The 144,179-nt window shown below is 40.5% G+C and overlaps 1 protein-coding gene across 8 annotated transcripts; it reads left to right on the plus strand.

The window, feature by feature from the left end:
• Positions 1–2,118: 2,118 nt before the first annotated feature.
• spop (speckle type BTB/POZ protein) lies at positions 2,119–117,479 on the plus strand. Of its 8 annotated transcripts, XM_073071709.1 has the most exons (13): positions 2,191–2,222; positions 3,049–3,167; positions 3,450–3,545; positions 5,376–5,425; positions 48,880–49,029; positions 56,615–56,736; positions 73,010–73,161; positions 80,104–80,231; positions 93,309–93,486; positions 95,449–95,504; positions 97,048–97,170; positions 109,664–109,806; positions 115,173–117,479. In XM_073071709.1, exons 5-13 carry the CDS (start codon positions 48,952–48,954, stop codon positions 115,315–115,317), a joined length of 1,125 nt encoding a protein of 374 aa, XP_072927810.1. In that variant the 5' UTR covers positions 2,191–2,222; positions 3,049–3,167; positions 3,450–3,545; positions 5,376–5,425; positions 48,880–48,951; the 3' UTR covers positions 115,318–117,479. The 8 variants fall into 8 exon arrangements, with proteins under 8 accessions (XP_072927809.1, XP_072927813.1, XP_072927811.1 ...); XM_073071708.1 differs by lacking the exon at positions 3,049–3,167 and having other exon boundaries at positions 2,119–2,222; XM_073071712.1 differs by lacking the exon at positions 3,049–3,167 and having other exon boundaries at positions 2,119–2,222; positions 48,936–49,029.
• The last annotated feature ends 26,700 nt before the right edge of the window (positions 117,480–144,179 follow it).

Genomic DNA, 144,179 nt, shown 5'->3' on the forward strand with positions numbered 1-144,179 from the left:
GACCTCAGTCAGTCCGGATCAGGAGCAGCATCTCCAACACCATTACACTGAGCGTGGGGGCTCCCCAGGGCGGTGTGCTCAGTCCACTGCTGTTCACTCTGCTGACCCATGACCGTGCTGCAACACACAGCTCGAACCACATCATCAAGTTCGCCAATGATACGACCGTGGTGGGTCTCATCAGCAAGAACGACGAGTCAGCTGACAGAGAGGAGGTGCAGCAGCTAACGGACTGGTGCAGAGCCAACAACCTGTCTCTGAATGTGAACAAAACAAAAAAGATGGTTGTTGACTTCAGGAGGTGTGGTGAACTACATATACCTGTCTGGACATGCCCCCCTGCTGACTGCTCCTGTGGCTCCTCCCACAGACCCCGGTATAAAGGCGATTGGAGACACAGACCCTCTCAGTCTCCAGGATGTTGTGTGATGGTCACTTGCTGCTTGTGCTTTCTTCCAGCCAATAAAAGCCTACCTTAACCCACGTCTCAGAGTTATTGATGGTGCATCAGGAGGGCACGGAGCGACCACTCCCCACTGAACATCAACGGCTCCTCGGTAGAGATTGTTAAGAGCACCATATTTCTTGGTGTTCACCTGGCGGAGAATTTCACCTTTTCCCTCAACACCAGCTCCGTAGCAAAAAAAGCCCAGCAGCATCTCTACTTTCTGCGAAGGCTGAGGAAAGTCCATCTCCCACCCCCCCATCCTCATCACATTCTAAAGGGGTTGTATTGAGAGCATCCTGAGCAGCTGCATCACTGCCTGGTTCGGAAATTGCACCATCTCGGATCGCAAGACCCTGCAGCAGATAGTGAGGTCAGCTGAGAAGATCATCAGGGTCTCTCTTCCCGCCAGCACGGACATTTACACTACACGCTGCATCCACAAAGCAAACAGCATTATGAAGGACCCCACGCACCCCACATACAAACTCTTCTCCCTCCTGCCGTCTGGGAAAAGGCACCGAAGCATTTGGGCTCTCACGACCAGACTATGTAACAGTTTCTTCCCCCAAGCTATCAGACTCCTCAATACCCAGAGCCTGGACTGACACCTTACTGCCCTATTGTCCTGTTTATTATTTGTTTTGTGCACTTTATGCAGTCCTGGGTAGGTCTGTAGTCTCGTGTAGTTGTTTTCTTTCTTTGTGTTGTTTTTTACGTAGTTCAGTCTAGTTTTTGTACTGTGTCATGTAACACCATGGTCCTGAAAAACATTGTCTCATTTTTACTATGTACTGTACCAGCAGTTATGGTTAAAATGACAATAAAGGTGACTTGACTTGACTATATACTTTTTGAGTACTACAATGCAGTTAGATCTACATTAAGCCCCAAAATACCAAATGGAAGTACCAAGACAGGTTTCAACAATCAAAATGATCCAAGGACATTTACCAATGCAACATCAGGAAGAGTAAAGTGCAAAAAGTGATGGAAGTAATGAGTAGATCGAACTGCAACATTTTTGGTTGATGATGTTTTAGGCCACTGAAATATTATCTTCCTTCCCCGTCAACGTTACTGTCTGACCTGCATTTTTAGAAATTTCTGTTGTAGTCTCGGGTTTAGAAGATCTGTGATATTTTATCTTTCCAATAATTAAAATGCTTTATCACAAACAGAAGAGATTCTACAGACAGTGGAAATCTGGAACAACACATAAAAAAATGCCAGAGGAAATTAGCAAGTCAGGTAGCATATGCGAAGGGAAATAAACCAACAATATGGAGGGTGAAATCCTGAGAAAGGGTCTTGGCCTGAAACATCAACTGTTTATTTCGCTGCATAAAACTGCCTGACTTGCTTAGTACCTCCAGGATTTTGTGTGCTAATTAAATATTTTTATTTGTTCTTATGTCTGTTCTAGTTCACTTGTGTTGCTAACCATGCTTTTATTTAAATCTGTCTATAATCTACAATTTGTGAGATTTATCACATTTATCTCCATGTTATTACAGGTTGCCACGTTACCATTATCAATGATGGCAACCCCCCTTTCAAAACAACACAATGAAGGTATTACGCAGACGTGATGCAATAACGCTCACGCTCTCTTGCCGCGTCTAACTGCCGCCTGAGTTTGCGCAGTCGCGAGGGATGTCATTTCCATCCGGGATAGGACCCTAGGTTGTTAACCCGTGAAGTACCAGGTTTGAAGTGGCGGCCGTTAGCACGGAAAGAGTGGTAGCTACAGACCGCAGCAAACACACATGAATCTGTGAGTATGTCGGTGGGGCAGGGTGGACTTGTTGGGGCTGGGGGGAGGGAAGAAGGTGGTGTTAGACAGTGGATGGAGCCAAGCCGTGTCTTTTCCCCATCTCTTCTTCTTTCCAGGCTCCTGCAGTTCCGCAGGCCGCACGGTTAGGCTTCATTACCAATAAAACTTTCTGCCAGCCGTTGTACCCTCCCAAAGTTCCTTCCCCCCACTCCCTCATGCAACTCCTCTGGTCTTGGGCCGATCGGAGGTGCGGTTGGGTCTGGAGCTGTTCTGCTCTGACTGGACCTGCCTGGGGCAGTGTACGGGTGCTCCTTAACATGTTGGAACCACCTCCAACAACCTTTCAAAGGTGACTTATCTGTTTGTTTGCCTACTCAAATGGAAGTCGGCTTTTCAGTCTTTGGGACGGCACTATTTGTTGTATATTAGCAGAAACTTGGGCTTTCTGTGCTTCCACAGTTTTGTGTGAAAAATTAAAAGTTACTTTATTTTTCTGTCATGAATTTCAACGTTTCCCCAACGACTATTAGAATTGTGGGACGATGTATGAATTTTTCCTCGCGCCTCTGAGGTCACAAACTCCTGTGACGTCACAACAGAAAACGGTTGTATATCAGTTTAACTCAACCGATCAACTAAACTGCTGCTCTGTTTACTTCAGCGATTAGATTGCAGTGAATCTTTAGTTTTCAATAGAAAGTCTGGGTGAGTGACAAAAAAAAAGACACTTTTTAGTCCTTCCGTTAACGGATAATCTTGAGTGTAATGTTGTTTTCTAGATGGCCAATTACCTCACGCTCATTGTTATTCTCTTATTGGTCAGCAGTTAGCGCACAACTGTGTTTTGTTGAACCAGTGGCAATGAATTAGGTGAGGATTTTGATGGATTGTATTTGTGGTACAAAAATGCAGGTCGTTTGCCCCTTTCAGTTTACAGTGCCATGGGTGAGTACGTCTTTGACTCTAGTTTTGCCTTCTTTGTTTTAAACTATCCAAACATCTATTGATGTACCTTGAACATCAAATTCCTATATTGATGTGATATACAGGAAGATGTAAGCAGCAGGAGTAGGCCAAATGGTCTCTTGAGCCTGTTCTGTCATTCTAGTGTTGGTCTCAATGCCACTTTCCCACATTCCTTATTTTCCTTGCCCCTGCACAGTAAATGTAGCAGCACTATGTGTCATTAATAGTGGTCAATTACTTTTAAAAACATTTTTTTCAAAGGAGGAAATGTAGAATAAAGAATTGAAGCATCAACAGTGAAAAGAAGTTTGAAAATTACAATAGGCTTTGAGCAGATGGAACAAGCTTCAGGATAAGGTAAAAGTTCAACCCGGCTTCAAGCCAGCAATATTGAAGTAAATAGAGCAGCTGTTTATTTATATATATATAAATATATATGTATATAAATATAAATAAATATATATAAATATAAATATATATATATATACATATATATATTTTGTTTTATAAGTTTTATTGTAGACAACAAATAATGTTTTTAGGTCAGGATTGATTTTGTAACTTCAACAATTGATTTATGGAAATTCGGTGTCCTTTAATGTTTAGTTTCCAGGGCTTTGCAACAGGAATTCAAACCAAATTTTCCCACTTCTGTAGCTATAAATATAACAGTTCTTGGATTTAGTATCTATAGAATTAATTTTATTTTTACAATCTACATATAAATTTATTTTCTGCACTCCATCAGTACTGCTGTTATCTTGCTCCTTATGTATAAAACTGCGCAATTAAACCAGGTCAGCTTAATTTTAAAATTCAATTTGTAAAAAGAACTGCACATCTTGTAGAAGTACTTTGTGTTCTCTTTACTTAGAACCCTAATGTATATCATGGAAGATAGTGTGTTTGTCCTTGATACTTTGAAATTGTGATCTGAGTGTTGTCATGATTGGTGTATCTTCTCAAAACTGAATGTTGTATTTGTTTTTGTGAAATTTATCATTCATGAAGTTTGAACTTTTCTGGTTTAAAAAGTGAACCAGATAAGTATACCTATATTTTCCGTATTGATTATTTTCTGCATTGATTATTACAAAATATTTTGAAAATATTCCTGTAAGGAATATGCCAGCAATTGAGTACTGAAGCCTCAAATGGTGTTTGAACAAGTTACTTTGTTGTGAACAGGGAGTACAATATATTTGCGAAGTGTCCTCAATCTTTAGAATAATGAGGAAACAAGACCATGTAAATAGTTTACCTCTTTCAAAACATACATTGTCAGCACCTTTTATCCATTTTCCACTCAAAATGGGTTTTAATACGTTAATTTCTCAGTCAATTAATTATTCATTCCATTGATCCTCATTTTCCAAATTCATTGTTACTTAGTAGGACATAGAACATGACATCTACAACACATTGCAGGCCCTTCGGTCCACAATGTTGTGCTGACCAATATCTAGCTGCCTTTTGAATATTTTGAACATAAATCTATGACATTCCACTCATTTAAATAAATCTTGGGCACATTTTGAGCATTCCTTAGTGTTATGATTGTTAATCGCATTTACAAGAAATAATATGAAGGCAAACTACTTTCCACTTCTGAGAACCATGATTTAATCACTTCTGTTTACTAAGTACCAGACAATATCTGTGGAACGTGAAACAGAGCAAATGTTTTCGGTCAAAGACCTTTCAGCTGAATTAAGATTTTCTTCCACTTTTTGTTACAAAATGAGCTTTGATGTTGTATAAACCGTTATTTTTTTGGGGGGGGGGCACTTATTGTTATCTTGTGATAAATTTAAGCTAAATCAGTCTAAAAGTGTAGGTGTCTTAATGAGTTGTGTGGAAGGAATTGGATTCTGCTTTTGTGTGTGTGTGGGGGGTGGGGTTGAAGTTAATATTAGAAACTTATAAACTAAAACCCTATTCATCCTAAGTTTAACTCTTAAATGCTTATGATCATAACCTGAATATGTTTTGTTTAGATAATTTTGGGAAAAGTCTGTTTTACTGTGAATGTGGGTATCATCTATCAAAAACTGGTCATTTTTCAATTTAAAAAATTTTAGTAACTGTGCTCAGTATTTGCTCCAAGATGGTTCATATGTGCATAATATCAATGATCATTGTTTCTTAAGAGGAGCTTAAACTAACATGTACAACTTTTATCAACAGTTAGTATCAACAGTTTGAGACATTGATAGAAGATTTTAAATATTTAAGTGGTAAGTACAAGAATAATGTGGCTAATTAATCTGCATCTTGTCCTCTACAAAGTGATTGTTAGGAATGATTTGGGGTTTTTGATTGGCCATTGATTCTTCTACTGTTTGTGGAAGATGGTGGCATTCCTAAATTCCAATTCTCTATTGTCAAAAACCAATCTTGGCCATTTTTTACCTTCCAAAAATACTCTCTGTATCATTCAGGTGTATGTTGTGACTGACTAAAACTGCGTCATACAGAAGCTGTAATTTATTAGTATTCTAGCAGTTCCATGCTAGGTGCTCCGGTTGCTGGCACACAAAGCAAGAACTCTGTGTCTTTGCAGCAGCTACATCCACTACAATCACTTTACAACTTTTCTCCCCCCTCCTCTGATCTATCTCCCTAGCCCAGCATACTATTTCAGAGTAGGTTGACCTCACACTTCTCCCCAAATCTAAAACTTCCTATTCGGCTGAGCTTAGCCCTTCAACATTTTCCGGAGGGATGGAACATCCCTCCCAGGATTGTTCAGCCCCAAGTACTGTCCATGTGCTCAATATTTACACTCTGCATAATTTATTGCATGCCCATCAGCTCTGAACCACTGACATTATCATTCCCCATTATTCTCACTTCCCCCTTAAAGCAGTGATATCTTTCCTCATTAATAGCATTCCCATGTACGATTTCACATTCCCCAGGCCATACATATTCCACGGGCACATAGCTTTATGTTCTTTGGGTGCATTTTGTGGATTTCAGCAATTTCAGAATCAGGTTTAATATCACCAGCGTATGTTGTGAAATTTGATAACTTAGTGGCAGCAGTACAATGCAATACATGATAAATATAGAAAAATATAAATTGCACTAAGTGTGTGTATGTATATTAAATAATTAAATTAAAAATAGTGCAAAACAAATTAATTAAAAAAAAAGTGATAGCTTCAATGTCAAATTAGATTTTGGATGGCAGAGGGGTTCTTCATGCTTGCATCAGAATTCCACATTCCCACAAGCAATTAGGGGCAGCTCAGACAAAATGCTCTGCTTGTCCCTGAAGGACAAGGGTATGTGAATGGTAGTAGTCAGAGTTGAGGGCTGGCTGGAGTTGTCAGGATACCAGAAAGATACACCCTCAATAATTTTGAGTACTGTTGGGGAGGGGGCGGGTGTGACCTACCTGGGGGAAGCAACGCCAGCTGTGCCTCTGACACTGAATCTGGCCTTGTGGCTCAATGGGAACCGAAGAGGATGGCAGCAGTAATAGGGGACTCTATGACTCTATAGTTAGGGGGACAGACAGGCGATTCTGTGAATGCAAAAAAGAAACATGGATGGTCGTTTGCCTCCCAGGTGCCAGGGTCTGTAATGTTTCTGAACACGTCCACAATATCCTGAAAATGGAGGGTGAGCAGCCAGAAGTTGTGGTATATACTGGCACCAACAGCATAGGTAGAAAAATGGAGAATGTCCTGAAAAATAGAATATGGGGAGTTAGGAAGGAAGCTGAGATGCAGGACCTCAAGGATAGTAATCTCAGGATTACTGCCTGTGCCACGCAACAGTGAGGATAGGAATAGAATGAGGTGGCTGATAAATGTGTGGCTGAAGAATTGGAGCGGGGGCAGGGATTCAGACTTCTAAAACATTGGGATATCTTCTGGGGCAGGTGCGACCTGTACAAAAGGGATGGGTTACACTTAAGTCTGAAGGGGGCTAAAATCCTTGCAGACAGATTTACTGGAGCTGTGGGAGTGGTTTAAACTAATATGGCAAGGGAATGGGAAACAGGATGATAAGAGCTGAGGATGAGCCAGCAGGTTTACAAGTAGATGATAGATGTAATATGAATGTAAGAAAGGACAAGCCAGTCATTGGGTACAAATGCAGACAGAGCAAAGAGTTAAATTGTACCACAGACACAAAATTCAAAAGGGCAAGAATGCAGGACTGAAGGTGTTGTATTTAAATGTGGATAGCATTCGGAATAAGGTGGATGAACTTGTGGCGCAATTAGAGATTGGTTGGTATGACATCACTGAGTCATGGCTGAAAGAAGGTCATAGTTGGGAGCTTAATATCAAAGGATATACTTTGTATTGAAAGGATAGGCAGGAAGGCATAGGTGGTGGTGTGGTTCTGTTGGTTAGAGATGAAATTGCATCTTTGGAAAGAGGTGACATGGGGTGAATGTTGAATTTTTGTAGGTGGAGTTAAGAAACTACAAGGGGAAAAACATGGGAATCGTATATACCCTCCAAATAGTAGCCAAGATGTGGTGTTGAGACTGCAAAGGGAGCTGGAAAAGGCATATTATAATTGTAATGGGGGACTTTAATATGCAAGGGGATTGGGAAAATGAGGTTGGTGTTGGATTGCAAGAGAGGGAATTTGTTGAATGCCTATGACATGGTGTTTTAGAGCAGTTGAGCCTTCTCAGAGCAAGGCCATCTTAGATCCAGATCTTCTTAGGGTGCTTAACGTCAAGAAACCCTTAGGAGGCAGTGATCATAATGTAGGGTTCTCAGTAATAAAATTGCTTCTCTAAAGTGTTAAAATGAAATGGCTTCTCTGTGATTTTAACTATGAGGTAATGCTCTCTGTAGCAGAAATGTTTGGGTTATAACTACTCATAAAGGGGGGACTAACCAATGGGAATCTTGTATGTGTGGGAACTGGGGTTGGTGCACGGGAAGTTCGGTGAGGAGAAGCGAAGAGGGAGGGCATGTGGGAAGCGCTCTGTTAGACCACCGTAGGTTGATCCCAGTCCGAGGGTCATGGAGTTTGGAGGAAATTGAATGGTGGACCAAGGATATCGCATGAGCTCCAACATGTGCACGAACTGTATAATCTCTATTCTTGGCGCCTTTTCATTTTATATTTTTGTTTCTCTACTAACTCCATAGTTACAGTAAAACTTACAAAGTGTAATCGTTTAATCATACATTGTGTACTGACTGATATTTTACGTTGTGGGTTTGTGCCGGGGTGCATACACAAAATCTACACAAACATGAGACACAGTTTGGCGGGCAGACGGTGGTTTCCCCTAGACGAACGTGGGTTGATAGAGCTGAGTGTTACAATAATATGGTTGAATTCATACTGCAATTTGAGAGGGAGAAGCATAAATCACATGTATCAGTATCAAAATGGAATAAAGGGAGCTTATCCAGGTGGATTGGATGAGGACACTGGTGGGGATAACAGCAGAGCAGAGATGGCTGAAGTTTCTGGGAATTGTTCACAAGGTGCAGGATAGATATGTCCCACAGAAGTAGTAGTTCTCAGATGGCAGGCGTAGGCAACTGTGGTTGACAAGGGAAGTTAAGGACTGCATAAAAGCCAAGGAAAGGGCATAAGAGGCAGCAAAAGTGAGTAGGAAGTTGGTTGGGAAGCTTTTAAAACCTAACAAAAGGCAACTAAAAAAGCTATAAGAAGGGAGAAGATGAAATGTGAGGGAAAACTAGCCAATAATGTAAAGTAGGATACTAAAAGTTTTTTCAGTTATATAAAGAGTGAAAGGAAGGTGAGAGTTGATATTGGACCACTGGAAAATGATGCTGGTGAGGTAGTAATGGGGGACAAAGAAATGGCAGATGAACTTAATGGGTAATTTGCATCAGTCTTCACTGTGGATGGCACTAGCAGTCTGACAGAGGTCCGTGAGCAGGAGTGCTAGGCAAACTCAAAGGTCTTAAGGTGGATAAGTCACCTGGACCAGATGGACTACATCCCAGAGTCCAGAGAGAGGTTGCTGAGGAGATAACGGATGCATTGGTCATAATCTTTTCAAGAATCACTTGATTCTGGCATGGTCCCAGAGGACTGGAAAATTGCAAATGTCACTCCACTTCTTGGAGAAGAGTCCTGCCGAAGGGCTTTGGCCTGAAACATCGACTGTACTCTTTTCTTAGATGTTGTCTGGCCTGCTGAGATCCTCCAGCATTTTGTGTGCGTTGCTCAGATTTCCAGCATCTACAGATTTTCTCTTGTTTGTGATTGGACTGCACTCTTTTAAGAAGGGAGGAAGGCAAAAGAAAGGAAATTATCGTCCAGTTTGCCTAACCTCAGTGGTTGGGAAAGTGTTGAAGTCTATTATTAACAATGAGGTTTTGGGGTACTTGGAGACTAATGATAAAATAAGTCAAAGTCAGCATGGTTTCTGTCATGGGAAATCTTGCCTGACAAATCTGTTGGGAGTTCTTTGAGGAAATAACAAGTAGGGTGGACTAAAGAGAGGCAGTGGATGTGATATACTTGGATTTTCAGAATGCATTTGATAAGGTGCCACACATGAGACTGATTAGCAAGATAAAATCCCATGGCATTACAGGAAACACACTGGCATGGATAGAGGAGTGGCTGACAGGCATGAGGTAGTGAGTAGGAATAAAAAGGGCCTTTTCTGGTTAGATGCCAGTCACTAGTGGTGTTCCTTAGGGGTCAGTATTGGGACCACTGCTTTTCACATTGTTTGTCAGTGGTTTGGATAATGGAATTGATGGCTTTGTGGCAAAGTTTGTGAATGATATGAAGATAAGTGGATGGGTAGGTAGTGCTGAGGAAACAATGCAATTGTAAAAGTATTTAGACAAATTGGAAGAATGGGCAAAAAAAGTGGCAGGTGGAACACAGTGTTAGGAAATGTATGATTATGCATTTTTGGTGAAAGGAACAATATTATCCCCTATTATCTAAGTGGGGAGAAAATTCAAACATCAGAGTTGTAGAGGGACTTAGGAGTCCTTGTGCAAGGCTAACAGAAGGTTAATTTATAGGTTAATTCTGTGATAAAGAATGCAAATGCAATGTGGGCATTTATTTCAAGGGGAATAGAATATAAGAGGAGATAATGAGACGCTTTATGAGATGCTAGTCAGGCAGCACTTGGAATATTGTCAACAGTTTTGGGCCCCGTATCTCAGAAAGGATGTGTTGTTATTGGAGAGAGTCCAGAGGTGGTTCACGAAGATTATTCCGGGAGTGAAGGGGTTAACATGAGGAGCTTTTTGGCAGCTTTGGGCCTGTACTCACTGGAATTTAGAAGAATGTGGGGTGATCTCATTGAACCCTACTGAATGTTGAAAGGACTAGATAAGGTGGATGTGGAGAGATGTTTCTTATGGTGGGGGGTATCCAGAACTAGAGGTCACAGCCTCAAAATTGACGGGTGATCTTTTAGAACAGATGTAAGGAGGAATATTTTTTTTAGCCAGAGAGTAGTGAATCTGTGGAATGCTCTGCCACAGACTCAGTGGAGGCCAAGTCTGTGGGAATATTTAAAGCAGAAGTTGATAGTTTCATGATCGACCAGGGCTTCAAAGGATATGGCGAGAAGCCAGGTTTGAGTGGAATCTGGGATCGGCCATGACAAAATGGTGGAGCAGAGTCGATGGGTTGAATGGCCTGCTCCTATGTCTTAAGGTCTTGTGTGTCTGGGTATAACCTCTCTTAAATATTTCCACACTAATTGGGTGTCACTGCAGTGTAGCAATTAGCGTAACACTTTACAGAGCAGGTGACCGGGTTCAATTCCCATTGCTATCTGTAAGGAGTTTGTATGTTCTCCCTATGACCGTGTGGGTTTCCCCTGGGTGTGCTGGTTTCCTCCCACATTCCATAGACATACGAGTTAGTAGGTTAATTGGTCACATGGGTGTAACTGGGTGGCATGGTCTCATTGGGCCGGAAAGGCCTGCTACTGTGCTGTATCTCTAAATAAATAAAAATAATTATCATATTAAGCAAAAGTCAAGGAAAGGATAACACTAAAACAGTACATAGTTAAAACCCAAGAGCATGGACTCTGCAATCTCCCACTTCTTTGCCACTGAACTTGTAATTGCTTTTGTATTCCTTTTCACATGGATTGCAGATTGGACTCTGCAATCTCCCACTTCTTATGACATGCCCACACCCCTTTACAGTCTCTTGACCGAGTGCTTGCACACCCTGGTGTTTTGAATGATCAGTAACTATCTTTCGGAACTGGTGCCCCTGTCTCATCAAACTACCCAATGCTGCCTGACAGCTGATCCCTTACACAGGGACACAGACAGACACACACACTCACTCTCTCTCAGACACTCACCACTTCTATATCTACCAGTTCAGCTCTCTGCTGTGTTTTTTGATAATGGTATTACACAATGAGAGATTATAAAACTTCATTCATCTTCTCTGTTATTCAGTTTCTGATTATGCAAGAATTTTTATCCATAGTGGATCTTAAAGTAACATCATCACTGACCTCATCCACTCTGGAGAACTCCCAACCACTGCTATCAAACTTAGTTCCCTTATATTGCACTGCTCACTTCCACTTCCTACCCCAGATCCACAAACTGGACTGTCCGGATATGCCTATTGTCTCTGACTGCTCCAGCCCTACTGAACTTGTGTCCTCATACCTTGAAACCATTCTCTTCCCCTTAGCCTGACTCCCTTCCCACCTACATCTATGACACTTCCCATGCCCTTGATCTCCTTGGAGACTTTCAATTTCCCTGCCCTGACTGCCTCTTTTTCACCATGGATGTCCAGTCCCTATACAATTCCATTCCTTTATCAAGAAGGCCTCCAAGCTCTCCACTTCTTTCGTAACAAAAGAACCAACCAGTCCCCCTCCTCTGGCAGAACTCATCCCCACCCTGAACTATTTTTCCTTCAGTTCCTCCTACTTTCTCCAAACTCGACGGGCAGCCATGGGCACAGACTATGCCTGCGTCTTTGTTGGCTATGTAGAACAGTACATGTTCGAAGCCTTTCCTGGTTATACTCCTCAACCCTTCCTCTGCTACATTGATGACTGCATTGCTGCTGCTTCAAGCACCCATGCTAAGCTCATCAATTTTATCAACTTTGTCTTGTTAGCTTCAACCCTGCCCTGTATTCACTTAGTCCATCTCTGATACACCATCCCTCTTCTTGACCTCTCTGTCTCTGTTTCTGGAGACAAAATGTCAATTGACATCTTTTATAAACCTGCCACGGTTATCCTGTCCAGTGGCACTGAGTCTGTCCATGTAACACAGAAGAGGGGGGGGCATTGGTAATAGGGGACTCTATAGTTAAGGGGACAGATAGGCGATTCTGTGGATGTGGGAAAAAAAAAACAAGGATGGTAGTTTGCCTCCCAGATGCCAGGGTTCATGATGTTTCTGAGCATGTCCACAACATTCTGAAGTGGGAGGGTGCACTGCCAGAGATTGTGGTATATATTGGAACCAGTAATATGGCTAGACAAAGAGTGGAGGTCCTGAAAGCAGAATACAGGGAGTTATGAAGGAAGCTGAGAAGGAGGAGCTCAAAGGTAGTAATCTTGGTTATTGCTGTCTTTGCCACGCGACCGTGAGTATAGGAATAGAAGGATTGGAACGGGGCAGGGATTCAGATTTTTGGATCATTGGGACCTCTTCTGGGGTGTGACCTGTACAAAAAGGACAGGTTGCACTTGAATCCAAGGGGGACCAATATTCTGGTAGGGAGGTTTGCTAATGCTATTGGGGAGGGTTTAAACTAGATTTGAAGGGGGATGGGAACCGAAGTGAAGAGGCAGAGGATGGGGAGGTTGGAGCACAAGTAGAGACAGCTTTTAGGGAGTTTGTGAGGAAGGATAGGCAGGTGTTAGACCAAAGATGCACTCAGCCTCATGGTTTGAGATGTGTCTATTTTAATGCAAGGAGTATTGTAAACCAGGCAGATGAACTTAGAGCATGGATCAATATGTGGAACTGTGACATTACAGAGACTCAGAAGCAGGAATGACGGCTGAGTGTGCCAGACTTTAGATGTTTCAAAAAGAACAGAGAGGGAGGCAAAAGAAGTGGGGACATGTCATTGCTAATTAGAGAGTGTCACGGCTGCAGAGAAGGAGGAAGTCATAGAGGGATTGTCTTCTGAGTCAGTGTGTGTGGAGGTCAGAAAAAGGAAAGGGGCAATAACTGTACTGGGTGTTTTTTTTAAATAGACCCCCCCCCCAGCAGCAGTAACAGACCATGAGGAGGAGATAGGGAGGCTGATTCTGGAACAGTGCAATAGTAACAGGGTTGTTGTTTGTGATGGGAGATGTTAACTTTCCTAATATTGATTGGCATCTCCTCAGCGCAAGGGGTTTAGATGGGATGGAGTTTGTTAGGTGTGTTCAGGAAGGTTTCTTGATGCATTATGTAGATGAATCAATGTGAGGAGAGGCTGTACTTGATCTGGTATTAGTAAGTGAACCTGGTCAGGTGTCAGATCTCTTGGTGGGAGAGCATTTTGGAGGTAGTGACTACAACTCCTTCACCATAGCGCTGGAGAAGGATGGGAGCAGACAATTTGGGAAAACATTTAATTGGGGTGGGGGAAATATGATGCTATTAGGCAGGAACTTGGGAGCAGAAATCAGTGTGATAATCAGTCTGATGGCCTGGTGGAAGAAGCTGTCCCAGAGCCTGAGGGTCCTGGCTTTTATGCTGCGGTACAGTTTTCCGGATGGTAGCAGCTGGAATAGATTGTGGTTGGGGTGACTCGGGTCCCCAATGATCCTACGGGCCATTTTTACACACTTGTCCTTGTAAATGTCCTGAATCATGGGAAGTTCACAACTACAGATGCACTGGGCTGTCTGCAACACTCTCTGCAGAATTTTGCAATTAAGAGAGGTACAATTCCCATACTAGGCAGTGATGCAGCCAGTCAGGATGCTCTCAATTGTGCCCCTGTAGAAAGTTCTTAGGATATGAGGGCCCATATCAAACTTCCTCAACCGTCTGAGGTGAAAGAGGCGCTGTCGTGCCTTTTTCACCACACAGCTCGTGTGTACAGACCATGTGAGGTCCTCGGTGATGTGGATGCCGAGCAACTTATAGCTGTTTGCCCTCTCAACCCCATATCTATTGATGTCAATAGGGGCCTGCCCATCTCCATTCCTCCTGTAATCCACATCCAGCTCCTTTGTTTTTGCTACATTGAGGGAGAGATTGTTTCTTGCTACCACTGTCAGAGAGATTACTTCTTCTCTGTAGGCCACCTCGTTATTGTTTGAGATAAGGCCAATCAATGTACTGTTATCTGCAAATTTAATTAGTGGATTAGAGCTGTGGATGGCGACACAGTCATGGGTATTCGGGGTGTAATGGAGGGGACTTAGTACACAGTCCTGAGGGGCTCCTGTGTTGAGAGTGGGGTGGAGCTGAGGGAGCCCACTCTTACCACCTGCTGGGGATCTGACAGGAAGTCCAGGTTCTAGCTGTACAAGGCAGGGTCTTGGATGGTAGAGTTAAAGAATCATGGTGTACAAAATATGTGGAAAATCAAGTTAAGAAGAAAAGAAAAGGTTATGAAAGGTTCAAGAAACTAGCTACTACCAGAGCTCTAGAAAATTACAAGGTTACCAGGAAGGAGCTTAATGGAATTAGGAGAGCCAGAAGGGGCCATGAGAAGGCCTTGGTGAACAGGATTAAGGAAAACCCCAAGGCATTCTACAAGTATGTGAAAAGCAAGAGGATAAGACATGAGAGAATAGGACTAATCAGGTGCGATAGTGGAAACGTGCATGGAGTCGGAGGAGGTAGCAGAGGTACTTAATGAGTACTTTGCTTCAGTATTCACCAGGGAAAAAGACCTTGGCAATTATGGGAATGACTTGCAGTGGATTGAAACACTTGAGCATATAGACATTAAGAAAGAGGATGTGCTGGACCTTTTGAAAAGCATTAAGTTAGATAAATCACTGCGACTGGATGAGATTTACCCCAGGCTACTGTGGAAGTAAGGGAAGAGATTGCCGAGCCTCTTGCGATGATCTTTGCATCATCAGTAAGGATGGGAAAAGTACTGGAGGATTGGAGGGTTGTTGTTCCTTTGTTCAAGAAAAGGAGTAGAGATAACCCAGGAAATTATAGACCAGTGAGTCTTACTTCAGTGGTGGACAAGTTGTTGGAGAAGATCCTGAGAGGCAGGATTTATGAGCACTTGGAAAGGCATAATCTGATTAGGGATAGTCAGCATGTCTTTGTGAAAGGCAGGTCATGCCTTGTGAGTCTGATTGAATTTTTTGAGGAAGTAACAAAACACATTGAATGTAGAGCAGTGGATGTAGTGTGTATGGATTTCAGTACTTGCCCACAGAAGGTAAAGGGTGGTTTTAGATGGTTCGTATTCTGCATCAAGGTCAGTGACCGGTGGTGTTCCGCAGGGATTTGTTCTGGAACCCCTCTTTGTGATTTTTATACATGACCTGGATGAAGAAGTAGAAGGGTGAGTTAGTAAGCTTGCTGATGACACAAATGTTGGGGGTGTTGTGGATAGTCTGGAGGGTTGTCGTAGATTACAGTGGGACATTGATAGGATGCAGAACTGGGCTGAGAAGTGGCAGATGGACTTCAACCCAGATAAGTGTGAAGTGGTTCATTTTGGTAGGTCCAATTTGAAGACAGAATATAATGTAAATGGCAAGACTCTTGGCAGCGTGGAGGATCTGAGAGATCTTGGGGTCTGTGTCAATAGGACACTCAAAGCTGCTGCACAGGTTGACAGTGTTGTTAAGGCGTATAGTGTGTTGGCCTTCATCAACTGTGGGATTGAGTTCAAGAGCTGTGAGATAATGTTACAGCTATATAAGAACTTGGTCAGACCCCACTTGGAGTACTGTGTTCAGTTCTGGTCACCTCACTACAGGAAGGATGTGGATACTAGAGAGAGTGCAGAGGAGATTTACAAGGATGTTGCCTGGATTGGAGGGTCTATCTTATGAGAATAGGTTGAGTGTACTTGGCTTTTTCTCCTTGCAGTGATGGAAGTTGAGAGGTGACCTGATAGAGGTGTATATGATGATGAAGGGCATTGATCGTGTGAATAATCAGAGGTTTATTCCCAGATCTGAAATGGCTAACATGAGGGGGCATAGTTTTAAGGCGCTTGGAAATAGGCACTGAGGGGATGTTTGGGGTAAGATTTTCACACAGAGAGTGGTGGGTGCGTGGAATGCACTGCCGGTGGTGATGGAAGCAGATACAATAGGGTATTTTAAGAGACTCTTTGTTAGGTACATGGAGCTTAGAAAAATAGAGGGCTATGCACTAGGGAAATTCTATGCAGTCTCTAGACTAGGTTACAAAGTCGGCACAACATTTTGGGCCAAAGGGCCTGTAATGTGCTGTAAATTTCTCTGTTCTATTTCTATACCTCTTCCCTCCCTATCACCTGTTTTTTAAAAAAAAATGTTATTCCCTTTTCTGAGTTTCTTTGTCTCAGCCGCATCTGTTCCCAGGACGTAGCTTTCCATTGCAGGACATCAGAGGTGTTCTACTCATTTAAAGAAAGGGGTTTCTTTTTCCCTTCCTCTACTATTGATGCTGCTCTCACCTGCATCTCCTCCATTTCTCGTACATCCGTGCTCACCCCATCTTCCTACTGCTTTAATAGTGATAGATTCCCTCTTGTCCTTACCTACCACGCCATCAGCTTCTGCATCCAACACGTTATCCTCTGCAACTTATGCCATCTAGGAATCTTATCACTAAACATATCTTTACCCCCCCCATCTTCCCCCCTTCCCCCCCAAACTTTCCACAGCGATTGCTCCCTCTGCAATTCCCTTGTCCATTTGTCCTTCTCTGTGAATCTCCCTCCAGGCACACATCCCTGCAAGCAGCCCACGTGATACAACTGCCCATACACCACCTCCTTCACCTCCATTCAGGGCCTCAAACAGTCATAAGAGAAGTACAGCATAGAAATAGGCCCTTTGGCTCATCTAGTACATGCTACAACCACGCTTACACCCATCAACCTGCACCAGAACCATAGCTCTCCATACCCCTACCATCCATGTACATATCTAAACTTCTCTTAAATGTTGAAATTGAGTTTGCATGCACCGCTTGTGCTGGCAGCTTATTCCACACATTCATGACCCTCTGAAGAACTTTTTTTAAACAGTGGAACAACTTTGGCTATCCACCAATCCTCAGATGCCTCTCCTGTCGCTAAGGATGATTTAAGTATCTCTGCTATTTAAGTATCACTTGAGGGAACACCTTGACAGGCCCTGGGGATTTATCCACCCTGATTTGCCTCAGGATAGCAAACACCTCCTCTGTAATCTGTACAGGGTCCGTGAAGTTGATGCTACTTTGTCTCACTTCTATAGACTCCGTGTCCATCTCCTGAGTAAATACAGATATAAAAAATTCAGTTGAGATCACCACCATCTGTTTTGTTTCCACACATAAATTGCCATTCTGGTTTTTCAGAGGACCAGTTTTATCCCTTGCAATCCTTGGGATTCTCCTTCACCTTGTCTGCTAGAGCAACTTCATAAATGCAAGTGTTCCCTTGCATTTCTTGTACTCCATAAGCACCTCATTTGTTTCTACCTGCCTATACCTACTATGCACTTACTTTTTCTCTTAACAAGGGCTCAATATCTCATGAAAACAATGGTTTCCTACACTTGTTATTTTTTCTGACAGGCACATATGGGCTTTGTACTCCCAAAATTTCACTTTTGAAGGCCTCCCACTGACCATGTACACCCTTGCCAGAAAACAGCCTTCCCTAATGCATGCTTACTGGATCATTTCTGATACCATAAATAATTGGCATTTCTCTAATTTAGAATATCATTCTGTGGACCAGACCTATTTTTTTTTTGCATATTTGCTTAAAAGCTAATGGCATTGTGGTCACTGGATGCAAAATGTTCCCCTACACAGACGTCTGTCACCTGCTCTGCCTCATTCCATAATAGCAGATCCAGTATTGCATGCTCTCTCTTTGAGACTTCTATGTACTGCTGATGAAGGAACCGTTGCTGAACACATTTGACAATCTCTATCCTATCTAGTCCTTGTACAGTATGAGGAAAGTTAAAATCACTGACTATAACAACCTTGTGTTTCTTGCAACAGTCTGCGATCTCATTACAAGTTTTTTCCTTTAAGTTTCCAGGACTGTTGGGTGGTCTGTAATATAGCCCCATTAATGTGGTCATACCTTTCTTATTTCTCAGTTCCACCTCAGTAGTTGAGTTCTCCAGACTGCCCTGACAGAGCACTGCCATGACACTTTCCTTGATTTATTCTGCCACTTCCTTTTAATCCCTCTCGCTCTTTCACACCTGAAACAGCAGAACCCCAGAATATTGAGCTGCCAGTCCTGCTCCTCCTGCAACACTAGTCTCATTAGTGTCTACAACATCATAATTCCATGTGTTGATCCATGCCCTGAGCTCATCTGCCTTTCCTATGATACTTCTTGCATTGAAATACACGCAGTTCAGGACTCTAGTTGCACCATGTGCAGAACCTTGTCACTCATCCAACATGGACCACAACCCCTGGCTGTTCACCCTCCCACTTGAGAATGCTGAGGACTCGATCTGAGATGTCCCAGACCCTGGCATCCGGGAGGCAATGTACCATTGGGGAATCTTGTTCTCACCCACAGAACCTCATGTCTGTTTCCCTAACTAATGAATCCCCTATCACCGCAGTGCACCTCTTCTCCACCCTCACCTTCTGAGTCACAGAGTCAGACTCAGTGCTAGAGGCCTGACCACTATGACTTTCCTCTGCTAGGTTGTACCTGCCACCCCTCTACCCCAAACAGTAACCAAAGTGACCTGTAACCTGTTGTCAAGGGGGATGCCACAGGGCTACTTTGCACTGGCTCCTTGTCCCAATCTGAGTGAAATTCCCTCTAAAGCTTTCTGATCTCCCGATTGGTCGCTGGTCAGAGCACCCAACAATCTGCTGCGAGTTGCTGCTTTATGTACTCTTGTCAGTGGACCTGAGTGAAATTCCCTCCTATCAAGCTTCTGATCTCCTGATTGGTCACTGGTCAGAGTTCCTTCCTGGTGAAGCAACACTTCACCTGAAAATTTGCTGGGGTTGGCTACTCTGTCTGCTGTTTCCTCCTCTACATTAGTGAGACCTGTCGTAAATTGAGGGACCGCTTTAATGAGCACCTTTGCACCATTCCCCACAAGCCGGGCTTCCTGGTGGCTAAACATTTTAATAATGATTCCCATTCTGATGTGTTGGTCCATGGCCTCCTTTTGTGCATGGACGATGAGGCCACCCTCACAGTGGAGGAGCAACACCTTGTATTCCGTCTGGGTACTCGCCAGCCTAATGTCAAAAATATTGCACCTTCTGATAAACAAAGCTCTTTTTCTCCCCCCTCTCCCCATTCCCCACTCTGACCTTTTACCTCTTCTCGCCTGTCTGTTATTTCCCTCGAGTCCCCTCCTTTTCCTTTCTCCTATAGTCTACTCTCCTGTCCTATCAGATTCTTTCATCTTCAGCTCTTGACCTTATCTACCCACCTGGTTTCATCTATCACCTTCCAGCTAGTTTCTTTCCCTTCTCCCCACTATTGTGGTATCTTCCATCTTCCTTCGCAGTTCTAAAGAAGGGCCTCGGCCCGCATTGTTCACTGTTTATTCTTTTCCATAGATGCTGCCTGCTCTGCTGAGTTCCAGCATTTTGTGTATTATTTTAGAATTGCAGCATCTGCAGACTTTCTCGTGTTTATGATTTGTTCATTCCTTGCTTGACTAAATGCCTCTTAAACATTGCTATTGTCTCTGCTTCCATCAGTTCTGGCTGTTTTCCAGGCACCTTCTATTCCTGCTTTTCATTATTTTGTATACTTCGATCAGGTTGGCCTCAGCTTCTAACACTCTATAGAGAAAACAAAGCAAGCTTGTTCAACGCTCTACTGAGTTAGCAGAGAGCTACTTCTTGGTGAACCTCTTCTGCAGCTTCTCCTTCCTGCATTGCAGTGTCCAACACTGCACACAATACGGCTAAACCAAGATTTTATATAGCTGCAACATGACTTCCTGTCTTTTATACTCAACACCTTGACTGGTGTTGGCGCGTGGCCAAGTGGTTAAGGCTTTGGGCTGGCGATCTGAGGGTCGTTAGTTCGAGCCTCAGCTGAGGCAGCATGTATGTCCTTGAGCAAGGCACTTAACCACACACTGCTCCTGCACGTTTATAGCCCAGTGGTGGCGGTTGGTGCAGCGTGGACAAGACAAGACAAGCGTGCTCTATACTTCTTTACCACCCTATCCACTTATGTTGCCACTTTTGGACCCCAAGATCCTTCATTGCTCTTAATGGTCCTGCCATTTATTGTATTCTTTCATGTTACATTTGATCTCCCAAAGTGCACTTGTCCAGGTAAAACGTCATGTGCCATTGTGCCCACGTTTTCAACTTGTCTCTATCCTACTGAATCCTTCAACAACTTCCTCACTATCCACCACTCCAATTTTATGTGTTCTTTGCAAACTTTTTCATCAGCCTGCCTACAGTTTTAGCCATAGAACTCCCAGTACTGATCCTTGTTAAACATTACTTAGACTTTGTCAGAATAACACCCCTTACCACCCCACCCCTACCACCAGTAGCCTCTGCAGCCAATATGGGAGAAGTTTTGTGGAGTCTATGGCTGTAGATCTGAAGTAGAAATAAATTCCATGTTATGTAAATCAAATAGGCCAGGGATCAGGTGTTACACTTATGTGCTATCTGAGCTTCTGGGCTCAGGTCCAGGTCTAACTCTATACCTGGCACTTAAAGCAGGTGTACTGTGCTGGAGAGTAGTAATATACAACCATTTCAGTTCCTACTCCCATTCTCGGTTTGACATGGTGGTCAAGCAACAGTAATGTATATGTGTTCATTCACCACCTCCCTCGCCTCCATTCAGGGCCCCAAACAGTCTTTAAAGGTGAGGCAACACTTTACCTGCGAATCTGTGGGTGTCATCTACTGTATCTAGTACTCCCGATACGATCTGCTGTACATTGGAGAGTCCCAACGTGGATTGGGGGACCGCTTTGTCAAGCACCACCGCTCCACCTGCAAAATGTGGAACTTCCTGGTGGCCAAAAATTTCAGATCTTAGCCCCATTTCCGTTTACCCACCTGGCTTCAGCAGTCACCTTCTAGCTTGTCTTCCTTCACCTGCCCCCATCACCTTACTCTGGCATCTTCACCCTTCCTTCCCTGTCCCAGTCTTGGCCTAAAACATCGACTATTTATTCCTTTCTGTAGATGCTAATTGACCTATTGACTTCCAGCATTTTGTGTATATTGCTCTGGATGTCCAGCATCTGCAGGATCTCTTCTGCTGATATGTAGCTTCATTAATGTCATTCAGGGCAGTAAATTTGCTTTCCTAATCAAGTCTGGTGTAAGTGTGACTTCAGTCTTGAAATATTCTTGTCTTAGTTCAATAGCAATTTGGGATGGATAATTAATGACATTTTCAGAGGTATCCTTTGAACAAATAAAAAGAAAACCGCCATAGAATAGTGCTGATTGTCATGGATTTCTTGCTGACACTAATTGCTATTTCAGAATGTTATTTCAAGGAGCTGCTTCTTCAGTGGGCCATAAGATTCTCTTGGTTATTTTCTCTGCCATGGCTCTCCAGTATTTTTCTCTTGATAGAGTTTATATAATATGGAGAACCGTGGGCAGGAAAAAGATGTCAAACCTCTTGACTTGGTTACATGAGGTATGTTTGTCTCAATAGAAAAAGGTGAATAAACTACTAGTATTGTTATTGTGTTTTTGTTTTGGAACAGACCAAATAAAACCTTTTTCTTCTGAGTAACCATTGTGATTTGGATTGTAAATTGAACTCTCTGTGCAAAAAAAAAAAATTATCAAGCTGAACTGTGTGGTCTGGCGCCTAGAGATGGATTCTCTCTCTCCTTCTGCCTGCTGGATTGCTTGATTTCCCTTGTGCAGAATTTTCAGACTTGTCTTCTGACACTGCGTGATGAAAAGGAACTCTTGGCGTTCTTCTTGATTATGAAAGTCTTGATTTGCCATTGCTACAAGCAATACTGTGGCTCAAAGCATTTATTTTCACTTGTGATTATCATTACTGTATTCTATGTATGTGCACATGGCTGGAGGGTTGCAGTAATGCTTTTGTCAGTGTAAGAAATGTCTTCATTATGTTAAGGTGTATTCTGGAGTTATGGTATATAGCAAATACTAATTTTTACATGCTAAAGATCAAAGGTAACAGGACAATTTTATAGTTGCAATGCATCTACAATGCTTCCTTTGAATTACATATCATTTTCAAACACCTGCATCTTCACACCCACACTTCAGACACCCAAAATGAATGTTAATTCTCACTGACTGGGCCACATAGATACCTGCATATGCATGAGTGGTTAAATGCAGTGTGTTTGTGATCAACCCCATAATGCAACTCCAGGAAGATCATTGTTCAGTGCTGCCTTTAAAATTCAACCTACAATCCATGCTTGCTATATACCATAACTCCAGATTACACCCTAACAGTTTAAAGGCCTGCAGTGCTCCTTTTGCAATGCTGTACTGAACCTTTGTGTCTCTGTCTCAAAAGCCAGCAAGTTGCATCTTTTAAATTTTGTTCTTAACCATTTTTGCCTCTGTGAAGTGTCACAAAGGATAGGTAGCAACATCTCTGACACAATTATCCTCAACACTGGTGCCCCAGAAGTCTGTGTCCTTAGCCTGCTACTCTAATCCCTATTCCTATGATTGCATGGTCAGATTCTGCTCTGTCTACAAGATTGCAGATGTACCACTTAATGACAAATAATGTTGAGTCGGCATAAAAGGAGGAGGTAGAGAACTTAGTGACCTGGTGTCATGACAACAACCTTTCCCTGAATGTTAGTAAAAGAAAAGAGCTGGTCATTGACTTTAGGAATGGAGTTGGTACATGTGCTCCTGTTTACATCAATGTGCTGAGGTCAAGAGGTTTAAAAGCTTCAAGCTCCTAGGAGTGAATATCAACAGTAGCCTGTCCTAGTTCAGTCATGTAGATGCCATGGCCATGAAAGCTTACCAGTGCCTCTACTTCCTCAGGAGGCTAAAGAAATTTGGCCTGTCCCCTTTGTCTCTAACCAATTTTTGTTGATGCACCATAGAAAGCATCCTATCTGGATGTATTATGGCTTGGTATGGCAACTGCTCTGCCCATAACTGCAGTAACCTGCAGAGAATTATAGACACAGCTCAGCATAGCATACATGGAAGCCAGCCTCCCATCTATGGACTTTACCTCTAGATGTTTTGGTAAAACAGCTAACATAAAAATTTTGGACATTTTCTTTCTCCTCCACCTCTTTCTATCTGTACTATCCTTTGCCCTTAATAGTCACATACTTACAGACGCTGATTGCAATGTTGCAACAGTAAACCTGACCACCTTCCTCAGGCACAGAGTCACCACCTTGCATACCCTCTTGAGTGAGCTGAGCATAGGTGGGCTTAATGCTCAAACCTGATTGGCTAGATCTGAATTGCCTATTCCTGAGAGGCTGGTTTGAATTGGCCTTGTTCTGATTGGTCCAAGTCCTCTTTAGGAATGTATGGACCCAGGCACTCTTCGAACCTCCATTTTCGTCCCCCACATACTCCATCTCTAGTGATTCCCTAATCTTTTGTCGACATTCCCTTCCTTACCAAGGTTGTTGACCTCATCAAATCTTGGTCTACATGAGCATGATGGGAGTAGTGTTCAGCAATCCCACTTCGTTCTGCTCTCAACTTTCTGAAAAAGTGTTCCTGCCAGAACCAAACACTATAAATAGCTATCTGGGGAGCACCCACTGGTAGTTGTAGTACAATGTTCTTTTAAAAATATTTCTTATCTGGTTGCAGCAGTGACTTTTAAACTTTCAAAATAACATGTGACTAGGGGAAAGATTAGCCCCAGTGGCTAGTGAATGAACAGATTGATTGATTAGCAGGGATGCAGAAAATAAAGTTATTTATTCATTGCTACTGACAAGGGGTTTGTAACAGTTCTGCAAATGACCAAAATAAACTGTGATCAGAGTGAAGTAGTTTAATCTGGTTTAATTTCTTCTACTTTGGACTAATGTTAAAAGGTCATTTTAGAAGAAAGTAGTTTCTTTGGTTTTTGTAATGTTAATCTATAAGACAGAAAAAATGTTCAAGTGATGGGGAAAAAAGTGAGTAAAAAGGACAGATATTTTCATCTGTCTGCTCCAATTTGGATGGAGCTCGTGGATGAAATCTACATTTCTGAAGTGGTTCAAATCCAAAAAAGAAATGGCAAGCAAGGTATTAGGAAGCTTTTGACTTTGGAGACTGGTGTCATGTAGGCCCTGGTGCCTACAAGATTTGGTCTGAATTTGTAATGCATATTTCCATTTAAATTTGATCCTGCAATGAAGTGTGACTTACTATGGATCTTTGTTAATTTTGCCTCATGTAATTTTTGGCAATTGAAATTCCTAAGTACATTAGTGTGGGATTGTTGGATAATTATTTTGAGGAGAAATCCTAGCCACACTGCCCCTCTCAAGGGTATTGCAGCTCATTGAGATGTAATGTATCTGTATTCACCATTCTTAAATTAGAATCATAAAGTATTGATAGGAATGGTAACCCAATGTTTACTATATGAAATCATCTTTTGAGTAAGTCAGTCTTCTGTTTGCAAAATGTACAGAAATTTGAAGCTAGAGTGAAATAACATAGCTCAAGAAAATGACCAAAATGTTGTTTAATTCGAGGCTATTAAAAGCATCTTGATACCACTGTGGTCAGCATGAGAGACAAAGATTCTTATTTGTTACATTCGATACTGCATAACTTTACTTCACTAAACTACTGAAGAGCTGCATGTTGTTTATTTCTGATGTTATGATTCAGCAGTGCAGCTAATGGTTGACTCTGCTTGGATAGGTATTTTGTTTATTCATATTCTAAGGTGTTTTGCTAAGATGCCACATAGGCATGTTATTGAAGACTTAAAGCCTGTAGGTTGATTTTTGAGGGTATTTTTATGTATTTTGTAAGGGCTATGTAGATCCTTAATTCCACCAAATATTTCTTTCTTTCATACTAAATATGTCATCTGTTCACAATGTGTTCTGATCCCATCTACTATATTTTAAACTGTATTAATTGTTATGAACCCCGTAACTGGGTCACTTACCAGCAAAGATAGAGAGGTCTGTTGAAGTCTGATGGTACTATTTTTAACAGTATTTATTAGTAAAAATACACAAAAATAATATCAATGCAAACATACAGATAATATACGTCGTCAATACTAAATCTAAAAGTGCGGGTATAATAATAATCAATAAGAAATAAGCTATCGTTGTCTAGGGGATAATGTATTGTCCGACGGAAATATAAAAGTCACTCAGTTCATGCAGGCTGCAGCCTTTTGGTTGGAGAGAGAGAGATTTTAGAAACTTGCCGGCTTTCCTTTATCCGATCTTGATCCGTATTCGTCCTTTAGCGAGGCCGTTCACTGGTGGCCTCTTCTTTTAGCTAAAGCCGTTCTTCTGTGGCGAGCCCACCAATTCCCAGGCAAGGGAAAAGGACGCACACGAGCCCCCCACCGGCTGTCGCTATTAAACGCTGTCGGGATTTCTAGCGTTTCTCCTGGTGCGTCTGAAGGGGTTGTTCCCCAGACCCTCTTTTATCCTTACTCACGGGGTCTCAGATGTCAATCAGGTTGGGATGATGCAATCCCTCAACCAGCCCACTCTGGTCATCCCCTGAGGGCTTCAATGAATAGTACAGTACTCAATACACAATTCCATCTCCAAGAGACAATGGCTGTTATCCGTGGCTTTGTCTTGCTGAGGCCAGGACACATTCCAAAACCTTGAGGATTCTCTCTCATTTCCTGGGTCCCAGCCCCGAATTAATAGCGATCTTGAGATTCTCAAGAAGGAGGGGGCGACTTTGTACCCTTCGGCCCCTCAGAGTTGTGGCACATTCATAACATAATGTTGACCGTTACCTGGCAACCTTTAATAGTTATTGTTTCTGCTACAATTTATTACAACAATTCTGTTCTGTGCTGGAACTGATTAGAGATTTGTATCATAATTGGGTATCATTGTATCATAATTTGTATCATAACCTGGCTCAAAATTATCATTAAACATGACAGTGAAGAGAATGGCTAACTGATCATCGAAAACTATAAATCAATAAAACTGTAGTTGGTGGACATCTGAAACAAAGAGTGCCTTTGCAAAGAGAAACTGAATTACCGTAGATGTCGGATTATAAGCCGCTACTTTTTTCCCACATTTTGAACAGCTTTGAACACTGCTGCCTTTACTACGGTGCGGCTAATGCATGATTTTTTTTCATGCCGCCAAAAACATTTTGCCTCGTAACAGTAGACCAATAAAATTGATGAGTAGTTCACAGAGGTCCAATGAAATTGTACGATAAATCAAGCGCACTTTCACAATTAAATTATTGTAAATCAGTCATTTGTACTCACCCTCATCAACATGGAAAACACTCGAAGAAAAGCATTGTGCTGCCTTTATGGCAGGTATTTAGTTTATAATATTTTCGCTTAGTAATTCATTTGTTAGTAATTTCTAAGTTAGAAGTGTTTTAACTATATTTGTTTTCTGTACTACATCGCGGGATGCTATGACGTCACACCCGGTTTCGCCGCGTCTTGTGGGAAATACCGGTTTGCGATAAACGGGAAGGTGGGGGGCGAGCGGCATTGGATCTGAGCGAACGCTGCTTTTAAGTTAAAGGCGATCAATAACTTTTCCTGGTAGGCTGCAGTATATATATTTTTTACCAGTCGTTAGGAGATATTGGAATGTTGTTCAGTAAAAAAGTATACGCAACGTAATTTGTGTTACCGATACGTATGTATATTTAAAAGTAGCCGCGTTACAGGCACGGTTCGAAAAAAGCATTTGCAATATGTATTTGTTTATGTTACCATATGGATTTAATTAAAAGTTAAAAAATCCTCACGTGTAATATCTTTCTGTGTAAATATCTCATATTACAACGTGAGACACCTGCGGCCGAAAATCCGGTGCGGCCTAAAATCCAGTGCGGCCTGTACAAGTACAAAATTGATTTTCTTTCTAAAATTAGAGCCAGCGGCTTTTAATCAGGTGCGCTCTGTAGTGCGAAATCTATGGTAATGTATCAAATTCAATACCCTTCACCTGAATTGGGGAGGTGAGAAAATAAGTTTGTTGCAGGAAGGCTGGGGTATGGGCACAGCAAAGAGAATATCTCTGATAGGTTGCATAAATAGTAGTGATGTTTCTTTTCCTGATGACCTCAACACATTTTATGCACACTTTGAAAGGAAGAATAAAACCACACCTGTGCAAACCCCCATAGCCTCTGCTAACCCAGTGATATCTGTCTCGGAGGCTGATGTCAAGAGGGTTGAACCCTCGCAAGGTATCAGGCTGCTGAGCACCTGTGCCAACCAGCCTGGTTCCACCTGCTTCAAAAGGCATCAGTCACACTGGTGCCCAAGAAGAGCAAGGTGAGCTGCCTCAATGACCATCGCAAGGAATATTTATACCTTGCACTGTACTATTGCCACAAACAACAACATGTCATGGCATATGTCAATGATACCAAACCAAATTCTGATTGAGGTAAGGCCAAGAAGACTACTGAGGTGATTCCTTTGTTTATGGAATCATCTAGTTAATAGATTAATGAAGAGCAGTTAAAAAGTTGAGAAAACAAGACACTTGTTTACATCGTGAAATGCATTTAAGAGCTGTTTGAGATCTGAAACAAAAAAGAATGCTGGAAGTGTGTGGAGATAAGGATGTGGAGAGTGACAAACTGAATTAGCATTACATATGGATAACATTGAACTCTCCAAACGTGCAGATGGATCAGTCCCAAGCTCAACAGCATTTTAAGTTGTCACTCTTTCTATAGATTAATGTCTGTCATAAACATTCAAAATCACTTGAAATTCTTATGGGGGGAGGAGTTAAAAGGTAAAACTGTTAAAATATTACTGAATTCACATTTACTTAAAGTATTGTATTTTTTTCCTTTTAACAAGATTGTCTGTAAGGTGGAGATATTTTTGCCAAATGATACAATTGCTGTGTCTTGAAGGTAGGAAAACTGAAAGCTATTTAGATTACCAAAAAGAGTAAAATAGAATAGAAGAGAGGTATGAAAAAATAGCTAGCTGGATTGCAGAATAGAGGGGAAGTACAAAAATGGAAATAAGGAAAATAGCTTGAAAGAAGTCTGGGAGGAAATGAGAGCTGAGGCTATACTGAAACAATAAAGGAAACCTACTTGTGGAGGCAGGCACATGTGGTTAAAATACGTACTTATCAAGTACTTATTTCAGTCTTTAGCAAGAAAGTTATGCAGCTGGAGTCTCAGTAAAAGGAGATGTAGTTGGAGATTTTGTGTGGGTCAAAATAGATTGGAGGTGGTAGTAGTCTGATCTAGTTGCTCCAGCATTTTGTGTGTGTTGGAGGTGGTAGTAGAAAGTTTAGTTTCCCAATAATTGTGTAGCAATATTATGTTATCTACTGTCTTGATATTAATAAAGGGATTGGAAAAGAAAGTTTAGTTGACCATTAGAATGACCATTCCAGTCATTCAACTTCTCAGGTGGGGTTGGTTCAAGAAACAATGGATGACAGAATGCCTTGGTATATGGTAAAAGAATCATTGCTGGAAATGAGTGTAATGAAAGATAATTTGATAAAGGGCCACATATTACACATGGAGAATATTGGCTAAGTAATGGGTAATTTAAAAAATTGTATTAAGGAGGGGACCCAAATTCTACAAGAGGGCATTGTTTTTAATGAATTAGATTTATGAGTACAGGGCACAATATTCAACTTGAATATTTATTGATCTTTAGGAAGGTAATATAATTTTTCAATGAGACATGGTGGAATGGGAGGGTATCATATAATGCAGTTATACTTTGGTAAGATTAATGAGAAGAGGTGATGGGAACCAAATGCCACAGTTTTAAAAATGGCATAGTTCATTGAAAGTAGTTTGAAAAGCAAATAGGTCATTGGAGAGATAGTATTGTGCAAGAAGACGTAATAAACTACTTGGCCACATCTGGAACTTTGTGTCCAGTCTTGGGCATCACATTTTTGGAGAGATGCAAAGGCTATAGAGATGGTATGAAATTGCTATCATAAAATGATTACAGGGATAACAAAATTGAAATATGAGAAGTTTGAATTTGTGTTTACCTATAACACGATGCCGTGCACTGAATCCAAGGGAGCTCCCAGCAGAGTAGTCCCATTTCCCTGCAACTTGTTCTCTTATGTGCCCATTAAGGTACCTTTGTTTCTTCTGCCACTTACCCACACTAAAAGTTAATCAAATTCATGTGCAAACACATGCTTGGGACATGAAAGAAAACACAAATCCCAGATGGAAACTTGTGGTCACATGGAGAATGTTGAGACTCACGAAGGCAGGCATCCAGGTCTCTGGACATGTGAGGCAGTAGAAGATTGTACTGGCGACAGCAGACTGGTAGAACATGTGAAGGAGATGTGTGCATACTCCAAAGGACCTCAGATTGAGGTGACTCTGGCCCTTCTTGTACACAGCCTTTGAATTGGTACTCTACTCTCTGTCATCCAGGTGCACTCCCAGGTACGTGTAGGTCCTCATCACATGCACATACTCACCATCAGTAGTAACTGGGAGCAGTGCAGGCTTAGTCTTCCTAAAGTCCAACACCATCTCCTTTGTCTTACTGTTGTTGAGCTGCAGGTGATTCAGCTTGAACCATTTGACAAAATCCTGCACCAGGGACCTGTATTCATCTTCCTGTCCTTCCTTTATACACCCAACTATTGCTGAGTCATCAGAGGTATACAGGGTAAACAGGAAGGGAGTGAATACAGTCCCCTGTGGGATCCCTGTGCTGCTTATAGCCATGGCTGACACAGCTCTGAAGCTGTAAAAACTGTGGTCTGCCAGTGAGGTAGTCCTTTATCCAGGATACAATGGAAGTGCCAACCTGCATTGAATGGAGCTTTTTTCCCCCAGCAATGAGGCCTGTATGGTATTGAAGGTATTTAAGAAATCAAAAAACACCATCCTCACAGCGCTGCCCTGCTTATCCAAATGGGAGTAGGCTCTGTTTAGCAGGTAGATGACAGCATTGTCTACTGGAATGTGTTGCTGGTAGGCAAACTCTAGGGGATCGAGGGCTGATCTGACCGGAGGTCAGAGGTGAGCCAGGACCAGCCTCTCTAGGGTTTCATGATGTGTGAGGTCAGGGCCACAGGACTATAGTCATTCAAGACTTTCAGTTGGCCCTTCTTGGGTACCAGGACCTCACATGATGTTTTCCAAACAGTCGGGACCCTTTCCAGGCTGAGACTAAAGTTAAAAATGTGCTGGAAAACTCCACACCATCTGGTCCCAATGCTTAACAGGCAGATTTTACCAACCCTGCTGAATACTCATCTAATCAGGAAAATCTGGGATGATATTGGTGGAAGTTTTGCCCTGTTAAGTTTAAATTGGTCTTTACCATGGTCTCATGAGATATTCTTATTAGAATTATTTGGTTATCTGGTTTAGAAATTTATTTTGTAGCATGAGGCAGGATGTAAGGCTTCTTCAATTTATTATTTCAAAAGTATAGTTCAATTAAACTTTGCAAATACAATGCAGTTAATTCAAATGTATTTCACATTTGTTTACAAGATTTACATTTTATTAACATGATACTAATACTTTTTCACCCACATATATTTCCATGCACAATAAGTCTGATGTAAATGTGCATTTTAGCCCATTAAGTGGGGTGCCTTAAATTGAGGTCTTCACTGAGCACATAGTTCTAAACTTTGAAATGTATCAGTTTGCAATATAGAACTTTTTACACTGTTTTGGGCAGACTGAAGTGTAACATTCATTGAGTTGATAATCTTCCAGTAGCTGTATATTTGTCTTGGTGTGCATCCTTTGTATTAACCCATGAAGTAGAGAATCTTTGCCAAGCTATTTGGACTATGGTTCAAGTAAGACTACAAATCATTTCAGGACCTGGCAAACCATTGACAATGCTGTTCTTCATTGCATCCTACTCAAGAGCAGCATGTGGTAGTGTTGAGACTCTGGCTGTGCATGAAGGATTTGACAGGGAGGACTGTCTTATCAGCCAATCTCTTGGTATTTCTCTGATGATGCTATCTGCCAAATTGCTTTGACTGTCAGCTTGGGGATGCACAATCTCCTCTTCCCATATGGCCTCAAGAATATCCTGTGCAAAACCCTGCCTGATTGAGTTGTGACCAAAGCTGTTCCTTTGCACAGTTATTCTAAGGGACAGCTGGTATGGCATGATCCAACAATGGAACATTCTGCAGTGATTATAGTGTGTATGCTTTTCAATAATGAGGACACTCATCACATGGTTACAATTACATTTTTTTATATATAAGCCCAAGACCTATGTACATTCATACATAAAAGCAGCCATCAAATTAAAGGGTCATTTGGGAATATTTCTTTGGAACATTGGAACTTTTTTGCCTGAGATTGTTCACCTTGTATCTCTATCCTCCCTAATAGCTTTGCTAAAGACTGGGTGCTAAGATATACACAAGACACAGGGGACAGGACAGTATTACCCAGATTTGTTAGGCACTTTATTAATTTGGGCTTTTCTACTGCTATCTTGGCAAATTGCAGATTTCCCCCAAATCCCATTATGGAATGCATATCTATTGTGTGCACATGAGATTTTCTCAGATTGAAGTAGGGAGAGATTTTAAAAAATGTCTGAAGATACTCCTACCACCTGATTTAGTGCAGGATCTAAGAACATAGCAGAGGATATCAACTGGGTCCAGATGCTTTCCATTGCCTTGCTCTCTGGAATACTGATCTGATATATGCAACAGTGACTGGGTAGAAATGCATTGAAGGCTGTCAGAGTAGATAGTGACATTCCATTTCCCTTGTATCCATGGCCTTCTGCAACAATTTCTTTCATACTAGCAGTTATTTTCAACTTTCATGTAGATTTGCTTTTAAACTTTACGTATGATTTTATGATACCATTTATTGCCATTCTGAAAGGAACTGTTCCATTTCTAATTTAGTTTTCCTGATAAGTCCTTATTTTAATTAGCTGTCAAACCTTTGGATAAGATAATACTTTTTTCATACTTCTATCTATATTAGTGAATTGCCACTGGACCCCGTTGGATTGATGTTGAGGTCACTTTCAAAATCAAGTGGTTATATGACAAATGCATTCATGAACTCTGATTATAACTTATCAGTGAGACAATGGATTTTATTATATCCAGAAAGATTAATTTGCATAAGATTTGCTTAAAACTTGAAACAAGTCAGATCTGTTGATCTGTAAGCATTGAGATCTGTTTTTAGCTGATAGGCTGCAGAGGTTATGTGATAGTAAACACATTTACAATCTGATTTTTGAGTGATATGTAAGTTACCTAAAGATGAAAGGAAATTGCACATGTCAGGGATTTTATTTTTTGCACAGAGGTTATTGCTTCTTGTATGAATTTTAGCAAATATAAATATTTAATTGGCTTTAACATGGCTGAAGGAAATACTGTACATTATAAAAGCGTAGGACTGGTTTCAAAGTGATTATTTTTATTGGGGAAACAAGGCATTGGTGTGTATGTTACACCTCGAAAGAAAAACTACTCTTTATGGGTCAAGAGTTAGTCTTGTTTATCAGAAGTTCTTATGTCCAGGTCTTAGAGGATTTTCAAATTTATTCACAAGAAAATTAAAGCAGCACTATGATTTTCCAGATTTCAACAGCTTTCAGTCCTTGGTGTATAGGTATGGTAATCTTACAGACAAGTTTCTGCAAGGTTGGATGTCCATGACTTGTCGTTAGACAGAGTTGACGTGGATAGGCTTTTTCCATTGAGAGTTGGGGAGATTCAAACAAGAGGACTTGAGTTGAGAGTTAGGGGGCAAAAGTTTAGGGGTAACATGACCGGGAACTTCTTTACTCAGAGAGTGGTAGCTGTGTGGAACGAGCTTCCAGTAGAAGTGGTAGAGGCAGGTTCAATATTGTCATTTAAAAAAAAATTGGATAGGTACATGGACAGGAAAGGAACGGAGGGTTATGGGCTGAGTGCAGGTTGGTGGGACTAGGTGACAGTAAGTGTTCGGCACGGACTAGAAGTGCTGAGATAGCCTGTTTCCGTACTGTAATGGCTATATGGTTATATTCGCTTGGTACAAAATAGAGTACTACAATGTTAGAAATGCTATCTCTCAGCTGAGTACAAAGGGGAGAATTCTGACAGTTGCATCACTGCTTGGATGCAGGCTCCAATGCACAGGGTCCAGTGAGGCTGCAGAGGGTTGTAGATTCGACCAGCTTCAACACAGGCACAGCCCTGCTGCCATCCAGCACACAGGTATGCCCTTTCTGAATGCTCTGCTGCCCCCACGCAGATGTACTCTCATCCTGTAATTGTCATTCGTTCTGTACCTGTTGTTGCTGCTGTTTCACACATTTATACAACTGCTTGTTTTATTATACTAATGCCAAAACTGTCTTACATAATCATGCACCTCGCACTTGATGTCGACCTATCAATTTTCAGGCCATGTCACTTGGGGATTGTACTAATATTATTGTGTGACAATGTCCTGGATCATAATTATATGTGCTATGTGTGTATTGTTCTGCACCTCGGCCCCAGAGGAATAATGTTTTGTTTAGCTGTATGCATGTGTATGCTTGAATGACAATAAATTCAAACTTGAACCTTCCCCACCATTGACAAATCCTTCACCCTAGGGGAAAAGCACTTGCACTCATCACTACCGTCCACAAGTCTTTCACCCTAGGTGAAAAGCAGAGCATTCTATCTGAGCTATCCTCACTTAGAGATCTGTGCGACAATGCAGAATTTTGGTGTAAGTTAGAAGAAATGATCAAAATCCACCAAATGCACCCCAAAGACATACACATATTGGTTACAGCTAAATGCTAGAGAAATTTGTGGGACAGTATGACCACAGGGGTGCAGGGTGGAACATGGGCAACTAGTGGGAATGCCAGCAATGAGGAAAAGAGATTGGAACTTGTTTCAGGAGGCTGATGAACCTGCTATTGACTATGCAGAGCAAAACTACTGGGCCTTGTTCTCAGAGCTGGGCAATCCAGGGAGGGGTGATCCAGTCTTCCTGAAAATGCTCAAGGAAGAACTGAACTCCACCATGCATGTCGAGTGCTCTTGAATGCTGAAGTGGGTTTAATCACAGGGTTAAGGCCTGTTTTTAGTGAATCAAACCTGGGCTATGCCCAAGGTGTTCCTCTTCTGCAAAATAGACTGTTAATTAACTTTGCATAATTACCTGTTTTCCTCTCTTCCCTGTCCCCCAACCACAACTGGTTAAATCTTTCCACATTTCATCTTCTCTTCCTAGGGTTTTGTGTTGAAGATGATTAGCTTCTCCTTTAGTGCTGGTTCCCTTGTTTTTTTAAAAATGGTGCGTAAAGTCAACAAGGGGCTGTCTCCAATTCACTCCATGATCTCCCACTCCAGAGATCGCAGTGGTTCATGGGAAGGAGTAGGAGAGGATGCTGTGGTGGCATTGGCATTTCTATGGACCTTTTGAAAATGATAAGAGATTGATGCTTTAAAAATGGATGCATGTGGGTAAAAGGTGAAGACAAGGGCAGTTCTTAGTTGGTGGTGAGAGTGATAAATGGGTAAGTGGAGGTGAAGCTGTGAGTCTTGGAGAAATTGTGATTGAGGAAAGAGATGCACGATAAGTATTAAAGAGGCATAAATGTGGGAGAGAATTTGAGAGCGTGGAATGGTTTGTACAGGAATCCAATTGGGGTGAAGAATAGTCAGTCAGGGTAGCAGTAGGAATTTTTAATCTTGCAGTACTCAAAAGTTTCCCTTTCTTGAACTTTTTGTCAGATGATGGGTTAGTGATCAATATTGGGAATGGTACAGAAGAGGAGTTAGGGCCAGCATAGATCAGCCATAATAGTGAATGTTGGGGCAGGCTTAAAGGGCCTGTTAGCCTACTCCTCTTCTGTATCTAGTACAAATCAATCAGCTCAGTGATTTCATATAAAGTCTTTCTAGCATTTTACAGGATTCCTTGTGAATGTGGTGCAGGGTATATTGGCCAGATGTGGAGCAGTGCATATTGGCCAGATGGGATGCATGGTGGCACCCCCCATCAAGAAGCACAGGAGGTGTATACGTTTGGGTTATCCAGAGAAATCGGCGGTAGTAGAACATTTATTCACAATGGCCATAGGATTAACTTTGGCACAAAACTACTGTGCCATGCTAATGGCTTTTGGGACCACCTGGTAAAGGAAGTACCGTAGATTCCGGATTTTAAGCCGCTACTTTTTTCCCACATTTTGAACAGCTTTGAACTTTGCGGCCAATAATCCGAAGCGGCTAATGCATGATTTTTTTCATGCCGCCTCGTAAACATTTTGCCTCGTAACAGTAGACCAATAAAATTGATGAGTAGTTCACAGAGGTCCAATGAAATTGTACGATAAATCAAGCGCACTTTCACAATTAAATTATTGTAAATCAGTCATTTGTACTCACCCTCATCAACATGGAAAACACTCGAAGCATTGTGCTGCCTAGTTAGTTTAAACTATATTTGTTTTCTGTACTACATCGCGAGATGCTATGACGTCACACCCGGTTTCGCGGTGTCTTGTGGGAAAATGCCGGTTTGCGATTAAACGGGACGGAGGGGGGGGAGCGCATTACGCGAGCGGCTTTGGATCCGAGCGAACTCTGCTTTTAAATGCCGTTTGCGATGAAACGGGACGGAGGGAGGGAGCGCATTACGCGAGCGGCTTTGGATCTGAGCGAACTCTGCTTTTAAGTTAAAGGCAATCAATAACTTTTCCTGGTAGGCTGCAATATATATATTTTTTTACCAGTCGTTAGGAGATATTGGAATGTTGTTCAGTAAAGAAGTATACGCAACGTATATTTAAAAGTAGCCGCGTACGGGCACGGTTCGAAAAAAAGCATTTGCAATATGTATTTGTTTTTGTTACCATATGGATTTAATTAAAAGTTAAAAAAAATCCTCACGTGTAATATCTTTCTGTGTAAATATCTCATATTACAACGTGGGACACCTGCGGCCGAAAATCCGGTGCGGCCTAAAATCCGGTGCGGCCTTTACAATTAAAAAAATGATTTTATTTCTAAAATTAGAGCCAGCGGCTTAAAATCAGGTGCGCTCTGTAGTCCGGAATCTACGGTAATTGAAATAAAACTAGAGGAAAGGAATCTTAACAAAGATGAAGGTCTCGCTTTAAGAATTGGAATTCAATTGTAAACAAGGGGGCACAGCAGAAACCTGATTGGTTAAACCTCCTCCAATCAGGAGGGACATCTGATGGGGGTATATATACACCACTGGACTAGACATGCCCAGGCATCAGCCCTGAGGAAGATGGCAGAGTTTGTCATTGAAACGTTGGTTATAATTGTACATTTAGATGGAAGTGTTATGATTGCACATTGCACATTTAGATGGAGGTGTAAAGATTTTTACTCATGTATGTGAAGGAAGGAAGAAATAAAGTCAATTCAATTCTGTTCAATACGCATACCCGGCTGGAAGCCCAAGAAGAGTTTATTTGCCTTTCTAGCATTGCTTTTGTCTTCCCTTGGTTTCTGACTTGATTTTGCTGTCTCGTCCTTCCATCACCACAAGAATTTTATTTATCATTCTTTTTATCTATCTCTGAATAGGTTTGACCACCATTTTTGCCTTTGACTCCACCTGCTCAACCTTTTGGCAGGCCTTCCCTTTTTGTTTTCTCTGCTGCCTCTCAGCAACTTGAATTTTATTTTCTAACTTTCAGTTGTTCTGATGAAAAACATTAACTTAGTTTTAACTGCACAGATGATGCCTCACATAACCATTTCCAATGTTTAATAAAGCATTCTAAAACATTTTGTTTTGATCATAAACCTTACCCCCATATATCAAAGTACTGAGCACACGAATTGGGATGTTATGTTGAAAATGCATGTGACGCTGGTGAGGCCTGATTTGGAGTATAGTGTGCAGTTCCGGTCACCTACCTGACCTACAGGAAAGATATCAAGAAGATTGAAAGAGTGCAGAGAAAAGTTGCAGTACAAGGATTTACGGGGACTTGAGGATATGAATTAGATGGAAAAGTTGAATAGGTTAGGACTTGATTTCCTGGAGCATAGGAGAATAAGAGGAGATTTGATGGAGGTATACATAATATGCCTCAAGCACCACAGTAGTGTAGCGATTAGCGTGATGCTATTACACTGCAGGGCATCAAAGTTCAGAGTTCAATTCCAGCATCCTCTGTAAGAAGTCTGTCCATTTTCTCCTGGTGCTCCAATTTTCTCATGTAGTACAAAGACATACCAGTTAATTTGTCATTGTAAATCATCCAGTGATTTGGTTAGGGCTAAATCGGTGGTTGCTGAGCCGGATGAGCCTATTCTGTGCCGTATCTCTAAATAATAAAATAAAGTTGAGGGTTATTGTTAGGGTAAATGCAAGCAGGGTTTTTCCACTGAGGTTAGGTGAAATTAGGACTAGAAGGCATAGGTTAAGGGCGAAAGGTGAAATGTTTAAAGGGAATATGAGGGGGAACATTTTCACTCAGATGGTGGTGAGAATGTGGAATGAGCTGCTAATGGATGTGGTGAATTCAGATTCAATCTCAATGCTTGAGACATGTTTGGAAAAGTACATATATTGAGAACAATATGTAGGGCTGTGGTCCAGATGCAGGTCATTGGGGCTAGGCAGAATAAAAGTTTGGCAAGGAGAGAGGTGCTAAAGGGTCTTTTTTTTTGTGTTGTAGTGCTCTATGACTCTAATGTTTTCTTGTTAAGTTTCCAAATGTGGTTTGATGCCATGTGATCAATCAAATACTTTTTCTGCAATTGTGCACTTCATTTGAATGACCAGTACTTAAAGGTTGTTCAAAGGTAAGTTTCATAACCTTGGTCACAAACTTATTCAGATCAGGTGCTCCATTGGAAAACAGTTGATGCAGCTAATTTGCTGAAGAGAAAGCTGAATGCAGTTCATTGAAATTTATGATTTTAGTGCAACTTGTTGCCTTCCAAAATTTTTAACTATATAATGGGAATACTACCACACTTCTATTGTTGACTTACAATTTGTAGTTTTGGCTGATTCTAGTAAAGCTTACCCTGATTATATTATGCTGCATTGCTCTGTTCTGTTTAGGGTTTGTTGACTGATGATAGCTTCTTTCCAATAGAATAATTAAGTGGTTGTAACATATTGTGAAGCTGCAGGTTCTGAGCTGCATGTTAATTCATGATGGTAAATTTTGTATTTTTGTTATTTTGGAGGAAGTGATTTTTCATGAAAAGTCACAATTTGTCTCATTTGCAACTCACTGTATACTTTGTACTCCTAAAGTTGACTTCTCAGAGGTTTTATTGAGGGTGCTGCATAGTTTTAGTTGAAATATTTATTAAACAGTGTGGGAGACTGAATTTGTTCCAAGTGAAAATTGTTGCAGAATATAGGAGGTAGTACCAATTGAAGATTTGCAGAGGATTGGTTAACTAGAAAGCAAGTACTTAATTTAAACAAAATGTCCTTGATAGATTCAAATAGTTTATAAATTATATATTGGACTCTGCAGTGCAAATTGTATCTGAATAGCAGAATATTGGAGTTTGTGAGTAGTCTGTCTTGTGTATATCAAACATGAGAAAATCTGCAGATGTTGGAAATCCAAGCAACACATATGAAGGGTCTCTGCACGAAACACACACTGTTTACTCTTTTCCATAGATGCTGGCTGGCCTGCAGAGTTCCTCCAGCATTTTGTGTATACTGTCCTGACTTTATGTTCTGCTCCTGTAGTCCATCCACTTTAAGTTCAACATGTGTTCAGAGATGCTCTTTGCAGAGAGGTTGATGAGAGTAATATACAGAGTAAAGGAAACCAAAATGAAAAGGGAGTGTGCAATTGCAGAAATGGATCCTATCCAACAGTGATGATAAACCAGAGTCAAGGCAGTGAAACCAATAGAGATATTAGAAGGAAAGTTAGCAGTTTAGTATGAGTATGTAACTTCTTCAATGACAGCTGACTTATGCAAGTGTGGAAAATGCTGGTGCAGATAACGGCATGTAATGAAGAGTGGTTTTAATGAAGGATTCTAACTGCATAGATTGGAATAAAGATAATGGCTTGTGTGAGAGGTAATTTTTTTTGCTATTTATACAGGATAGATTACTGCAACACATGTCCTCGCACCAACAATCCAGCATGCCATTATCAAATTTTGTATTGGTAAACAAATTAATAAACATTAATTTGTAAATATTTGTCCAAGAATGGGGCTGATAGGAATGAGCAACTAAGATCTAACTTTTGTCAGGTTGAATTACATGAAATGAAGCAAAATTTGTCCTTAAGAATAAATATTGCTCTCCTAAATATCTCAGCAATTCATCTGATTTATAATAAAATTAATGTTGAATCCAAGACTCATTAAAACTAATGTTAAGTAGTGGCACTAAAGAGAAGTAGGTGAGCGTATAGCAGATACCCTAACTTAATTTTAAAACTGAAATAAAACCAAAATAGAAAATTGCAATGGGTGAAGTATTGTCTATGGAATAGAGAGCATGTTCCCTCATTGGTACACAATGCAATAACTTGAATGCATTCTGTGTAATTACTGAAGATTAGGTGATTCAAACTGGCAAATGTCTATACAGTGATTAATATTTCCCTTGATTATTCTATTGCAATTGTTAAAAGCACACTTTAATTAATTAATCAATTTCCCAAACTGAATAGCTCCACTTATCCTTCCTGTGTCTTGTTTCTTTCATATTTAAAAAAAAATGTAATTTTACATTTTGATCTTCTAGTCCAATATTTGGTCCTAATGTTATACTTGATCATCTGAGTTGTCCTTTATTTTTGGGAGTATAGTTAGGAAATGTAGTTGAAATTTTAAATACTCAGGAACAAGCAGTTAATTCTTCAGTGAGTTATTGTGATACACAGTGGATTCCAGTGGACACATTAGGACCATATATTTTGGCTGAAGTTTTATGGAAATACTTAAAAAGGTAAAAAAAAAAATGAACTTCCGTTTAACTGAGTAACAAATTATGTATTTAAATGAAATACCGAACAGATTAAACATTACTAATACCATTGGTAGTTATTCATTATATCTGATGAATCTTGTGCGGGTGAGTTTTTAAAGTGGGAAAAGCCATTGTACTGTGGGAGTTCCACTCTCTTGATCTTAGAAATCCAGTGGGGTGAACAGAGATCACAACTGAGGTTATGATTTCATCAACTTTACCTGCACCCATTCTGATCTATTCGGCTTCATCAACTTTGCCTCCAACTTCCACCCTGCTCTCAAATTTACCTGGTCCACTTCTGACACCTCCCTCCCTTTTCTCGATCCCTCTGTCTTTATCTCTGGAGACAGCTTATCCATTGATGTCTATTATAAACCCACATGCTGTCACAGCTACCTGGACTATACCTCTTCCCGCCCTGTTACTTGTAAAATTGCCATCCCCTTCTTTCAATTCATCTGTCTCTGCTGCATCTGCTATCAGGATGAGGCTTTTCATTCCAGAATGAAGGAGCTGCCTTCCTCCTTCAAAGAAAGGGGCTATCCTTCCTCCACAATCAACCACATCTCTTCCATTTTGCGCACATCTGCCCTCACTCCATCCTCCCGCCACCCCACCAGGGACAGGATTCCTCTTGTCCTCACCTACCACCCACGAGCCTCCGCGTATAGCACATAATTCTCCACAGCTTCCCCCGTCTCCAAAGAGATCCCATCACCAAGCACAATTTTCCCTTTCCCTCTCCCCCACCCCCCCCCCCACTTTCTGCTTTCCGTAGGGATCACTCCCTGCGTGACTCTGTCCATTTCTCTCCATTGATCTACCTCCTGGCACTTAACCTTGCAAGCGGAACAAGTGCTACAACTGCCCGTACACCTCCCACTACCATTCAGGGCCCCGAACAGTCCTTCCAGGTGAGCGACACTTCACCTGTGAGTCTGTCGGAAACATCTATTGTATTGGTGCTTCTGGTGTGGTCTCCTGTATATCGGTGAAACCTGATGTAGATTGAGAGTCCACTTCAAACACCTACACTCCGTCAGCCCGAAAAAGCGGTATCTTCCAGTGGCCACCCATTTTAATGTCCATCCATGGCCTCCTCTACTATCATGATGAGGCCACACCTAGGTCAGAGGAGCAACACCTTGTATTCCATCTGGGTAGCCTCCAACCTAGAGAAACTCAACGTTTTAGTAATATCTTCTTCCTCTCTGCCATCAGATTTCTGAACAGTCCATACACTTGTGAACACTGCCTCACTATTCCTCTTTTGCAATTCTTATTTTAAATATACTTCCTCTAATCTGTGTGAGCCTGTGATTTATATTTTGATCATGGGCTTTTTGGGTCAGCTGAATGATCTGGTGCTTCGAGGGATCTTGGCAAGGTTGAAAACTGAGTGTGTGGCGTAATAATGGAGTGCTTCTTGATCAGCTCCAATTATTGACCATTCCCCAATTAAAGCATTGGGCTAGATTGAAATCAATGAGAATGGGAACAGAAGGCAGTGGGTGTTCAGTGCCGTCTGTCCATATTTGACCATTCTCCCTCTCCCACTCGCTTGTTGGTGCTGGAGGAAGGTGCAGGTGTTTTGGGTCTTGAGCAAGGTTTGGACTCGTTTTTAGAGCACTCTGCAGTTCATGTTATCATAAGTCATAGGAGCAGAATAACACCATTCATCCCATTGAGTCTGCTCTGCCATTTGATTACGATTTATTATCCCTCTCAACCTCATGCCTTCTTCCTGTAACCTTTGACATCCTGACTAAGCAAGAACCCATCATTCTCTGCTTTAAATATACCCAATGACTTGGCCTCCACATTGCTTATTAATAATACTTGCTATTAAACAAGTTTACATACTCGGTATAAAACCTGCACATACAACATTGGATATGATGTAACAGGGCCCAAATCTGAACACAATCTATTTGACTCAGAATAGAAGAAGAGGGAATGGGGAGGGGAAAAAATACCAGGAGGAGAAATTTATAAAGATTATATCTTTATTTGTTCTTCAGAAGACACATGCAATGGCTTTTCTTAAAGCCCTGTAACCTCCTGCTTCTCTGTGCCACCCTGAAATACCCAATCTGATTATGGCCCTGGACCCCAACCAGGAGCTGTTTACAATTCAATCCTAACCCCTGATCTGAACCCTGAGTTATTAATCTTCCTCACTGCCAATTTCCCCTTCCCCCCCCAACTAACCCAAACAGTGCACTATCTCGGCTCCCCACCCAGTCCTCCCTACCCACAGCTATGCCCTAGACCCAAAGCCCATCATTCACTCCCCTCCTGGCAGTGCTGTCCTCCTGTGTTTACTTTGTGTAAGACAAGCTCGATTGCGTGCACTTGTTCATCTGCAGACTGCTGAGAACTGCTTGTATATTTGCACAGCTTGAAAAATCAGCAACTCTTGCAAATTTGCTTTATTTTGTATTTAAGTGCAGTTTAAAATGTAAAATGAGTCTGGAATTAGTTTATTTTATTTATTTATTTTAATAAGAGATTGGTGGGGTGGGAGGCCCTTGCAGCCCAACAAGCCAGACCACCCACTTACATCACAACAGCCCAATCAAAGGACAATCCCCACAATTACCAACCAACTCACTTACCAGCATGTCCTTGGACTATGGGAGGAAAGCGGAGTGCCTGGAGCAAGCCCACACACTCATGGGGAGATGGTACAAACTCCTTAAAGAGAAGGCCAGAATTGAACCCTGAGCTGCAATAGCTGTTATGTGTTTCTGTTTAATATATATAGTAAATTTTGCATAATTTTGATTGGGAAGGACTGGCTCTGCAGAATGCAGTCAACGAGCAATATAGCACTAAATTGAACTGAATTGAACTAAACTGAACATTCCTAGTCTGTTTCAAGGACTCTGTGGTTTGATATTTAATATTCTGTGTCTTACTAGTTTTGTGTTGTTTGCGTGTTGAATGTTTGATGTTTTATGTGAACGGGTTCCATGGTGTTTCTTTGTTTTGTGGCTGTCTGTGGGAAGACGAATCTCAGGATTGTATACTGCATAGATACTTTGATAATAAATGTACTTTGAACTTTAGAAATCTTGATTTTAGTGCAGTCTTCCAGTATTACTTAGCACCTTATCTAGACACCAGAAAGTCTATTTTAAGGGACATTGGTGTTTAAACTTATTTGCAAAGCAATTATCTGTATTAATACAAGAAAGCCTAATGAAGTATAATGTTTTATCTAAGACTTCTGTGGTTATAAAACCACATGGTAAATGCTCATGCTGCATGGCTGAATTGAGCTAATTATAATGCATTGTCGTAGAGCCTCCAGAACAAGTTTTCCTGCCTGAACTTGTCTGGGAGTGCCTGAATCCTGCAATCAGAGTGTTTAAGCCTCAAACAAGATCTATATTCCATTATTGTAACCCAGTAACAGAAGGGGGCATATGATGCTCTTTAATTTGCTAGTACTATTGAGGCCTATGTGTGGATAATGGAGTAAGAAACAGAATGGTGCACAGAATTCCTTTTGGTGATAGCATTGCCACAAGGGATCAAGAATAAAAGAAAGCAATCAGTGCTATTTTAATGTCATGTTTTCACTGGAATGCCAGTCCTGATTTCACGCACTAGTTATGCAATTATTTGTGATTAAATATTATATTCCAACATATTAAATAAAACCGTTGCACTTGTACCAGCTGGGATGCCCCCATTACACAGCATGTAATGTTGTGTACCTCTCCAGGGTATTTATTTACAGATGTTTGTTCAATAACACATCAGGCAGCTTTATATTGGCTGAATAGGTAATGTGTTTGATGTATGCAGTATGTTTTGTAGAGCACAATGAAATCTGTTGGGGCTCTGCACTTGGAGACAGCTCAACTATCAGAGTTACATAAAATACACAGCAGTCATTCAGGCCATCCAGCTAAGGTTGGTGTATTGTAAGCACTCACCACTTGGTCGAATTCTTTGGCTTCTTGTTCTGATATTCTGTAAAGTTTTTTTTTAAAAAAAGACATTTAATTCATTTTTGTTTGTAAACTAGGATTAACTTTGCTTCCAAATGTGGACTTTTTTTTATCTTAACCACTCAAAATGTGTAAAAGTATTTGTTCATGTTTCCTTGGCATCCTTTGCCCAAATTTTTAAATCTGTGTGTTTAACACAGCATTCATGACAATATGAACTCTTTCTTTTTGATTAGTCTATTTATTTACTTTTCTAGATCCTATACAGCTCATGAATACCCCACAGTTCTTTCCCCACTCTACTTCCTCATTTTAGAACAGTTCTAGCCAACCTTCTCTAGCTTTGCTTAAGCCCTTAATTCCTTAAAATGTGTGCTTTAGGATAATCAAATGCTGCATACTAAAAGCTTTGACATAATTTTCATAAAGGTATTGGAATTTCTAGTAGACTGTACAAGATAGATTGTCTCAGCAGGGTTCCATCTGAAAGGCACCAGATGCTTTTGGAGAAACTAGTAAGATACCAGCAATCAGCAACCTTTTTCCTGACCTACCCCATTCCAAAAATGCATTCTTTCTTCTTTACATGGTTTACCCACTTCAGTGGTCCTTTCTTTTCTCTTGCACTCCTCAAGCGTGTAACTTCTCACACTTCATTGCAAAAGATGCTTTGCTATTAAAATTTTTGTGTAAAAAGTTTTCCTGAATCTAATAGCAAATATTGATTGCTGATTTCATCATAAAATTGATAGTTTATATATGTTATACTTACATGATTTAATTGCTATTTAAATGACCAGTACAATATGGATTTGTAATTGTAACATGTTTATGTCTATGTTTCTTTATGGCTATGTTTCTTTTACTTGTCCTTCCATTACAATTCCAAAGTTATACTGGGAAGTTTAGTTAGATGTGCACTCTGAACAGATTTGACTAATTGTGGTGCACTGGTTTAAGCATCCAATAGTCAAATCCACTTTTGATCAGGGTAGTTTAATAATAGCTTTATTTATAGAGGACTTTTCACACAGATAATGCAGTTCGAAGTGCATTACAATGGGATAAAAGTACGAACATGAAAATAAAAGACAAAAGTATGTTAGTTAAAAGCAAGTTTAAATATAGGTTTTGAGCTGGCATTTAAGTGTCAACTGAATCTGCATCCCTTGTAGTTTTAGGTATTAAACTTTACGGTTTAGGAGTGTATTTCAAAAAAGCTGACCTGTAATCATCTTTTGAAGGAGATTATTTAAATTTAAGAGACCAGCGAAAGAAGACCTGAGAGCTCGAGCAGAATTGTAAAACACAAAAGATTCTGTGATATACTCTGGACCCAAACTATTAAAGGGCTTTAAAAGCAAGTAAGAGAACCTTAAAACCAATTCTAAAAGGTACAGGAAGCCAATGCAGAGTATCTTGTTTGAAGTGATATGCTCCCTCATCCTGGTTTTGGTTAAAAGTTGCGTTTTGAATGATTTGAAGTTTGTCAGTAGGTTGCTTTGGAAGGCCAGTAAAATCTAGTCTATTCGATATTAAGGCCTGAATTTTTTTTTAAGCATCATTATGTGACAAACAGGTATACCTTTGCATTATTTCTGTAAGTGTAGAAATGCTGCTCTGGTCATGTATTTGTATGGGATTTAAAGTTCAAATCTGAATCGAGGATAACACCCAGGCTAGTTAGTGCTGATTTTACAAGGGGAACCGAGTTCCCACATTTATCTCTTTCTTTGGCTTTTTGGACCAACCAAAAAGTTTTCAGTTTTTATCTTCATGTAGTTTTAGGAAATGGTTGCTCATCCATTTGTATATTGCAGCCATACCAGAAGTCAGAGAGGATAGGGTGTTATCATCATCAGGCTCAACTAAGGTATATAATTGGTGTTTTCTGCATAACTGTGAAAATCAAGTTCATACTCTACTGAGGGAGCATTTATATGGAGAAGAGTAGGGGAGCAAGACAGCTTCCCTGAGCAATGCTAAAAGGTACATTATATCTCTTAGAAAATTGGTCTCCAAGGCAATTTTTGTTCTTTCTAAGGCAGCCTTTCTCAGTTGTTTTGCCCTGGAGTAACCCTTGAAATAACTTTCAGGTCTCAGGGAAACCCTGTGTTTTTTTAAAAAAGAAGAAAAAGTATATTATATCTACAGCTCACGGTATGTTAGCATGATCAGTAAGTAATCCAAGAATAATTGTCAATGCTCTTTTGAGTAGAGAATGAATTTTTAGTCAACCTTTCTTGAAAAAAACAGGTAGTTAAGCTTAGCTTACTTTTCTTGAAATTAACCTTTTTTTCCCTTTCATCAATTTTTAAAACTCGTAAGGCAAATATAATAAAATTTCTGTTAAATAACTGGCTTGAGCCAAAATAGGATTTAATTTTTCTAAATGTAGGCTTGGTAGATTTAATTTAAATAAAGATTATAAATTGATTTTAATGTTATTTACAACATGAAAATTTATTGACAATGTTGAAGCAGTGTTGTGACAATGTCAGAATTTTGTTTTATAAGAGAAACAGAACCTCTCATCGAGCCAACCATTGATGGGGCACCATCAGTACAGATGCCACGTTTCCTCCGAGACCTTTTGTTTCCAGATATGAAGACAAAATGTTAAATATATCCTGGCCTTTGTTTGTATTGAGCAGCTCTTTGTTACAGAAAAAGTTTTCTTGAATTTCACCATTTACAAATCTTACAAATGCTACAACATGATGTTCATTGGTGATATCTGTGATTCGTTAACCTGGGTAGAGAAGCTGTTGTTTTTCAGTTTATCGCACACAACCTCTTCACCATCATGTGATATGCCGTCAATATGGCAACTTATACTGATTGAGAGTGAAACCTTTTCAATTTCTCGTACTGCATCTTGTTCTAGCATTTTACCCACTATAATTTTGCATGCTGTCATCATTAGGTTCTCACTAACTGTGTGACTTTTCCTTTTTTTGGGTATTCAGTTCTGCTACTAAATAACTTGTTTCCTGAACCTTTTTACTGTGACTTTATTAACAAAAGCTTCACTCTGTTTGAGATTCCAATAACCGTTTAAAAGTGCTGATTATTTTATGTGTCAGATGGCTGTGACTTGTAGTTCAGTGTCTTTTCAATTTTGTTGGAGCCATTGCTACATTTGTAAGTTGCTTGCCACAGACTTGGCACAATGGAATAGGACAACTTTGATCACCAGTTCATGTAAAACCCTTTGTTAAGTAGTTCTCATTGTAATGACGGCCTTTTTATGTCCATTGTTACATAATAAGAATGGCATAATAACAAAACTAGAAAACTGCAAAAAATATGAAAACTTCACAATACAATTCACTTATAACCTACAGAATCCACCTTTTGCAATGTTTACAACAGCAGCAAAGCGGCAGGCCAGCAGCTTAGTCATGGCGCATAAAAATTGGAGGGAAACTTCTGTTCTAAAGAATCAATTTTCTACTACACTGGTAGAGTTTCTTATGCGCCATCGATTAACTTTTTGGAGCAAAGAGGAAGTTGGGGTGGGTGGGGGGGGGGGGGTGTAATTTGGGGCGGAGAGGTTGACATCACAGCCCAAGCTGGGAGGTCCATTCAGTGCTCAGAAAATGCACTTCAAGCTCATCATCAGCCTTCCGTCCTCCTGACGATGCAATGCAGTGCTCACCAATTATCAGCTTGCTATCTTCCCCTCTGTGCAATACAGTGCCCACTGATTATCAATGGCCTCCCCTATCTCGGGTCAAAAGCTGAGAATAAACACGGTCCTACTATGCGCTGCCATAACTGGGCTGAGAGATCTCTAGCGAGATTGCTAACGGGGCTGCTTTGTCACTGCCCACCACTGGTTAGCATTGTTAGTATCACGCAATGTGTGAAGTTCAAAAGATGATTTTTTTTTTCCAGTCCTGATCTCTCATGGAACCCTAAGGTTCCGGAGAACTCTGGCTGAGAAACCCTACTCTAAGGTATATGAGCGAAACCAATTAAGAGCACTACCAGAGAGGCCAATCCAGTTCTCAAGGCGATCTGGGAGAAGGTCGTGGTCAGTTTTGTCAAAGGCAGCCCTAGGACCTAAAAGAATTAGAACTGAGACTCTTGTTGGCATCAGTCCTGAACCTAAGGTCACTGATAATTTTGATAAGGGCCATCTCTGTGTTGTGGTTTGCTCCAAAGCCTGAGTGAATCTTTTCTAGAATATTGTTCTCATTCAGAAAGTTTGGTGTAAAAGGTAATTTGAGCTAACCTTTTGAGTCAAATTTGAGTTGATTTAATTCTTGCCAATTGTTTATCTGTATTGGATTGTAGAATATGTGATTTCTTAAGGAACAAATGCCTTTAACTGCTTGCAAAATGCAGTTACTGGAATTCTGATTATGTAGATAATATTGCAGACAGACAATACAAGATGATACAATTATTTTCATCATCCTCTAAATTGAATTTAAAGCTATTCTGATTATAATTTGCAATATAGCCAAAAACACTTTCAACTAATTTGTGTTAACCTTTTCACAGTAACAGAAAGAGATTTCTACTGAGATTTTTTTCATCTGCCTTGTGAATACCTGCAGAATAGTCAAACTGGCGATGTCAAGAGTACCAAGTCCTCCACCTCCAGCTGAAATGTCAAGTGGACCTGTGGCAGAGAGCTGGTGCTACACGCAGGTAGGCTCGTACTTTTGAATAAACTATTCCAATTTTTCTTTTGTGTGAAAGATAGTACCAGCATTTTAGCCGCTTATCTTCCTGTGGCCATTTTTGGACATGCTTGTTTGATCTGTAATTTAATGTGATGTGCTATTTAGTGGATTACTTCTTACTGTTGAGCAATGTCTTTTTTTCAGCTATCTCTCATTTGATTCTTCGGTTGATGCGTTGTATGGTGGATGGGTTCTTGGTTCAGCAGAGGAGGTTATTAGGTGGTTTTTCCTCATGGGTAGATCAAATGTATGTATTGCTTGCAAACTTGGTGAATGTAAGTAGCATAATAATTGTTCGATCCTAGCTTGAATAACAAATTGATAGATACGGTTTCGATAACATAGCCATTTGGAGATGATATGTAGAATCTGCTCTGAGAGACATTTGCTATCATATAAGGTACATTTGCATTTTTTAAAATCTAAAATTGTTGCATTTTGGATATAGTGTTTCAATTTCTACTTCTATGTTGTGCCCAAACATGCGCTCTGAAGTTGGGAGGTTGAACATTTTTAATAATATAGCCATGGCAGTCGGCGCAAAGGATCCAAATTTTAATCCGCTGCATGTTTTTAAAAAATATTTTGTTTTTGTTAACTATATTAGTATATAGTCGCAGATCCATAAATAAGATAAATATTAAGTGTAGAACTTATGCTGTTTTTGATGTCTTTAATTGCTAATTCAGAATTACCGTTTAGACAAGCATCAATTTCTGCTTCTGTGTTGTGCCCAAAGGTGCACTCTGAAGTTGTGAGGTTGATCATTTTTAATAATATAGCCTTGGCAGTTGGCGCAAAGGATCCAAATTTTAATCCACTGCATGGTTTTTTTTCCAAATATTTTGTTTTTGTTAACTATATGAGTATATAGTCGCAGATCCATGAATGAGATAAATATTAAGTGTATAACTATGCTGTTTTTGATTATTTAAATTTTGCTAATTCAGAATTACTGTTTAGACAAGCATCCCTTAAAATGTTAAGTATTGCCACATTCACAGTACAGAAAATTAGAATCTGAATCAGGCACAATTATCACTGGCAAATTTTGTGATGTGTTGTTTCAGCAGTACATTGCAATACGTAATAAAAAAAATAAATAAATTACAATCAGGTGTGTGTGGTTTCTGCATTAATTACTCAAAGTGTGGTCTGATCTTCATCTAAGTCACAATAATAGTGACAACCAATTGTACTTTTCTTGTCTTCATTAAATACATCATTAAATCATTCACAGTCCAGGCTGGAAAAGGTATGTGAACCCTTGCATTTAGTAACTGGTCTAACCTCCTTTAGCAACAATAACCTCCACCAAACATTTCTTGTAGCTGCTGATCAGATATCAGATAGATAGATACTTTATTCATCCCCATGGGGAAATTCAACTTTTTTTCCAATGTCTTGTTGTAGCAAAACTAATTACATACAATACTTAACTCAGTAAAAAAATATGATATGCATCTAAATCACTATCTCAAAAAGCATTAATAATAGCTTTTTAATAAGAGCAAGGAGGTATTCCTCCATACAAAACAGTTTCAGTTCATGAATATTTGGGATACCTTGCACAAATGGCCCTCTTCAGGTCATACCACAGCATCTCCATTGTCTGTCGGATTATTGTCTTGTTGCAACATCGAACTTCTATTAAGCTTCAGGTGACAGACTGCTACCCTGATATTTTTTGTAAAATGTCTTGACACAATTTTGAACTCATTGTTCCCTCAACGATTGCAAGCTGCCAAGGCCCTGAGGTAGCAAAGCAGCCCCAAACCATGATGCTCCTTCCACCAAGCTTCACAGTTGGGATGAAGTTTTGGTGTTGGTCTGCAGTGCCCTTTTTCCTCCAAGCATTGTGGTGTTCATTTCTAACAAAAGGTTCAACTTTTGTCTCATCTGTCCACAGAACATTGTCCCAGAGCCACCAAATGCTCTTCATATGACCAGAATGACTCTTCAATTCCAGAATGATTTTTGTGAACCCCCTTTGAATTCTCTCCAGTTTCAGCACATCCTTTCTAAGATAAGGAACCCAAATCTGCTCACAATACTCCAAGTGAGGCCTCACCAGTGCTTTTTAAGTCTCAACATTACATCCTTCCTTTCATATTCGTATTCATCAGCTTCATATTATGTGATTTTATAAACTTAATTAAGGTGACACATCAACTCTTTTGTTCCAGGGAAGTGTCTCTCAAGAATCTTTCCTTATTTCTCGAGCCCTCCACAGATGTCCTAGTGTAAATGGTGGTTGTGGATGGCACAGAATTCATTACTTTCACAACCATTACTGTTTCAGTAACGTTGTCAAGGAATAAGCTATTAACTCTTGTTATGATAATGAAGAGAAGAGTACAGAGACACGTGGTGTTCATCTGCTTGGAACAGCAACTAACCAAACGTTTGAGTACGTTAGCTGGATGAAGAGCTAGCTTGTTCTCCTGCAGAAGGATGGACTCCCTTTCCAAGTCCTGTGGAAAAGAACAAAGAGATTAGTACTCTCACCAGAGGCCATTCTTACCACTCTAGTTTGGTGGCTCTGGAGGGGAATACCTGTGCTTACTGTAGAGTGAACGTTCTACAATCGCTAAAGCATGAGATAAAAAAATGCAGGAGTGCTGGAGATGTGAAGGAGTGAGTCTTACTTAATGTGGCAGCTGGATGGGAGCCAGACAACAACAGCTGGAGGAAGATTGAAAATCTGACTGAATGGTGCCACAACAACATCTCACTCAATGTCAGCAAGACCGAGGAGCTGATTATTGACTTCAGGAGGAGGAAACCATAGGTCCATGAGCCAGCCCTCATCAGGGTATCAGAGGTGGAGAAGGGTCAGCAACATTAAATTCCTTGGTAATAGAGCATTGACCAACGACCAATCAGGACATCAGAAATTTGCAAGGAGGGGATTTCAGTCAGGTCCACTGTCTGAGCAGAAAAAGGCAGTTGCAAGCTGGCTGCGGCAGCGCAATAGAGCATTGACCGGTGACCAATACGCAATTAAAGAAAAGTAGGGACAAGTGCAGTGGCGATCATCTGAGTAGACAGACTCAGTGGTGATTACAACTACAACTGCAAGAAGTGCATCCAGCTGCAGCTTCTAACAATCCGTGTTAAGGAGTTGGAGCTGGAACTGAATGATCTCTGGATCATGCTGGATGCTGAAAAGGTGAGAGGACATATGAGAGTAACTCCATATAGAGGAGACTGGGTGACAGAAAGGGGAAAGGGGTTAAGGAGCTAGTGCAGAGTACTCCTGTGGCTATCACCCTCAACAACAAGTTTATCATTGGTATTGACATAACAGAGGAAAGTCGCAGTGGTCAGGTCTATGACTCTAAGCCTGCCTCTGTCATACAGCAATGTTGTTTTTTTTTGGAGCTGTGGTTTCCTTCGTGATGTCCTTCCATGAACACCATTCTCGTTCAGGGTATTTCTTATGGTCAATACACGAACAGAGATATTTGCAATTTCTAGAGATTTCTGCAGTTCTTTTGCTGTTATCCTTGGGTTCTTTGTCACTTCCTTCAGCATTGCATGTTATGCTCTTGGTGTGATCTTTGCAAGATGCCCACTCCTTGGGAAAGTAGCAATAGTACTGAGTTTCCTCCATTTGGAGGCAATTTCTCTTGCTGTGAACACTCAGGTCTTTAGAAATGGTTTTGTAGCCTTTTCTAGCTTCATGCATCTCTACAGTTCTTCGGTCCTCAAGTTGTTTTGATTTAGGCATGGTGCACTTAAACAGATCTTTCTTGTGAAAAGCAGGCTCTGTCAATAACCTGACCTTGTGTATCTTTTTTATAGGGCAGGGCACCTCTACACCCACACCTCCAATCTCCTCTCATTGGTTGGAGCACCTAACTCCAAATAGCTTTAGTAGAAGGCATTACCCCAAAGGTTCACCTACTCTTTTGAACCGAGACTGATTGCTTAAATGGTGTGCTCAGTATTGACGAGAGGATGTATAATTGTTGATGCATTTGTGTTTGTCTTTTATTGTGACTAAGGTGAAGATCAGACCACATTTTGAGTATTTAATGCAGAAAACTAGGTAATTTCAAAGGGATCACAAACTTTTTCTTCCAACTGTATGTATGTGTTTTAAAAACAAAAAATAGAAATGCAAAGAGAGAACAAAAAGTAGCAAGGAAGTTCCATTCAGAAATCTGATGGTGGAGAAGACGTGTGTCTTTAGGATCCTGTACCTTTTCCTTGATAGTAACAATGAAAAGAGGGCATGTCCTGGGTAGGGGGTTCCTTAATGATGGTTTCCACGTTTTTGAGGCATTGCCTTTTGAAGGTGTTATCAATGCTGTGGAGGCTATTGCCCATGATGGACCTGGCTGAGTTTACAACTTTCTACAGCCTTTTCTGATCCTGTGTAGTGGCTCCTCCATATGAGATGGTGATGCAACCAGTTGGAATGCTCTCCACATTACATCTGTAGAAATTTGCGAGTGTCTTTGGTGGCATGCCAAGTCTCCTGAAACTCTTAATGAAATATAGGCACTATTGTGCTTTCTTTATAATTGCATCAATATTTTGGGCCGAGGATAGATCTTTAGAGATTTTATCACCCAGGAACTTGAAACTGCTCACCTTTTTCGCTGCAGATCCCTCTATGAAGACTGGTGCATGTTCCCTCGACTTTCCCTTCCTGAAGTCCACAGTCAGTTCCTTGTCTTACTGATGTTGAGTGCAAGGTTGTTGTTGCGACACCACTCAACCAGCTGACCTGTCTCGCTCCTGTATGCCTCCTCATTACCATCTGAAATTCTGCGAACAACAGTTGTGTCATTGGCAAATTTATAAATGGCGTCTAAGTTGTGCCTAGCCACATAGTTCTGGATGTAGAGAGAAGAGCATTGGGCTGAGCACACATCCTTGAGGTGCGCCAGTGTTGATTATCAGTGAGGATGAGGAGATGTTTCCTATCTGCTCTGATTCTGGTCTCCCAGTGAGGAAGTCAAGGATCCAGTTGCAGAGGGAGGTAGAGGCCCAGGTTTTGGAGCTTGTTGATTAGAATTGAGGGTATGATTGTGTTGAAGGAAGGGCTAATAGCTACGAACTGCTTCAGCTTACCTGACTGCACCTTTAGGGCTCTGCTTATTGCCCTGTTCAGGGAATCATGTCATTTCTAAGCCGGATAGTTTATTAAAGTGGTTTGCTTTACCTAATAATGGGTTCTTAAATAAACGTCAATTGAAATGCATTCTGCTAGGGCAGTGTCAACTTTGAGGCCAATATCTAAAGTTTCCTTTGATTTATTAGAATTTTTCCTCCAAAATGATTGAATTAGGCTAAATTACAATGATGATATTCAAAGAAAGCTGCTGATGGTATATTTACTAACTGCAGAATTTGAACATTGTTTAATTTTCTGTAAATTAGAAAGCACCATGGTTGAATCCTGGTCTCAACTCTTTTTTTTGACAACAGCCCAAATCTTCAATCATTATATTGAAAATCCAGTTCAAAAAAAACGAAGTTAAGCCTGTTATTCCTGACTCAGTACTTCATTGTCAGTGTTATCCCTTCTATGGGAATGCTCTTGGAATGGGTTGTGTGTGCATAGGTGCATTGTTAATGCTAGGATAATCCAAATTTATGTTTTGCTATTTCTAGAGCAGGTATGGTTATATATAAAATTCAAATCTAAAATGCTGGGAATGCTCATGCAAGAAGAGAATTAATAATGCAGCTGAAAGCCCCTTTGTCAGAAGTGGGAAGGGGAGAAAAGTCTGTTGCATTTTGTGGAGGGTGGGGAAGGGGAGAATGTCTCTGAAGAGGGTAAAAGTGGTGTAACCATGCAGCAAGCATTATCTGGTCAGAGTGAATGGGCTGTTTCATCTAGAAACACCTACAAAATGCCGCTCAGGAAGAATCTATAGAAAGGAGTCATCACTTTACCTTTTCCACTATTACCTCCCAGCTTCTCACTTCGTCAGGCCCCCCACCCACCTGGCTTCACCTAACACCTTTTAGCTTGTACTGCTTCCCCCACCTCTTGACCTTCTTACAGCTTCTTCCACACTTCCTTTCCAGTCCTGATGAAGGGTTTGTGCCTGAAATGTAAACTGTTTATTCCTTTGCATAGCTGCTTCCTGAGTTCCTCTAGTATTTTGTATGTTTCTCTGGATTTTCAGCATGAGCAGAATCTGTGTTTTTCATTTAGAAAGATTGTTTACACCCCTGGGTGGTGGGAAGGAAAGAGATGAAAGGACAGATGTTGCATTGTCTGCTTCTTCGACAGAGTGCTGTTAGAGGCAATAGACAACTGGACCAAGGAGTTGCAAAAGCAATGATGCATGTGAAACATTGAAAGGGGAGGAGAGGGGAAGATGCGTCTGGAATATCTTTGAAGATGACAGAAATTAAGGATAATGGTCTGTTGAATGAGTCCTGTTGGAAATTGGGTGAGAGCGGAGGCAAGGGAAATGATAACTTGATTTCTCTGTATCTGCTGTGGTCTAAGATATTGGCTCAGCTTATTTTTTTTTTTACCACCTTTTCTATCCCTGGAAGTATATTACATGCTTCCATTTGCTCAATGACTGGCTAACCTAGCTCTCAATATTTGGAGTTTTGCTTTTGAAGAAAATTTTATAGTTGAGGCTAAAATTCACTAACTTTTACTTTGAAACTATGCCTTGTACTAATTGAATTTTCCAGCAGCTGTTTCAGTCTGCAGAATTTCCAAAGGAGCACAAGTCATGCGACTAAACCAGGACCATTTTGCAATATTGGTGAATATTGCTGTTCTGTATTGGGCCCCCGTTGATAATAATATTTTCAGTGTTCCTGCTGAGAAAAATGAAGACTTGCATATTCACTGGAAGATATTTACAGTTTATAACTCCAATTTGCTGAACATCTGAATTTCGAGAAGCTCATGAAACAAACAATTTGTATTGTATAACATGACGCTGTAATTCTTGATGTTTCGTCTATTCAGTCCAGGAACTTGTGGAAACAGTAGTATTTATATCAGAAACATTATCCAAAACAATAAGATGGCAAATGAGCTTTTAGTTGCTTTTAGTGTTGATTGTGAAATGAATGTTAGCACAGATTACAAAATACGCCATTGACTTCCATTTGAATCGTTGAAGCTAGCAGGCCTAAAGCTTTGCATTTCTAATAATGTAGAAATCTCAAATCATTGCTATTAGTTGTTCAAGCTACCAACTGATACAAACTGTTACTTCTAGATTTATTCAAAATAACTTGCTTTAGAGTTCAGTTCAAGGTCATGAATTTGTGCTCACTAGTGAGCTTAGTAGTACTTTGAACTAGACTTGTTGAATTGTTATTTTGTGGAGGACTTTGTTGTATTAAGTATATTCTGCCATTGTGTTGGAAGTTATGAATAGTATGGTAATCTATTATTTTTTTTCTGAGGTACACTCATTAGGAAATTTAGTGTAAAGGACAAGCTAGTCATTAGGTATATACAGTATGTTTATATTAAGCAAGGATCAATTAGTTTTATGCAAATACAATACTATATTTTTAATAATTGCCTTTACAATTTTTATTTTTGCTAGATAAAAGTCGTGAAGTTCTCTTATATGTGGACAATCAACAATTTTAGTTTTTGCCGGGAGGAAATGGGAGAAGTTATCAAGAGTTCAACTTTCTCCTCTGGAGCAAATGATAAATTGAAATGGTAAGTGTGGGACTCAGCAATATCTTTCATTTACATGCAGGGGTTCAAACAAGTAATTGCTTAAGAGTACTTTAGCAAAAGACAAAATTTTAAGTGCTTGAATTGCATAGTGACATTGATTTACTTTGTCATCAGCTAAATTTGGGATTAATATTTCTCTAGAGTCAGAAATACCATTCTAAGGCCATTCTCAGTCCTTAATTTAAAGAAAATTGTGCAAGTTCAGGTGCACTGCTTAACCCATATTTGATAAACTTGTTTGAACCCTTGTGCATAGTGTTCTAGCAACCCTGTCATATCTTAAAACTCTAAAAGTAAATTAATATTTTTGTTGTATTAGAATTAGAATTCAGATCAGATGAGCAACAAGTTGGCTCAGTTGACTGGTTTGTAAATATCTGCAAGCTACTTTTTGCTATCTTTTGGCTTCAAGCTGTCCACACAGTGCTTTGTGTTAATTAACTGGGATGCAACATTGAATGTGAGTGTTAAAGCATTGGTATTTTCCCCTTGTAATGTGCTAAAATGTTGCCCATCTATAAAGGCCTCTAATGAGAAGTTTTCGGATGAAATATTAATTGGAATTCAGCTGTCTAATTGTAAGAGCATGTGAAATGGTTGGCAGGTCCTCTTATTTAAATTAAACATCTGAAATATCCAAGAGATGGCAGATGTCTTAAGTTCTGTAAATATTCCATTTATTTTTCTTTCCAAATGTCAGTTTAAGTACAAAGGGTCTCTGGGAAACTTAATTTTCTTTCCCTCTTCTTGCTCTTTGCTCAGTTTTGAGATTTGCAGAAGCAGTTATTCATTGCTTTCCCCACTCCAGAATTCTAGATTCAAGATTAAAGTATATTTATTATCAGTGTATAAATTATACAATCTTGAGATTTGCTTGCTCGTAGATAGCCACAAAGCAAGAAATCCAAAATAACCCAATTTAAAGAAAAAAAATAAAAATAAAAGACCACACTCGATGAGCAAGATTGCTTCTAGATTGGCTACGGGTCTTTATTTTCTCCTGGGATGTGGTACTATAAGGAAAGCTAGCATAAATTCTACTAGAACCATTGTAGTCCTTGTGAAGGACTCCCACAGCATTATTTAGTAAGAAATCTGAAGTTTTGACTCAGCAACAATGAAAAGACAGTAATGTAACTTTAAAATTAGTTTATTATGTGAATTGGCAAGAGGTAGGGGAACTGAAATGCACTGCTGCTCTTGCACGTCTAGGTGTTGGTGATAGTGGTGAATATAGGTAATTTGATGCCGTCCATCTTGCAATTCATTGCAACTTGCTTCTCTATTAACAGTACCTCAAATCTGGTATCAGCAGCAAGCTGGCTAATCTTGCCACGTAGTGTACATTCGTATGCAATCATTTGCATAAATAATGAACAGAGGTCCCAACATTGTCCCTGGGTCACATTCCCATTCAGATATGTCCATACATGGCCTCCTCTACTGCCATGATGAAACCAAACTCAGGTTGGAGGAGCAACACCTCATATACCGTCTGGGTAGTCTCCAGCCCCTTGGTATGAACATCGAATTCTCCAACTTCCGGTAATTCCCTCCCTCTCACCATCCCACTTTCACTCTGCCTCCTCTTCTAGCTGCCTATCACCTCTCTCATGATTTTGTCGTCTCCTTCTACTACCCATAGTGCTTTCCCCTTACATTCCTCCTTCACCTCAACGCCTATCCCCTCCATGCTTCCCCTCCCCCACCCCTTGATCTTTCCTCTGATTGGTTTTTCACCTGGCACCTTCCACCCTCCCCCCACCTTCTTTATAGGGCCCCTGCCCCCTCCTCCTTCAGTCCTGACGAAGGGTCTCAGCCCAACGTTTCAATGGATGCTGCCCGATTTGCTGACTTCATCCAGCTTTTGTACATGTTGATTTGACCACAGCATCTGCAGTACACTTTGTGTTTATTGTCCCTGGGTTACCCCACTAGTCACAGACTTACAGCTGGAGATCAACTTTCAACCATCACTCTCGACTTCTTATCATTTACAGAATTTGCTCAACGCCTTGCTAGCTTCTTCTGGATCCCATATGACCTATGCCATCCATGCAGGACTTTGTCAAAGCCTTACTGAAGTCTATATAGCCAACATCCATGGCCTTATTTTCATCTGTTCCCTGGTTTACCTCTTCAAAAAAAAAAAAAAAAAAAAATTCCAGAAGATTTGTCAGCTATGACATCCCATTCACAAAGCATGCTGACCTTGATCGGATGTTAACTATCCAAGTGATGGTAGATTTTGTCCCTCAGAATTTCTTCCAGTAACCTCCCTACAATTGAAGTCAGGTTCACCAGCCTATAGTTTTCTGACCTGTCCTTGCTACCCTTGAACAATGTAACAATATTAGCCACCCTGGAGTCTTCTGGAACAATGACTTTTGCACATGTAATACCCTGATTAAGATTTTAACACTTATGCTGTGAGGTATTTTTATTTTAGCAGTTTTCTGTAAACGCAGTGTGTCCTGTCAGTAAGCTTCATAGACTATTGTTTTGGCTTTGGCTTAAGATGAGGAGCATTTGCTATGGAACATTAGAGAGATCTGGGTGGGATCAGATTCTGAAGCACAGTAGTCGTGTTTTTGGACCTTTTGTTAGGAGGTGTGGGGAAGAGCACAAGAGAAGATGGTGGTAGAATCCCACCTGAAGGGAAGTCCCTATTTTAAGAAGTGCTTTGTGCAGATGAAGGGCTCAAAGGAGGAAGTGCCAATACTCTTGAGAGAGCCAGTTTGTTCAAGAAGGTCTTCGAGGGAAGTTGGAGCTGTGGTGGTGTCCTTCACACAATGTGGGTTTGGTGTGTGAGTACAGCATTACACCTGACTACTCCAGAAATGAGCTCCAACATTCATGTGCATATTAGACTGGTTTAACTGTAATGGGTCTTTTTCTTTTTCTGTAACTGTTGAAGTTGAAAATTTTTTAAAATACTGTATATTTCCTTTTGTAATTTTATTCTGGTGTATGATCTGTGAATTTTCTGGTGAATGATAATTTTGCATGGAGCAGTATTTGCACAGCATTCACTATAATCACTGTTCCTTAATCGAAACATCCCACCTTTCCTGTTTGGTTGAACCCCAAATCATACCAACCTGAGTTGTATACTGCTTATGAAAGGTGGCATTCTCACTGCTGAGTCACATGGTTGTTGGCAGAGTTTGCTAACGAGCCAGGTTTGTACACAAGCCTGATGAGAGGGTTACACACAGAACTGTAGTAATTTTATGTATCACACTATACTGCTGTCACAAAAAAAAATCAGACATATGTGAGTGATGACAAACCTGATTCAGATATGGGTCTCTATTGTGGACTGAGAGTTGGAAGGGGCAGGGAGAGTGGAATCCTAGTTGGGAAAAGGGAGAGAGAATGGGAAGCACTCGAGCAACATTCTGTAATGATCAATAAACCAATTGTTTGGCATCAAATGACTTTGTCTGGTGTCTCAGGACTGGGTGTGTCTGCACCCACGCCAACATTCACTCTGTCATTGCTTTTCTGCCACCTGTCCCACAGTCTTTCGCACCTTTCCACCCTCGCCATTCCCAACATTATTTCCTTCTGCTGGATTTACAAACTCGCTCTCCACTAGACATTAGCAAATATACTGTGCAAAAAAAGTCTTAGGCACCTGATATATATGTGCCCAAGACTTTTGCACAGGATTGTATAACGAGTAAAAGGGAGAAGACGAGAGTGGTTTTTGGACCACTGGAAAATGAGCTGGAGGGGTAGTAATGGAGAATAAAGAAATGGCGGAGGAACTTGACAAGTATTTTGCGTCAGTCTTTACTGTGGAAGACGCAAGCAGAATGCCAGGAATGCAAGAGTATCGGGGGGCAGAAGTGACGGTTGTTACTATTACTTAGTGGAAGGTGTTTGAGAAGCTGAAGAGCCTGAAGGTAGGTAAAAAGCCAGATGGACTACACCCCAGGGTTCTGAAAGAGGTAACTGAAGAAATTGTGGAGGCATTAGTAATGATACTTCAAGAATCACTAGATTCTGGAGTGGTTCTTGAGGACAGGGAACATTGCAAATGTCACTCCACTGTTCAAGAAAGGAGGGAGGCAGAAGAAAGGATCTTGCAGGACAGTTAGCCAGACTTAAGTGGTTGGGAAGATGTTGGAGTCTGTTATTAGGATGAGGTTTTGAGGTACTTGGAGGCACATAAAATAAGTCAAAGTTAGCATTGTTTTCTAAAGGGGAAATATTGCCTGACCAATCTTTTGGAATTAGTGAGGAAATGACAGGCAGGAAAGACAAAGGAGAGTCAGTGGATTTTGTTTATTTGGATTTTCATAAGAATTTTGACAAGATGCTGCACATAGGAAAAGCGCTAGCATGCATAGTTCCTGAGGATTGGAGAATGGCTAATGTTATCCCACTTTTTAAGAAAGGAGGAAGGGAGAAAACGGAGAACTATCGTCCTGTCAGCCTAACATCAGTAGTGGGGAAGATGCTAGAGTCCATTATTAAAGCTGAAATAGTGGCATATCTAGATAGCAGTGATAGGATTGGGCCGAGCCAGCATGGATTTACCAAGGGCAAATCATGCTTGACTAATCTATTGGAGTTTTTCGAGGATGTAACCAGGAAGTTAGACAAGGGAGATCCAGTGGATGTAGTGTACCTCAATTTTCAGAAGGCATTTGATAAGGTCCCACATAGGAGATTGGTGGGTAAAATCAGAGCTCATGGCATTGGGGGGAAGATAATGACATGGATAGAAAACTGGTTGGCAGATAGAAAGCAAAGGGTAATGGTGAATGGGTGTTTCTCGGAATGGCAGATGGTGACTAGTGGGGTGCCACAAGGCTCGGTATTGGGACCACAGCTGTTTACGATTTACATCAACGATTTAGATGAAGGCATTGAGAATAACATCAGCAAGTTTGCTGATGATACCAAGCTGGGTGGCAGTGTGACATGTGATGAGGATGTTAGGAGAATTCAGGGTGACTTGGATAGGCTGAGTGAGTGGGCAGATACTTGGCAGGTGACGTTTAATGTGAATAAGTGTGAGGTTATCCACTTTGGGAGTAAGAACAGGAAGGCAGATTATTATCTGAACGGTGTAAAGTTAGGTAAGGGAGAAATACAAAGAGATCTAGGAGTTCTCATTCATCAGTCACTGAAGGTGAATGAGCAAGTGCAGCAGGCAGTGAAGAAGGCTAATGGAATGTTGGCCTTTATTACAAAGGGAATTGAGTACAAGAGCAAGGAAATCCTTTTGCATTTGTACAGGGCCCTGGTGAGACCACACCTGGAGTATTGTGTACAGTTTTGGTCTCCAGGGTTAAAGAAGGACATCCTGGCTATAGAAGTGCAGCGTAGATTCATGAGGTTAATTCCTGGGATGTCCGGACTGTCTTACGCAGAGAGGTTAGAGAGACTGGGCTTGTACATGCTGGAATTAAGGAGATTGAGAGGGGATCTGATTGCAACATATAAGATTATTAAGGGATTGGACAAGATAGAGGCAGGAAATATGTTCCAGATGCTGGGAGAGTCCAGTACCAGAGGGCATGGTTTGAGAATAAGGGGTAGGTCATTTAGGAAAGAGTTAAGGAAAAACTTCTTCTCCCAGAGAGTTGTGAGGGTCTGGAATGCACTGCCTCAGAAGGCAGTGGAGGCCAATTCTCTGGATGCTTTCAAGAAGGAGCTAGATAGGTATCTTATGGAAGGGGAATCAAGGGATATGGGGACAAGGCAGGAACTGGGTATTGATAGTATATGATCAGCCATGATCTCAGAATGGCGGTGCAGGTTCGAAGGGCTGAATGGTCTACTTCTGCGCCTGTTGTCTATTGTCATAGAAGATTGGCTGACTCGCAGGAGGCAAGAGTGGGAATAAAAGGGACCTTTTCTGATTGGTTGCTGGAGACTAGTGGTGTGCAGCAGGGTCTGTGTTGGCAACGCTTCCTTTCACATTGTATGTCAATAATTTGGATGAAAGAGTTGATGGCTTTGTGGCCAAGTTTGCAGATGATACGAAGATAGGTGAATGGGCAGGTAGTGTTGAGGAATGGGCAAAGAAGTGGCAGATGGAATATAATGTAGGAAAGTGCATGGTCATGCACTTTGGTAGAAGGAATAAAGTTATGTACTATTTTGTAAATGGGGAGAAAATTCAAAAATCAAAGGTGCAGAGGAACTTGAGAGTCCTCATTCAGGGTTCTCTAAAGGTAAACTTGCAGGTTGAGTTGGTGGCGACGAAGGCAAATGCAATGTTAGCATTGATTTCAAGTGTATTAGAACACAAAAGCAAGGGTATAATGCTGAGGCTTTATAAGGCAATGGTCAGATCACACCTGGAGTATTGTGAGCAGTTTTCAATTGTACCGTAGTACCATTTAATATCAGAGAATGTTTGCAATATACAACCTGAAATTCTTGGTCTTCGCAGACATCCATGAAAATACAGGAGTTCAGAGTTTAGAAGAATGTGGGGGTGGGGGGGTGGAGTCTCATTGCACCCTATTGAATATTGAAAGTTCGGGATAAAGTGAATGTTGAGAGGATGTTTCTTATAGTGGGGAAGTCTAGGACCAGAGGGCACAGTCCTTGGAATTGAGGCATGTTCATTTAGAACAGAGGTGAGGAAAAAATTCTTTAGCCAGAGTGTGGTGAATCTGTGGCATTCATTACTCCAGATGGCTATGCAGGCTAAGTCAATGGGTATATTTAAAGTGGAGGTTGATGGGTTCTTGGTTAGTCAGGTTGTTAAAGGTTATGAGGAGAAGGCAGGAGAATGTGGTTGAGAGGGATAATAAATCGGCCATGATAGGATGGCAAAGCAGACTCGATGAGCTGAGTGACCTAATTCTGCTCGTGTGCCTTATGGTCTAATATTATCCTTGGTAAACACAGAAGACAAGTAGACATTAAAAATCTCAGCCATCTCCTGAGGCTCTACACAATATTAATCAAAAAATTACTTTTATGTTGAGATATTTGAGAATCGGGGATGCAGTTATCCAGACAAGTGGGGAACTGTTGCATTTCTGACTTCCATATTGAAAGTTATATGTGCAAAAATTGGGCAGGCTTTAAGGATCCTGGAGGTGAGACACTGCAGGAAAGCCAGACATTGTATGCTGATGTAGCTATAGTACTTGTAACTGACCCAGTTAGATTTGCTGAGTTATCATTCTCGTTACAGATAATGGATCATTAGGCAGTGCTAATGTCATTGACAACACATGGTTAAACTCAATGTTTGGAAATACTTAATGGAAGTATTTCATTTGAGATGCCCAGATCATCAAATAGTTAATAAATTGGTGAATAACCTAGACACTTCTGAAACATTAAATTCTTTTAAGATCAATTAGTTAGATTTATATTGCCTGTTCAGCATATTGGACGTAGTTTAAATGTGAGGAAATAGGAGGGGTTATTTTGATGTAAAGACAGATGGTTTCAAGAGGAAGATTAGTAATTTGTCAAAATATCCTTATCACAGCTTTGAGTTTGATTATTTGTTTGAAACTTTATTTACAATTTTGAGAATTTTTGAAGTTGATGAAACCTTGAAGTATGATGTTAAAAAGCTGAAGTAACTTCATTCTTTATGTCATAGAAACAATGTTAGGAGATGAAAAAGGATCCACTGCTTTCCTGGCATATATAACAAATAAACTCTTCTTGGGCTTCAAGCCGGGTGCACGTTTTGATTATAATTGACGTTTCGGTGATAAACTGCCATCTTCCTTAGGGCTGATGCCTGGGCACGTCTAGTAGGTTGGTATTTATACCCCCCCCCCGGTAGTCTGTCAGTCCATCCCTCCTGATTGGGTTGTCCTCGTCCCAATCAAATTTCTACTCTCCCACCTTGTTTATAAGTGAATTCCAGTTCTTACAGAGCGAGACGTTCTTCTTTGTTAAAATTATTTTCCTCTAGTTTTATTTCAATGGCTTCCTTTACCAGGGAGTCCCCAAAGCCATTGCCGCAACACAGTAGTTTTGTGATGTCTAAGTCAGTCCTATGACCACATCTTCGTAGTGTGGCCTCGTGGACTCCAGGCACTCCATGGTTTAATAAGGGTACCATTGACCGTTTAGAACACACCCTTACTCTGACATACTTCCTCTATAAGGGGAACTACTGTGAATAAGCTGATGGAGTGGCCTTGTTGCCGGCTATTGCTAATTTCTACATGAAGGATTTTGAGGAGAGAGCTCTGAGTTCATTGCCCTTACGCCCCAAATGCTTCTTCAGATACGTCAGTGACACCTTAGTAGGGTGGCCTCATGGACTCCAGGCACTCGCAACAGTTCCACAGCCATCTGAACAGCATAGATCCAAACATTCAATTTGCGATGGAGATGGAGAAGAGTGGTTGCCTCCCTTTCCTGGACATTTTAATACGATGGAAACCCAATAGTAGCCTTGGACATGATGTCTATTGGAAACCCACTCACATGGACTTGTACCACAACAATTACAGCCACCATCACACCTCCCAATGTAGAGTGGTTCTTTCTAATTTGATTAACCGTGCAGAAACTATTTTGGACCTGGATAATCTCCTAAGGACGATACGTATGACGTTCCTACAGAATGGATACAGGTAAAGGAAATCAATCCTGCCCTTAAAAGGGCTGACAGAAAAGCTTAGAAACCTAACAACATAGAGGAACCCATTGCTACTGCCGGTCTTCCCCATATTTCCACAGGTTTTTGGAAGGATCACCAGGATCCTGAAGAAATACTGGATTAATACCATCCACATACCCATAAGAAAGCTCAAGTCACAGCTAATGCAGGTCAAAGCTGACCTGGGACTCAGAACGGCTGGCGTTTACAGGATTCCCTGTGAATCTGGAGCAGTGTACATCGGCCAGATGGGCTGCATGGTGCATCAAAGAGCACAGGAGTTGTATCTGTTTGGAGTTGCTTGGAGAGGTCGACGGTAGCAGAACATTGTGTTCCCAGTGGCCGTAAGGATTGGTTTCGGCACAAAACTACTGTGCTGTGCCAGTGGCTTTTGGGACCGCATGGTAAAGGAAGCCATTGAAATAAAACTAGAGGAAAAGAATTTTAACAAAGACGAAGGTCTTACTCTAAGAAAGAACTGGAATTCGATTGTAAACAAGGTTGGACAGTGGAATCCTGATTGGATGAGTACTAACCAATTAGGAGGGCCGGACTGTGGGGGTATAAATACCACTGGAGACCCAGGCATCATCCCTGAAGACAATGGTAGAGTTTGTCATTGAAACGCAAGTTATAATTGATACCTGTACCCGGCTTGTAGCCCGAGGAAAGTTTATCCAGCATTAGGAGATGTTACTTATTGTGAGTGTACATTTTACTTTAAAATGAAAATAATGTGCATTGATTTGCCAACCTGTCATTTATCTTTGTGATATATAACAGTATAAAGAATATCAGCCAAGTTACTGAACTTACCAAGTATCTATGGGTGAAATGCAAGTTTAATACATATGGAGTATACCTAATTTGTAAAATGTTGTAAACTTTACTATTTCTCTGAAAATGATGGAATTTAGTTTAAACCGCAGCTGTTTTTAAACATTGCAAAAATTTACAGTATATTAAGCATGGATATTGACAGTAAGATTTTCATTAATTTTCCTCATGGGAATCAAACAGCTGGTTCAGATAGTACTGTAAAATGTGCATTAAAACCTATGTTCTACCTCATCAATCTGATTCAGAAAACATAGTGTAACAGCACGTTGTGATTTCAACAATTTTAACCTCTTCACATGAAACAAGAGTTTGTTTTTTCAATGTTTATATTTCTGTTTTAGTGAAAAGTGGAAATAGGGTAAAGAACCACCTTTATTTATTATACATTCCTGGAAGATAACTTTTTGTCTTTGGGTAACCTGATAGACAGGAAACTTCTCTAATGAGAATCTGCATTGACTTCTTGTTTTCTGTTCTTCTTTCACATTAGTTTTCAAACAACCTTTTCTATGTTCTGTCCTTCATTTACAGTCTGCTTATATAAAATATTCTTGGGAATTGAACTTCTTGTCTGCGTTGTGGAATATATAGTAAATTTATAATTTTATTAATTACCCATTTGCAAAGAAAATAATGTTATTGCACCTTAAAACCTCAGAATAAACTATCAAAGCCCACATTTCTGTAAATACAGGATGGTGTGCTCTTAATATTTTTTTGTCCTGTCCTCTATCTTGAGTAGTGAAAATATCAAATGAGATAAATTAATTGATATGTCTTCTTTCTCTTACCAGTTTTTAAGAATAGTGGTTTATGGTTTTGAACATCAAAATAGCTGGAAATCACCTAAAGGACATTGATCATTCCACGAGCAAATTCTTTCAGTAAAACTGGTTCAAGCTGGCAAAGTCTGTTATTGAGCAGACTGCAGCATTATTGGAAGTGTTTCAGGGACCTGCTGAGGTACCAAAAGCAGAAGTCTATAGATGCTGAAAATCTGAAATTAGAAAAGTTTAGGCTCGAGGTGTTTTGTAGTTCAGACAGCATCTGTGAAGAGAAGAGAGCAGCAAAGTTAATATTTCACATTGATGACAGTTCATTAGAAGATTTGATGAGGTATATCTGAGGAAGCAGTAGATGGTTTAGTTTTTAACTTTTGACTATTCATTTGAAGATAATACTTTGGAAAAAGGTATTCGGCACTGGGTGTTGAATTGTATTGTGGCTGAAAGATTGAATTTTGGTGTATCCATTCCAATGGCACAATTCTGTTTTTCATACACTCTTGCGCGTTGTTAGATTGTGTTCAAAGGGGGAGGGAGAGTGTTATCTTTCCATTTTCTAGTTGGATATTTAGACCAATTGTGATACGTCCTTACTATTATAACCTTGGCCACTTACAGGTTTGTTTGTGTGCTTAGGGTAGTAGGAGATGATGGGGTTTTTAAAAGCAGCAAATTCAATTTAACCCTCCCATGTAAGTTTTTAAATGGAGATGGAGTGACAAATTTATTTACCGAAAACTTATTGGTTATTGAGTCTCCATTTTAAGTCTAACGTTTACAAACTGGGGTTCCCAGGCCTTAGGATTCTGCCATAAAATAGACTTTTTCATCCTTTTTTATTTGAGTATATGAATAGAATACTTTTGTTGAAAATGTTTCAATGTGGCAATGCTCTTGTATTTCAATATAATAGGTTTATGAAATAGGTATATTTTATACCATAGTGTGATAATTTTGTGTACTCAGTTATGACTGCAACGAACAGATCAAATATTGCCAATTTTGTATTACTTGGTATGTATGAGTTCAAATAGTAATTGAATAACTATTTTGCAGCAAATTTTCATAATTTGGATAGAGTATTTTGCGTGGACTTGGCAATGGCTACAGGGAATTAATTTAGTGTTGTGGATTTCTCTCTTTTTAAAAAAAAAAGTGTAGATTTCAGTTGGAAAAGGTGCAAAATCCAGTGAGAAGAAAGAATAGAATAAATATGAATTGTACATTTTGCTCATTGTTTTAAATTTGCACCACAGATTATATCATGGCTTGCATTTATAGTTATAAAGAATTATGAAGATCATCTGCAATTTAATTTTATTTTTAAAAAATTCAGCTCATGCAATGTGAATTCTGGTTGATGTTGAGGTCATTTAGTCTAGACATTATCTTTACTTCCTCATCTTGTCTGTCAACATGTTTTCTCATTTTTTTTAAAGTTCCCAAGTGACAAAAAAGATAGTTCAGCTAAATATGTTTATGTGGGTTCTTAGCATTCTCAGCAGTTCAGTTTCCTGTAACTTTTACTTGCATGCTTATCAATTACCTAATTTTCTTCTAGTCCCTCCTCACCCCCCCTCCCACCGCACTAGGTGCTTGTCCAGCAATTTTTCAGTAAAATTATAATGGAATGGAGTGTTGTGCTTTTATAGAGCAGGGGAAATAACTTCTTACCAGTTATACATTTTAAGTTATGATTTTTTTTGCCTTAATCCATCATCAGCATCAGGCCTGGTGCTGTCCGAAGCATCCACCTTCCATGCTTTCTGTCTGCTACGTACAAAAGAGAGAAAGTACAATGAAATGAATATGCACAGAGGCTATTACCTTTAGTCTGAAGTGCATTAAATAGCTAAACTTTTTAAGCTTTTGCTGATAATTAACAGATTGGAGGTCCAGGTGCATGAGTATTATTTCTGTGCAATTTAGGACCAAACTGTCATCATCCTTTCACCCATCACTAACGTTGAGAAAGAGGTTGTGAAATATCTCCTTGAACTCCTACAAGCACTGTAATACTCATACTGCCTTTGGCCATAAAGTTCTGACATTTCAACCAGGTGTGAGTGAAGGAACAGTGGCATACTTCCAGGCCAGGATGCCAGTTAGAGAGGTGGTGTTCTTCATGTGCTGCAGGTTTGAGAGGTGCTTTTTGAAGAAGCACCTGGTTCACACTGCATTAGTGGTGCTGGTGATGAGGGAAATAAAGGTACAAGGTGGTGAAAGGAGAGTGTATCAAGCAGGTTGCTTTGTCTGGATGGTTTTAGTTTCTTGCTTGGTGCTTAGCCTACACTTATTCAAAGTTGATGGAGAATATTCTATAATATCTGTAACATTCCCTGTAGATTGTGGAAATGTTCTGAGCAGATTAAGTCATGGATTTACCAGAGCACGTCATACCTTTTGAGCTGCTTCATGTAGCTTTGATATTTCTAATCACAAAATAGATGGACCATGCTGATTTCCATGATGAAAATATTGTGTATTATGGTTAAACATAGTGGAGACTGTTAGTCTGCATACTATTCTTTCTGTGTCGTGAATGTGTCACTTAGCAATTACTGGCTAGACTACAGAGTCTCTCTCTCCCCCCCTCTCTCCCCCCTCCCCCCCCCCCCCCCCCCGACTCCGGTTCAGTCCCTTCCCACTTAACTCTGTCACATCTCACATGCTCTTGATATTTTCAAGGATTTCAAGTTCCCTGGCCCCCATCATATTTTTACTATGGATGTCCAGTCTCTATACACCTCCATCCCCCACCAGGAAGGTTTCAAAGCTCTCCATTTCTTTCTGGACACCGGACCCAACCAGTTCCCCTCCGCCTAGCGGAACTTGCCCTCACTCTTAAGTAATTTCTCCTTTGGGTTCTCCCACTTCCTTCAAACAAAAGGGGTAGCCATGGGCACTCACATGGGTCCCAGCTATGCCTGCCTATTTGTAGGCTATTTGGAACAGTCTATGTACCCAAGCCTACACTGGTGACCGTCCCACACCTTTCCTACACTGCAGTGTTGACTGCATTGGTGCTGCTTCCTGCATCCATGCTGAACTCGTCGATTTCATCCACTTTACCTCCAACTTCCACCCGACCCTCAAATTCACCTGGTCCATTTCCAACAGTTCCCTTCCCTTTCTTGATCTTTCTGTCTCTTATCTCCAGAGACAGCTTATCCACCAATGTCTATTGTAACCAATGGACTGTCACAGCTACCTGGACAATACTTCGTCCCACCCTGCTACTTGTAAAAACGCCATCTCCCTCTCTCAATTCCTTCGTCTCTGCCGCATCTGCTCTCCCTTGTCCAATTGTCCCTCCCCACTGATCTCCCCCCGGCACTTGTTCTTGCAAGTGGAACAAGTGCTTCACCTGCCCCTACACCTCTTTCCTCACCACCATTCAGGACCCCAAATGTTAAAAGGCCTGAACACGTTAGATATGGCAAAGTTATTTCCCATGGAAGGGAATCTAGGACAAGAGGGCATGACTGCAGCCTTGAAGGACGTCCATTTAGAACAGAGATGCAGAGAAATTACTTTAGTCCGAGGGGGGTAAACTGTGGAATTTGTTGCCACAAGTGACTGTGGAGGCCAATTCATTGGGTGCATTTAAGGCAGAGATAGATAGGTTCATGATTAGCCAGGGCATCAAAGGGTAATGGGAGAAGGCATGGGAGTTGAGATGACTGGAAGGATTGGATCAGCCATGATTAGATGTTGGAGCAGACTCCAAGGGTTAAATGGCCTACTTCTGTTCCTATGTCTTATGGTCTAAACAGTCCTTCCAGGTGAGGTGACACTTCACCTGTGAGTCTATTGGGGTCGTATACTGTGTCCGGTGCTCCCGGTGTGGCCTCCTGTATATCAGCAAGATCTGATGTAGATTGGGAGACTGCTTCGCCGAGCATCTACGCTCTGTCCACCAGAGCAAACGTGATCTCCCAGTGGCCACTGATCTTAATTCCACATCCCATTCCCATTCCAATATGTCCATCCATGGCCTCCTCCACTGTCAGGATAAGGCTGGTTGGAGAAACAACACCTTGCATTCCATTTGGGTAGCCTCTAACCTGATGGCATGAACATTGACTTCACAAGTTTCCAGTAATGCTTCCACCTACCTTCTCTTCACCAGTTCCCATCCCCTTTCCCTCTCTCATCTCATCTCATCACCTCCCTCTGGTGCTCCTCCAACCCTTTCTTCTTTCTTCCATGGCCTTCTGTCTCTTTCACCGATCAATTTCCTGGCTCTTTGCTTCATCCCTCCCCCTCCAAGTTTCATATGTAGCTTGGTGTTTCTCTCTCCCCTCCTACCACCTTTCAAATCTAATCCTCAGCATTTTTTTCTCCAGTCTTGCTGAAGGGTTTTGGTCTGAAATGTCAACTGTACTTTTTTCCATAGATGCTGCCTAGCCTACTGAGTTCCTCCAGCATTTTGTGTGTCTTGCTACAAGGTTTGTTGTATGTAGTTATTATCAGAAGTGTTGTGAATGGAGCTGAATGGTACAATCATTTGTGGACGTACCCACATTGAATCCTATGATGTCATCGAATAAACAACCAAAAGTAGCTGGCATGAAATGTGTTGTCCAGTTTGACCAGTTTTATGCTACTTTGAAGCAGGAGATTATTAATTCAGCTGATGCTTGTTAAAGTGACCTCCAGTGATGCAATTCAAATAAAAACATTCACCAGTTTTTATGAAGGTCTATGGAGCTGAAATGATGTCAGTGTCTCTCTTTGCAGATGCTGCCCAACCTACTGAGAGAGGTTTTCTGTTGTTGTTTCAGATTTCCAACATGGACAGTTTTTTTTGATTGATGGAACATTGTTCCATGAGGCAGTGTTTTAATGCAAGGCAGTTGAAGGTTAAAGTGAGCCTGTAGTATAAGTATTCACTTTCTATTTGTATGAAACCTGACAGAGGAAAGTGTAAATTGACCTAAATATACTCAGATTTAACATTAACTATTAAAAGAATTTTTAACTGTTCTAATCAACATTTTAATTTCAATGAAACTGTTCTACAACTATACTATGATTGGTATATCTTTGAGAATATTAACTGTATTCCATAATTGATTTAAAGTAATAATTGATCTAAACACTTTTAGATGTTAGTGAAATTAACAAAGTATGCATATTCTTAACTTACTGTATCTATTTAAGTACTCATACTTTCTACTAATTTCAAATCACCATAGTTAAGGTTACCAGAGGCACAGAGGTCAGTTTTGTGAGTAGCCTGTTTTCATGGCATTAAAGTGCTTGCAGTTTTTTTAATTTAAAGTTTGCGTCTGGCAAACATTTTTTTCTTTGAATTCACTCATTCAGCTTTTCATGTACAACTAATATAGCATTTAAACACAGCAGAATCTGCTTTATGACAGTGAACTGGAACAGTGTCAAGGAAAAATTGTAGTGGTTGGCATTAGGAGCAAAATTATATTTAGAATTTAGACATAGTGTCAGGTCCAAATTAGATAAAAATCTTCTCAAAGGAAGAATTGGCATGCTTCTTAGTCATCAGAGCTGAAAAGCAACTTGCCTCATCCAAAAGTTCCACATCTCCAAGTGCTGCACAATAATTGCAGGGGAAAATGGTAAGTGTGACAAGTTCATTTCAAAAATATTGTACAAGTTGAGAAGAGAAGCAAACTGGAGGTATTTAATATGAGCTTAGCATTTGTTGACCTGTCTTGTTTTAGTAACCTCACGGGGGGATAGTTGCAGTGTTACAGCTGATTTTTAAGTGTTGCTAAAAGGTAGATCCCGGGTAATGAGCTAATGTACAAGATAGGATTGTTGGACAAAAGAGTTATTTAGACTGAGAGGGAGAGAGTGCTCATTTTTCAAGTAAGCTGTATTTTCTTACACACTAGATACAGTTACGGTGAAGGTGATGAAGAGGAAAACTGAGACAGGCCAAACCCGCATCTAAATGCTTTTCCAATTTTTTTTAGCCTGTATATGATTCATTCATTTTCTTTTTAACATATTTCATTTTTTATGTATATTTAAGGTGCCTCCGAGTGAACCCTAAAGGTTTAGATGAGGAAAGTAAAGATTACCTATCACTCTACCTGCTGCTAGTCAGCTGTCCAAAAAGTGAAGTAAGAGCAAAATTTAAATTCTCCATTCTGAACGCAAAAGGTGAAGAAACTAAGGCAATGGGTAAGTGAAGTGACAGTATCCTTCAGGTACAGGTTTAGCATTTAAATGCGGTTCTATTTATTTGTGCAAGCTGGTCTAAAGTAACAACCATTAATGACCAATGTCTCCCAGCCTTGTGTTTCCCTGGCCTTATTGGCCAGTTATTTCTTTAAAAGAAATATTTTCCAGAAGTTTTGGATTGTCTAATTATCTTTTGTTTGAGACTAGAGTCCTTGGACAAAGAAGGTTTGCCAAATCATTCTGGTCATCAGTTTAAGACAAAAGCATTACAATTAAATTTGGAATTTGCTTATTCTGATCAGACATAATTGCTTTAAATGATACCTTATCCAAGAATAGTTTCTGCGTACATTTGTTACCAATGGAAAATGTACCTCTATATAATAAACATCCTCCCCTTCTCTCATCCACCACCAAAAATAAGAAATTACTTTAAGTCATCAGTTGAATTACTACTTATTTTAGATTTACAAGAGTTATTCATTTATATGCAAGTGAAAGTACTCACTTGAGTGATGGAAGTTATAGTGCTCACAACTGCAATAAAAAGGCAAGCAGCAACACTCTATTAACCTTCACTCTGTAACAGCATAAAAATTGCTGAGCCAGGAAATGTGGCTTTAGCTGAAGGACATAGTAATGAGGGTTCCTACATAGATTTGGTCATTAGGAGAAGAAATTACCAACTGAATAATGAATTGCTACTGGCAACGTGTACTATAGCCTCATTTAACAAAACAAAAATGAAGAAAGGAGTTATCATTCTATGATGAGACTTCCAACTTCAGCTCTGATATTACAGATGTGGCTGCTGGTTTGATAGTAATTGGAGCCACACCTGAACTTTGTAAAAATCCTTTTGTCAATTACATGTCTGCAATTGTCCATGTCCAGTCAAACTGAGTGCAGTGTGTTTCAACCTTTTGGCTTCAAATGTAACAATTAGAAGGAAGGGACATTAGAGAGAAGGATTTTCATCTGTTGTAGGAAATGGGAACTAAGGCAAAAGAAACGTAGTGGGTTGCTCTTTCCAGCCTGACTATATGTATTGTACTTCCCATTTTAAATTAGATTTTTAAAAATTGGAATTAACTATTGAATTTTGAGGAGTTATTAAATTTGAATACAGTTCATCTTTTGAAGTCTTTGAGTGAGAAGTCAGATATTCAACCCATTTTGAGAACAGGAGAAATCTCTATTTTTTTTATGTACAGGGTGTACAGTTGGTTTGTGGACAGCAAAGATGGAATGACTGGTGTCATTTCAGAACACCTAATTTTGATAGGATGATTTGTTTTGTATGGCATAAGAGCCCAATAAAAGTTGCATATTTGTTCAGTGTGATTGGCAATCCTCTTATGTTATGCAGCTCTAAATTTTTAAATAGATAATCCTGGAAAAAGTATATGGTGGAACTAGAACTAAATTAAAACAGAAAAGGTGAGTTAGCACTCTAGAACGAATCAGAATGCTTCATTGAACATTAATTTATTGTTCCTCAGATACTGAAGGGCTTAATACATTTTCAACATGTTTTATTTGACTTCAATCACTCTTGTATCTGAAGGGGAGCAGTTGTCATTATAGCTTAGTTGTGCTGTCAAACTGACATTTTAGTCCACATCAAGTTTCTCAAAGTGCCATACTTGCATGAAAGTGTTAAACTACTTTCTTATTCAGATACGCAAACACGAGGAAATCTGCAGATGCTGGAAATTCAAGCAACACACACACACACCAGCATTTTGTGTGTGTTTCTTATCCAGATATTACATCTCTATATAGTGTGACTTGTGTGCATGCATAAATTGTTCATGCATTCAGCAGTCAATTTTTTTAACATACTTTTTCTGCATCTCGAATACTCTACATTTACATTTGAGGTCACTTTTTACACTTTGCAAAGTTTACATGAACTTCGTTTCTACAAAACTGCAATGCAAGTCTTAAATGCTCCTTTGAGGACTTGTGGAATAGAATTCATGGACTTTTTGCACAAAATTTTACACAATGTATGATTAATATTTTTTGAGAGAACTGAACAGCCTTTGTACTCTCCTCCAGAAATCTCAGATTTTGAAGAAAAGGAATGCTTTTTGTTACATTAGGGAGAAATATATTTAGACTGAGAAGTGGAATACTTAATGATTTGGGACATTTAGTATTGTTAAGCATCCCCAGTCCTGGCATTGGGTAGAAAGAAGCCACTGAAGTTTGCTTTTAAAGACAAACCTCAGATTTGCTTAGAAGATGTCAACCACATTTAAGTCTTTTATATCAACTATATTATTTCTGGCAATACTAATACTAAAGTATGACAAGTTTGCACTGAGGATTGTTTTGAAACTGCCTTGATTTATTTTGCATTATAATTTTCTGGTTAGTAAGTGACAATGGCTTTCTGCAACTGAGTGTGAACTTGAAATTAGATTCCAGATGCTTTGATGGCGCTCCATTTCTGATTCTTTAGCAAAGCAGTACTCATTATTTTGCTGCAGTTGACGAAGTATCTAGATTATCATTGTGAATTATTTTCCTTGCATTCATCAGTATAATTGCTTTCACTATTCCATAGATTTAATTACTAGACTAGCAGGATTGGTTTAATGTTTAATTTGTATATTTTGAGTAAGCCAGCTCAGATGTTAAATTCTTAATTGGAAGCTAAAGTTATAACATTTAACATGCTCAATTTTAAAAGATGTGGACACTAAAATTTTAAATTTGGTGTTTATAGAATTAGATTTGCATTGCCTTATTAACAAGTTGCGGTGTGTTTAACAAGCTTCTGTAACTATTATCCACTGAAATTGGGTTTATTGACACACAATAAATTAAAAATTTTTTTTTTTAATGTTAAATTATTTGAATTCTTTCAACTTATAATGTTGTCTTTGGAGTCTACCCATTGTTTTCATCAGCTGGAATCCATGTACAGGATGTTATATTGGTGGTTAAACCTTTTCAATAAAATACAAATTGATGTGAATAATAAGACCATAAGACATAGGAGCAGAATTAAGCCATTTGGCCCATTGAGTCTGCTCCGTCATTCAATCATTGTTGATCCTTTTTCCCCTCCTCAGCCCCACTCCCTGCCTTCTCCCCGTAACCTTTGATTCCATGTCCACTCAAGAACCTATAATTCTGCCTTTAATACACCCAACAACCTGTCCTCTACGGTTGCCTATGGTTTAAAAAAAAATTCCACAAATTCACCATCCTCTGGCTAAAGAAATTTCTCTGCATCTCTGTTTTAAATGGACATTCCTCTATCCTGCAGCTGTGTCCTTTTGTCCTACAGCACATTGGAAACATCCTTTCCACAATCTACTCTGTCTAGGCCTTTCAACATTTGAAAGGTTTCAATGCGATCCACCGTCATCCTTTTAAATTCCAGTAGGTACAGAACCAGAGCCATCAAAGGTTCCTCGATTTTTCGTTCCCTGAATCATCCTTGTGAACCTCCTCTCCAATGCCAAAACATTTTTTCTTAGATGAAAAGCCAAAAACTGTTCACAATACTCAAGGTGAGGCCTCACCAGTGCCTTATAAAGCCTCACCATCACATTGCTGCTCTTGTAGTCTAGACCTCTTGAAGTGAATACTAACATTGCATTTGCCTTCCTCACCACTGACTCAACCTGCAAGTTAACCTTTAGGATGTTCTGCCCAAGGACTCCTAAGTCCCTTTGCATCTCAGATTTTTGGATTTTCTCTCAATTTAGAAAATAGTCTGCACATTTATTTCTACTACCAAAGTGCATGACCATGTGTTTCCTTCTGCAGCCAGCTTGTTTCCTCAACACTACCTGCCCCTCCACCGATCTTTGTATCATCTGCAAACTTAGCAACAAAGCCATCTATTCCATCATCTAAATCATTGATATACAGCATAAAAAGAAACGGTCCCAACACCAAACACTGCGGAACACCACTAGTCACTGGCAGCCAACCAGAAAAGGATCCTCTTATTCTCACGCACTGCCTCCTACCAATCAGCCAATGTTCTAACCATGTTAGTAACTTTCCTGTAATACCATGGGCTTTTAACTTGATAGGCGGCATCATGTGTGGCACCTTGTCAAAGGCCTTATGAAAGTTGAAATATACAACGTCCACTGCATCCCCTTTATCTATCCTACTTGTAATCTCCTCAAAGAATTCCAACAGGTTCGTGAGGTAAGACTTTCCCTTAGAGAAATTATCTTATCTTGTCCTGTGTCACCAAGTACTCCATAATATCATCCTTAACAAGTGACTCCAACATCTTCCCAACCATACAAGTCATGCTGACTAGTCTGTAATTTCCTTTCTATTGCCTTCCTCCTTTCTTACAGAGTGGGGTGACATTTGCAATTTTCCAGTCCTCTGGCACCATGCCAAAGTCCAATGAGTTTTGAAAGATCATTATTAATGCCTCCACAATCTCTACCGCTACCTCTTTCAGGACCCTAGGGTGCATTTCATCTGGTCTGGGTGGTTTGTGTACTCTGTAGTCTTTCAGCTTTTTGAGCACCTTCACCCTTGTAATAGTAACTGCACTCACTTCTCTTCCCTCACACCCTTCAACTTCTGGCACACTGCTAGTGTCTAACACAGTGAAGACAGATGCAAAATACTCGTTTAGTTTATCTGTCATCTCCTTGTCCCCACCCCCTTATTATTTCTCCAGTTTAATTTTTAATGGTCCTCTATCCACTCTCATCTCTTTTATTTTTTACATACTTGGAAAAAGCTCTTGCTATCTACTTTGATATTGTTTGCTAACTTGCTTTTATATTTCATCTTTTCCCTCCTAATATTCTTTTAGTTGTTCTCTGTAGGTTTTTTAACGCTTCCCAATCTCTATCTTCCTGCTAATTTTTGCTTTGTTGTATGCCCTCCCTTTTGTTTTTCATTAGCTTTGACTTCTCTTGTCAGCCATTATAGAACCATAGAACATTACAGCACAGTACAGGCCCTTCAGCCCTCCATGTTGTGCTGACCCATATAATCCTTTAAAAAAAATACTAAACCCACACTACCCCATAACCCTCCATTTTTCTTTCATCCATGTGCCTGTCCAAGAGGCTCTTAAATACCCCTAATGTTTTAGCCTCCACCACCATCCCTGGCAAGTCATTCCAGGCGTTCACAACCCTCTGTGTGTTTTAAAAAAAACACAAAAAAAAACTTACCCCTGATGTCTCCCCTAAACATCCCTCCCTTAATTTTGTACATATGCCCTCTGGTGGTTGCTATTGGTGCCCTGGGAAACAGGTACTGACTATCCACCCTATCTATGCCTCTCATAATCTTGTAGACCTCTATCAAGTCCCCTCTCATTCTTCCACGCTCCAAAGAGAAAAGTCCCAGCTCTGCTAACCTTGCTTCATATGACTTGTTCTCCAAACCAGGCAACATCCTGGTAAATCTCCTCTGCACCCTCTCCATAGCTTCCACATCCTTCCTATAATGAGGTGACCAGAATTGAACACAATACTCTAATACAATATATTGTTGTACTATTTTTGCTTTTGAGTATTTCTTCATTTTTGAAATACATCTGTCCTGCACTTTGCTCATTTTTCCAGAAACGGATGCCATTGCTGCTCTGCTGTTATCCCTGCTAGCATCCGTTTCCAATTTACTTTGGCCAGCTTCTCTCTCATACCACTGTAATTTCTTTTACTCCACTGAAATACTGCTACATCAGGCTTTATTTTCTTCCTATCAAATTTCAAATTGACTCCATCATATTGTGATCACTGCCTCCTAAGGGTGCTTTTACCTTGAGCTCCCTGAGCACCTCCTGTTCATTATATAACACCCAGTCCAGTATAGCTGATCCCCTAATAATGAAAAACTGCTCTAAAAGACCATCTCCTAGGCATTCAACAAAATCCATTAACAACTGGATTTCCTCAATCTTACTGAAATCTCCCATGACTATGATAGCATTGCCCTTTTGTCTTGCCTTTTCTGTTTCCCATTGTAATTTGTGGTCCACGTCCCAGCTAGTGTTGGTAGGCCATCAGGGTCCTTGCCTGTTTCACCCTGCAGTTTAACTCAACCCACAAGGATTCAACATTTTCCGATCCTGTGTCACATCTTTCTACTGATTTGATGCCATTTTTTACCAGTAGAGCCACATCACCCCCTCTGCCTACCTGCCTTTTCCTCTGATGCAACATGTAACCTTGGACATTCAGCTCCCAACAACAATCCTTCAGCCACGATTCAGTGATGGCCAGCAACATCATACCTAACGATCTGTAATATTGCAACAACATCCACCTTATATTTCTTATACTTCATGCATTGAGATGTAACCTTTTGACTACTGTATTTGCTACCCTTTTTGATTCTGCATCCCTAAAGTACTGATATTCACCCTGCTGGCTTTAATTTTGTCCTGTCATTTGCCTGCCCTTCCTGACAGTCTGACTACACACTATCTTTGCTTTCTTACCATCCGTCCTATCCCGAGTCCCATCACTCCGGTTTGCACCCCCCTACCAAATTAGTTTAAACCCTCGCCAACAACTCTTAACAAACTTGCCTGTGAGAATATTGGTTCCCCCTTGGGTTCCCCCTTTTGTACAGGTCATGCCTCCCCCAGACAAACGTGAAATCCTGCCCCCTGCACCAGGTTCTCAGCCACGCATTTACCTGCCGATTCACCCTGTTTCTACCCTCACTGTTGTGTGACACAGGTAGCAATCCAGAAGTTACTACCCTTGAGGTCCTGCTTCTCAGCTTTTTGCCTAGCTCTCTAAATTCTCTCTTCAGGATCTCTTTGTTTTTCCTTCCTATGTCATTGGTACCAATATGCACCAAGACATCTGGCTGCTCTCCCTCCCCCTCCAAAATGCTGTGGACGTGATTATCTCTACCTAGGTTTGATCAACTTTACAGAGACATTAAACTAAGTAGAATCAATCTAATTTTGTTTTGCAGAAAGTCAAAGGGCATATCGATTTGTGCAAGGGAAAGACTGGGGTTTTAAGAAATTTATTCGAAGGGATTTCCTTTTGGATGAGGCCAATGGACTCCTTCCTGATGATAAGCTGACATTGTTCTGCGAGGTATGTCCTTCAGATGCAGAAATGCCACCTTGTGCTATCTTTACTGTAACCAGCAGAAATCAGTATTGCTATCACAAAGAAATAAGCTGATAACAAGTGCTAGTATTGAAGGGTTAATGTTGTACTGGTCTCCAGGATGTTCTTTGAGAATTATAAAGTACCCGATGAGTGACTCTGCATAATAATGTTAATGTCTTAAAACATTTTCAACTGCTATCTGATTAATTCTTGTTTAACAATGCACTGTTCTCTTTCATCTGGCTGTATTCAATCTGTGATTGTTGGAATTATGCCGTATTGACACCCATATTTTCAGATAACGTTGGCTGCTGAAAAATCCCTGGAGGATTGTTCAGTTAGATTCTTTGCAGAATTGTACACCCATCTCTTCAGTATACTAAATTGCAAGATGATCAGTCATTGAAAATTGATCAAAATTTCTTAAACTTTCCCAAAGACGGCTTCCGTTATTGAACAAGGCAAGCATGTGCCTTCAAAGTAAATTTATTATCAAAGTATATATATGTCACCATATCCAACCCTGAGATTCATTTTCTTATGGATGTTCACAGTAAATACAAAGGAACACAGTAGAATCAGTGAAAAATTGCTCACATCAAAGACTGACAACCAATGTGAAAAAGACAGCATTGTGCAAATCAAAAAAGGAAAAAATAAATAAATAATAACTGAGACAGAATACGAGTTGTGGGGTCCTTGAAAGTGAGTCCGTGCATTGTGGAATCACTTCTGTGTTAGGGTGAGTGAAGTTATCCAAGAGCCTGATGGTTGAGATTTAATAACTGTTCCTGAACTTGATAGTGTGGGACTTAAGGCTCCTGATCTCCCCACCTCCCCATTTGGCAGCAGCAGCAAGAGGGCATGGCGTGGATGGTGGGGGTCCTTGATGCTGCTTTCCCGCACAGTGCTCCTTGTAGATTTGCTCAATGGTGGCGGAAGGCTTTACCCATGATTGACTGGCTGAACCACAGGCTTTTCCATTCAAGGGCAAACCTAATTAATATTGTAGCCTGTGGAACATTCAGTAGTTATAGGCTGCATTATCATCAGTTATTGAAGTTTAGATGTTGTAAAGTATGCGGTTTGGGAAAATAATCCTGTTGGCTAAACTTACATTATATTTAACCCCTGTAATCACAGTATGGAAGTTTGTAAACCTGGCTATATCCTGTGCATGGATTCAGCATTTCATAAACTCTTAGGACTTCATTGCAGAAGAATAACAATCTCATAATTTCCACATGTAACTGTTAAGTAATCTAATTTGTAATTGTGGTATAAATTTAAAAGGCTATCAAGATAATGATCTATATAAATCTAAACTTCCAAGCCCAATTACGGATTAGATATGCTGACTGTGCAAATCAATTAAAGTAAATTGAGATTGCTTTTGTTACATACTAAATCCTTTCTAGTTAGCTATAGGTGTACCTGTACCTATTGCAATTAACCCTTAATTTTAACCAGCAATAAACTTTACAACTGATGGAGCTCAAAGAACTCCCAACAACTACTTTAAGTTTGATCTTTAATCTGTGTATATTTGGCATATGTCAGCTTTTTGTTGCATTTTAAAATTTAAGTGCCTTTAGCCTAGTAGATGTGCCTGATACTGTTGTAGCCTGGTAAAATAACTATCTATTGTTATAAATAAATAGCAATATTATTTATAGGCTGCTAAACCTTCCCTGGGCTCAATGGCCAATTAAACTACTAATTGACTTCTGCATTCTCAGTCAAGGGTTAAATACTTGAGTACCCAATAATGTCTTGAAAAGCTGTCTATTGAGTTTGATATATTCATCTTTGTTGGCCAATGTGGATAAACAATGAGCAGTGTGTGTAATGAATTGGGTGGATACAGTTTTATTCGTGATCGCTGATACACTCTGTTTTTAATCCTGACTGATGGTTCTGATTCATTATTTTCCTTTTTATGGGTTGGAATGTAGTGGTTTGTATTTGGCTTGTATTACAAATAATGAAAAGTGAGCAGTTATGCAAATGAAATTTAAACAATTAAAATGATCAGTTTAAGTCTTTTAAAGAGCTGACTGATCAGTCAAAGAAAACCTGAGATGCAGACCAATAATTCTATATTTAAAACAAATTGCCGTAGGAATAGACTGATATTGAACTTGTGCAAACAGGTGAGATTAGTTAGATTAGCATGCTTGCATGGTGGGCTGCTTTGTGGTTTGACAAATTGATTTGTGTTCTTATAAGCATTTTGCCTTATCAGGATGACTGGTATAACCATGACTTTAAGTTTGCTAGTTCTGATGGAGGCTTTGTTGTTTTTAGAATTTAGGAAACAGACACAGAAACTATAGAACTGAGGCAAACAATAGTGAGGTGATGGATCATATACAGGTTATGGAAGAGGATGGTACTTATTGTCTTGAGGCGAATTAGGGTGGATAAATCCCCAGAGCCTGACATGGTATCCTCTTGACCTTGTGGGAGGCTAGTGCAGATATTAAAAATGTCCTTGGTCTGAGTGAGATGCTGGAAGACTGGAGGATATCTAATGTTGTTCTGTTGATTAAGAAAAGTTCTAAGAATGAAAAAGGTTGTAGGCTGATGAGCCTGAAGTATTCTAAGGAACAGGACATATAAGCTTTTCGATAGACAGGGCCTGATTATGGATTGTCAACAGGGCTTTGTGCATAGCAGAATGTGTCTAAATGATCTCAATGGTTTTATGGGGAGGTTGCCAAGAGGGTCAATGAAACGAAGTTGTCTCTGTAGACAACTCCGTCTACATAGACTTTAGCAAAGCCTATTAGTGTCAGGCATAGTGAATGGTCCAGAGGATTAAGTTGCTTGGCATTCAGGATGAACTAGTCAATTGGACTTGATATTGTCTTCATAGTCACACAAATCAGAGAGTGGTAATAGATAGTTGTTGCTCTGACTGGAGGCCTGTGAGTAGTGGTGTGCTGCAGGGATTGCTGCTGGGTCTGTTGTGGTATGTTATCCATACTAATGATTTGGATAATAATATGTTAAACTGGATAAGCAAATTTGCAGGTGACACCAGATTAGGGTGTAGTAGATAGCAATGAAGCTTGCAAAGTGATCTGGACCAGATGGGAAAATAGGCTGAGAAATGGCAGATGTTATGTGAGGCAAAATGTGTTAGAGAGAAGGGTTAGATTGATCTTGGAGTAGGTTATTAGGTTGGCACAACATTGTGGGCTAAAGGGCCTGTATTGTGCTGTAATGTTCAATATTCTATGATTTTAATGCAGGCAAGTGAGGTGTTGCATATTTGGAGGACTTGCACAGTGAATGGTAGGACACTGAGCTGTGCGGTAGAATTGAGGGATACAGGAATACAGATCGATAATTCCTTGAAAGTGTCAACGTAGGTAGATGGTGTCATAAAGAGAGCTGGCGCATTAGCCTTCATAAATCAGAGCAGTGAGTACAGGAATTGGGATGTTAAAGATGTATAAGATGCTAGTGAGGCTAAATATGAAGTATTGTGTGCAGTTCTGCTCACCTACCTACAGGAAAGATATCAATAATTTGAAAGTGCAGAGAAAATTTACAAGTATGTTCAAGTTTATTGTCATTCAACCATATACATACATACCACCAAATGAAACAACATTCTTCCTGACTAAGATGCACAGCACAATACTTACACTTATACAACTCATAAGGTAATATTATCACAAATAAATTAACATATATTAAGGTGCATTTATGGCACAGGTCGAAAAGTAATTAGTATACGCTAGTGGCATTTCATACATGATGAGATCTGGGTGGTGGCAGGGAGTTAGTAATCTCATGGCCCATGGGAAAAGCTTTTTCCCGTTCTAACAGTCCTTGTCCTAATGCTACGGTACCTCCTGCCTGATTGTAGAGAGGTCAAAGAGATTGTTGGACGGATGGGATGCATCATTGACAATGCTGAGGCCCTGCATGTGCAGCGCTCCTGATAAATATCTTGGATGATCCTCTCAGCAGTCCTCGCAATCCTTTGTAGGGTCTTGCAGTTGGGTGCTTTGCAATTCCCATACTAGATGGTGATGCAGCTGGTCAGGACACTTTCAGTGGTGCTGTTGTAAAAATTGGATAGAATGGAGGAGGGGGAGTCTTGCTCACCTCTGTCTCCTCGGGAAGTGGAGATGCTGGTGTGCTTTCTTAGAGGTGGTGTTGAGGAAAACAAGTGAGTTTGTCCATTATGTGCAGTAAGTAGTGGTCAGCCTGCAGCTTCCTAAAGTCCACAATCATTTCTTTAATTGTGTCCATGTTGAGATGCAAAATTGTTGAACTCGGACATTTCTACCAGTCCCGTACACTATCTTGTCATTGTTGTTGATGAGGCTAATCATCAGAAAATTGAACTGGATCTACCAGTACAGTCATGTGTTAGTAGTGGGTGGTGTACACATTCCTGGGGGGCACCTTCAAACCGCTGATTTAACCCAAGGCTAATCACAAGACAATGTACTATGTCCAATTAACCTGCTAACTGGTATGTCTTTGAACTGTGGGGGGGGGAAAAAAACCGGAGCACCCGGAGAAAACCCATGCATTCCACTGGGAGGACGTACAGACTCCTTACAGATGATCTTGGAATTGAACTCTGAACTCCAACACCCCAAGCTGTAATAGTGTCGCGCAACTGCTGTGCTACCGTAACTAGAACGAGAGTTCATAGATTTAGGGTACAAAGTGAAGAATTTATGGAGAACCTGAGGCAGAACTCCTTCACTAGTGCGAGTATAGAATGAGCTGTCAGTGGAATTGTTAGATGCAAGCTCAATTGTAACACTTAATAGAATTTTGGATAGATAAATGAATGAGCATGGTATGGAGGTTCTATGGTCTGGGTGCTTTATCAGCCGTAACTTGATCATAATGTGACCATTGACATTAACAGTTAAGTTTTATTATGCTCTTGTGGAGTTATAGGTGATCTATTGTTGAAATTGCTCATATTTCTACACGAAGAATCTTTAGCAGAAGGTGATGCGCTGTGTTTACAGTAGTCTTCTGGCATAGCTCTAGTGAAAAGTTCTTTGTGAAGAAGGCCCTAATGAAATTTAAGAACACATGAATCTAGTATTCTGGAATAATGATTGGAACTTGCAACTGACACTTGTTATCTCTTCACTAATCATACACAAAAGATACTACCGGTATTTGCATAGCATTAACATATTAGAGCTGACTTGCTGGAATGATATGTATAAACAATTTTCGTGTGAAGTTTCAGTCTTCTACATAAGTTTTACATGTCTTTTAGATTTTTTACTAGCTCACCTATTTATTGCAGCATGGTTAGTTTTGTTTAATTATGCTAAATACCTGATTGTAAGCTTTTTTCTCAGTATGCAAGGGACATAGAAACAACCCCAGGTTCCTAGAACCATAGAACACTACAGCACAGTACAGGCCCTTCAGCCCTCCATGTTGTGCCGACCCATATAATCCTTAAAAAAAAGTACTAAACCCACACTACCCCATAACCCTCCATTTTTAATAAGCATTCTCATGCTTAATAACTGCTTTTTGAATTCTTACATTTCTGATTTGCATCTTGGTTTGAGGCACGAAAGCTGGCCACTGTGTATTTTTAGTTGTATGGCGCACAGCAATTACTGTTGTCTTGTAGCTTGAGGAATCTACATTTGTTCCTCACCTCCAGTACTATTTTTGTAAGGATTGCACATTCTCCCTGTGGCCACCTGAGTTTCCAGTGCTGCATTTTTCGTCCCATCCCAAAGATGTCTTGCAGATTAATTGGCTACTGTAAATTTACCACTCAGTGCAGGTAAGTAACCAGAGAATCAAAGGGTACAAGAAAGTAAGTGGGCGAATCAGACCAATGAAATCGTTCAGCTGATCATCAACATTAAAGCAGAGGACTAAATTGCGAATGCTATCACAGTAAGTAATTACATATGTTAGATAAAAGCAGCATATTTAATTTTGATGATCTTTGTTGTTAAATAGCTTTTTTAGCACTTAATTAGATGACTTCATGAATATTGACTTTAGGACCTTGGGAATTCAAGTGCAATAAAATAATTAATGCCTGTAAAAACTGTAACAGCAAAGAATCAGTGGCTTCAAGGGAAGGAGTAAAGATATTTGTATTCCTGCAAGGCAATATGATGTTTCAAACTATCACCACATTCCTATCAACACATTGGCATGAGTAGGCAGCAGCCTATCTCATGAATATTATATAATCAATGGTCCCAGAAACTAATACAATTGTGTGCAGGTTGAACAGAAGGAGTTTAAAATGACTAATCTTAATAGAGGTCTCAAACTGAAATGTTGACAATTTTTATTTTGTCTCTATGGATTCTACTTGAGCTGCTAAGTTCCTCCAGCAGTTTGTTTTTGCATGTTGAGGATAAGTTGGAAACAAGGATAAGGTATCCTTTCCTCTCAACCAGATATTACTGAGGACAAAAGCCCATCAGGACCAGAGAGAAAGAGAGATCAGCTTTGTAGAAGATTTTTAACTATCAGAAATGAAATGTATTGTAGCATGAGGGAGGTAAAAGCTCAGACTTTTGCATTGGTGTGATATACTTATAAACCAGGATTTAGTCAAACTTGTGCTTTAACACAACAAATATAATGCTTTTGAAAACTGAATTGAGTTGAGCAAATCAAATTCATGGGAAGAGCAGGTGAATTTTTATCTTGGAGTGATTCTGGCCAATTATCATTTGAAAACTGATAGCTTTACAAAGTTCAAAATAAGCTGACATTAAGACAATAGTATGAATGATCTTCCAACCCTATTGTTTTGTAGATTTTTATGAGAACATTTTTGAATCAACCTGATTGTAACATTTAGCAGTAATGATGGAACTCGTCAGTAGAAAAAGCCAGATGACCTATTAAATGAAAATGTCATAATCATTATTGTGACAGATAGGGATATGGTAGTTTTTCTAACTGTCATGCTGGTGAGTGAGTGACTTGAGTCTAGTTCCTTCCCACATCTAACTTTGGTCGGCACCTGGATAAGTGATAATGATGGATGCAGGAGTTTGGTCGTCTTGATTGACAGTTCTTTTCAAATGATGTTGCTTTGTTTTTTGTCCAATTATTGAAGGATTTAATATAGTCCATTTCAGTAATTTAGCCAGTTGAATATTTTTAAGTCTGCTTCATCAGTCTTGTGATTATGTAAAGTGAAGATTAAACTGCCAATGACCTAACATGTTTCAGAAGGGCAGTTACGTAAGTATTATTTCCAAAAAGACAATCATCTACTTGTAAATTAGACAAAACTAGACTTTTTTAAAAATCCTGCTTCATATATTACATGTGGTACTTGAGTAACTGAGGCCTTTGAAAACTCATGTGGAATATCTGGAAGCTTGAATAAGGTTTGAGATTTTCAGAAACCATTTCATGAAAATGTTCATTACATGCCTGTTAGTAACCATTTTTCAAATATCACTGTTCCTGGTGACATTAATGCCAGTTATCAAAAATCAGCTGTTTTAAGACTGTTCTTTCAAAAATTGTTAAAGGAAAGTAGCACCAACAGGTTATTAATTATACTACCTTGACTGGACCTGAGGAATTATGGGCTCTTGTAAAAGAGCGTCAAGAAGCTACGATATGCATCTTTTACTCTTGTACTCCATGTCATGTCTAATGAAGTTAAGTGTGCCATATGCCACCATCACCACCTGGATTTCCACTTTCAGGGAACTATACTTGTTCCCCAAGATCTCTGTTCTACAGCACTCCCCAGGACCCTGTCATGAATGGTGCATGTTCTGCCCTGATGTAATTTCCTAAAATGCTTAACTTTGAACTTGTGTCTGTTAAGTTCCATCTCCTATTCCTTTGCCCAGTTTTCCAGTTGATATAGGTTCTGTTGTAACCTTAGGCAATCACCTTCATTGTCCACTACACTACCAATTTTGGTATCAACTGCAAACAAATCATGCCACTTACATTCTCTGCCACTTCATTAATGGCTTTGTGCATGGGAAATTGTGTCACACAAATGTGAATGAGTATTTTTTAAGAATTGGATTAGAGGATTGACGAGGGCAGGGTGGTGAATGTTGTCTATGTGGATTTTAACAAGTCTTTTGACAAGGTCCTACATGGTAGGTTAGTCTGGAAGATTAGATCACAATCAATCCATGGTGAGCTAGCCATTCGGATGTATAAATTGGTTTGGTGGAAGGAGGCAGAAGGTGGTAGAGGATTGTTTCTCAGATTGGATGCCTGCAACTAGTGGTGTCCCACAAAATTTGGATGAGAATGTAGTTAGTAAGATGAGTTAGTTTGCAGATCAAGTTACAATTGTCGGTATAGTAGACAGTGAAGAGAGTTATCTGAGATTACAGATTATTAAAATTATTGAACTAGACAGATTAAGATTACAGTAATCCAAGATTACTACAGGATATGATCTGGGGAGGTGGGCCAAAGAATGACAGATGGAATTTAACTGTGCTAGTTTTAAACCAGGACAGGACTTGCACAGTAAATAGTTGGATTTTTGATATCCCTGGAGAATAATGTAGAAGAATAGGGACCTAGAGGCACTGGTATATTGTTTCTTGAAAATGGAGATAGAGATGGACAGAATGGTGCAGCAGGTGTTTGACATGCTTGCTGCCTTTGGATATGACATTGAGTATAGAAATTGGCATGTTACATTACAGCTGTTCAAGTTGTTGGTGAAGACCACATTTGGCATATTGTGCATAGTTCTTGTTGCTCTCTATAGTAAGGATATCATTAGGCTGGAAAGGGTGCAGAAAAGATTCATAAGGATGTTGCATGACTAGAGGACTTGAGTTATAAAGAGAGGCTAGGTAGGCTGCGATTTTCTTCCCCTGGAGTGTAGGAGGCTTGAGGGATTCCCAACCATTTTAATGCCATGGAAGAATCCCATTAAGCAAGGGGTCTGTGGACTCCAGTTAGGAAATCCCTGTTCTACAAAATCATGAGGGGTGTGTATAAGGTGCATAGTCATTTTCCCCAGGGGAACTTAAAACTAAAGGGCATAGATTTAAGATGAGAAGGGAAAGATTTCAAAGGGACTTGAGGGGCAACCTTCTTGCACAGAAAGTGAGCATATGGAACACACTGCCAGAGGAAGCAATATAGATGAGTACCATAATGACAATAGACATACGGACATGTGCAGGAATAGGAAAGGCCTAGAGCCGTGGTTCCCAGCCTGCGGTCTATGTACACCTTGCTTAATGGTATTGGTCCATGGCATATAAAAGGTTGAGAACTGCTGACTTAGAGGAGTATGGACCAAATGCAGGCAAATAGAGGACTAGCTCATGTTGGCACTATAGTCGGCATCAACGAGTTGGGCTTGTTTCTTTGCTGTACGACTCTGTTTCTATTATCTCCTGAAGCAGTCTACACGCAGGACTTGGTCAAAGGTCTTGCTAAGGTCCAAGTAGTCAAAATCTACTATACTGCACTTATCAGTCTTCTTGTTTACTTGGATAAATCTGAGCAACTCTTTCCCACACAAAGCCATGGTTAAGATCCGTAATCTATGTTTGCCTTTCCAAATGAACATAGAGCCTGTCTCTCACAATTCAGTAACTTGCTGATCACTGATGTTTATCTCATTGGTATGTAATTCCCTGGTTTATCCTTGCAGCCCCTCTTAAATGCATAAAATTAATCACCTTTCAATCTTCTGGTACCATTCCTGTGACCAAGAAAGATGCAAAAGTCTCTGCCAGAGCCCCAGCAGTTTCTTCCCTTGCTTTCTACAATGCCTTAGGGCAACTTGGGGATTTATCCACCTTTATGCATCTCAAGACTGAAAACACCACCTCTTTTGTAATGTACGTATATTAAAGGACATCACTATTCTCTTCCCTGAATTCCCTAGCTTCCATGAACAACTTCATGATAAATACAGATGAATATAAGGGGACCAATCCTTTTGTTCCTAATATACTTCCAGAATCTCTTTCATTTCCTGATTTTTGCCCTCCTGATTTCCTTGAGTGTATTCAAAGTTCAAAGTGCATTTACTATCAAAGTATGTGTACATTATATACCCTTGAGATTCATCCTTTAACAGGGAGCCACAAAAAGAATCCCAAAAGAACCCATTAAAAAAAAACTGTCAAATACCCAATGTGCAGAGAGAAAAAAAATCATGCAAACAGTAAACACAAGCAAATAGCATTCTGAACTGAAGTTCACAAAGAGTCCGATCATAGACCCTTAGTTCAGCGCAGAGTGGAGCAGCGAGCTGAACCTGCCTGTCCCTCGTCTCGGGGTCCCAACCTTTTCAATCTTGCCCGTGCCTAAATCGTCATCCAAACATTGAGTTCAGTCACTTTGGTACACTCTGGGCCCTGGACCCCGCTACCTCGATTCGATCTGTGTTCGACCTTTCCAGTTTGGCCTGCCCTTAATTCGATCGACCTCAAGTCTTCCTCATTCTTGGCGATAGGCATGCTGCCTCACCTCACCTCGGATCTGTCACATCAAATTGCCTCCAAGTTGAAAGGGAAGTTACAGTCTATTGCTTGTGATGTTCGTTTACCAGAAAAAGAGTGTGTAACAAAGTATTTAGTTGTTTTCCTTGTTTTATTGACCACCTGCCAGAAGTCACTGAGATTCCCCAGCACCCTCCAAATGTGGTTAATAAAAATGTAATGTATACTTGAAGATGGCTGTTCCTGTTCCTAAAAAAAAAAAGGGTTTTGTTTTGTTTTAAATAGTGGGCAGTGTTTCATCATTACTTGGAAAAAGTAGTGATTTTTTTTTAAGCTTGGCTTCTGGTAAGATGCAATGTGTTCAATTGCAGCAGCTGCTAAGGAGCCAACCAAAGGTGATCGCTAGACCCTGCTGGATAAACTACTGCAGGTCCACACATTAGTGAGCTGCTTGTTGGTAGAGAAATTGAAGGGGCTGGACTTAATTTGGATCGTGCTGTTGCCTGTGCTGGAAGAGTCGATGCACGAAGGCCGTGTGCATCTTGGTCGATTTTCTTGTGATCACAAAACCTTCCTGGACGTTGTTAATGTGGAATGCTGCAAGTCTGATTCACTGATTTATTGGCAGACGGCAGGGGTGGGGAAGCTGTGTAGCCTCTGTCATAGCGAGGACTAGGCCTCAAGCTGTGGTGTCACTTGTTTACAGCTGCCCAGGAGAGAAGTGTTGGGGTTGATCTGCTTTTACCAGAGGTGGTGTGGCACAGTGTCTAAGCTGGAGTCGGTGCTACCTCCAGTGTTCTGTCATCAGAAGACAAGCCATATTGTGTTCGATTACAGATTGCTGCACCACTCATGGACCCAGAGTCTTGGGCTATATATTTTTTTGTGTGGCTGTATTTTATTGATATCTTGTATGTGCTTGGTATTATGCCTTGTGCTGTGTGTGACTGTTGATACTGTGCTTTGCACTTTGGCTCTGGAGTAATGCTATTTCGCTTGGCTCTATTCATGGGTGTTTGTGTAAGGTTGAATGACAATTAAACTTGAACTACTGCAACAATCCTTTGAGTGAATAATGTTTTTGATTTGGTCAGATGAATTACATTTTTGAATTATTAATATATGCTATTAGATTCAAGCTTTAGAATGCTTAGTTGGGAGCAGGTCTGGAAGGTTGGCAGATGGATTGGGAAGAGGTGTGATAATTTAGCTGAATTCTATACATTTACATTTTGTAGTAGATGTTAATGGAAATATCTACTGACTATCGCTGCCTGTGGTTATATGTTACTATAGTGCTATATATTAAGTGAACAAATGCACAGGCCCAAGTGAATACAGAGTTCTGAAATTCGTTGGAAAAAATTGTGCAACGGAATCTCTTAATATTTTACTAGCTTTCTTGTTAATAACATGAATTTATCATAAACCACTTGACGTGATAAAATAATATGATCACTGAAGTTCTCACAACAATAATATTCTTCAAAGCCTTTTTCACAATCTAATGACCTATTAATTTGATTTATTTTTGATTTTGAAAGCATTTTATAAAACAGCAAAATGGTGTCCTTTTGGTTTGAAGAGGGTGTTATAACATTCAAAATTATTTCGGTGTGGAATCAGATTGAAGTAGCTTTGAGGTTGTAATCCGCCACTGTGGTTATACTGAAGTGAAATAAGCATTTCACTTAGTAATGATTTTCTACAATTATGCTAATTTGCTTATGACTTCAATTTCATTGGTTATTTGCCTACTGAGTTTTATCAAGAATACCTAATGGCTATTAATGTAAAATCTGTATATCTCAAGGGCTTTGTTGAATTAAGTTTCATATATTGATTAAATAAAATGTGATACTATTTTATAATATGTCTCAGCTTTCATGGGTGTCATCAAGGTAATAATTTATTTTTATACAGCTGAATCACTTAATGTATTTGGAAGCTGTTACTTTAACATTCATTTAGATTTACAAATAAGTGTATATGGTGTATATTAGTGTATATCCTGTGTATATCTATTTCTCTGTATTTCCAGGTTATTTTGTAAATTTCCTGTTCATTGTTCTGTTATTGTTACTTATTCACCAGATGTTTAAATTTGAATTGTGTATTAGACAATTTGACAGAAACCACTGTACACAACTGTGAAAGAAAAAACATGTTTTAGTCAAGGCAATAAAAGCTACTACAGATATTTTAATTGGAATTGACTTTGTAAGTAACTGAAACAGCAATTTACCAATTCTAAGAACAGCATTATTTTTCAAAGTTTAATAAATTTTGCAATATTTTTGAGCTTTGAGGTATACTCATTTAGTAGTTTGAATTTTATTAGAAAAGTGGCATTTCAACAAATCAATGGATTATCAAAGCAGAAAATGTATTGTAATGATTTTCTCTATGGCCTTTTAGCCTGTATTAAGCTTATGCAGCCTGACTTACAATGGTTTCATGCAAAGTTTATGTACAAAAAGATTTTAAACCTGGATTTTCAAGTGGGATTATGTTAATATTGCTGATGTTGCATTTATCTTAAATAATGCCGATGGGAACATTAGGAATTAAATGCAATAATAGTGTACTACTATTATGTATTTCTTTTGTACTGTAGGTTAGTGTGGTCCAGGATTCAGTGAATATCTCAGGCCAGAACACCATGAATATGGTGAAAGTTCCTGAATGTCGGTTAGCAGACGAGCTTGGAGGATTATGGGAAAACTCTAGGTTTACAGACTGTTGCCTTTGTGTAGCCGGCCAAGAATTCCAAGCTCATAAAGCAATTCTAGCAGGTTTGGAACATACTTACATTATTATCAATTTTATCCTATGTGTATATCTCAATTTGGTATGGCTCCATGTTAATACGGACTCTTTTTTTTAAAAGACAGAGTCCACCAATGTAGAACATTTTTCTGTTCACCACATGGTTATCAACCAAGTGGAGCAAAGTAAAGTTTAAAAATAAAGGACGCTCTTTGTCATCATTTTCGGAGCATTGATCAATATCTGAAAAGATGAGTTACAATTCCAGGTGTGGCAATCTGTCACGTCTCCTTTTTGGAGTAAAGTAACCATTTTTATTGGAATTTCATACTTGTTGAACTGGGATCCAGAAAATTGTATTGATGTTTACTGAAGTTACAAATTAGTTGAAGGGTCTAACTCATAAATAAATGTCATTCATTCTGTGGTTGCCAAGTATTTATTGCAGAGAGGTACTCAGGAATATTTAGAATAGCATTGTTTAAATCAAAGAACATTAAATCCTTAGTGCATAAAAATGAAGCTACACTTACTGTTTTATACCACAAGAAGGTTCTCAGCCTGAAATGTCAACTGTTTATTCTTTTCCATTGATGTTGCCTGGTCTGCTGAATTCCTCCAGCATTTTGTGTGTGTTCCTCTCATTGTTTTTTCATGGGTGGTCTTGTGAGTCTCAGCCTCCAGCTATAATAATTTGATGTAGCTTAATTTATTTCTTGGATTTTGTTTTTGAACTTTGATTAGTTTTTCCTTCATGTTAGATTATAGTGGTGGTAATAAGTGGTACATCAACTTGGCTATGAAACATGTCCTTGCAAATCTACAGAATTGTTGGAGGTAGAAATGCATCTGGAGCAGTTTTGCAGGCTGCTATAAATGGTATAGAAGGGACCATCCAATAAATTGCACCCACTAGCCTTATTCTCACATACTGATGATGTAATATTGTTTATATTACTGGGAGCAAGAGAGGGAAGTTACAGTGCATACTTATAGTTATGTTCCATTTGTTTCAAGGCATATATTTTAGATATTTAGTTTATATGGAATTTTTCTTGGACAAACAGTCAGATTCCTCTGGGTTTTTCCCTTTTTGCTGCTTTGGAAGAAGAGTTTCTTTTGCCTTTTTGAAGGGTGATCAAGTTATTAGTAATTTGAACTATTGATTCATTGAAATATTGATCTATTGGTGGATTGATTGTCATTTTTCACTGTAGAAACAGAAAAGGTCATTTAAAGCTGCATGATTCTCGCTTTCAATGAATTGGAGCCAGTAGGAAGAATTATTATATTTAGTAACAAGTCAACCAGTCTGTCAGTAATGATTGGAGACTTCACTAACCAGAAAACATTAGTTTCCACATCAGTTTTGGGGACAAAAGTGGTAATAGATGAATTTGTGCTTAAGCACAGGCACTGATGTGTTTTACATGAATTGCTTAAGGTACCCTTAAGGTAATTTACCCTTAAGGTAAATGAATCAATGAAATATTTTTGTGTACGTAATAAATTCTTGATACATGTTATTAGAACAAGTTTGCTTTGTTTATATTACCACCAGAATGCCATGGTTTGTAGGTTGAAGTTTGTCCATTGTATGATATATAATAGAAAATGATATCCATTATAATCCCTGAAAGCCATAGACTTTCAAAACAGTCTCAAAAAAGGAGTGCTCTGATTTTTACTTTTGTTCTTCCTTCAGTTTGAATTAGTACTAACAATTTGATCTAGGGCTGCACTATGGATTGATAATTGATTCTCTTTATTGATGTATGTACATTCTGAATTATTTAAGTCTGTCTTCAGTTTTCTGAAGTTTAAAATTTACATAGAACAATTTAGTTGCAGTAGTTTATATCATGTTGTATTTTGCCTGCTGCCTTCATTCAATGTTTAACTTATTAATTTAACATTTAATGGAACAAACCGTTGGTAGTTAATTAGAACATGAAAACCTGAATTAAAAAATAATATGTTTATTTTAGCTCGTTCCCCAGTCTTCAGTGCTATGTTTGAACACGAAATGGAGGAAAGCAAAAAGGTAATGCATAATCAAAAATAATATAGGTGATACTTTGCCTCTGACATGTGCAATATTTTTATGAATTGTATCCACCACAATGGAAAAATCTAGATGAAATGCTACAAATAGTCCCCAAGTTTCCTTTCGTACTTAAGTGCAACACCAGTGAAAACATCAGATTGCATATCCACTGATAGTATTAATTTGAGAGGTCTTCTCGCTGAGCTTCTCTTGTAACAACAGTGATGAATACAGTTTTGGCCTGAAATTGTTTTAGATTTATCTGGAAACATCAGATTAGCCTGTACATGATTCCATATCCTTTGGCGGATATATACACAATGGGACTGGTTTGCTGAATATCCTCTTGCATCCAAGATTATGCATAAAGTATTGCTCCTTCTATACCTTTAAGGAATCCTAGAATGCAGAGTTAAGTTGAGAGAAATAACTAATACTTATTAGCCTTGCCAGTTTTTAATATGTGTGGGGAAAAATGTACTTTATCCAGCAAAATATTGTCTTTCATGTGTCAATTTAAAAAAAATGTAATTAGGCAAACTGGAATAACAAGATAGTTCTGTACAGTATTTGTCATTGTTACAACAATCACCCCTTGTAATAATGATCAGGGAGGCACAGAGAAAAATCTGTATTTACCAACAAATACCTTTATTGTCTCAATGGAAGAACACATGAACTTATACAACCTATACCTTGTGTGCACACCCACTAAGTTTTCCTGACCTTCCATGAACAGTCAAAGAACAGAAAAGGTATTACAAGTTAAAAAGGAGTTTCTGCTGCTGGCCACACGTTCCTCGTTGTATCGAATCGCCACATGTCCATGGGGCACCTCACACCCATGATAGTTGTTCTCCTACAGAGTTACTGCTGCCACCACACTTGAAGCATCTGCCTTTATGTTCAATTCTTTGTAATTCAAATATTGCATTCCATTGTCATTGGCTATGGATCATATGTCTGACTTTTAACACTTCTTTTATTGGCTGTGCTCCAGCCAGCATCCATTTATTGCCCTCTTTCCAGCTAGTGACTATTGGTAATTTGTGGCTCTTTGTTGTTCAGTCAGCTTGAATTGCACAGACCAGATACAGACCAACATTTACAAACCTGCATATTATATCCAACCAAAGACCACCTCACAAATAACTTCTTATTTGGAAACTGTCCCTAGTTCAGCAGATTACCTGATACATCATTGTGTTGACTTTAAAACAGTGATCAAGCTAAGCAAATTTAACTCAAAATGGAGAATGGAGTGTCTTCATAAAATGGCAGCCTCCATCTCCACCCTCATGGCAAGAACAAAGCCAATTGGTCTGTCTGCTTCCACTGTTCTTGAGTCCTTCAAATTCACTGATTTGTAGACTGTAGTTCTTTCTGGCCAACATCATGTAACAGTTGTAATTCTGTAATTAAAGTCTGAGTTAATACAATATTTAACTTTTTATTTGTATATTTTGCATGAAATGTGAACACTAAGCAAGAGAAGATGGACTTAATTCAAAATTCCCTTTTCCCCCTAATTTTGTTATAGAACCGCGTTGAAATCAATGATGTGGAGCCTGAAGTATTTAAGGAGATGATGTGCTTTATTTATACGGGAAAGGCACCAAATCTTGACAAAATGGCAGATGATTTGCTTGCAGCTGCTGATAAGGTGAGACAGGTGCCCGGGAAGAGTCCTTAGTTGACTTGTACTGATTAAATAAACAAAATGAGTTGAAACCAGTCTACTTGCAGTTATGTGCCACTCATCCCCAAACAAATACTTGTATTCTTGACCATGTTTTCATCACTGCCTGATATGGAGTTGGAGCTCTGGAGTTTCCAAATCCAGTGTGGTGTTTCCAACCCAACTTACACTTCAGTGTCAGTTCATGATTCTTTGTATTCCAGTTACAATTACGGTAGACTTCTTCATACAAGTTCCATAATTTGTACCCCAACCAGTATTATATTACTAAATGATTTGCATAACAGTTGCAACCAACTCACCATGTAAAATATGACTAAAGAAATATGACTTTAGTACGATATTTGACCTTCAGTTTCTCATATTTCACATGACTTGATCTTAAGGCTTCCCTTACCAGCCTAGTTTTACATCTATTATTTGCAAGTCATCCAAATAACAAAAGTCAGGTCGTCCTCTGAAGTGTCATTATTATCCTAGTCTTTGCCAATCTCTTAGCTTTTTATTTTTGTCCTGGAGTGTAGACTTCTATGCTTGCTGTCACTATTAAGTACTTTTTTGACGTGAACCCCTTGCTACTTCAGTCTCCTGAATTCCAAACTGTACAAACATTCTTCAGTTGTTGAACTTGGCAATGCATTTCTTTCGTCTGCCATTTGTGTCTGCTTTCTCTATCATCTTGTTCCTTTGCTATGGAACTGAATACCTACTTCCACTTCCTCCTTGTTCCTATCAAAAATACCTTTAAAGCTTTGTTTCTGGTTGTCCTTTATCCCCATTTGAATTTAGGAGAAGGCTGGTAAACTGGAAAAAAGTGGAGAGGATGGCAAACTGAATTGAAGAGTTAGAGTGTGGGTGGGTTAAGAGGTTGAAAGGCATTTTCCCAAGATGCTATATCATGGACAACAGGATTAATTAATATTAGTATTAGGACATTAATATTAGTAGATAGAAGTAATGAGTTAAAAATAGGCAAGTAGAATTCAATTTTGGGATGTGTAAGATTACAACAGGAAGCTTTAGTTTCTCTGTTTTTGTGTTTTGTTTCTGTTACTGAGGAAGTATTGAAACTTAAGAAAATAGACTAATTTTTAGAATGGTATGCGGTCTGAGGAAGTAAACATGAGGGAGGGTTGAGAAAAATGGGATTGTTACTGGAGCGAATCTTGGAAACGTTAGATTGAACAGGATAAACATTTGTGGAACGAGCGGACATTTTAGTAAATACAGGGTCATTAATAAAGGTGCTGATTTAAGGATGTTAGTCTGTATTTGAAGTGAGTAATTTGGGCAGGAGGAAGAAATGTCAATGCTAATGTTTAGGTTGGATAGATGAATAAAGAAAATTAAATAAAAGTAAATGTGGTAAAGACTTTATTTACAAAGAGAATAAGGCTGGATATTGGCCTTTGTTTTGTTTTGTTTCTGTATTGCAGCTTTTTTACTTTAAAATAGAACATTTCTTAACAAGATTAACACGTTTACCTGAAGTATGGCAGTGGGTGAATTAAGAGACTCCTGGTGGAAACTAAATTTATTGAATTATTGATAATTAGTTTCACGTTAAGTTTGAAATTACTTTAGCCACTTTTTTTGAGTTTGATGTTTCTGTGGTATGCCCTAGTCGTCGTCATCATAATCAGTGATTACTTGTAGTCAAGTATATTTCTTCTGGTGGTTGATCTGGTCTCTTGTGGGTCTTAAAATAACTGAAGAGGCCAATCCATGATTCACAAGTCCTGCTGCAGTGTTGGCAGGTGTAGGTCATTGAAGTGGTGGTGGATGTAGCTGGTCGGGTCTTCCCCAGTCTCTCCTTGTGTTGAAGCTGCTTAGTCTCAGTGACACAGTGGATGTATGCTTCGAGCTGTGCAGTGCCCTCATAGATGGTCCTTCTCCAACTTTTCCTATCCTGTGCTAATTTATCCCATTCATTCAGGTTGATGTGGCACTTCCTCAAGTGGGTCTTGATACTGTCCTTAAACAGCTTTTTCTGCCCTCCAGGAATGTGCTTTGTATCCTTGAGTTGGCCAAGCAGGAGTTGTTTAGGGAGGCAGGAGTCAGGCGTATGGATGATGTTCCTGATCCATCGCAATTGGTGTTGAGTCACGATTGTGGCTATGGAGTTGATGCTAGTGTCCTCCAAGATGATGGAGTTACTATGCCTGTTCTCCCAGCTAACTCCAGAATCTTTCGGAGGCATCTTTGATGGTGTTTCTAGGGATTTTGTGTCTCGGGAATGTTGTCCATGACTCTGCTCCATATAGCAAGGAGGGGAGGACTATAGTTTTATAGACCAGACACTTAGTGTTGGTCTTGATATCCTAATCTTCAAAAACCCTCTTTCTCAGCCTGGCAAAAGCTCCAGTTCTACAGCCTATTCTGTGATTTATTTCAAGGTCAGTGTTAGCTCTTGAAGAAAGGAGGCTGCCAAGATGTGGGAAATGATCAGAGTTCTCCAGAGGGATGTTGTCAACTTGGATGGTTGGAGGTTTATGAGCTTGATCTAGATCAGGTTGGTGCAGGAGTTGGGTTTTCTTGATGTTTAAATCAAGTCCCAGGAGCTTGTATGCTCTGGTAAAAGCATCCATTGCTCACTGCAGGTCCTCCTCAAACATCTGCATATTGGAAAGTGGTTGACACCTTGCTCTTTGCCTTGAACCTGTTAAGGTTAAAGGCCCCCCCCCCCCCCCAACTGTCCTATAGAGCAGTGGTCCCCAACCACCAGGCTGTAAAGCATGTGTTACCGGGTTGTGAGGAAACAATATGATTTGGCAATATGAAACGATATGAGTCAGCTGCACCTTTCCTCATTCCCTGTCACGCCCACTGTTGAACTTGAACGCACGCGAGGTCATCAGTCGCCTAAACGTAGTGATACCCTTGCGCCAGGAATCACTGGTTGGCCTCGGGTAACCGGCCGGCGAGAAGTGCCGTTGCTACTGGCCTGGACAGATGGGCGCCGCCTCTAAACCTGTTTAGCACACTGAATGCTCGTAGGGATCCCGGTGCTAAAATATTCGCAGACGACCAAAGTCAGGCTTGGTTTTGTAAGTAGCAGAGCAGCTACCTTGCTGCAATCTACCAAGGCAGCGGGTGGGCGGGAAGCTGGAGTTTGGGCCCGGAGGCTGTCTAATGAGGCAATGAAGCCCTCAAAACTGTTTCAGTACTTTGAGTCCAAGCACCCTGCACTTAAAGACAAACCCGTTTGAGTTTTTTGAGCGGAAAAAAACGTGAGCAAGCGGGACAGAAGCAAGTGCTGATAGCCACGAAAACTAAATTGCGGAATAGACTGGACATCAGGAACCCCCTTCGAGTGTCGCTGTATTCCAGTCGTGATTAACACCTGTCGGCCGGTCCACAAGAATATTGTCAATATTAAACCAGTCCGCAGTGACCCCTATATCAAGGTTGGTGACCCCTGATATAGAGAAGCTGGACTCCTTGAGGGAGGTCTTGGCCTGTGAGGTGAAGAATGGTTGCAATGAAAACAGCAAACAGAGTTGGGGCACCTGTTTGACACTGATCTTAACCTGGTTTGGTATTATGATCAACCAACTTGGGCAAAGTCCTGTGGCAACCAGGAAGTAGTGACAGGAGCAGGGCAGTGAAGTCTGGGAGCATCCAGCCACAACCTGGCACACAGGCAGTGGATGTTAGATTCAGTCGTTTTGTTCTTGGTCTGAGGCAGAGAGAGCTTTTCAGCAGTTGCACCCATGACTGAGCAGCCCTATTCAGGACCTGCTCTGCTCACTCCACATGAGGAAGGGCTAGAAAAGGTGCCCTAAAAATAGTCTCCCTTCGCACTCCTGACTGGATTACTACGTCCAGTGGGATCATCAAGCCAGGTCTGAAGGATATGAATTTTGGAGCCTGGGATGTGCGGACACTTATCGACAGCGAAACTAGCGATAATCCAGAAAGACGTACTGCCGTCACCTCGAGCTGAGAAGCTTCCAAGTTGACTTTGCCATCCTCTCTGAAACACGATTGGCCAAGGAAGGACAAGTGGAGGAGGAGAAGGGTGGATACACCTTTTTCAGGAAGGGGAAATCAATAGATGAACCCAGAATCCACGGAATTAGATTCACCATAAAGAACAGCATCATCAGTCACCTTTCTGAATTACCAGTTGGCATCAATGAATGCCTCATGACTATGCATCTTAAGTTCACTAAGAACCAAATGGCTACAGACTCACCAGACCTTCTACACCGACCTAGACCATATACTATCAGATATTCCCAAGGAAGATGAGATAAGGGACAGCAACTTCTGGAAAGGCACAATTGGGAAGGAAGGTGTTGGCAACAACAACTTTAATGGACTGCTCTTACTCTCCAAGTGTGTTGGACATGACCTGGCCATCACTAACACCCTGTTTCGCCAGAGAAATAAGGTGGAAACTGTGGATGCATCACCGTTCAAAGACTTGGCATCCTATAAGATTATGTCATTGTTTGGAGAAGGGATCACAGAAATGTAAAGAATACAAGAGCCATGATCAGTGCTGATGATGGCTGGACAGACCATCGGCTTATTCGTTCACAAGTGACCATCAAAGTCAAGTGGAAGAGTAGAGTGCAAAAGGAACTGAGCTGTTCCAGGTTCAACATCGAGATCCTAAAAGACACAGTGAAGGTACAACATTTCCAGGCTGCCTTTCTGAAAGACTAAAGACTCCCAAAGCAGTATGCAGAGGACATTGAAGCACACTGGACCACACTGAAGACCACCATCCTTGATGCTTGTAAAAACATCATTGGATACAAGACCAGAAAAAACAAAGATTGGTTTGATGAAAATGACAAGAAGAGCTAATCAACAACAAAAGTAAAGGTTTCTGTGCCTGGCAGAAGTATATTAACTGCAAGGCAAAAAGAGAAGCCGACTCCAAAACTAAGGCTATAGTCCAGCATAGAGTAAGGGAAATAAAGAATTGGTGGTGGACTGAGAGGGCATTAGAAATACAGCAGCTTGTTGACTCTGGTGATATCAGGGGTTTCTTTATTGCCACCAAGGCAATGTATTGCCCAAACCATGGTGGCCTAAACCCCTTTCGCTCCAAAGATGGACAAAGGCTGCTGAAGGACAATGATGCCATCAATTATCAATGGAAGGAATACTTTCAGGAACTATTTAATCGTAACACCATTGATAACATTGAAGTCATCAATCAGCTCCCACAATGACCCTTGAAGGAGGACACGAGTAAGCCTCCAAGTATCAAAGAGGTGCAAACAACTTGCAAGAAATTGAGGAACAATGAGGCCACTGGGCCTGATGGAGTTCTAGCAGAGATCCTCAAGGAAGATGGCACAGAACTTTTAAATCATATTCATGACCTGCTTGTCAAGATCTGAGACCAGGAGAAAATTCCAGCTGAACTCAGGGATGTCCTGATGGTCATACTCTTCAAAAGGGTGACAAAGCTGATTGCAGAAAAAATAGAGGCATCTCCCTCCTCTCTACAATAGGAAAGGAACTCCCCTGAATTTTATGTGACTTTCACCTCTGGCAGAAGATCTCCTGTATGAGTTTCAGTGTGGCTTCAATCCAGCCAGAGGAACATCTGATAGTTTTTTTTTTTAACAGCATGTCAATTGCAGGAGAAAGCCCAGGAACAAAATCTCCCACTCTTTGTAACCTTCGTAGAACTTAGAAAAGCATTTGACTCTAAATCATCTTGCCCTTTGGCAGGTGCTGTCTCAAATCGGGTGACTGGAGGAATACCTCAAGATCCTGCAGCTCCTACGTAATATGAGTGCACCTGTCATCAGTAACAAGGGCTCTATGCTGATAGAGTTACTACTAAGATACATAACTTCTGTCCAAAGTAGATCTAATTAAAATGTAGATATTTTTGTTGACCTTAATTCATGAAGTAATGCAAATCACTTCAGTATTACCATTTAAAGGCATCCAAGATCATATGACAGTCTCTGGAATTTTAAAAAGTTTTTAGATTTATACTCTGTGATCTTAACTTTGATTTGTTGTATGGACAGTAATCACCACAGATCCTAACACAGCTGAACTATGACCGCAAGATGAATTTGGATGTTGTGGTTACATTACAGAAGAAACTAAAGTGTACATTGCCCTCTTCTGGTCTTCACATTTGAATGTTAATACAGTGGATTCTGGTTAATTGGGACACACTAGGACCAGTATATTTTGGCCCAATATACATATGCTCCAAGTAGCTGAAGTTTCATGTTACCAATGCTACTACAGAACTATTAGTTCCTAATAGTTATTGGCGGAAGAATTCATTCAGTGTTTGCTGCTATGTGTGGATTGTCCAGTGAGCAGTAGTACCTCTGCTGAAGAGGCTTATGTCCATTCTGGGATAGCTCACTCACTTATGGTCCCCACCAGGCACTCAGCTCTACCTCTGGCTCAAAAGTAGGAGTAAACATGGTGAGGGTAGCCGGTGGGCCTCATACCCTGGTGAAATAGTGACTTGCCTGTGCTAGCAAGTCAAGTCAACTCTAAAGGACTGGGTAGATGAGATCAACAGTGAGATTCAACGACCAAGAAAGCGGTTCTGCAACATTTCATGGAGAGCGAAGGGCCTGGTTATCCACTGTGACAAGGAAAACCCCAGTTTGTGATGACTGCTTGAACCCCTGGACCGGGACTTCCAAGTTCGAGATGGTGAGACTGTCCCAGTGCAACGGCTTTTCTACTTTGAAAACTCTCCTGCACAGATATCACTGTTATTGTCGGATGCTGCTGTGTTCATTTGATTCACTGTAAATGAACAAAGTCAGGCAGGCACCTAGTGCAAATCATGGACTGTCTTCATACAATGCTTTCAGTGATTGCACCCTCCAAATTTTCATTTTCATTATAAAGTTCAAGATTGTCAATACCTTAATTCTTTGTAGTTTCTAACTCGTTGAAGTAGTGAATTGTTTCTCTTTTACTCACAGCTGTTTTTGCCATCTTCAAGCCTGAATTCTTGAAATAGCTGTAAGCAAAACAGTTTTACTAAATTGTTTTACTGCTTATTTCCTGTCAACTATGACTGACCAAAAGCACTGCTTTATGAACACCAGTGCTCTATTTAACAACTGTTCAGCAAGAGTCTTCTGTTCCAATTAAGCAGCATAGTATCCCAGATAAACAATGGGAATCCTAGCTATTTTCTCGATTATTTTTTGTTCTTTAAGAGTTGTCCCAAATAAACAGCTGTCCTGATTAACCAATGGACCAATTAATCGGAGTCCACTATATTATGTAAAATATTCATGTTAGTCACGGGAGTCAATGTTAATTAATCACTAGAAATACAACTTGTAGATTGATAGAGAAGAAAAGAAGTAAGAAGGTAAGTAGAGATTAGAAAAGTATTTTTATATATTCAGAAATATTTGAATAATGTTAAAATAATCAAGTTAATTCAGTTTAAATTTTAGTGCTGTTCCTTAGTTGATCCAAGAAGAATTACTTGTTTTTGACAGTAACAGTACAAATATAAATGAAATTTTGTGAAACTAAACGAGAATAGAGTGTTAAAATTCAGCTCTTCTATTCATGTCTACATTACATTGCAAACTCAGTGAATAAATCCATATCCCCACAATCTGAATCTGCTCATTATTCCTTAATCAACCATCCATCTACATCTTTCTCCTTCATGTTTAGATGGCTGGCTCTTTATGGTATTTGCCTTGTGTATCACTTGTGATGAGTTGCAGAAACATAGAAAGCAGAACAATACAGACCCTTCGGCCCACAAAGTTGTGCTGAACATGTCCCTACCTTAGAAATTACTAGGCTTACGTATAGCCCTCTATTTTTCTAGGCTCCATGTACCTATCCAAAAGTCTCTTAAAAGACCCTATCATATCTGCCTCCACCACAGTTGCCGGCAGCCCATTCCATGCACTCGCCACTCTTTGAGTTAAAAATTTACCCCTGACATCTCCTCTGTACCTACTCCCCAGCACCTTAAACCTGTGTCCTCTTGTGGCAACCATTTCAGCCCTGGGAAAAAGCCTCTGACTATCCACACGATCAATGCCTCTCATCATATTATACACTTCTATCAGGTCACCTCTCATCCTCCGTCGCTCCAAGGAGAAAAGGCTGAGTTCACTCAACCTATTCTCATAAGGCATGCTCTCCAATCCAGGCAACATCCTTGTAAATCTCCTCTGCACCCTTTCTATGGCTTCCACATCCTTTCTTATAACCATACAACAATTATAGCATGGAAATAGGCCATCTCGGCCCTTCTAGTCCGTGCCGAATGCTTACTCTCACCTAATCCCACCGACCTGCACTCAGCCCATAACCCTCCATTCCTTTCCTGTCCATATACCTATCCAATTTTGCTTTAAATGACAATATCGAACCTGCCTCTACCTCTTCTACTGGAAGCTCGTTCCACACAGCTACCACTCTCTGAGTAAAGAAGTTTCCCCTCGTGTTACCCCTAAACTTTTGCCCCCTAACTCTCAACTCATGTCCTCTTGTTTGAATCTCCCCTGGTCTCAATAGGAAAAGCCTATGCATGTCAACTCTATCTATCCCCCTCATAATCTTAAATACCTCTATCAAGTCCCCCTTCAACCTTCTACACTCCTAAGAATAAAGACCTAACTTGTTCAACCTTTCTCTGTAACTTGGGTGCTGAAACCCAGGTAACATTCTAGTAAATCTCTGTACTCTCTATTTTGTTGACATCTTTCCTATAATTCGGTGACCAGAACTGTACACAATACTCCAAATTTGACCTTACCAATACCTTGTACAATTTTAACATTACGTCCCAACTTCTATACTCAATGCTCTGATTTATAAAGGCCAGCATACCAAAAGCTTTCTTCCCCACCCTGTCCACATGAGATTCCACCTTCAGGGAACTATGCACCATTATTCCTAGATCACTCTGTTCTACTGCATTCTTCAATGCCCTACCATTTACCACATATATCCTATTTTGATTAGTCCTACCAAAATGTAGCACCTCACACTTATCAGCATTAAACTCCATGTGTCATCTTTCAGTCCATTCTGCTAACTGGCCTAAATCTCTCTGCAAGCTTTGAAAACCTACTTCATTATCCACAATGCCACCTATCTTAGTATCATCTGCATACTTACTAATCCAATTTACCACCCCATCATCCAGATCATTAATGTATATGACAAACAACATTGGGCCCAGTACAGATCCCTGAGGCACACCACTAGTCACCAGCCTCCATCCTGACAAACAGTTATCCACCACTACTCTCTGGCATCTCCCATCCAGCCACTGTTGAATCCATTTTACTACTTCAATATTAATACCTAACGATTGAATCTTCCGTGCGGAACCTTGTCAAAGGCCTTACTGAAGTCCATATAGACAACACCCACTGCTTTACTTTCCTAGTAACCTCTTCAAAATTTAAATAAGATTTGCCAAACATGACCTTCCACGCACAAATCCATGTTGACTGTTCTTAATTAGACCCTGTCTATCCAGATAATTATATATACCATCTCTAAGAATACTTTCCATTAATTTACCCACCACTGACGTCAAACTTACAGGCCTCTTGTAGTGAGGCGACCAGAACTGAGCACAGTACTCCCAAGTGGGGTCTGACCAGGGTCTTAAATAGCTGCAGCATTACCTCTCGGCTCCTAAATTCAATTCCACGATTGATGAAAGCCAATACACCGTACGCCTTCTTAACCACAGAGTCAACCTGCACAGCTGCTCTGAGTGTCCTATGGACTTGGACTCACTGGTCTATAATTTCCTGGGCTACCTCTACTCCCTTCCTTCCTTGAATAAAAGAACAACATCTGCAACCTTCCAATCCCCTGGAACCTTTCCCTTTGCTATTGATGATGCAAAGATCATTGCCAGAGGCTCAGCAATCTTCTCCCTCCCCTCCCACAGTAGCCTGGGGTGCATCTCATCCAGTCCCGGCGACTTATCCAACTTAATGCTTTCCAAAAGCTCTAGCACATCCTCCAAGCTTTTCAGTCTGCTGCAAGTCATCACTACAATCACCAAGATCTTTTTCCATAGTGAATACTGAAGTAAAGTATTCAATAAGTACTTCTTCTGTTTCCTCCAGTTCCATACACACTTTCCCACTGTCACACTTGATAGGTCCTATTCTTTCACATCTTATCCTCTTGCTCTTCACATACTTATAGAATGCCTTGGAATTTTCCTTAATCCTGCCCGCCAAGGTCTTGTCATGGCCCCTTCTGGCTCTTCTAATTTTCTTCTTAAGCTCCTTCCTATTAGCCTTATAATCTTCGAGATCTAATTAACACTGTTAGATATAATTAACACTGCAGTTTCTATTCTCTGTATATGTGACCATCCTTTACTTATGGCCTCTAGCTTTGGTTGTGGTAAGAATTTCTTTGTTTGCTTTATCTTGAAGACTTCAGTCTGATTGTTTTAGCCATCTCTTTTCTGTGGAAAAAGCCAATTTCATTTGAACAAGATCAAATGCAATAATGGTGACTTATTAGTATTTTTCATGAATTTTCTTCCTGCCTGCCCTTTTGGATATTTTTTGTTTTAATGGTGGCAGAATTTGCAGTTCCCACATTGGCTTTATCACCCACCTCACAAGCCATAGAATCTGAGTAGAAGCAATTCATCTTCGATCATGAGGGGCTGCCAAAGAAATTACTAAAGTGAGATGTCTGCATTTTAAAGTTAAAATTATGGAGCCAAGTTGCAATTTGGATTTTACCTTGTAGTGTTTTTGAAACTGCTGGCAAGCTTCTATTTTAACTGTATGATGCAGTTCACAGTCTGGGTTTAGCGCCAATAATGACATGCAGTGATGGATTTGATTTTCCATTTTGGCAGTGGCTGATTCCATTTGTAATCTGGGATTACTTGTTAGTGAACTATATTCTTAAAGCACTGTCAGACTGCCAACACCATGAGTGTCTCAACATAACATTGAACCATTGAATAACCTACAAAATCTCAAGATTGACTTCTACAGATTCAGCACCATTTTGGAATCCTGTGGGGGGAGAGGGAGAGAAAATGAAGTATATTTGCATCATCCACAATCTTGCAATCATACAGGATGCAAGGCAGTCAAGACTGAAGTTTATGAAATATTCAGTTCAATAGTCAAGCCTAAACATATTCAGGGATGTTAATGTAAATGCCACTGCCCACATCTCCTACGATTAAAACTGGGAGTTTTGGGGGGTATTGCAATTGACCTAGATTGTTGTTACTGCACTTGTATGACCTTGGGTCTTTTGTCCTACAAATAGTCCCAGCAATGCGTTCTGTGAACCAAGACCTGGTATTCATAAACAACCCAAATTTGTTCATCTTGGAAGCCGTAGTAGAACCGACTTGTCATTATCAACCTAATAATACTCTGTAGTAAGGATCATTGAAAGATGTCAGCATAAACACAACCCTCTAGAAATAGCTTGTCAACAAACCAACAAAAACATTGCTTGTCTCAAACTTGTCAGAGAATATATGTGTCCATTAATTCATGACAAACTGCATTAAATTGTATTTTATAAGTGACGTGTGTGTATTGGAGTTATTAGCTGATATAAAATTTAATTTCATTTTTCTACCATTATAAGTGCTTCATAATTAGACTTTGTATGAAATGATTTCATAAATGTTTACTTTTGGTTCTCTGTTACCATTTTAGAGACTATTGCTAGCCATTTTTCAGTTGAATTCAATCAAAGCATTTAGAAATTGCATTATGTTTTAACATTAGGTCCCATGGTGTGGATGTCAGTTTTAATGCATGCATGGTGCTATACAGAAATTAAACAATAAAATTAAGATTGCGGGGTGGGTAGATTTTTTAAAATATGTGGGTACATTTTCCCTTATTACTCAATATATGAACAGGGATGCAATGTTAGAATTCTATACAGCTGTAGCCATGCCATATTATGTAGTTTGGTCATAATATTACAGTAAATGTGATAGCATTTAGAGAAGAGTGTAAAGGAGATTTATAAGCATGCTTCCAGCTTTGGAATACTTTTGCCAAGAGGGAAAATTGAATAGGTTGGGATGTTTTCTTTGCTTGAAAGGAGACTTAATTCATCAGTTAAATTTAAGGGGGTCAAATGGAGTAAGTAGGAAGGACAAATTTCCATTTTCTACATTTAAAAACATGCTTGGATGTGTACCTGAAGAGCCATGACTTGCAGAGATTCGGTACTGGAAAATCAGATTTAGTTCAGTAGCTCTTTCCCAGCCAATACACAAACATCAGCTGAATGGACTCCTGTGACAACACTTGGTGCGATTCTATTCAAAATGTAGTTTATGCAAGTTTAAAATGGGTATCAGTTTCCTTCCCACAAATACAATTGCACTTTTAAAAAGGCAGTATGGTTTTAATTAGTTTCAGTGAAGATGGCTGAGCCTTAGTTATGTATTATTTGCCCACTTGTTTCTAAATAATCTTAACTTCTGTTTCAGTATGCTCTGGAGCGCTTGAAGGTGATGTGTGAGGATGCTCTTTGCAGCAATTTATCTGTGGAAAATGCAGCTGAAATTTTAATCCTGGCAGATCTACACAGTGCTGATCAACTCAAAACTCAAGCAGTGGACTTCATAAACTAGTAAGTATTGTACTTCAATGCCATGACAAAGCTGTAGTAATATTGTGTGTGTGTGTGTGTGTGTTGGTTGCCAGTGAATATGTACTTTGTCCTTGCAACTCTGCAATTCGGGTTTAAATGGAATTGATCATTAGAAGCAAATTATACTAAGCTGCCCACGATTTGAAAGTCTTCCTATGATCATCATGAAATCTAGTATTTCAGCTTGGAATACTATTCTGAAATCAAGCTCAAGATATTGAGAGAGCGTTATCCTACACAAGAATACTTAATATTGATGCTGAATCTCCAAGATAGAAGAGCTTTGTTGTCTGTTGACACCCTTCTATCTACATGATCTCAAAGTGCCTGTAAAACGTATATTAGCTCTCACTGCTATCACAATTAACTTTGTATGTTTTCCTGTTTTTGATCATTTTCTGGTTTATTGGTGATTTTTCTTTTTGGGCTCATAGTTGTATTTTTTAGGACTTGAGTTGAAAGTTTTAAGCAAATTCAATTATTTCAGCATCAGATACATAAAGTAGGTGACACCCAGTCTCATGTCTGTTAGTGACTTTTAAATGTGTAAATGCAGCGTAGAAAGCTGCAGTATCCAGAACGTATTGATATATTTTTGGATTGGCATGAAGTGTGAAAATGTTTAATGCTAATATAATCTAGAGAGGATAGCTAATGTTGTTCCATTGTTTAAGAAGGGATCCAAGAATAAGCTGGGAAATTATAGGCTGGTGAGCCTGACGTCAATAATGGGTAAATTATTGGAAAGTATTCTAAAGGACAGGATAAATAGATTTTGATACAGGGCCTGATTAGAGTTGGTCAACATGGCTTCTGTACATGGTAGGTCATATCCAACCAATTTTACAGAGTTTTGTGAGAAAGTTACCAGGAACATTGATCAAGGAAAGGTACTGAATGTTGTCTACATGGACTTTAGCAAGCCTTTGATAAAGCCCCACATGGAGTCTGATCAAGATGGTTCAGTCACTTTCTCACATTCAGTATGAGGTAGTAAGTTGGCTTTGACATCTTGCTTTGTGGGAGAAGTCAGAGAATGGTTGCCTTTATGGCTGGAGAGCTATGGTCCGGATACAGGTAAATAGGACTAGGCAGCAAAGCAGGATGGCACAGACTAAATGAGCTGAATGGCCTGTTTCGGTGCAGTATTAATCTATGACTCCCATTACTTGACATTAGGCCATGTAATGAGATATTAGGACAAGATGATGAGAGACTTTTGTAAAGGAGAAAATTATATGGCAGGGGCCTAGGGCATTGAACGACACAGAAACTAATTATAGAGTGCTTAAATCTGGGATGTTGAAGGAACCAGATTTGGAGGAATGCTGAAACTTTGGAAGATTTTACAGCAAGTGTAAATTGAAGAGAAAACCAAGCATGAGACCAGTAAGGAATCATAATTTTTAAAGTTGAAGTAATATTTAAAAAATCATGAAGGTGCATGTTGAAAATTAGGGTTTTAGGTGTCAACTATGCATAACCCATTCTAGGTGAATGGAATCAAATTCAAAATAATGGAACATTTAAATTATTTGGCAGTAAATAACTCATGGCGGAGCAAAGTGGGATAGTTGTATGTGGATGGTCTTGGGAATGCCATGGATATGTGTACAGAAGCACATCTTGGTATTAAGAGTGGCACCAATGTTACTTCTAATAATTGCTGGAGATGGAATGGAACTGTTGTCCAAAAAATGGAATTTTTGGATGGGATAAAAGATGATAGCTCTAGCCCTTGCAATATGTATTTTGTTCCAAGATACTTTGGCTTCACCAGTGCTATATGCTGAACAAGAACCCTGATCATTTAGAGATCATGGAGCTGTCGAGCAGTGGTAATGAGTTGGAACTGCTATAGCCAGTGTTCGTATGGAAACTGATGCTGCCTATTTGGTGATGTTGCCATGTACCAACAACGTTGATGAAAAATAGGGACAAGAAAATAGTAGTTTCTTGCTTTACTTTTGGGTACAGCATAACAGGGATTGGTTAGCCAATCATTCCTTTAGATGAAGAATTTTAAGAGTAGTTTTTTTTTGTTGGGCATCTAATACTGAGAGCTCTGATTGGATAAGTGGAAAGACCTAAGTGGTTTCAATCCAAAATGTCCACTGTTCATCTCCCTTCGTAGATGCTGTCTGACCAGCTGAGCTCCTTCAGCATTTTTTGTTGCTGTGATTGGATAAAACTGAGTTTATTTAGTGTTAGGAATCCTAATGCATTTTTCTATACTCCCAAGTATTTATAACAATATTTAAAAATTCATTTGTTAGAAGGGATGACTGTTAGTCCATGAAATATATACACTCATTTTTGTTTTTAACTGCTTTACTTTTGTTTGTTATTGGCTTTTTAAATTTTGCATTCCCTTAAATTGGGCTCTTTACTATTGTGCATCTTAAAATAGTTGTCAATGCTACGGCTACAACACAATCAGCAATATGCTTATTATATTCAGTAAACATAATGAATATTGTCAAGGACTTTTTTTTTAAAGAAGGCCATGCTTTTAAAGTTTTTCTGCATTAAATAATGCCATTTGCAGGTACTAAAAATGAATATGAGGCACCCTTCATCAGGCCCTCAGAAGAATCAGAGTGCTGATTCAAGAAATTGAGAAATGAATGTTCTTGTAGCTAAAATTTAGGAATGTTTTACTTGTTACATCTTTTTGTTAAAAAGCTTATGGAGAGCTTCTAAAAGATTATGTTTTGTAAAATATAGTGTTTAGTTCAGAATATTTTAAAATTTAGCATTTGTTTGTATTGATACCCAGTGGACTAATGGCAGATGTAATCTGGTTAAATATTAAACCATACCAGCAGTTTCTTACCTGGTGTATTTGGATTTCAATCAGAATGCAATTCCAGACTCCACTTCTATCCACTGGGAAGGGATCAAATTAGACAAGGTTCTGACTCTAATCATATCCAGTTATACCTTCTACAAATGTGTGAATGACTGAAATTATTGGCTTTCATATAATACTTTCATGAGTGAATGTGATGATGCTTATGCAAAAGATCTCATTAGAAAGTGATTCAGTCTAGATAAGGCTGCTAGTCCCTATAGCTCCTATGAAAGGGAGGTGGATGAATATCATTTAGCTTTCTGTTGTATTCTTCCTCCCCAAACAGCCAGTTTGTACTTAAAAGTTACAAGATGTCAAAAGATAAAGTAGTCTGCCTACTCAATACAATATTCCACACAGGACTGTGCCTGAGGCTGACCAGACTGAATACACAATGTAGAACTTTATTTGAATTTTAAATAGAAAGACCGTCAGAGCTCACTGTCAGTTATTTTTGTTAAATAATCACTAGGATTTGTATGGAAGTGTATACTAAATTTGTGAAGCATTGAAGTAATTACTGTTCATTTTTTTCTGAGAATGTCATGTAAATAAAATAAATGCATTTATATTTTTAGATGCTCTTGTAGAGTCTAATTTCATATGCTAATGTCCAAAAGTGCATCTATTTATCCATGTCTCCTGTGCCGGGAGTGGTGCTACTTTTGTGTCCATCGGCAGTTCCTATGGTCTTGATTTCTAAGAAATCCTCCATATTCATTTAGTTTGTGGTTGAAATACATTATAAGAAGACTTTTTCAATAGGTAGTCAGTAACAACTTAGAACTGAAGATTTGGCAATGCTTATGCTGATTTTGTGTGTTGCTCTACAACAGGGGTTCCTGACCTTTTTATGCCATGGATCCTTGCCATTAACCAAGGGGTCCATGGACCCCAGGTTGGGAACCCCTGCTCTACAGGTTAGCTGAGCAGAATATGTGCAGGTGATATCCTTTCTGCCTGAATCCCCTCCACACACCAACTTCATTTCTCTGGTATTTTTAAAAAATGGTAAAGGTTTCACTTTTTAAATACTTAGTGATAATAGAAATTAGAACATAGAAATTTACAGCACATTATAGGCCCTTCGGCCCACAATGTTGTGCCAACCATGTAACCTACTCAGGAGACTGCCTAGAATTTCACTAGCGCATAGCCCTCTATTTATCTAAGCTCCATGTACCTATCTAAGAGGCTCTTAAAAGGTCTTGTATAGCTGTAATATTACCTCACGGCTCTTGAACTCAATCCCACGATTGATGAAGGCCAACACACCATACACCTTCTCAACAACACTGTCAACCTGTGCAGCAGCTTTGAGTGTCCTATCGACACCGACCCCAAGATCTCTCAGTTCCTCCACGCTGCCAAGAGTCATACCATTAATATTATATTCTTTTCTCAAATAGGACCTACCAAAATGAACCACGTCACACTTAGTTGCATTGAAGTCCATATGCCACTTCTCAGCCCAGTTCTGCATCTTATCGATGTCCTGCTGTATCCTCTGACAACCCTCCAGATTATCCACAACACCCCGATCCTTTGTGTCATCAGCAAACTTACTAACCCAGCCTTCTACTTCTTCATCCAGGTCATTTTTAAAAATCATAAAGAGGAGGGGTCCCAGAACAGATCCCTGCGAAACACCACTGGTTGTTGGATGATTAGCAAGCATCATTTTTTTTTTAAAGTATGCATATGCTACTAAAATATCATCACAGTTACTACTGGTCTTATGAGGTCAAAGACTTGTATATGTGGAAAGGTGGGAAGAAAAGGAAAAACTCTGAAATGAGATTGAACTGCCAAACAACATCCTATGTAAAAGAACAACTATGGACATTATCTTCCACAATGTTCCAAATACCCTTCATTTCCAGTTTGACTCCCTCCAGGATCACTCTGAAGCAATGAGTTGAATGAACAGTTAAGCTATTGGTTTTGCTTAAGGTTAGAATGCTTACTGGAAGAACTGCATGTTCAACCAATAGTGTAATGAACTTTGAATATTCACCAGAATGGCCAGTTCAAATTTGATGACTTTGTCGGTCACTTTGCTTTATTGACCTCTGAATTTCCAATGGAATGTCATTAGATATTCACATATTGGGATGTATTAGGATTTTCATTTATAAGCCAGTCACCATTATGTGATCTCATAAGTTTGTATGGACAAGGACAGTTGCCACCCTCTGCGGGTATATATCTGTTTTACCTCTTTCGGTAAGAGCAATAATTGCATTTGACTAAACTATTGAATGGTTCTGTTTTGAAAGTGATATTGTCTGATTCTATAGCACAACAGTACTATATAATAATTATTTTAAATAAATGTGCATGTTTTGTAAGTTTTATATCTCTGAGTAAGTTGAGGTTAAAATGAAAACTTACAAAGTTGGAGTAAAATAGTAGATAATAGAAATGAATGTTTTGAACTGTTATGAATGTGGAAATGTATGCAATTAATTTATTTCTTTCACTTTTATAGCCATGCATCTGACGTAATGGAGACATCTGGTTGGAAGTCAATGGTCTTGTCCCACCCTCATCTGGTGGCAGAAGCTTACCGTTCACTAGCATCAGCACAATGCCCTTTCCTTGGTCCTCCCCGCAAGAGGCTTAAGCAGTCCTAAAGTGACATTTGAAAATGGAGTGAAACATTTTAACGGCACTGACCTGATCACAATGTTGCACAATGCAATGTATAAAGTTTTCTGACGTGCTTCCTGCCGTGGGAAAGATCGTGCTTGGTGTGCTAATTACCTTTCTGCACTAAGTACTTTGGGGAGGAAAAACTAAAACACAAAACTATTGCTGCATTGTCTTGAGACCCCTAGACTTGGCTGAACGGATTCCTGCTGTTTTGTTCTGTTTTGTTCTGATCTGTTCTGTTTTGTTCTGTTTTATATACACAGTTAACAGATTTTTAGATGTTGGCCCAAAAGGAGTATGGGTAGGAGATGGATTAGGAGGGAGGAGAAAAGGGTAGACATTTAACTTGCACTACTTTATCTACTTCAGTTCTTGAACTTGAAGCTAGCTTCTGTCAGCACACGAAAATGAATGGGCCATTTAGAGTCAAAAGGACAGCCTCAACATAGTGTTGAAGAATACTCAAGCTGTGGATTGATGTTGCTGAGTTTTTGTCCTTTCAGTGAAAAAAAAATTAGCACTTGCATTATTATTATAATTTTTAAAAAATTTATGACGAAATTAAAGCCACACGTATTTTGAACAAGTTTTTAAAAAGTGGGAAGAAACCGTTCAGTTTAGAATTTACCCTTGTGCTCCTAACAATCTCAGCTAAACAGTGGTATTCAAATAAAAAAAAAAGAGCTACGGCAGTGTAAATGTGTTATCTAAAGGATACAGAGGTAATGTGTAGAATGTGTGGAAAAATGTTTTACATTTTTCTCAGATGGCTTAGCAAATGAAATGAGTTCATGAACATGTTTTCTTGTTCAGTGGAAACAAAACAGTTTTACTATAGAAGTTAAGCTTCTGTCTCAACTGTTTCTGTTCTAGAAGGAAATGGTTAATTCGTAACAACTTCTCCCAAGGTTGCAATATCTCCTTTGATTCACTGCTGTTCAGAAGTGGGGAAACAAAAACAAAATTTAATCTCCAGTCTTTCTTTGGAGGATAAAGTAAAATAATATTTTGCATTGAAATGCCTCTACAGAGAAAATCCTTTTCCCCAGAAATAATATTGTGTATGGCTTTGACAGTAAGTTCAACTTTTATTTAGTGAATAAATTTCTAAAGTGTTACTTAAAATAATTTGTTTTGAATCTGTTTTCCAAACTTATTTATTAGAGCCAGCTGTGCTATTTTGATTTGGTTTGGTAGAGTTTGTAATGTTATGCTTTGAGAGCACCTCAAACTTATTTGAAAAGGCTGATCTTTTAAGGTAGTAATTGTCCTGTTATCAAAATTGATGTACTAATTTTACAAATGTTTTTGAGTATTGATTCAGCAAACAATCGTACATTCATTGGTTATGGAATTCAGGCATAGTTTCAGTGAAACTTGGCTAAGCTATGTTTTTTTTAAACCTGTTTTCCTTTTCTCTGCTTGAATACTGCTCTGTTTATTTTGTCCCTTTCAAACAGAGTTTGAGCAGTTCTCTACCAGTCCTGCTCTTTGCCCTTTTATTTTCCTTTCCTATAGTAAGCAAATGGTTTATGCCTGGGTGGTGCAAAGTATAAAAACAAATACAGAAATACAGATCGGACTGGGAACTTATGGTCAAGTTTGCATTGTGCTACTTTATTACTTTGTTTTAAAGTTCAGCTGTATTCTGTATACCACAGTTGATGACAGCATAGCTTGACATTCCTGAAACTATAAACTGTGTGGTCTGCTTTCATTGCTCATGTGAACATAAAAATAATGAAATGATAGGCTTGTGTATTAAAGAATGCCACCTGTGTATTTTGTCCTTCTATCTACCAGCTTATCCTACATTCCATCATATCACAGTGGTACATTTCCATTACTACTTATTTGGAATTTTCCATCACTTGATAGGGCTTTAATGTGCCATACAATGTGAACTAGAAAATTTGAGACTTGTGGAGCTTACTGTACAATGAGCTTGTGTACAAAATTTTATTCAGGAAAGTGCTGAATTAAATTGGTCTCATACTGTGAATTTTATGGGTACATTAAAAGTTATAACCTGAAGATACTTCCAGTAGGCACTTAAAGTCTAAAAGCAAGCAAGTCTTTACCTCCAAAATGTATAGCCTTGAAATGTTTGGGTGAATTAATAAAGGAAGGATTTTGTTTAAAATTTTGTATTTATTAATAAAAAAATTATTCTTCAGGTAGCTAAATAACTTACAGCATTGAAACTGCCATTAGTTTTCAGTTGATTTTAAAACAACATTTATGCAGAAAATAGAAAAATCAGAATCGGTTTTATTAACACTGACATATGTTGTGAAATGGGTTGTTTTACAGCAGCAGTACATTGCAATGCACAATAAAAATATAAATTGCAATAAGATACTGTGTATACACAGACACAGTGAGGTAGTGTACCACTGTCCATTGAGAAATCTAAAACTGTTCCTAAAATGTATGTATCTTCATAGTCCTATACCACCACCTTGATGGTAGCAATGAGAAGGGGTATGTACTGGGTAATCGGGGTGCTTAATGATAGATACTGCCTTTTTTAGGCTTTACGTTTTGAAGACGTCCGGGATGCTGGGGAGTCTAGGACCCATGAAGGCGCTGGCTGAGTTTACAACTTTCTGCAGCTTTTTCTGATTGTGCACAGTAGCACCTCCATGCCAGATGGTTAAATTTAGAAAACTGCTCAGAATAAAAGAAAATTGATTGAAGAAAACATGAGAAATTTAGGCTGAGTCAGTACTTATTTTCTACTTCATCAACTCTTAGTGATTTGATGTCAGTAAAATTGGGCTTTCCCATATTTTATTGGTGTTCTCTCATTAGTCAATTAGTCATAGAAGACTACAGCACAGAAACAAGCTCTTTAGCCCATCTCGTCCATGCCGAACTATTAATCTGCCCAGTCCCATCGACCTCCACCCAGATCGCAGCCCTCCTAAATGTTGAAATTGAATCCATATCCACCACTGGCAGCTCATTTCACACTCTCACCACCCTCTGAGTGAAGAAATTCCCCCTTATGTTCCCTTTAACATTTCACCTTTCACCCTTAACCAATGACCTCTAGTTGTAGTCTCACCCAACCTAGTAGAAAAAGCCTGCTTCTGCTTACCCTATCTATACCCCTCATAATTTTGTATACCTTCATCAAATCTCCCCTCATTCCTCTATGGTCTAGGCTCTAGAATCTAGGGAACAAAGTCCTAAACTATTGAACCTTATAAATGTCCTCAGGTCCTGGCAACGTCCTTGTAAATTTTCTATGCACTCTATGACATCTTTCCTGCAGGTAGGTGACCAAAACTACATACAATATGCCAAACAAAGTCTACCAATGTCTTGTACAACTTCAACATAACATCCCAACTCCATAAATCAAAGTATTGAGTATAAAGGCCAATGTGCCAAAATTTTGATGACCTTATCTACCTGTAACACAATTATGGATCTCTATTCCCAGGTCCGTCTGTTCTGCCATACTCCTCAGTGCCCTACTGTTCACTGTGCAAGACCTACGCTGGTTGATCCTCCCAAAGGACAACACATCACACTTCTGCATTAAATACCATCTGCCATTTTTGGCCCCTTTTTCCAGGTTCAGATCCTGCTGCAAGTTTTGATGGTCTTCCTCACTGTCGATTACACCTCCAATCTTTGTATCATCCTGAAACTTGCTCAAATTCATCATCCAGATTGTTGATACAGATTACAAACAATGGACTCAGCACCAATCCTTGTGGGACTCCATTAGTCACAGGCCTCCAGTCAGAGAAGTGACTATCTACTACCAATCTCTGGCTTTTCCTATGATACCAAAGTTTAATCTAATTTACTACCACATCTTGAATGCCAAGTAACTGAACCTCCCTGACCAACCTCCCATGCAAGACCTTATCAAAGGCCTTACTTTTGACGTCCTACATGCAGCAAGGGCTTCGTTCCACACCCACAACTTTTAAAAATTCTGCAAAGAACAACTGAACTGTTAAAAGGTGCATGGCATTTTAGTATGTTAACCTAATGTGTGTCCTGCTGTGAAAAATGTTAGCTATAATTATTGCACTTGTTTTATGGCATCAAAAGGTACAGGATGGAGGTTGTTTATATTTGCATATCCAGTAGTCCTGAGAGGGCAATGTAATTTTTCAATTATGAGCCACCACTTCAGAATTTAATTGCAACAAATTTCTTAGTATGAGCAGTCCTTTAACTTTAGAATGAAATTGAGCACTGAGTCCATTTTATCAAAATATTTTCGAAGGAATGATATGACACATCCATGTATTACACATGATTTACCTAAAGAAACTGATTCAAACTTCACCCCACAGCTAAATTTCAGATATATTTCATGCTGTAATAAAAAGCTGTTGGGTTTATTCCTGGATAGATAGTGGTGTTAAGAACATACACCAGTGTTATATTTGTGTTTACTGCTGATTCCACTGGACAACAAAGATTTTGCTTCCTGAATACCTTTAGGTGTATGTTATGAATTTTGAATCATGAAAATCACCATGAAAATTCCCAATCATTCATGCACCATTTTTTGAAATCACTTATGTTTATTATTTCAATTCATAATTCAAGTCAATTAAAATGTTACCTATGATGTAAGCTGGGAAGTTTCCTATCTTGTCCAGGTATACTTAGGCTGCTGCATGGCAGGACAGGTTTTAGTAATAATTGGGTTCAGGACTGTAAGGATGGAATTTGCTATCACCAGGCACAAAAATTTCTATGAAGGATTTTGATATTTGAGACAGATGCTTCCCAGAATAACTGATGCCAAGATTAAGGAAAGCATTTTTGTTGGTCCACAAATCAAACAGGTCATCAATGACAAGCATTTTGAAGAATTTCTAGTGGGACTGGAGAAAATCACATGGAAGGCATTCAAGGAAGTTGTTGAAATTTTCCTCGGCATCCACAAAGCACCAAACTACATGCAGCTGGTTGAAAGCATGCTTCAAGCATATAAAACCATGAAATGCAACATGTCACTAAAGATTCATTTTTTTTGCATTCCCATTTAGACTTCCCTGCAAATCTTGGTGCTGTTAGTGATGAGCATGGTGAAAGGTTTCACCAGGACATTGTGGTCATGGAGAAAAGATACCAGAGCAACTGGAATCCATCAATGCCGCTGAATTATTGTTGGACTTAAGCAAGAAGCCTCAGACACTGAGTACAAATGAAAATCATCAACAAAATATTTTAACTTAGTTGAACTATTGCAAAGCATCAGCACCATTATGCAATTAAACACATTATATTCAATAAAAGTTAATTTGTTGTTTCCCCAAATTCCTACGTGATATAAGTAGTCTGAAATTGTATTTGTGTTCATCTTCAAGCAGTCTATCATAAACAAAAAAAAATTCTGAGGAAGCAACACTTGAAATTTTTTTTATAAATGCTGCATTCAGTTTTATAAAGAAAGCTTCACATAGTTGTAAAAATTTTTTTTATTTGATCTTGTGGGAGTTTATCTTTGTGTAAGTTATTGTTCAAGACTGGCACTTTAATGACTAACCTTGTTAGAGAAGCGTGCAGCCGTTATTAAATGATGTAAGAAGGGTGTACACAGTTAAAACTCAATGCCATTGGTTAATAACTGAAACAGATGATTCCACTGATTTTGTTTTTTGTATATTGGTAATCTTCCTGTCTGTGTAATTTAGTGTATGTAGTCTGTAATGTGAAATCTCACCTTTCAAAGCATGACCCTATGAGCCAGGTAGTAGAAGTTAGCTGCCATCTACAACATGGCATTGTAGTAAGGCTTGCACTGTTAGCAGTTGTGAGGATGGTAGTACCAGGGAAATTCTGCTCTGTAAGCAAGTAATTGTAAAGCAGTTATATTCTTGAAATTACTTACTCGTTCTTCACTTGGTATGTTGTTGCTGGTTGCACCTGGGTTAAGTAGCAGATTAGCATCTGCTAAGGTCACAAATGTCAAATACGGGATTGTTGTAAAGTTTTTGGTCTTGTTTTTGTCTGGTGGATTTGGAGCTCCTCTCCGGGGAACGCGCGAGACAGTAGCGCGATATTAATACGCAGCAGCCTCTCCGGACTCTGGATTGGGGATTGCCAAACGTTACATGGATTTTCTGGTGTAGTCGGTTTTGTCATATGCTTCTGTGATATCATTCTGGGGGAACGTTGTCTCATTTTTTAACTGCATTGCATTTGTGGTTTCTAAATGACAATAAACTGAATCTGAATCTGATTTGCCCGTATTAACTGCACATCACATTTTTTTCCAAGATTTGCTTGACTTCCATCTGAAGTGGTGACTTAGAGCAGATACTGAAAGGTGGAGACCATCAACTGTAACCATAAGGCAAAGGAGCAGAATTAGGCCATTCAACCCATCCATTCTGTTCTGCCATTTAATCATGTCTGATTTATTTCCCCTTTCAACTCAATTCTCCTGCCTTCTACCTACAACCTTTGACATTTAAATCCGCTTTAGTGGCCTCCACAGCCACCTCTGGCAATAAATCCTACAGATCCATCACTCTGGCGAAAGAAATTCCTTCCCTGTTCTAAAAGGATGTCCTACTTTGAGGCGCAAACACGAGGAAATCTGCAGATGCTGGAAATTCAAACAACACACACAAAATGCTGGTGGAACACAGCAGGCCAGGCAGCATCTATAAGGAGAAGCACTGTCGATGTTTCGGGCTGAGACCCTTCGTCAGGACTAACAGTGCACACACACACAACATGAAGTCAGACACACATGCACAGAAACACACACACGCATGGTCAGTCCTGTCTGACCTGTCTAACAGTCCTGACGAAGGGTCTCGGCCTGAAACGTCGACAGTGCTTCTCCTTATAGATGCTGCCTGGCCTGCTGTGTTCCACCAGCATTTTGTGTGTGTTGTTCCTACTTTGAGGCTATGCCCTTTGGTCCTACACTCACCATGTTCACTCTAGGCCTTTCAATATTAAGGAGGTTTCAATCAAATGCACATGCACACACGTACCAGGTCAGACACACACTCACACATGCGCGCACACAAACACCAGGTCACGCACACACTCTCTCTCTCCAGGTCAGACACGCACACATATGCGCACATGCACGCACACACACCAGGTCAGACAGATGCGCGTGTACACACTCTCAGGTCAGGCACGCACACACACCAGGTCAGACAAACCGAGACGCGCGCACCAGGTCAGACAGACACAGACACGCGCACGCACAAACCAGGTCAGACAGACATACACACACTCACCAGGTCACACTGACACACTCGCACACCAAGTCATCACACACACACACACCAGTTCACGCACACACAAGGTCAGACAGACCCACACACTAGCACACACCGGTTCAGACAGACAGACACACACACCAGGTGTGTGTGTGTGTGTCTCTCTCTCTCTCTCCCCCACCCCATTCCCACTCACACAAACATCAGGTCAGACACACACATACACAACACGAAGTCAGAAACACACACGCATGGTCAGACACACACACACATACAAACTCACTAGATCAGACAGACAAATACACTCCCTCACAAGGTGTGACAGGTGCGCGCGTGTGCGCACACACACACACACACCAGGTCAGACAGACAGACACCCCCCCCCCACACACACACACACAATCACAGACATACAACCACCCAGTCAGACAGACAGACAGACACACACACACACACAGGGACCCACAATCTCACCAGATGAGACAGACACACAGAAACACGCACACTCAGACACACAAACACCAGGTCAGTCAGACACACACACACACACTCTCTGTCACTCACTCACAGGCACACAAACACCAGGTCTCTCTCTCACACACACACACACACACACACACACACACACACACACACACACACACACACACACACACAGAACCCAAAGTCAGACACACACATACACACAGACACACACACACTGTCAGACACACATACACAAATTCACCAGATGAGACAGAGAGAGCCACACACACACACGCACACACCCACCCACCCACCAGGTCACATACAACAGATCAGACACACACACACAGACACAGAACAAAGACAAAGAGAACAAACAAACAACAATACAGCACAGTACAGGCCCTTCGGCCCACAATGTTGTGCCAACCCTTAAACCCTGCCTCCCATATATCCCCCCACCCTAAATTCCTTCATATTCCTGTCTAGTAGTCTCTTAAATTTCACTAGTGTATCTGCCTCCACCACTGACTCAGGCAGTGCATTCCACGCACCAACCACTCTCTGAGTACAAAACCTTCCTCTAATATCCCCCTTGAACTTCCCACCCCTCACCTTAAAGCCATGTCCTCTTGTATTGAGCAGTGATGCCCTGGGGAAGAGGCGCTGGCTGTCCACTCTGTCTATTCCTCTTAATATCTTGTACACCTCTATCATGTCCCATCTCATCCTCCTTCTCTCCAAACAGTAAAGCCCTAGCTCCCTTAATCTCTGATCATAATGCATACTCTCTAAACCAGGCAGCATCCTGGTAAATCTCCTCTGTACCCTTTCCAATGCACTCACAGAAGCACTTACACACCAGGTGTGTGTGTGTGTGTGTGTGTGTGTGTGTGTGTGTGTGTGTGTGTGTGTGTGTGTGTGTGTGTGTGTGTGTGTGTGTGTGTGTGTGTGTGTGTGTGTGTGTGTGACACACCAGGTTCGTTCAAAGTAAACTTATTATCAAAGTACATATACAACATGTCACCATCTCCAACCCTGAGATTTGTTTTCTTGCTGTCATGCACAGTAAATGGAAGAAGCACAATAAAATCAATGAAAGACTGCACCCAACACGGGATGGATGAACAACCAGTGTGCAAAAGGCAGCTAACAGTGCAAATGCAAAAGATAATAATAAATAAGCAATAAATATCAAGAACATGTGATGGTGAGTCCTTGAAAGTGACTCCATAGTTTGTGGGATGTGTTCAGTGTTGGGGTGAGTGAAGTTATCCCTGATGGTTGAGGGGTAATAACCTGTTCCTGAATCTGGTGCTCTGAGTCCTGAGGCTCCTGGACCTTCTTCCTGATGGCAGCAGCAAGAAGAGAGCATGGCCTGGGTGTTGGGGGTCCTTGATGGTGGATGCTGCTTTCCTGCAGCAGCACTGCATGTAGATTTGCTCAGTGGTGGAGAGGGCTTTACATGTGATGGACTGAACTGTATCCTCTGCTGGTTGTAGGATTTTCTGTTCAAAGGCATTTGTGTTTCCATACCAGGTTGTGATGCAACCAGTCAATATACTCTCCACCACACATCTATAGAAGTTGTCAAAGTTTTAGATGTCATGCGGAATCTTTGCAAACTTCTAAGAAAGTAGAGGTGCTGTTGTGCTTTCTTTGTAATTGTACTTGTATGTTGTGCCCAGGACAGATCCCCTGAAATGATAACAATGAGGAATTTACAGTTGCTGACCCTCTCCACCTCTGATCTCCAGATGAGGACTTGGCTTATGGACCTCTGGTTTCCTCCTCTTGAAGCCAGAAATCAGCTCCTTGGTCTTGCTGACAGTGAGTGAGAGGTTGTTGTTGTGGCACCACTCAGCCAGATTTTCAATCTCGCTCCTGTATGCTGATTCATCTCCACCTTTGATTCAGCCAACAACAGTGGTGTCATCAGCAGAACTAAATATAACATTTGAGCTGTGATAAATACTCCTTAACCCACCATTACCAAAACAAATTTGGCATGTTAGTGGATCTGCTTCCATCTTCCTTTTGGAACTCTCTTAGTCATAAGGATGGTGAGGTCTTCAGAAGCAACAGATGAACGGGTGTTAGTGCTTCCAAATCATTGGGACCAGAGAATACCTTAGTAATTGGCCGACCATTGATGATGACCTCTACTTCACAAAGGACTGTGTAGGAAATCTCTTCATCAAGGTTCTGTACCTTCATGGTGAATTGAGGATCTTCCACACAGACCTGATCAATCTCTCCCATATTCCTCCATGATGTGAATCAGCCAGTGGGGAGGGGGATGTTAAAAATCCACTTACATCCTTTTTGAAGGACATCACTGATCCATGAAAGATTCCACTTCTCAATGGCAGTTGTCTTAGTCTATTACTAAAAGTGCTCCTCTGTTCAGCCAAGGTGGCACGCAGAGGGTGAGAAACATTGTCCAGAATTGCCAGGATTTTCCGTAGAGTCCTTTGTTCTACCACAGCTTCCAGTTTGCCCAGTTTGACTCCTATAACAAAGCCATCTTTTCTAATCAGTTTATTGAACCTGTTGGCATCACCTGTGTTAATGCCATTGCCCCAGCACACCACTGCAGAGAAGATTGTACCGCTGACAACAGACTGGTAGAACATGTGAAGGAGAGGCCTGTGTACTCCAAAGGAGCTCAGTCTCCTCAGGAAGTAGAAGTGACTCTGGCCCTTCTTGTACACAGCCTCTGTGTTGGTGCTCCACTCAAGTCTGTCATCCAGGTGCACCCCCAGGTACTTGTAGGTCCTCACCACATCCACGTCCTCACCATCAATAGTAACAGGGAGTAATGCAGGCTTAGTCTTCCTAAAGTCTCCTTTGTCTTACTGATGTTGAGCTGCAGATGATTCAGCTTGCACCATTTGACAAAGTCCTCCACCAGGGACCTGTATGAATCCTCTCATCCTCCCTTTATGCACCCAACTATTGAGAATTTCTGCAGATGACATGACTTGTTGTATCTAAAGTCCGAGGTTTACAGGGAAAACAGAAAGGGAGCGAATACAGTCTCCTGCGGGGTCCCAGTGCTGTTTATAGCCATGTCCGATACACAGCTCTGAAGCCACACAAACTGTAGTCTGCTGGGAAGACAGTACCGCAAATCCAGTATTTTGATGCAACTTGGATAAGTGGTTACAGCCACCACGTCCCACCTCTTGATGTACATGCTTCAGAATAAGGTCTGAGATATAGAGATCCTTTGGCTGTATAACAGGATGTTCAGACTCTTCAGGCATGGCTGACCTACTAAGGACCAACCCTCAGGACACCATCTTCAAGTACTAGATTGAGCTTGAAAATATGGCTGTTCCTTTTCACACTTTCTCCCTTTTGCAAATTTAAGAATTCATCTGGAAATCTCTTTCTTTAGCAAGACCCAATGATCTCAATTTCAGCCTCTCTGAGCTCCTCCACTGTGAGACAACCTTGGCCAATCTGACCTTTGGCCTTCTCAAGTTCACTCTCCAAAGGATACCCTCGTTGTTCTTCGTGCAAGTCAAATTGCTTCCTGTTCCCCTTCCAACTAAGAAACATGGGCAGGTTCTTTAATCTAAGAATCCAGGCCACTGTTTTGCTCAAACAGGTACAAGACGAGAAGGTTACTGTGTCCATCTCATCTTCAGTTTGCAAGGCATTCATTGTAACACTCCTCTTGACATCCAGATTATCTAGTAGAAATTCTCTAGAACATATATGTCAAACTCAAGGCCCGCGGGCCAAATCCGGCCCGCAGTGGAATTATCTTTGGCCCGCAAGATAATATCTAATTACTATTAAAGCTGGCCCCAGTAATCGAAGCGCCTATGGCGTATGATATGGCTAATGCCGAGTTTATTCAGGTACCAGGTTTTCAGGGTTTTTAGTGTTTATTCGGCAGTCTCCTTCGTAAGAAACGGAATTTGTAAAGTGAAACACTTTGTAGTTATAGCAGAGACTGAGACACATGAGAGCAGGCTGAAAAAACGGAGGCAACGAAAGCTGCGTTCACACGCGTCCGACTGATCCGGCCCGCATGAAGCTGCATTTTGCTCAATCCGGCCCGTGACCTAAAATGAGTTTGACACCCCTGCCAATCAGGATTTGCAGGTCATTCCCTTTCAGGCTGAAGAAGATACTGAGATCCTGATACCTTGTTTCTTTTACCCTTAATCCTCAAGTGGTCACATCTGCCACATTGCTTGAAGTGATAACATTACCTCCATTGAGATGCTTGTGGGACCTTAAGAATTTCTGAAACTCTGTTTGCAATGAAAGTTCGGAACCTGGAAATTTCATTCTTGATATACATCAGCAAGGAGTTCAATCAGTCCAAAACACTGAGTTTTCTAACACGAGCCTACTGGCACAGCCGCTTCCCAATACACGCACAGTCATTACTGCTGACGTCTCAGACTATGCTGTCGGTGCTGTGCACGAACAGTTAGCCAGAAGTGTGTGGCAGCCACTCACCTTCTTTGGCTGGCAGCTCCATCCTCCCGAAAGGAAGTACAGCATGTTTGACTGTGAGCTTCTCAGTCTCTATCTGGCTGTCCACCAGTTTCATTTTCTTCTAGAGGGTCACCATATCAGTGTTTTTTTTTACCACAAACCCCTCATGAATGCGATGGCTAAAGTATCAGAGCCTTGGTCTGCATGGCAGCAAATGCCACCTGGCCTATATATCAGAGTTCACAACTGATATACAACATATCACGGGGAAAATAATGCCGTGGCTGATTGCCTCTTATGGTCAGCCATTGAGGCCGTACACATAGGGGTTAACTATGCAGGCATGGCAGCTGATCAAGCTGCTGACCCAGAGGTCCAGGCTTACTGAACAGCAATCATGGACCTGTGGTTGGCTGACATTAAGATAGAGGAAGCTGGGATTTCTCTCCCGTGTGATGTGTGATGTCTCAAACAGTTGCCCTATCCTGTCCGCAAACTGGAGACGGACTGTTTTTGACTCCAGTCATGACCTTGTGCATCTGGGCCAGAAGGCCTCACAGAAACTGGTTGTATAAGGTTTGTGTGGCACAGCCTTAGAAAGGACTTGTGTGATTGGACTGCAGCCTGTGTGGAATACCAGTGGGCAAAAATTAACCGTCATGTCCAAGCGCTATTGGCACCTTTTGAGGTCCCCGAGCGATGGTTTGACCATGTCAATGTAGACCTTGGACCTTGTTGGTAGTCTCCCACTCCCTCCACACCAAACAGCTTCTTTTTTTAATTGATTTTTTTAATGCATTTCTACAATTACTACAGCAAAAACCCAACAGCAAAATTAAGATTAATACAGTGCAAAATAAACATAACAATAATATACTTCAAAACAGTGATGAAAGAGCACCCAAAATAAAATCATATAAAGTTAGTATCCTCCCCCCCCACAGAAAAAAAAACTCCAGGCCAACCATTGCAAGATGTTAAAAGTATTAATCGGAGCATTCAAACCCCCAAAACTATAAATGAAAATAAAAACATAGAATAATAATGCCTACCACCAAAGAAAGAAAAAAAAAGCTGAAAGTAAGGGATTGAAAAAAAAATAGACTTAATCTAAAGAGGAGTTATGAAAATATTCAAGAAAATCCTGTACTGAGTACAGGATTAATGGTCAGTTACTTAAGAGTGTGGATGAACAAAGGGACCTTGGGGTTCAAATCCATACATCCCTCAAGGTCGCTGCGCAGGTTGATAGGGTAGTTAAGAAGGCCTATGGGATGCTAGGCTTCATTAGCAGGGGGATTGAGTTCAAGAGTAGAGAGGTCATGTTGTAACTCTACAAATCTCTGGTGAGACTGCACTTAGAGTATTGTGTTCAATTCTGGTCACCTCATTATAGGAAGGATGTGGAAGCTATGGAGAGGGTGCAGAGGATATTTACCAGGATGTTGCCTGGTTTGGAGAACAAGTCATATGAAGCAAGGTTAGCAGAGCTGGGACTTTTCTCTTTGGAGCGTGGAAGAATGAGAGGGGACGTGATAAAGGTCTACAAGATTATGAGAGGCATAGATAGGGTGGATAGTCAGTACCTGTTTCCCAGGGCACCAATAGCAAACACCAGAGGGCATATGTACAAAATTAAGGGAGGGAAATTTAGGGGAGACAGCAGGGGTAAGTTTTTTACACAGAGGGTTGTGAGTGCCTGGAATGACTTGCCAGGGATGGTGGTGGAGGCTAAAGCATTAGGGGTATTTAAGAACCTCTTGGACAGGCACATGGATGAAAGAAGAATGGAGGGTTATGGGGTAGTGTGGGTTTAGTACTTTTTTTTAAGGATTATATGGGTCGGCACAACATGGAGGGCTGAAGGGCCTGTACTGTGCTGTAGTGTTCTATGGTTCTATGGTTCTAAACGGTCCCCACACCTTGTGAAACTTTATGTCCGAGTTGAGAAGAGAATAGTGAATTTTTTCAAGGTCTAAACAGGACGTAATATCATTAAGCCATTGAGCATGGGTGGGTGGGGCAACATCTCTCCACCTAAGAAGAATTAAGCGTCTAGCCAAAAGAGAAGCAAAAGATAATGTTCAACGTTTAGTCAGACTGAAATGTATATCCGCCTCACCCAAGGTACCAAAAAGAGCAATCAGAGGGTTAGGTTCTAAGTGGCAATTCAGAATATGGGATAAGGTTAAGAAAACTTCTCTCCAAAATTTCTCTAGACTAGAACAGGCCCAGTACATATGGATAAGAGAAGCCTCGCCACCTTTACACTTGTCACAAACAGGACTAATGTCAGGATAAAACCGTGACAATTTAGATTTGGATATGTGAGCCCTATGTACAACCTTAAACTGTAAAAGACAGTGGTGAGCACAAAGAGAGGTTGAATTAACTGACTTGAGAATTGAGTCCCAAACCGCATCAGATAGAGAACCATTTAAGTCATGCTCCCAAGCCATTCTAATTTTATCAAAGGGGGCACGCCTTAGGGTCACTAATTTATCATGAATAAAAGATATTAAGCCTTTGACCAATGGAGTAATAGAAAGAAACAGGTCCACAACGTTTTTCTCAGGCATCGCAAGAAAATTGGATAATAAAGGATTAATGAAACTTGAAGGTATCTAAAGAAGTGGGCATTAGGTAGATTGAACTTTGAAGAAAATTGTTGAAAAGTTGCAAAACGATTATCAATGAAAAGATCTTTAAAGTGTCAAATCAAGTCACTTTCAAGTCCCATTCTATACCAATCATGAAATGTTGAGTCTTGCATAGAAGGTAAGAAAAGATGATTATGCAAGATAGGACTAGAAAGAGAGAAACCATGAAGACTATTAAATTTTCTAAACTGGGCCCAAATTCTCAGAATAAGAGGATTAACAATTAGTCTAGGTAAGCGACAAGGGAGTGCAGATCCAAGAAGTGCAGGAATAGAGAGATCCTTAGTGGAGTTCAACTCCATTGCCACCCAGTTAGGACAATCAGACTAGTTATGAAAAAAGGACCAAAAAGTAAGACAACGAATATTAGCTGCCCAATAGTATAAACGGAAGTTCGGTAAAGTCATACCACCTTTTTTAGATTTTTTTTTAGATTTTTGGAGGTAAGCTTTATTAAGTCTATTAAGCCCCTCCAGATCCCCATCAGTTCAGGACAACTTCGAAACGCAATCGCCAGTGGCTGTATAGCCAAATCAAAAAGGAAGGGACTTAAAGGGCATCCTTGTCATGTGCCACGTTTAAGGCTAAAAGACTGGGATTGATGAGAGTTAGTCAAAACAGAAGCGATGGGACATAGGTATAACAATTTAATCCAAGAACTAAAACTTCAACCGAGATCAAATTTTTCTAAAACCACAAAAAGGTAATTCCATTCTACACGATCAAACGCTTTCTCCACATCAAGAGAAATAACACATTCAGGAGTCCCAAATGAAGGTGAATATAAAATATTAAATAAACACCATATATTAAAAAAGGGAAGACGATTTTTAATAAAACCAGTTTGGTCATCAGAAATAATAGAAGGTATAATATTCTCCAATCTGTGGGCCAAAACTTTGGCCAAAATTTTAACCAACATTTAACAAAGAAATTGGCCTATAGGAGGAGCACTCTGTTGGATCTTTACCTTTTTTAGGTAAAAGAATAATACATGCCTCATTAAATGATGGAGGCAATTTACCATGTTTAAACGAATCAGATAAAACTAAAAGTAACTGAGATGAAAGAAGTGAGGAAAATGATTTATAAAATTCTGCAGAAAACCCATCAGGTCCAGGAGACTTGCCTGACGACGGTGCAGAAATGGCAGAAGATACTTCTTCTAGTGATATTGGCTCATTAAGTTTTGCTTTAAAGTCAGAGGAGAGTGAAGGAATATTCAAACTATTTAAAAAAAGGTCAACAGAAATATTATCATTTAAAGATTAGGAGGTGTTAAGTCAAGAATAAAAATTCTTGAATGAGTCATTAATTTGAGAATGATTCAATGTAATAATCCCATTCTCCATTCGAATCTTTGTAACATGTTGCTTGGCTTTAGAGCATCTCAATTGATTAACTAGAAATTTGCCAGATTTATCACCATGAATATAAAATCGGCTCTTGCTTTCAAGAAGTTGACATTCAACAGGTTGAGTGGAGAGAAGGTCAAATTTAGTTTGAAGTTCTACTCGCTTCTTGTACAATTCAGGATGGTAAGTCTGAGTATATAGTTGGTCTAGTACTTTAATCTGATTAATCAAATCTAGTCACTCTAAATGGGTCTTACTTTTGAGACTCGCTGTATATGAAATTATTTGACCCCTCAAATATACTTTCATAGCATCTCAGACAATCTGGGATGAAATTTCAGATGGCGTATTGGTGTTTAAGAAAAAAGTTATCTGATCCTTCATAAATTTTACAAAATCATCATCCGATAACAAAGTTGGATTAAAACGCCAATGTTTATTCCTTTGAGCGAGACCGGGGAAATTTAAAGTCAAAGTAACTGGAGCATGATCCGAGATCAATATACTCTGATAATCACAAGAGTGAACAAATGAAATCAGCTGATTATCAATTAAAAAATAATCAATTCTAGTAAAAGTATGGTGGACATGTGAAAAAAAAGAATAGTCTCTCTCAGTAGGATGAAAAAAACGCCACATATCAGAGATACCATAGTTAGAAAGGAAAGAATGAATAGCTAAAGCAGATTTAGTAGGTAATCTAGGAACAGAGGACGATCGATCCAAAGCTGGATCTAACCAACAATTAAAGTCACCGCCCAGTATAAGAGAGTATAAATTCAAATCAGGTAATAAGGAAAAAAAACATTCAAAAAAGTTCACATCATCCGAATTGGGAGCATACAAATTAGCTAATACTACCTTAGTATTATATAATTTGCTAGAAATAATAATAAAATGACCATTTGAATCAGATATCTTACTGTGGAGCTCAAAAGGAACATTATGATTAATAAGGATAGAAACCCCCCTGGCTTTGGCTGGGAAGGAAGAATGGAAATGCCGATCCACCCATCTTGACACAAGACGAGAATTGTCGAAACTTCGAATATGAGTTTCTTGTAGGAAGGCAATTTCAACTTTAAGTTGATTAAGATGGGAAAACACCTTCCTTCTTTTAACAGGATGGTTCAATCCCTTTACATTACAGCTTATAAATTTCAGCAGACTAACCATTGTTAATTATTAAAACATAAAAGGTAGTGGCATAAACATGATCAAACATTCAAATAACAGTTCTTGAACAAAGGTATAAATCAATAAAATCAGGACAAAAAAGTGTTCTGAATAACAAAGAAAAGCAAAAAAAGCACTAAATAGTGTTGGCACTAGAGAATCCACCCCACCCTCCGATCCCAAAACTAGATGGTTACCCAAAAAATCAGCTAGCTCTACAAAAAAAAGACACCCCAAAAACTGACTTCCAGTTTCATAACATTGACATAAGCTTCGTTTAAATAGTATAACAGAAACTAGATAACTTATGCACTGCAAATCAAGATCATAGATGAAGAGAAACAAATCCATCAAAAAAAATATAAAACTTAATTCGGAATAATAATCGAAAAATAATCTACCCGCGAGAAACTATGAAAGAAAGAAAATAAATAGTAACTTAAAAAGAAAATAGAGGGGAAAAAAACAGAGAGAAGAAAAGTTTTATATGTAAAAAAAAGTACTTCTCAGCCGTTTAAAAAAAAACAAAGCAAATCTGATGTGGTAAACTGGCGGGGAGACGTTCAATAAAATTCTGAGCCTCCCAAACCAACTAAAACCATTTGTGGTCCTCAGTATTGAAAGTTATTTGGAAGTGGACTAGATTACGCAAAAAAAATCTGAGTCCACGAGAAAGCTTTTTTTTAAAAGAAAGTACTTATCGGCCATTTTAGAAAGTCAAACCGAGTCTGAAGAAGTCGAAATGGCTGGGAGACCTTCAATAAACTTCTGAGCCTCCTTGACCGACCTAAACCATTCGTAGTCCCCAGTAGTAAGAGTTATTTGAAGATGTGTGGGGTTACGGAGGGAAGGTTTGAGTCCACGATTAAAAAACTCTTTCATAACATCTTTGAACTCAGTCCGCATCTTCAAAACCTGAGGGGCATAGTCTTCAACGATGCAAATGCCGTGACTCCAATAATCCAGTTTTCCCCTCCGGCGTGCCTCCATGATCAGAAGGTTTTTCACCTGATTTCGATGAAAACAGAGAATTACTGGACGTGGCCTAGAACCCAGGGCAAACCTGGGAATGAATGTCTGGTGTGCACTGTCCAACTTAGGTGGAGTCAAAAGAAATTCTTTCCCGAAAGTCTCACAAAGTAAAGAAGAGAAAAATTCAATGGGAGATCCCCTTTCGATAGCCTCTGGCAGGCCGAGAATTCATAGATTATAACGCCTGCTCTGATTTTCAAGGTCGGTCAGCTTGAAAGTAAGTTTGCTGTTTTGCTCCATCAAATTGGAGCAGGCAGCTTCCAGCTGCTGAATGCGGTGTTTTAAATCATCGGAAGTTAAGTCGATGTGAGATAAACGTTCAGCATGTTCATCCAATCTAGCATTAATCTGATCCAATTTTGACTCCAACAGACTGATAGAAGACCTAAATTCAGACTTGATATCAGATAGAATGTCTTGTCGATGCTGTTCCAGGACAGAGAGAATCTCGGCAGTCAGAGACGTGGAGGCTTCTTTTTTCCCAGATTTAGGAAGCTTTGTAGCCATTGTGAGATAAACGTATTCGCAGGCAGATAAGAAAGACAAAAAACATTAACAAACTGGGATAGAAAAGGGAGATACAGAGTGCGAAGGTAAGAAATGTAACGGAGCGAAAATTTCTTACCGGAAGTCTCCCCCCAAACAGCTTCATGTACATCCTTATCACTGTGAACCGTACTATCAGGTGGCCAGAGGTCGACCCCCTAGTATAGATGACAGCAGTAGATGTGGCTTGGACATCCATCAGCACCTGGGTTGCTCAGTTTGGTACCCCATCTGATATACCCTCCGACCATGGTCCCCAGTTAATTTCAGAACTCTGGGCTGTGATGGGCCAGAACCTCAGCGTTAGGCTACATCACCATGACTTGTCACCCGCAGTCCACTGACCTATGCGAGCAGTTTCACTGCTCCTTAAAGGCTGCTCTGAGTGCTTCCCTGACCGACAAGTGTTGGCATGATCATCCTGCTGGGGCTCAGAACAGCTCCAGAACAGGACCTGCAGTTGACGACAGCTGAGTTGGTATACGGGCAGCCTTTATGAGTGTCAGGTGATTTAATTCCTGACACCACAACTGCCTGGTCAACCTCCCTACAGTGTTCCACCCTCTTCAGTAAATTCAAATCCTTTTCACCTATTCCTTCCTCCCATCATGGCGTACAGCACACTAGGGTTCCTGTTGACCTACATTCTGCCTCGTTTATTTTCATCTGCCATGATACACACCCTTAGGCCCCCTTATGATGACCTGTTCTGTAATTTGGAACGGGGAGAAAATACTTTTATCATAGATAAGAGGGGTAAACCTGAACGTATTTCGATAGATCACTTTAAACCGGCCCACCAAGATTTGGAGGATCCTGTCACCATGCCCCTGGCGTCACGACATGACCATGAATGTGTCAGCACACCTTGGGATGAGCCAGAGGCCTCTACTGCTCCTCCACCCATGGAACATGGGACCCAAACCAGGCAGCTCATTCAAGCTCTGAGCAGGTTCACAATACTGATCACCAACCTCTATAAGGCCATTAGACACCAGGGCAAGACTCACTGCTGTGTCTGATTCTTTCACAGCTTGTTTTGATTCTGCACCCTTTTCATTAGAGTGAATATGAAGCATGCTGGGAGGTTTGCCACGGCAAATCTTCAGATCTGATAGGTACCCAAGAAAGTGTCTTTTTCATGTAGGTGGATGTAATTTTCTGTTCATTACTAAAATGTTCCTTTTAGATATTCTTTCTTATGGTCAACATGCCGGCAACTTCTGCCAAGTTCTCTAAGGCAACCTCTATTGTATTGTTCCAGGAGACAGAGGCAGACACTCTAGCTGTCAGTCTTGGTTTCAACACTATTGTCAAAAGACCTCATGAATGCATGAAACAGCAATGGATCACCATTGAATATTTGAATCTCTTTTTTAGGCAAAGATGAAATGTGTTGTTGTGCCAATAAGGTTATTATTTCATTTTACTTACTCATAAAATCAATAATACTATTTTGACTGCTGTTATCTAAAACAAGTGTGTGTCCATGCTGGAAGTGAATGTCTAAATGAGGACTTTGTGCTGTTGGATCTGACATAAGTTCAGAGTGTGTCATGAGTGCAGGCTGAGAGTAAACACCCTGAACTACCTCTTGGGGGCCTTATGCATGTATCCCAAACACTTGAGGAAAGAATAAATCAGCATTGGCATTGGTTGTTTGGTTTTTCATTGTAGGAACTCACACCACAGGACTGTCCTGCTGGAGCACTTTGAGCACTCATCACACTTGAAGTTAACTTTAGCCGTATGTGTGACAATTTTCTTCCTCTAACTTAAGCTGCTCCTTTCTTTTCTGTAGATGCTCCTCTTGTTCTTCCACAGCATGCTTGTTCATCAATTATTGCTGACGTGCAATTAATGCAACTAATCAGCCTCTGTTTTAATGAATGCAGAGGGAGTAGTAGACTTTCTTCCTGCAGCAGAGATTTGAGTGCTGACAGTAGACTCTGTTCAAGTTCACATTATCCTATCAGTCACCTGCCCTATGCGTAGTCAAAACATACTTTGGAATTTGAAAACATTGTCTGATGGAAGGTGGGACATATATTCACTTGTTGCAGCAACATGGTCTTCAATGGAACATGTTTGGTTCAACCATTGCTTTGTATTCTCTGTGAATGCATTGCAATGGTGATCAATGTTTGAAAAGCAGTGGATCTGTTTTTCGGAATTAATGAGGATAGCATGTGATGTAGCTTAGCAACAGCTTCTCAAAGGTTGCACTTGTGAGGCACTTTCTTTAATTTTCATAAGATCATTAATTAATTGAAACTTAAATTTTGTTCATATTTGTTTCATACTCCTTTTGAAGACTTTCGATTAGATTAGCTTTAGCTTTAGTTTCAATTTTTTTTTGCAAGCCCTAACTACAAGGCAGTTGGCAGTAGTTTCTTGCTTTGATACCTTCATGTTACTTTCTCTAGTTGCCTTGCTCGCAATTATCTTTGTTCGCCTGCAGCATCCATGATATTTGATTCAATAAACGTCATCAACAAACAAACTGTCCATGCATCCACATGCTTAAACCAGACTGAACGAACAGCCTACAATTTAAATATTGGCAAATGGAATATTTCAGCACTTCAATAAAACAAAGCAATGAACCCTCAGACAAACGCCACATGATCAAGTAACATGATCATGATCAACGCCACATGATCATGTCCAATGGATGGACAGTGCTGACCATTTAAAACTGTGTTCAAACTAGAAAAACACTGCATAAATCAACATAAGGCCACAGATAATCCAACTGTAAACAGCTCAAGTTTCTGATGTGTTGTTCTCAAAATTGTGATTGAATTTTGCCAACGGGTCCAAGGTGATCCTTTTCCGTAGACTGGTGTTCATTTGGTATAACTATATTTTTGTTGACAAAATATAGTGGTTACTTGAAAACAAACCAAAACTGCTGAGGGACAGAGCCAGGGTACTCAACACTGTAAGATGCATTTGAAATAATGACTTTCCAAATCGAAAAAGGTATGTCCAATTCTTTATTGTAAAACCAGCAAAGATGAACAATCTTGTAATCAGCAAAGACAAATGATCTTGTAGTGATTAAAAAGCTAACAAAACTAAATTAGCGATATGACAGTCTAACAGTGATACTAGGTAGAATTAGTGAAATTAGTGCAACTAAGCATTCCAATTGGTGAAATAAATAATATCAGAATTAGCAAAGTTAGTGTATTTAAGCAATCCAATAACATTTCAATTAGCGTCAACAAAAAAAATATCATTCCCCATGACTTATTCACTCTCCACTAAACAACTACCAAAACAAGAACAAAACTTCTATCACACCCTAACCCACATGGCAGATGACCATAATAAACACACCACAAATAAAATACAAGAAGAGAATAGGTACATAGCTCCAACAGACAGAAAATAGATACATGGCTCCTACACTCTTTTTTTTCAGATTCTTCTGGCTCTGCTGGTAACTTAACATTGATGTTCTTTAAGACAAATATTCTTGCCTTGTTTACAGAAAATCAGTTCTTCCAGATTTGTTGATGCTTCCTTAAAGCACGTTGTGAGGTGCAGAGCAAAAGGAGGTTAATAAAGGAGCAGCAAGAGATTCTGCACACAAAATGCTGAAGGTACTCGACAAGTCAGGATGCATTTACAGAGGAGGATTTGTGCTGAGATCACTCAGCAGGACTGGAAAAGAAGGGGGCAGAAGCCAGAATAAGAAGGTGTGGGAAGGAGAAGGCGTACAAGCTGGCAGGTGATAGGTGAGACCAGGTAAGGGGGTTGGTTGGGTGGGTGAGAGAAGATGAAGAAGCTGGCAGGTGATAGGTGGAACAGGTAAAGAGCTGAAGAAGGAATCTAAAAGAAGAAGACATTGGACCACCTTTACTGTTATGATGAGACCACTCTCAGGTTCGAGGAGCGACATCTTGTATTCCGTCTGGGTAATCTCCAACTTGATGGCATGAATATGTCATGGTCCCATCTGGTAATTCCCTATCTTGCTATTACCTCTTTAATTGGTCCTTAATCCCCTCGTCTGATTTCCAATTGTTCCCAGTTCCACTAATTACAGCACACCTGGTTCCCATTAGCAAACATAGGATAAAACTTGGGCATCACAGCCATGCTTTGCCAGTTCATTGGTCAACTCTAGTGTGAGTAAACCTCATTTCCTGATTCCTTAGGACTGTCAGTTCTAAGCTCTGCATAATTTCCTGGATACTCTAAGTAAACCTTGTCTCCATGTAGAGACTCCCCTGGATATTGGTTCCCCGTTTGCGATGATGCTAACGCCTCACGACTCTGCCTCTGCGCCTGTGTCCTGCACCTGGGTTCGTCCCCAGCCACACCCTTGCAACAGAATGAACTGGCCAAGAATGAACCCAGTGGACACGGACCCTGTGCAACAGGCCCTCGCCAGCCAGGGCAACCTACTGGGCATCCATGACCAACTGCTCAGAGAGGTCACGGAAAACCTTCATGCACTATCCACGAAGGTGAGAAAAGTCAGTGAGCAGGTTGACCGGATATCCACTTCCCTTACTCCGTCCCTTCCAAGAACCCCGACTGCCCAAACCGCACAGCCTGGGATGGCTACACCCCTGGGATTGGCAACACAATCCCCTCGAGAGCCATACATACCCGAACCGGAACTCTACGCTGGGGACCTAGGGAAGTGCCGGGCCTTCTTATTACAATGCACTTTGGTCTTTGAGCAACAGCCATGTACGTACACCTCAGACAGATCAAAGATTGCGTACATCATGGGGCTGTTACAAGGCATAGGCCACGCGATCTGGGACAACTGACCAGAGATCTGTTCCTCCTTCGTCTCCAAAATGAGGAAGGTCTTTGAACAGCCCATTCGCGGTAAGGACGCTGCTAAGCGCTTTCTAACTCTCCGTCAGGGTTCGCAAAGCGTAGCAAAATAGTCCATCAAGTTCCGAACATTAGCAGCCGACTCTAGGTAGAATGACGAGGCACTACGGGAAGTGTTTCGACAGGGCCTCTCAGATAAGATAAAAGATGAATTGGCAGTGAGGGATGATGCGGACAGCCTGGACTCTCTGATCTCTAGCCACCAGGCTAGATAAACAACTTCAAGTGCATCTGAGAGAAAAGACCAGTTGCCCTGCTCCTCGGGTCATCCCACGGGCCACCTTACCATCCTCCCAGCCTCCCTTCCCCAGCTACTCCAAATATAGCTCCTGCTCCAACTGTCCCCACTACCCTAGGGGATGAACCGATGCAGCTGGAATGGAACCGTCTCTCCCTGCCGAACGACATTGGAGGTGGAGAGCTGGGGATTGTTACTATTGCGGCCAGCTGCAACATTTCCGGGATACCTGACCTCTGGCCAAAAGGGAGGGCTCACCAGTAGAAAGGGGGATCCTGGTGAGCCAGATGACACTCCCTTCAATTCCCCAGACCCAGATGCAGATCCCGGCTACCGTGAACTATCAACAACAGACCCTGTCCCTATCTGCCTTGGTGGATTCTGGTGCCGAGGGAAATCTGCTGGACGATGACATAGCCTCCCTGGCCGGAATACCTTGGGAGCCATTAACTACCCCTCTGGAGGCCTGGGTGCTGGATGGAAAACTGCTGACTCGGGTGACCCACTGTACACCACCCCTGACCTTGATTCTGTCCGGAAACCATCGAGAGGAGGTATGATTTAATCTCATCCATTCTCCTCAAGCCCCTGTAGTTCTAGGATATCCCTGGCTGAACCACCACAACCCCTACATCGACTGATCTACCAGGAGGACAGCCAGTTGGAGCCTGTTTTGCCATGCCACCTAACTGTGGTCGGCTCCATCTCCTATGGAAGCTACTGTGACCTCGCCTGTCTTGGACCCCTCGACTTGTCTGGAGTCCCCGCAGAATACCATGACCTGGGACAGGTATTCAGCAAATGATAGGCCCTTTCCCTGCCTCCGCACCGCCCGTATGATTGCGCTATCAACCTTCTCCCTGGGGCCTCGTTACCCACCAGTCATCTTTATAACTTATCCTGACCGGAAAGAGAGGCCATGGAGAAATACGTTAGTGAGTCCCTCGCGGCGGGCATTATTCGACCTTCATCCTTCCCAGTGGGCGCCAGTTTCTTCTTTGTAGAGAAGAAGGATGGGTCGCTTCATCCCTGTATTGATTACCGTGGCCTAAACAATATAACAGTTAAAAATAAGTACCCACTACCCCTCATCAACTCGGCATTTGAACCACTTCATGGAGCCACCATCTCCTCGAAGTTGGACCTTTGTAGCGCCTACTATCTAGTCAGGATGAGGGAGGGAGACGAGTGTAAGACGGCCTTTAATACATCTTTGGGCTACTTCCAATACTTGGTCTTGCCGTTTGGCCTCACCAATGCCCCTGCCGTTTTTCAAGCCCTAATCAATGATGTGCTGAGGGTCTTTATTAATCGCTTCATGTTCGTCTACCCAGATGATATCTTAATATTTTCTAGCATCCCCCAGGAACACATTCACCATGTCCGTCTAGTCCTCCAGAGATGGTGGGAGAACAAGTTACTTGTGAAGGCGGAGAAATGTGAGTTCCACGTCCCTTTGTTCAGCTTCCTGGGTTATATCATCGAGAGCAGGCAGGTGAGGGCAGATCCCGAGAAGATCTGGCCTGTGGAAGAATGGCCTAGACCCACGACCCGCAAGCAACTTCAGCGGTTTTTGGGGTTTCCAAACTTTTATTGCTGATTTATCAGGGATTACAGTCGGGTAGTGGCGCCCCTTACTCGACTTACCTTGCCTACAACACCTTTTTGTTGGGACTCCGAGGCTGATTTGGCATTCACTGACCTGAAGAGGCGATTCACAATATGGTCCAACCGGACACCTCCCATCAATTCATTGTCGAGGTGTACGCCTCCGACTCTGGGATAGGAGCAGTCCTGTCCCAACCATTAAGTTCAGATGAAAAGCTTCACCCCTGTGCCTTTTCTCGCTGACTGTCCCCCACCGAGCGGAATTACGACGTGGGGAATCGGGAACTACTGGTGGTCAAGCTAGCATTGGAAGAGTGGAGGCACTGGCTGGAGGGGGCGGATCACCCATTTGTTGTGTGGACTGATCATAAGAACCTGGGATATATTCAGACTGCCAAACATTTGAACTTCCACCATGCCTGTTGGGGCATTATTTTTTGGACGGTTCAAGTTTTCTCTTACATACCGTCCAGGGTCCAAGAACGGGAAGCCGGACGCGCTTTCCCGCCAATACAACTCCAAGGAGGACACTTCCAGCCCAGAGACTATCCTCCCAGCATCCTGTGTGGTGGCAACCCTCACTTGGGAGATTGACTCTATAGTAAAGGAGGCCCAACGGGATGACCCTGACCCCGGCAATGGACCCGCCGATCTCCTGTATGTGCCTGATTCTGTCAGATCTCAGGTTCTCCGGTGAGGGCACACATCTCGGTTTGCCTGCCACCCCGGGAGTGATCGGACGCTGGCTCTCCTGAAAAGACACTTATAGTGGCCTTCCATGGAGGCAGATACCCACTCCTATGTCTCTGCATGTTCCATCTGTGCCCATGGAAAAGCCTCCCATTGGCCACCTGCAGGATTACTTCATCCCCTACCTGTCCCGAGTCGTTCTTGGTCGCACATCGCCCTAGATTTCGTCACTGGTCTATCCCCTTCACACGGGAACACCATCGTACTCACCGTGGTAGACTGGTTCTCCAAGACAGTGCACTTTGTGGCCCTCCCTAAACTCCCTTCTGCTCAGGAAACCGCAGACCTTCTTACCTCCACAGAATCCCCACAGACATTGTCTCCGATCGAGGTCCCCAATTCATCTCGCAGGTATGGAAGGCCTTCTGTCAAGCCTTAGGTGCCTCGTTCAGCCTGTCACCTGGCTTCCACCCACAGATGAATGGGCAAACGGAACGGGTCAACCAGGATTTGGAGGAGAAGCTACATTGTATAACAACCAACAACCTGTCTACCTGGAGTGACCACCTCACATAGGTTGAGTACGCCCACAACTCTCTGGTTAGCACTGCCATCGGAAGGTCTCCCTTCGAATGCTCCCTTGGGTACCAACCCCCGCTGTTCCCAGCGCAAGAAGAGGAGATTGCGGTGCTGTCTGTTCAGGTCCATATCGATTGCTGCCTCAAGGTTTGGGAGGATACACGCACGGCCCTGCTCCGATCAGCCGATTGCAATAGGAGGATTGCCAATCGCCATTGGACTCCTGCACCCGATTATCAACCTGGGCAGAAGGTGTGGCTCTCGTCCAAAGACATTCCCCTCAAAAACGAGCCTAAGGAACTCACCCCTTGCTTCCTGGGACCTCTCAAGGTCGAAAGTACCATTAACCCCACAGCAATCCGGCTTAAACTACCGAAGAGTACGCACATCCACCCTACATTTCACGTCTCTCAAGTAAAACCAGTTTCCGTCAGCCCCTTGTGTCCTCCAACTGAAACCCCTCCACCCGCCTGGATCTTCAACAACAGGGGTCACCAACCTTTTTTGCGCCACGGACCAGTTTAATATTGACAATACTCTTGCAGACCGGCCGACGGTGGGTTGAGGGGGGGTGGTGTCATGACCGGAATATAGGTGATAAGTCAACTATAACTTTCTTATAAGTGGCTAATACACTCAATTTCATTTCTAAAAGGGTTTATCTAACGAATTTAATATTAAACACACAGCATATATTTTCCTCGCATGAATATAGTGATATGTCAATTATAAGTCAATAGCATCATAACATTTTAAGTAACGTTTGGATATTAAACACAGAACGCATATTTTCCTTGTATGAACATATAATAGCCTTGGCCAGGTGCGGCTGGTCGTGGAAGGGGTGAGAGGACAAGGTCAGGGCCAGAGGTCCCCGTGCCGGGGCCGTGGCGGTCGCAGTCTGGAGAGCGAGGAGGGGTGTGACAGGGTGCGCGCCCAACCCCCTTGTAGGTAGGTAGGATCTATCGGCCAACAAAGGTTTGGCTTAAGGAATGACTTTCAATAGATCACAGCGAGGTAGCTGCTCTGCTACTTAAGAAACCCTGAGCCCGAATTAGGTCGACTGAATATTTTAGCACCGGGTTCCCCACAAACACTTGGTGTGGTAAACAGGTTTAGCGGTGGTGCCCATCTGTCCAAGCTCCAGGCCAGTAGCAACGACACTTTTCGCCGTTATCTGAGGCCAACCAGTGATCCCTGGTGTGAGGGTATCACTGCGTTTAGGTGACGGATGACCTTGCGTGTGTTCAAGTTCAACAGTGGGCATGACAGGGAATGAGGAAAGGTGCAGCTGACTCATACCGTTTCATATCGCCAAATCATATCGTTTCCTTGCGTCCCTGTAGCACATGGCTGGGGACCACTGATCAACACCAGATGTGTGCCGCCGGGGCAGGGGCCTCCAATACCTAGTCGACTAGAAAGCATACGGCTGGGAAGAGCAATCCTGGGTTCCCCGCTCCTTCATTCTGGACCCCTCCCTCATCCAAGACTTCCATCGGGATCATCCGGACAAGCCTGGAGGATCACTTGGAGGCTCCCGTTGAGGGGCAAGGGGGTACGGTCATGGTCCTGTCTGGTAACTCCCCATCTTGCTATTACCTCTTTAATTGGTCCTTAATCCCTTCGTCTGATTTCCAATCGTTCCCAGTTCCACTAATTACAGCACACCTGGTTCCCATTAGCGAACATAGGATATAACTCGGGCATCACAGCCATGCTTTGCCAGTTCATTGGTCAACTCTAGTGTGAGTAAACCTCATTTCCTGATTCCTTAGGACTGTCAGTTCTAAGCCCCGCATCATTACGCAACGTAAACCTTGTCTCTGTGTAAAGACTCTCCTGGATATTGGTTCCCCGTTTGCAATGGTGCTAACACCTCACGACTCTGCCTCCGCACCTGTGTCCTGCACCTGGGTTCATCCTCAGCCTCGTCCTTGCAAC

The sequence above is a fragment of the Hemitrygon akajei genome, chromosome 18 (genome assembly GCF_048418815.1).
Source record: "Hemitrygon akajei chromosome 18, sHemAka1.3, whole genome shotgun sequence".
NCBI classification, from domain to species: Eukaryota; Metazoa; Chordata; class Chondrichthyes; order Myliobatiformes; family Dasyatidae; genus Hemitrygon; species Hemitrygon akajei.

Excerpts from the sequence above, each read along its gene's own strand:
- spop (XM_073071706.1), top strand. Across the intron at positions 73,162-80,103 it reads TGAAGAAACTAAGGCAATGG|AAAGTCAAAGGGCATATCGA; the intron begins GTAAGTGAAGTG and ends TTTGTTTTGCAG. Across the intron at positions 80,232-93,308 it reads AGCTGACATTGTTCTGCGAG|GTTAGTGTGGTCCAGGATTC; the intron begins GTATGTCCTTCA and ends TTTGTACTGTAG.